Raw genomic sequence first — 142481 nt, forward strand, 5'->3', positions numbered from 1 at the left:
CATTATCATGGGTACAGTAGGTAGCCATAGCAACTGGAGTGAAATGATTTATAGACCCTTTTTTGAACGCTGCTTTTTGAATCCCTCAACCAAACCTAGACCTCAGCCTTTACCTAGACCAAACCTTTGATACTGGATTAACAGAAACCATCATCTCACGCACAACCGACACAACTGGAACCTGGTGCTACTAACGCCTCTAATAACTCATGACATGTTAAGAAATGTTACAGTCCTTGTGGAGCATTGTCGAGCATCTCACACACTATCTGCTGCGTCTCTGCCCCCTGCACTTGAGAGCCTTGCCGTATAACCGAAGGGGCTGAAAGAGCGCCATTAATAACCTAAATCTGCTGCTTCTTCTGCTGAAGTATCACAATGAGATGTGACCAAATTGTATTTGTTTTTGTTGGATTTTTCTGTTCCTGACTCGTCAGTGAAGTTATATACGTTTAAAAAAAAAAGAGAAAAAAAAAAGAAGCAGACTTTGAATTTGTCATAACCGAAATGTCTGTTATGCAGTCGTGTAGCACAATGCACCCATGGGTCCTGCCCTCTTTGATTCTCTTCTCAGCTTTCTCCATTAAGTAGCAATGCTTTCTGTCTACTGTTTTTCTTTTTTACAATACAGCAAAGATTATGTTGGCACTGGGCCCTAAATTGTTGGGCTCTTCCACCCATCACCGTCATCAAGCGTTCCTCTGATGTGAAAATCAGTATGGAAAACCAATCATTGTAGCCCCATGAAATGATACGTGATTGTAGCCAGCTCCTCACCAAGTCCGTCAACTTTTCTCTCTGAAGTTTCAAGCGTTTTTTGCATGAAGGGTTGAGAATCTCAAGCGAATAAAAGGAGCGGTTCTCCTCGGAGAACTTAGACAAACGGATGTGGAAGGGTAAACATGTGGTAATGACTGTGCCTTACTCTTGAGTTTTTGGGCAGTAGGAAAATAAAAAAAAAAAAAAGAATCCACATCTTTGCTTTGTATAACTGGAACTTCTTTTTGTATTATTATTTTGTATAATTTTTTTGATATTGTGGATTAACCTCTCTCTCGTGCCATTGGTTCACCTGAAATCCAACGACCAATAAAACTGGGATTTGGAACGCTACGCGTCTCTTTCATTGTTTCTTTTATTCCGTGCTTGATGACTGTCTGTTCCCCTTATTAAATACCACTTTTCATATATATATTTACAGATTTAGTTAAAACAGTTGCACACACACTTAATGGTCATTTTTTGTTGGCTGAAATGACAACAGTCACAAACAGATTTTATCAGGCATAGCTAATTAAGCTAACATTAGCTCGATGTCTCCAGCTGACATTTTTAATATTTAACGGTCCTGTTTTAAAACGAGAACTCTTTAAACGAAAACACTGAAAGATTGAAGCTAAAGCTACAGCTAGCATCCTCGCTAGTTGATTATCCGTGTGGAAGACATTTAAATAAAGACAGCATTGTTCTTGTATTGTGTAGAGTTAGTTTGTTTAGTATTATACGGTCAGTACGTTACAAGAGAAATGAATGTAGTATGGGTATGAAATGCTTCTTGGCCTTGGAAGTAACGCTTGGTTACCACTGTAGGTAGTAGGCCTAAGCTCGTTAGCCACACATGCTAATGTTTGCAGCGCAGCTTAGAGCAGAAAAACACAATGATTAACTCATTCCTCACACTTTTGTGCTTGTATTTTTTTGTTTTGGAGTGGGTAAAAAGGAAATCCTCCACTTGACAAACCTGCCGTGCCTAACTGTGTTTGCTAATCTTTGATTGCACATCGATCACTGTTCGGGGAGGCGTTTAGTGAACTGTCAACTGAAAAACTACAGATATTTTTTCTTGAATTCAACATGACAAGGAGACCAATGTAATCTTGAACTGAATTTCAAAGAAAGTGGAGTTTAAACAGGTCTTGACGGACACAGCAAAGGGTTTGTGAGTTGGAAGAGGTTAACCCTCATCCTACCAACATATTTAACATACAAGGACTACCGACTGAAGACCCCAAGAATAAACTACTGTAAGAAACAACCATCATAGCAAAATGTTAACGTATTTCTTCTAAAAACATTGTTAGTTGTAATAATGTCAATGTTAATGTCATCTGAAAAAATATATATATATTATTTTAGTAAAGTTAGTTTTTAACTTCCCCCTTATAGTGTGTGATACTTTAAATTAGGACCCAAGGCAAACATGATATCTATCTATTCTTTCATAAATATTTTAACTGCATAGGCTGCAATTGTGTGCTTTTGACTGGGGCCCCCTCGGACCCCAATACATTTGTCTATTTAACAATTACAAATTACAACAGAAACAGAAAACAATAATATGAAGTCATTAGGAACAAATTGATTGACAAAGTCGTGAAAAATTGGACTGATAGACTAAAGCACTTCTGATATATGACATAAAGTAGACCTGTGGGGTTTCCCCAGTCAGTAGGTTGAGTGTTAAGGATCTCAGGCTAAAGTCGTATTTGTTCTCACGTGATGATTTTACATCTACAAAATGCCATGATAGTCATAGTTCAACCTGCATAGCTCTGGAAATCACAGCCTTTTCTTCCCCTGCGTATTACTCATTTAATCACAGTGCTTCACACTTGGTCTCCTGCCAGTTTCTGACCACAGCGGCTCCATGTGCTGTCCCACTTACACACACACACACACACACACAGTCTATATGGAAACACACACGTTTTTTCCTGTCTCCTGAATAGAGCCTTTGTGCTGAAACATTTATTCTAGTGCAGAGAAAGGGCAACCCCCTCTAAAGATTCACACACATGAACACCATTCAGGGTGGTAATGTAATGATGGAGCCTCCAGAGCAGGTCTGTAATCCACCCCCCCACCACCACCACCCGTCAGGCATGCAGGTCCCAGAGGAACACCCAACATGGCAAAACAAACACACACCACCCCTCCATCTAATCTCCTCCCCTCTGCTGCCTCATGTCCCCTTCCTACCTAATCCACCCCCCCCCCCCCACCCTCTCTCTCTTTCTGCTTTAACCATCCTCCCTCATACTCTCTGCTTTCTCCTCCCTTTTCCCCTCCACCCTCTTCTGAACATTTTCTGCTGAAAAGATGAGTCACTCAAAAATATGACCCAGATCCCAGAAATGGCTGCAGTGGTTTGTGGGTAAAGTGTCAGGCTGCAGGCAGAGCAAATGAACGAGTGAAGAGAGGGAACTCGGGGGTGGGGGGGTTAAGGGAGGGAGGCTGTGTGCGAAATGGCCGCCGTCTCCTCTCCACCCACATGTGAGTCCCCCCCTACACCTCAACCGACCGCCTTGTTACTATGGAAACAGCAGCTGCTAGAAGCTGAATCAAAGAGGCGAGCGAGTGTGTGGCGTCGTCAGGGCCAGAAAATGTCAAAAACCTTCATTACATCCAAAATGCGGGCTGATTGAGGCCTAGTGGGGCTTGTGTGGTTTGAGTGGGTGGGGGGTGTACAGAGTTTAGGGGGGGTTAGGATGAGGAGCCCTGGGGAGCAGCGGGAGGAGGAGGGCTGGGGGGGTGTCTGCCTTTGATCAGAGAAGACCTCATCATTGAGGAAACAGCAGAAAGACAAACTCTGCTGAACTCCCAATCCTTCCTCCTCGTATTCCTCCCATCCACTCGACTGTAGAGGATGATTGTGTGTGTGTGTGTGTGTGTGTGTGTGTGTGTGTGTGTATCTTCTCCTCCATCTTTCATCTACCAGCTCTCCTTCGTTCTAATCAAATCTACGTCCACCCGTGTTTTTCCATCTCTGACATGGCCAGGCAATGAGTCAGTGGGTCACTGGGTCAGTCAGTAATCTCTTTAGGGGATGTGAAAGAGCAACATGGGTCCGTGCAGGATGAAAAGCAGGTTGACTTAATATAACAGATCAGCCATCAGACAAAGGGCACTTCTGGCATACTTTCACATCTACTGTGTATGTTGTGTCCGATCTAACCCAGTGTGGACATGTCTACACATTGAATTAATAGCAATGCATGCGAGCCCTGCAAGCAGCAGCGTTGTTAGGTTGTATATTTCAGCCCAGTTGCACAGCAGTTCGTGAAATAGTCACGAAATTGAACAAATTTCACATTTTTTGTGATGGTCAGTACGAAATAAAATCGTATATAATCCACGTAATTATGAACGAGGAAGTATAAAGAGTGGCGAACGCCTCATATGGAGGAGGTCATGGTGGATGGGTGGGTCAAAAAACACAGGACTTTCGCCCAGGAGACCGGTGTTCTTGTCCCGTGTGAAACCAGAAGTCAACGTTGATTTATTTGCTATGTAACTTCCGTACTTAAGTGACGCACTTCCGCTGTTATTTTAACCCAAACCACGATCTATTCCTAAACCTAACTAAGTAGATTTGTTGCCTAAGCCTAACCAAGTCAATTTATTCCTAACTAACTAAGTAGTTCTATTTTGAAAAGACTGGAGTGGAAAGTGACTGTTGAAAGTTGTGCTGAGCGTCAAGAAAACAAAAGGGAGAATTCGTGTCTATTTACACAAATTAAATAGATTGAATTTTGTGACTATTACACGAACTGCCGTGAGACTGTGTTGTATATTTAGAGACAGCAGTGCATTGAGCTAAACGTAAGCATGCGAACATGCTCACAATGACATTTGGGTGCCAGACCAGCATCATGCAAATGATTAGGATTCTCGCGGTGATCCAGATGTTAGATTTCCGCCATGAGATGTGATGATTGCTTTTCAGTCAGAACAGTGAAGCTAAGAGTGATAAAGACTTCATCAGAATCAGAAATAGTTTATTGATCCCCATGGGGAAATTGGGGATAAATGAATAAATAAAGAGATAGTTTGGGTTAGATAGTTTTGAAGCACCGGCACCGGATATATTTAGAATATTTTCCAACAGCAAACTGAACTGAAAGGAAACCGTAACTAAACTGTTTTTATCATCTGAGCCGTCTGGCTTTGGAGCCTTTCTTTTAGGTGCCTAAAATACGTTTTTCTGCCGTCCCCGTCCACAGCACTGTATTGCTTTGCACCGGTGTCGGTAACTCTGTTTCTCGATACTGGGAGCACGCCGACCGTCATCTACTGTAAGTAATACACCACTTCAAAACACCCAAACTATCCATTGAAGTTGAAAACCTTAGTGAAGGTTTACAGGGTCAGGAAATCCATTTAAATTAAAAGTGATTGGAATGATGCCTTCAGGTGCAACGTCATTGCTTTTTCTTTTATGTAATCTGGCAGTTCTAGTGATAATTAGTTGGAAGGTAGAGTGAAAATAGAAAGCATATTATTGTAAAGGCCAAAAAATGACTAACAATGTAAGAGTATATTAGAGTTTAACTGCAGTAATCGGCAGGTATGAAACCCCCTACAAAGACTGCATGAGCAGCTGAACTGAGATGCGCAGCTGTAAAAGCATGCACGCTCATTAGAAATATACACACTCATTAAAGATACACACAAACAATAACAGATGCAAACAGTGCCAGCGGAGGTGGAGCAGCAGAAACCGTCTGGGGAGCAAATGCTGCCAGACACCAGCGGTCCTTGTGGACGAGGCAGCAGAGGGCTTTAATATGCATGTGCACACACAAATGCATACACAATGTGTGACTCTCGGGGTGTGAAGGTTGTCTCGGATGATGCAAAAATAAGAGTGTCTGTTTTGACATATTGTGCTGTTACAGCCACACTAGCTCTCACAGAAACAGGAAGCTGCAGCAGAGGTGGTGTTTGTCCCTCTCAGGTGTCCCGGGAGATATGGAGGTGATGTCAGGTTCATATTTTTAGGACTACAGACAGAACTGTAGGTCATCAGGGCCACACCAGCTATTCACTGAAAGGTCTGAGCGTTTATTTTCAGTGGTTTCAATAGGGAACAGTGTTATTTTACTGACTGATTTACACTATTCATATCTCGATAAGGCAGTTTAAGTGCAAAGCAGATAAGGCACATTTCATACACAATAGGCCTCATTCAGGAAGCAATTTACGAACAAATTTCCTCTTATTTTTGCACGATTTGTTCTTATTTTGTTAGTACACATTGATTTCTGGGATTCATCAATATTTTCTTATTTTTGCTCTTCTCTTAGTCGAGAGCACACAAAACACATCTTGTTTTCACAGTCCACAAATTGTGTGTCCAAAGGAAGAAAAAATACGTTTTACATTTGAGGAACATTAAAAATATATATATATTTTATTATATGTTTCAGAGTAATTATGATGATTGCATTATTAAAGAAATACTATTGGTCCATTTATCCCAATTAAGACTATAAAAACCCCTGGATGATACGTTCAGTGTCTGAGTGGCTCACATACTGCTCTTTTAATGCTTTTTGATTTTCCTGTACCAGTACTGACACTCTGGAAAGTCACGTTTACTTTGTTTAAGTTGATTAAACATACCTGCTGAAGTTGTTCTTCTACTTACAGCCTTTTTCTGGTGGCATCTCTCCGATTTTAGGGCATGTGCCAGAGTATTTGCACACAGCACAACACCTGCCATTACATAGTATGTAGGGGGCATTAATGCTAATAAGAAACAATTAGCCACACGCCTCTAATTTAATCAAATTTTTATTTTAATGGACAGCTTGTTTGCTCATGTCAGATAAGATCATTTAAGATTGTAAAATGCAATGTAAAAGAATTTTTCAACTATTTGTTGGTCCTTATTGTGTGTATTTACCTTCCTCTACTGTGCTTCAGGTCTGAAACTCTAAATAATCTAGCTCCATCTAACTGCATATTCATTTTCATTTCAGAGCGAGTGTTGGACCTCCAAGTGAGTGAGAGAATGGCATTGACAGAAGTCTCCTTTGTTGAGCCTTATCACGTCACTTAAGCCTGTCCTCTGTTCTTTGAATTAAATGAGTCATTAGCAGATAATACTCTATAATACTATCCGTCTGTAATCCATGACCCACACGCTCGTCTGGAGGGCCCCAGGGATGAGTTCAAGGACTAGAAAAGAATAAAACACTTCTATGGTTTATTGAGAAAGGCGTGATTGTTTTCAGGGTTCCAGGCTCATCGTGGCGTTGTCCTCTACGTGTTGCAGGAGAGCGGCGGAGACAGTCAGGGTGAAGGGTCACAGGTAGAGGTCAGGGTTTATAGAGGGTGATTACAGTCAGCTGAGCAGCCACCAGGTTTATGGCGGTCACACAGACTCCTTCACACTCTAATGTGAACATATTTTACACATTAGGATGATTTTATTCTTCATGCGGAGTGTTACCCAGCCTGTATAAACAGCTGGCAGTAATGGTAACAGTAATCTGCGGTGGCTTTGGAAGAGCTTTGGCAAGTCTGACGTCATAGTGATGTCATATGAAGTGTAGCTGTTTGGGCTTGCATGGAAACTCTAATTCTGTTAGCAGAAAGTTTGTTTTAACTAGAAGCATACATATAGAAATATACTTATTTCTTATTTTTTTTTTATGATTTCTCTATTCTCTATGATTTCTATTCTAGATTGGGACCAAAATGTAACAAAATTTACCCCGTGGGGATCAATAAAGTATTTCTGATTCTGATATGCATTTATTTATTTCCTTGAAGGAGAGAGGGAAGTTCGGCCCAAAGCTTGCCACTGTATTTATACCCTACACCTTAAAGAAGGGTGCTTAATTCAGCTGTGAGTGTGACTACAAACAGAGTTCACTCTTTCACAGAGTGGGAGGGTGCAGGGACCGGATTGGAATTGGGCCTTCGTGTGATATGCAGGACAGATAATAATGCACTATACTCATTTTTAACAGTCTCTTCTGCACTATATTCACTTTTTTAATAGTCGTGTATCACAGCTGTTACCCTGCACTATATTCAGTTTTAACAGTTTTCTTCATCTCCTTGTGATTTTATATCTGGTATATTTTTTTTGTACTTTGTACTTTGCACTACTAACTTTTTGACTGTCTTTTACTAACATGTTTTGCACTATGGAACTGTGATGCTGGAAAATTGAATTTCCCTCGGGATCAATAGTTACTATCTATCTATCTATCTATCTAGTATGCACTTTATCACATACCTCTATATATCTATCTATCTATCTAATATGCACTTTATCACATACCTCTATATATCTATCTATCTATCTATCTATATATCTATGTAATCGAGCGATTCTCGCGTGATCTTGTGACATCGCGAGATTCCAGCTGCCATGCAAGGTGAGAGCACTACTAGTCAGCAGTCAATAAATTAGGCTAATAAGTATTCTGTAACACAGCAGAAGTAGCCTACTTTTGGCATAAAGGTCAGAGAGGAGATGACTCAAGTAGATCAGATCAAAGTGTTACTCTGATTGAAACTTAAAGTGAAAACTGTGTTCTTTCATCTCAGAAATATTTCAAAGCTACAGCCATTTGTTGTACTTTGTGTTTAGTGCTAATTAGCAAACTTTAGCATGCTAACACACTAAACTAAGATGGTGATGATGGTAAAAAGGTTAGCATACTAACACACTAAACTAAGATGGTGACCATGGTAAAAAGGTTAGCATACTAACACACTAAACTAAGATGGGGACCATGGTAAAAAGGTTAGCATACTAACACACTAAACTAAGATGGGGACCATGGTAAAAAGGTTATTATGCTAACACACTAAACTAAGATGGTGATGATGGTAAAAAGGTTAGCATACTAACACACTAAACTAAGATGGTGACCATGGTAAAAAGGTTAGCATACTAACACACTAAACTAAGATGGTGACCATGGTAAAAAGGTTAGCATACTAACACACTAAACTAAGATGGTGACGATGGTAAAAAGGTTAGCATACTAACACACTAAACTAAGATGGTAACCATGGTAAAAAGGTTAGCATACTAACACACTAAACTAAGATGGTGACCATGGTAAAAAGGTTAGCATGCTAACACACTAAACTAAGATGGTGATGATGGTAAAAAGGTTAGCATGCTAACACACTAAACTAAGATGGTGACCATGGTAAAAAGGTTAGCATACTAACACACTAAACTAAGATGGTGATGATGGTAAAAAGGTTAGCATGCTAACACACTAAACTAAGATGGTGACCATGGTAAAAAGGTTAGCATACTAACACACTAAACTAAGATGGTGATGATGGTAAAAAGGTTAGCATGCTAACACACTAAACTAAGATGGTGACCATGGTAAAAAGGTTATTATGCTAACACACTAAACTAAGATGGTGACCATGGTAAAAAGGTTAGCATGCTAACACACTAAACTAAGATGGTGATGATGGTAAAAAGGTTATTATGCTAACACACTAAACTAAGATGGTGATGATGGTAAAAAGGTTAGCATGCTAACACACTAGCACACTAAACTAAGATGGTGACCATGGTAAAAACGTTGGCATGCTAACACACTAAACTAAGATGGTGACCATGGTAAAAACGTTGGCATGCTAGCACACTAAACTAAGATGGTGACCATGGTAAAAACGTTGGCATGCTAGCACACTAAACTAAGATGGTGACCATGGTAAAAACGTTAGTATGCTAACACACTAAACTAAGATGGTGACCATGGTAAAAACGTTAGCATGCTAACACACTAAACTAAGATGGTGACCATGGTAAAAAGGTTAGCATGCTAACACACTAAACTAAGATGGTGACCATGGTAAAAAGGTTAGCATGCTAACACACTAAACTAAGATGGTGACCATGGTAAAAACGTTAGCATACTAACACACTAAACTAAGATGGTGACCATAGTAAAAAGGTTATTATGCTAACACACTAAACTAAGATGGTGACCATGGTGAAAAGGTTATTATGCTAACACACTAAACTAAGATGGTGATGATGGTAAAAAGGTTGGCATGCTAACACACTAAACTAAGATGGTGACCATGGTAAAAAGGTTATTATGCTAACACACTAAACTAAGATGGTGATGATGGTAAAAAGGTTATTATGCTAACACACTAAACTAAGATGGTGATGATGGTAAAAAGGTTAGCATGCTAACACACTAACACACTAAACTAAGATGGTGACCATGGTAAAAACGTTAGCATGCTAACACACTAAACTAAGATGGTGACCATGGTAAAAACGTTGGCATGCTAACACACTAAACTAAGATGGTGACCATGATAAAAACGTTGGCATGCTAGCACACTAAACTAAGATGGTGACCATGGTAAAAAGGTTATTATGCTAACACACTAAACTAAGATGGTGATGATGGTAAAAAGGTTAGCATGCTAACACACTAACACACTAAACTAAGATGGTGACCATGGTAAAAACGTTAGCATGCTAACACACTAAACTAAGATGGTGACCATGGTAAAAACGTTGGCATGCTAACACACTAAACTAAGATGGTGACCATGATAAAAACATTGGCATGCTAGCACACTAAACTAAGATGGTGACCATGGTAAAAAGGTTATTATGCTAACACACTAAACTAAGATGGTGACCATGGTAAAAACGTTGGCATGCTAGCACACTAAACTAAGATGGTGACCATGGTAAAAAGGTTATTATGCTAACACACTAAACTAAGATGGTGATGATGGTAAAAAGGTTATTATGCTAGCACACTAAACTAAGATGGTGACCATGGTAAAAACGTTAGCATGCTAACACACTAAACTAAGATGGTGACGATGGTAAAAAGGTTAGTATGCTGACACACTAAACTAAGATGGTGACCATGGTAAAAAGGTTAGTATGCTGACACACTAAACTAAGATGGTGACCATGGTAAAAACGTTAGCATGCTAACACACTAAACTAAGATGGTGACCATGGTAAACATTATATCTGCTAAACATCAGCATGTTAGCATGTTGGTGTTAGCTTAAGTACAGCCTCACAGAGCTGCTAGCTAGCATAGCATGCAGACTCTTATTAAAGGTCCCATATTGTGCTAATTTTCAGGTTCATACTTGTATTTTGTGTTTCTAATAGAACATGTTTACATGCTGTAATGTTCAAAAAACACATTATTTTCCTCGTACTGTCTGCCTGAATTTATCTGTATTCACCCTCTGTCTGAAACTCCATTTTAGTGCATTTCAATGGAATTGCAACGGAATTGGGTTGCTAGGCAACAGTTTGGGTCCATGTTTACTTCCTGTCAGCTGATGTCATTTACATACACTGCAACAGGAAATAAACTGGAGACACATTTAGAATGTTCACGTTTAAAATCTTCTAATGGTCTAAATAATGTATATTTGTGACATCACAAATGGACAGAAACCCTAACGGCTTGTTTCAAACGTGCAATTTCTGAACACGGGCTGTGTGTTTTCCTCCGTATATTGAGCGTTTTGATAGTTTAACAGTATTTATATAGAACTTAAACCTGCTTTATAATATAAAAGACATGAAAATCTCACTTTTTACAATATGGGACCTTTAAATAAAAGCATGGAACATCCTTGTCTCTGTATTGCTGTTTTCTCCTTATTGGGAAGCAGTTTGTGCTACATGCGTCATTAATTTGTATGAGCAGTGCTATTTTTAATTAAAATTATTATTATTATATTAACACTTGAGCCATATAGAAGATGTTACATGAATTTCACTGGGTAGATTGATGCCAAAGCAAAGAAAAATCACTCAAGATCTTATTGAAATGTGCAGTAAAACAATGCTGAAAGTGTAAAATGGCAGTGTGTGTGTGTGCTGGTGTCTCTTGCAATCACTGAGGAATGTGTGTGTTTGCCCGTGAGTGTGTGTGTGCGCACAGCTGCAGCCCTACCAAGGGCCTCCGCTCCACCAACAAAGAGCTGGAAGCTGGAGCCACTGGGGAACACCACACACACACTCCCCTCCTCTCCTTCGCCTCCATTCTCCACACAGCGGCCAGGTCAAAGGTCAGCATGTGTGTGTGTGTGTGTCTGCTTTGGGGGTGCCTCCAGCTCCTCCACCCCCTCATTGTCATGGTGACAGCAAAGCAGTCGAGCCAAGATCAGCAGAGCAACCGCATAGCTTCTCCCTCTGTTTAACACATTATGAAGTGTGTGTGATTCTGAGTGTGTAGCTCTGAGTGTGTGTGCGTGTGTGTGTGTGTGTGTGTGTGTGTGTGTGTGTGTGTGTGTGATGCCTGTAGCCGACAGAAAGATATAGGTCAGTCAAGAGAAACAGAGCAGTGAGGCATGGGCGGGAAACTGCAGGGTGTGTGTTAGTGTCATGCGTGTTTGTGTGTGTGTGTGATAGCATGATGGTCAGCTCTGTGTGCCTGTCACATCGTCTCATTTTCAACTCCCCCATCCCCCCACGGCAGACACACTGATTTCTGTGGGAGATGAAACGAGACGCAGATTTTCCTTTCAAGGTCATTCAAATGCATCACACTGCTTTGTGTGTGTGTATGTGTGCTTGAATTGATTGCGGGGGCTGATTGGCGCCTCCAGCACTGACTGCAGGGAAACTTGATCAGGATGCCACTAAAAATACCTCTTCCTGCCTCTCAGCGAGGGCCTGTGACATCACATCCTGTCCTCATGAATGAACACAGTAACCGTGGTCAGTAGCCTGAATATCCCTCTTTCCTTTTTCTTAACACCTTCTTTGATCTCTGAGGCACTAAACGGCTGCAGAGTGTTATTTAAACTTCTCTCCATCTTAAAAAAGAAATAGACTCATGTGACAATCCGTAGGAAATGGGCTCACTTTTTGATTTGGTTGACGTTTTTCCAGATAAATATATCTTAAAGCTGTATTAACTGACATTTTGGCTACTTGGGGACAGCAGAGCAATCTGTAAACACAACAATGACATATTATCTCCTCATAAAGTTGTCTAAGAGTGGTATCATTACATATCGAGCAGGCCCGGAGCAACATTAGCTTTCAATAGGAGGCATGTGTTGATGAATATAAGTGCAATATTCACTCTCTTTTAGCTCCGTTCCAACTCCTGAGGAGAATATTTGGGTCTTTAGCTGCTAAATGCTCCTTTATATATGTTCACCAGCCAGCTGCAAACTTTGTCTGCCTGCCTTTTGGTGCTGAGAAGGTAGTGTACAGTGGGTTTATCAGAGCTTTGTGCTGAAAACAGCTGCTGATGAGAAAAGCAATGAAATTGTGTGCTGGAAAACCAAAATAATGAGCTGAAAGATGCTAAAACGCTGTGTAGAGTTGAGGGGAACTGCAGAATCAGGTGACAATTCTCTGTGGGTTCGTCAGAGTGAACACTTTTGCATACACATAGTCGTTTGATCCATTGTAAATATAAAAATATTGATTAGAGCAGCTTTAAACATCACTATGTTGCAAACTGCATAGTGATGTGTACCAGAAGACCACATACTGTCTGTAGGTGACCCTTTTTTAATCATAATATGTGAACATTTTGATATTTTCAGACTTTAAAAGTGTCTGTAACAACTTATAAAACCTGTTCAGTGTCATTCAGTTATAATAGATGTATGCAATACTATAATAGATGAACAACAGTACCTGTAGACCACCAAGTACACCTGCACCTTGTCCTCCATATATTACTAGTATTATTGTAACTGCGGGAGTAGCAGTATAAGTACTAGTAACATATCTAACACATTTTATTTTACATTGAAATATATTATTTATTTCACTATAGTGCTGCAGGAATGAGTCCTAAAACTCAGAAATGAGTTAGTATTTTAGAACTTCAGGTTCCCTCGTCTCAAACTCAGTGGGTTTATAGTTAGATGTCAGAAATAAGGTCTGTGGTTAAAACAAGCTGAAGAGTTATTTGTTCTATGATATCAAATATGTCAGTAACTATCCCACTAGTGAATTTTTAAGCTTTTACATGTCTCAAAAAGGCGGTTGCTAACAAGTGGCTAAATGAGACTACTAAACGTCATCACGCCAAACACTAGTCCGCCTTTATCTTAGCAGTGGTGACGTGAAGTCTTGTGACTGTGGTGTAGTTCAATTATAGCCGTTATAACATTAGCTTTTTACTTCTGGCGATTGCATTCACACTTCAAAAATCATAAAAAGTGGTGTTCATTTGGGGAGATTATCTTGCTGAACAAAACCTACCGTAACTTATCATAAAAATGTGTTAGTTTAGTAATAGTATTGTACTGTTTTTGTATAGTGTATGTATATCACATATACTGCACATACACTACACATAACACTAAGTATATATTGTATTTATTAATCATTACTATTACTACTTACACCTATCTGTGATTATATACAGTTCACGTATCATATCATGTATTTATTTGAATAGTTGTTAATGTGTTTTCTTAGCCTACCTCTGTATCTACATCCCCCCTGGAGATCAATACAGTCTTAACTAACACAGTGTATGTTGAATTACTTCCAGGTCTGCTGCCTGTGTGTGTGTGTGTGTGCAGTCCTGCTGTGTCTCATCACTCCTGGAGTCTAAAGGAGCTCTGTTGCTCCACCCACTGGCGACAGCTGCAAACTACACCGGTCAGTCACATCATCCACCCTCTTATGAAACATTTTCATTGTCACACACCCACACACATTAACACCGGGAGCAGCACATGTGTACCCACAACGGATGGACACACGCACACACACACACACACACACACACACACACACATAGAGGGTACATTTAGTTGAGCTGGCAGGTGTTGCTGGTCATTGCCACCACTTTCCTGTTGTATCCCCTGGGTCCCCTTCTTCCTCTCCCCCTCTCTACCTCTCCCATTTTTTCTCTCTCTCTCTCTCACCCTTTCATCTTCTCCTCTGTGTCTCGCTTGCTCCCTTCCTCTCTCCTCAGCTTTTCATCTCGCTTTATCTCGCTTCATGGGCAATAAGGAGTTTTAGATGCTAATGATATGCCCTCTTGCAACAAAGGGTTGGAGGCCCCCTTACAGAGCCTCTCTGGACATGCACGCACACACACACACACACACACACACACACACACACACGTCCAGCAGTAACACCAGCTGTTCTCTGTTGGCCTCTTATTACATAGACCCCTTGAAAGATTTAGCTGCTCTGCTGCTTTTTCATTTTACACACACATGCATACAGTACACACACACACACACACACACACACACACACACACACACACACACATATATAAAAACACACACTTTTGTTTAACAAGCATGGACAGACGCAGTTGAAAATATTTTTGTAATTTTGAAGATTTTAGGGTGAAATGTCATCGATATGACTGATTTTACAGTAAATTTGTTTTGTGTTTTTTTTTTATTTTCATTGGTTTTAATCTCCTGCTGTGAATAATTGATGATTGAGAACGGATAATGGAAGACAGCATGTGTGTGACAGACACACACCATCTGCTGACACACACACACACAAACACACACAGTGGGATCATTAACATCTGGTGCAGATGGCCATCTTAAACACACTGACCAGTCACCCCTCTGAGCCAAAGCAGGGGGTACACTGGTTTGAGCCCAGTATACAGACAGATAAAGTAGATCTACCTTATGATAGAGTGTTTGCCTACAGCTTTAATGTGCTCATTGAAACCCATTTCTGTCTTTTTTTAAGGGGTTACAAGGGGTATTTAGGGGGACATAGCAGGTCAACAGTAGATGTCACATAGAAGTGGTGTACATCATCTGAAAGCTGAGAACCTGAAGATCAATTTGAGATGCAGCTCAGAACTGTGTGTCAAGTTGTTGTGTATAAAGGCTTAGAACATTATGATTGAAGTATATAATGGCAGTTCACATGCTCTATTATGTCTCATAAGTTGTTGCAGCAATTTTTGTGTTGATACCATTTGTTACATAGATTTGGTGCTAAATTGAACTATTTTTTACAACCCGAGAAGTGATAAAAATGATCAATAATCCCTCCAAAATACCACATTAAGACACAAAGTCCTCGAGGAACACCATATAAAAAGCCATGCTGTGATTTGGTTTCAAAAACTTTTGACATTTGGAGATTTCTCTAAGAACTGCATTATTCAGCGATTGGATGGCAAGCACTTCTGTTCTGGAAACTGCTCAGAAACCCCCTTATTGTCAATCTAGCTAGGAAAGCCAGCCATCCTCTGAATGCTTTAGGTCTGTAGGTTTTGGCTTTAAAGTTTCATGAAGCTGTGATTATCCTAGAGGTCACCACAGGTCATTTTATACAGTGAAGTCAAGTTTAAAAAAATGGTCTCACTACAATGAAATGGCTACTATGGGGACTATCATCATCACACATGAATACAATTGGGCTCATTGGATCCACGAAAGTCTCAGCTTTACAGTGATACTCAATTTATGCTATTCTAAGACTGTTTAGGGACCCCAGTGTGCAGGAATTTTCAAACACATCATTTTAGAATAGGCAAAAATAACACTTTTATACTGCATTCAAAAAACTTTTTTGCTTCAAACTGCATGTGATTATCATAAAGTGGGCATTTCTGTAAAGGGGAGACTCGTGGGTACCCGTAGAACCCATTTTCATTCACATATCTTGAGGTGAGTTTTTAAAGCAGACTGTCTCTCAGCTCTTCCCCTTCCTGCTGGATGACAGAACTGCAGGTGTTGGAGAGGTTTGAGGCTGAATTAACCCCAGAGATGTGATATATTTACAATATCAGAAGTACAGACCTGGATTAAAACTAGCTTATCAATATACATTTTTCTAACTCAAATGGGTGCTAGTTTGTGCTAGTGCTAGTATAAAATGCTGTAACAGTTTCAAATTCATCCACATGTTAGTGATCCATACTGCTGCCCCATATTTCTACAGGAATATATATATTGCTTTTCCAATGGAAAAATCCCATTGGCTTTTTGTCGAGGTAACCAGGGCGATGCTAACTTCCTGGTTGGCCTACAAAAATACATCATCCCTGGAGAACTCTATACAGTCTACACCATATGTGTTTAAACTGTTCTGGGATGTTTTAAATGATTTCTTTACATTGAGAGCTAGAACATCTTTGAAAGTTTTCCCTATTTTCTCATGAACGTTTGTACTTGTAATGTATTAAGTGTGCAGACCTAGATCGACAAGCTGATTAAACCATTAAAACAACAATTTGATAGTGTTGTGCTGCCTTGTCGGAAGTACCAGCACACTTTCTTCGCTGAGTGAAAGAGGACTCATCAGGTTTCCCTTCAAAGAAATAGAAACGTTCCACTGTCGTATGAGTCATCAGACTAAGTGCAGTGCAGACTAAATATTTTAATGTTTATACTGTGCGTATATTGAGCTCAACAGAACAGTGTATCGGGATGTTTCACTGCACTTATGGCCTTAATTGTTAACAACAGTTGCACAAGTAGAAGATGCAGAAATGAAACTCTAGGGGTGGTAGTGCTCAGGGGATTTTCCCATGTAAAAGTTTTGCTTTCAATAATTAATGCAAACCGCATCATTCCCCATTAAACTACTTCCTGTTTTACTTCTAAAATGATACAGTGAGTTTTTCCCTGCATGACTGAGCGGGACATTTAGAGGTTTCTAGTGTATATAAGCTAGAACAAACAATTCACTATGAGGTGATATATTGTGAAATCAGGTCAGTGTATGAAAGAAGAGTTAAAGTCTTGACCCACACTCATTCAACATGTTCCATTTCCTCTCAACAACAACGTGGTCTCTTCACAGACGAACCACAGACACAGGCAAATTCCTTTTACATTAAAAAGTGTGACTAACACAGTTATCTGTGCGTTACCAAAGAAACGGGAGGAAAACAAGACAGAAACTGGACTGTGTCACACGCTTTCTGCTCACACACACACACACACACACACACAGAGAGAGTCTCTCAGGTTGTCTCCTCTCCCTTATGTAACAGCTTGCTAGTACGGTCCAGGTTATCAGCTTACAATCAGATGAGCCAAGAAAGGAGTAGCTCCCCCCCTCTCTCTCAACCCCCATCTCTCCTTCTTCCTCCTTCCTCTATTGTCCTATAAGCTTTCTGCAACAAAGAGGAGGATGGAAAAGGGAGGGTGAACCAGCAAGACTTTGCAGAGGTAGAGAGGGAGAAAACAAGACAGGGGGAAAGGTAGAATATAAAGAAAGGGAGCGGGGGAAGCGAGGGATTTACAGCCGGTCTGTGACCAGAGTGTCCTTATAAGGCAATCCAGTGCAGGTGATTACCTGCAGCCCTCAGCCAATCACTGTGCAGCGAGTTATCTACCTGCAAACGCCTAATCTCCCTGTTCTACTACCCAGAACAGACCCACACCTAGACACACACTGAACATTTTCATATATCTATGTGTAGAGCTATGACACTAGAGCAGGGGTGTCAAACTCATTTTAGTTCATGGGCCACATACAGCCCAGTTTGACCTTCTAACAATTCATTTATGTGATCTGTTGTCAGTTGACCTTGCAAGTTCTTGTATTTTTTGCCATGATGAGTCTGATTGTGGTGCCGAATATTATACTCTTTGAGCGCTGAAAGGTGCTGTGAACACACTAAGCACACTGGTTACCCATTTACCTCTGTGAAGAATAGGAACTGGTCCGTTTCTCTTGAAAAAACCCGACATTCCTCTCCTGCATGAACAGCAGCCTACACTTGACAGTGTTGTGTCACATAGCCTGTACGTAAGCACGTGGAATATACAATAGGAATAGCAGTGCATTTTATTGAAAAATTCAGAGGAATGACTTCTCTGCAATTTTCAGACTTTGCAAAGTCATCCATTTGGCCGGATTGGACCCTTTGGCGCCCGGTTCTGGCCCTCGGGCCGTATGTTTGACCCCCCTGCACTAGAGGGAATAGCTGATGGTTTCGTAAAAGATCTTTTACAGTTGCTTACACTGGATGTCTTCCCAGCACATCAGCACACTCCCTGGTTGTCTCTAGCTACACATCTGTACATACAGTATATATGTGTGTGTGTGTGTGTGTGTGTGTGTACGTGTGTGTGTGTGTGTGTATGGTTATGTAACAGCGCAAGGAAAGCGCGGTGCCTCTTGACCTACATTTTTGGGGTTTGACTCGATCCCACTGCTTAGGGAATCCCGCATCATTAGCTGTAACACACTCACACACACACACATCTTCTCCTCATGCTTATGGCTTCATCCTTAGTTTATTTATTTCCTCGTATCCTCTTCCAGTGAAAAAATACCTTGAGCCAGTCCTTTAAAACAAGCGTTTCCTCTTTAACCCCTCGACAGAGAGTGAACGTGTGCACACGGTGAAGGAGTGGAGGGAGCGCAACTAGGCCACGGCTTTGTGCAAATCTTGTGGTCAGTGTAACAATGCAGAGGGAGCGGAAAAGCCTGGAGAGAGGGAGGGAGTGGCGGAGGGAGGGAGGGAGAGATGGAGGTAGGGAGGGGTGTTTTATTTGGGTACACTGCTGCCAAACAGGCTTGTTAACCAACACACACACACACACACACAGACACACAGATGGTGGAGTTGGTTGCCATGCCAGAGAAACATACCAAAGTCTAGGAGACGACAAGGAAAGAGTAAAGGAGAGAGGCAAAAGAGGAGAATAGCCGAGTCTGTAGGACCCGTCGGCCATTACATCACCTCCTGTTTCCTCTGGAGATGTGTGTGTGTGTGTGTGTGTGTGTGTCGGGCTGGTGGAGACGGGGAGGGGTGAGGCCGGGGAAGAGGAAGAGGAGGAGGATCATGAATGAATCCACCTGATATCCATGTCTGTCCCCTTCTTTGTCACTCTCAGCTCCACGTCATTTTTCTGCATTTATTCTTCTCCTGCCTTCTCTCTCTCTGCGTCTCTTCTTATCTTTCTCTCCCTGACCATAAAAGCCTGGGGCGTGGAGGTGAGGTTAGGTGGTGGGAGTGTAGTCAGCGAAGGTCACGCTCAGATAAACAAACTGCCAGGAATGACCGATGCCTGAATTAGAATCTGTTTATTAATTTCCTGTGGTGTTAGATAGCACATTCCTCAGATAATACAGGGACAAGCAGTTCAGAGAAGTGATACTGGTTTCATTCCATGGCTCACGTCTCTTTTTGTACGTTTTGTGAAAGTTTTAGCCATGCTAGCGGCGTGGCTCTATGGATGGCAATGTTGGTCTGTTGTTCTTTTGTCCATATCTCAACACCTAGATGGATTACCATTAAATTTGGTACAGATATCCATGGTGCTAAGAGGATTAATCTCTCTGACTTTTCATTTAGCGCCACCAGCAGGTCAAAGTTCATCCAGTGAGATATCTTGACATCTACTGGATGGACTGGAGCAACTTTTGGTTCATGTTCCCTTCAGGATGAACTGTAATAACTTTGGTCCCATCAACCTCAACTGTATTTTGTGTTTAACGAGCAAATGTTAGAATGCTAACATGCTAAACTAAGATAGTGAACATGGAGGACAATACATGCTAAACATATTGTGCCTCACAGAGTCAGGCGTGGCTGCAGAGTCTTGTTAAAATACAAACCTTGTAGTATTAAAGGTCCAGTTTGTAACAATTTGGGAGATCTATTGGCAGAAATGGAATATGATACTAATAACTATGTTTTCTTTCGTGTATAATCACCTGAAAATAAAAATGGTGTTTTTGTTACCTTAGAGTGAGCCGTTTATATCTACATAGGGAGCGAGTCCTCTCGTCGCAGAGTCTGCCACGTTTCTACAGTAGCCCAGAACAGACAGACCAAAATCTGTTAACTTTTCCGGCTTGGGCCTGAGTCGATAACGTTACTTGCTCCCATCACCGCCACTCCCTCTCTCTCTCTTGCTTCACCACTCACTTCCCACGTACATACAAACTCTACGCACTGCCTCTAATCCAGATGACCTACGCTACTTTTACAACGACTGTCTCTAGAGGAGCCATTCGCGTTTTCGCGTCGGCCACCGTAGCTCTCCAACGCGCTTGGCACACAGGAGAGGCTTCAGTTGGTTGCAATCTCCTCACCTCACCGCTAGATACCGCCAGATCCTACACACTTGACCTTTAAGCCTTGAAACCTTGAGATTAAATGCGGCTATCAACAACACATTAGTTGAGAAGACGGCGGGTGACAAAATTTTTTGTGAGGGAATATATTTTTGAGGGTTAACGTGGCAAAAACAGGTTAATGACCGCGAGCAGGGCACGACATTTATGCAGCTCTAATTCTCAGGGAAAATTTTAATGAAACTAAAACGGGGAACTCTCTTATGCTGTTGGTCCACTTTGGAAAAAACAGAACTGGTATGCTGATGACAGCTAAACAGCCTCACCAGACTGTTGTCCTCATGACTGACATGCACTCTGATAAAAGGAAACATGGTACAAACAGCGTTAGTCTGCCCAGATATGGTTTCCTGTGCTCTATCAGTGCCACTGTCTGAGCTTGTACAGCAGTTGTGTGTGTGTCTATACCTACAGACTGTTATACCTTATATGGTACCCTATAGTGAATTTAATAGGAAGTCCCTCTCTGTGTGACAAACAGCGACAACCTTGTGGTTTCAGCTGTAGGAGGCAGCACCGAGCAGCATCAGCTGCAGCCCACACAGCCTCAGCTTTAGGAAGTGGTATGTGAGTGCTGACTTTCATTTCTACTAATTTCATTACACATACACAAAAAAATATGGTATTATTTCATGCTTCATCCTACACAGGGCTATGAGATAGTTGAACAGGAAGTGGTGGCTTTTATTTTGCTGATTCATTCAAAGACATCTCTGATTTGATGATTTTGATGTAAAATTGAGAAGTTTAAACTCACAACCTTTGTACACTTGTGACTAACACTCACTGGCATAAAGTACACAATCACACACACACACACACACACACACACTTCTTCTTCTTCTGTCTGAGAAGGAAACTGGAACGTCCTCCTCTGCAGTTTCCAGTTACTGAAACATAAATGAAAGAGAAGTGAAATCTCTTGAGCTGTGAATTCCCCTGTAATAGCACACACACACACACAATCATAGGAAGGCACATGCACAGTCAAAAAGACACACTGTTCATCGCTGACACATATATGTACATGGAAGTAATGTAGGGGCTTGCAAATAGGAACCTAAGGGGACACACACACATCATTTCACAGTCCTTAGGGGATGAAGCTGATCTCCATGAGACAGCATCCCATGTGACCGGTCTTGCATTCCTCAGATTGTTGTCATGTGACAAACTTAAAGATTTCCTTTTATGGATGTCAGTGTTTAACAGGAGGGCGTGGCCTCACTAATGCACACCCTGGTCAACAAATACACACACACACACACACAAACAAAGAATGCCTATAACTGCACAACACAACACATCACACACTCCTGCCAACTCAAACACAAACAGACCCACAGAGACAGACAAAAGGGGTGAAGGAGTTGTGAAATCAGGCTGGCAGCACTGTCATCCTCCTCCAAGTCACACAGTCACTTCACAGGTACACTCAGACTCAGATCGCTGCATTACATGACGCTTTGATCACAATACTGTGTCTGCTATGACTGAAAAACAATTTTAGATTGATGTCAATGTTAAAATGTAGAGCAGGGTAGATATGATGTTGCAGTCCCTGTGGTGATGAAAGAATTATTAGGGTTACTAACAATAAGACAGAAAGCAGGTAAAAGCAACGTACTAGACTGACCAGTGCTTATTGCATGTGACAACACCAAGAGACATTACTCTCAGGTCTGGGCCTATGCTAAGTAGCTAATTTAGCACAGTTTATGGGTGTGTTGTCATAATCAGTTTTCACTGAGCTCGCCCTGTGTCAAAATGTCCTAAAGCTGTGCATTTATTTGCCGGCCATCTCAGAACCCTTCGGCTATTGGTCTGATGACGGATAAGCCTCTTGGGGCAAAGAGACTGTATTTCTGAGGTTCAGGTGTAGCCAAAGGACATCCGGGCCAAGACTTCCTTTTCCGTACACTGCTCATTGTTTACAGTCCGATTAGCAACTTCAGACGCGGGACTGGAGTTGGAGTTGAGAGAAGACGTGTACAACTGGATTGTTTCACAAGTTGCCAGTTCACAAGTTAATTTTAAACCAATAAAAAGCCAAATAGTCATCAGACGATAGCCGGTTGGTTCCGAGATTGCATTTCGGCCGATGCGTCCCGCCTCTTTTGCTCTCCAGACGGACTGTTTACTTGCATTCAACAAAAGCATGCTCGAACCTGATTGGTCAATACCACTCGGACTACAAATGGAAACCAGAACGCTTCCGGTGCCAAAATCTTCTTGTCTCGTTGCCTACAGATTCACATACAGATGTGATTCACATACAGATGTGAATGCAGAATCTGTTTATAGAGATTAATTATCACCCTGAGATATTACTCTCAGGTCTTGGCCAATGCTAAGTAGATAAGTTAACACAGTTTATTAGTCAGTGTGTCATCATAGTCAGGTTTCACTGTGCTCGCCGGTGTCAAAATGTCCTAAAGCTACTGTATGTATTTGTTTGCTGGTAACAAGGCTGTAGATGGGATGTTAAAAAATTAAATATGGAGGTTTAGTCTTCCAATGCATTTTCTCTCTGACCATATCCTCCAGCTCCTCCGGAGGGTTCCCGAGGCGTTTCCAGGCCAAATGGGATATGTGACCTCTCCGGTGTGTTCTGTTTAGGACGCCTCCCTGAACCACCTCAGCTCTTCAACGTGAAGGAGTATTGGTTCCTCTCCACCTTCTCCGTATTGCCATGCATACAATTTCAGGTGAGGCTTTATGAGATTTACTTATTTGCCTACAATTGGTCAAATTTGCATATATTGAGTCTGAACATAATGGAGTCAACTCATAAAATGTCCAGCACGTGTACATTTCTGATCATAAACCCTCAGCTCAGCTCTCCCTCCATGTCTCACCCATTACATCACACTGTACTCATATAACAATCTGCTGCACACAACACCATGTACTGCTGCTGCTGCATAGCTCCGAATGGACTTTGTCCGACCCGCGGCTGTAAAGTAAAGCCAGTGTGCCGCGCTAAGCTGAAAGATCGCTGCCATGAGTGATTAAGAGGCTTCTAGTCACACAGTCTGAGCACACTTATAAGCACAGCAGGTATACTACCAACGAGTGACTGGCTCGAATGTGGTAATCGGGAAAGGATGCAAAATCAGGAGGGAGAGGAGTGGAGGAAAACAGGGGAGGAGAGCAGAATAAAAGAGAGGAGGATGAAGGAGGATTGTGCAGAGAGAGAAAGGAGGAAGAGAGGAGAAAATGATGTCAAAAATGAAGACATGACATGTTATAAACTGAAAAAGAAAAGATGGAGGAAAGGTGTGGCTGTTTCTTATGAATTCTCTATAGGCTGCACATTTTGCTGCCGGTCTCCGAGAGAGAGCCGGCTCTCCATTTCCTCTTTACCCCACTTCCTGCCTCTGCTGCTGGCCTATGCCCTTATATGGCAGCTGCCGGCAGCCAATCGGCGCAGAGCAGGCAGCTCATTCAAACGGCGAGTGTGAGAGAGAGGAGCAGGGTGGGAACTGCAAACAGAAATGAACAGCATCGCCCTATACAAAACAATATAGCCCACCAACACACACACACACACAAACAAACCTGCCTGCTGACTTAAAACAAAAAAGAGGTGCTACAATACAACAAAGCAAAGCAAAGCAACGCATGCAGCCTTTACACAGAGATTCAGGGGCACCGGGTGCACGCTGCAGCACCGCATTGGAGTTGTTTTTTGGGTGGCAAACGGAGAGGGTGGGCTCTCGGTTATTATGCAGAGGAAAGGAGGCGATAGGAGAAGAGAGGAGAGGAGAGGAGACAATAGGAGAAGAGAAGAGAGAATAGAGGAAAGGAGGCGATAGGAGAAGAGAGGAGAGGATAGGAGGAGAGGAGGCGATAGGAGAAGAGAGGAGAGGATAGGAGGAGAGGAGGCAATAGGAGAAGAGAGGAGAGGATAGGAGGAGAGGAGGCAATAGGAGAAGAGAGGAGAGGATAGGAGGAGAGGAGGCAATAGGAGAAGAGAGGAGAGGATAGGAGGAGAGGAGGCAATAGGAGAAGAGAGGAGAGGAGAGGAGGAGAGGAGGCAATAGGAGAAGAGAGGAGAGGATAGGAGGAGAGGAGGCAATAGGAGAAGTGAGGAGAGGATCGGAGGAGAGGAGGCAATAGGAGAAGAGAGGAGAGGAGAGGAGGAGAAAGATTTCGAGAGCTGAGAGGAGGATGTGGACAGAGGTATGACTTGGCACACTGCTAAAATTCCTCTGACACGTGATGGGATGTTTGTTAGAATAAGATAAAGACATTGAGAGGAAGAGAATGATACAGAGGTATGAATAAGAGAGAGCAGGGAGGCACGACAGGCTACAATGTTATGTAAGGAGCGTCCAAACAGAGCCGAGTGCCATAAGGACTATGGACCAAAGTGCATGGGCGTGTGTAGGTGGCTGACCTCTCTTTACTGCGTTGGAGCTACAGCTGAGGGGGCAGCGATGGGATGAGGAAGATCAGGAAGTAAGAGCAGGGCCGGGGCCAGTCAGAAGGCTGGAAATTCCCCAAAACGAGCCAATCAGAAGGCTGGCAGCTCGTGAAACGAGCCAATCTGAGAGGTGAGCCCTCCCACCAGACAGAGACAGATGGTAGAGGATAGATAAGCCTCCCTAGGTTCACCACCATGCAGGGGGTGAATAAAGAGTGTGTTAATGTGTGTGTGTGCGTCAGTGGGAGATAGAATTAGATACAGAGATAGATAAGTCTGTCACTCGTCTTAGCTTGAGCAGTAGAGATGATTTCTTTTATATTTTTTCCACATACTTTACACAAAAAAGCATGTTCCCTTTTCCTTGTGTAAGACTGTGTGATCATGTGTATATTTCTGTCTTTGCATGCAATAAACACAATCAGGATGTCTGTTCAGTTCTGACATTTCTCCATTAAAGGTTAAGGCGATGGAAGCTGTCATCAGTCTCCAGTGTGCACGACACCTGAAAAAACCCTCACAACCTTAAAAGGCACCTCAGCCGCTACTTTGGGCCAATAGGAGGACAGAACACCAGGAGGAAGTGCGGTTGGTGCAGAGGAAGGGAATGAGAAGAAGAACAAGAAGAAGAACAAGTAGAAGAAGAAGAAGAAGAGGGCCTGGTTTGTGTGGAACAGAAAAAAACCCACAACATTTCAGAGAAGCCGCACAGCTTCAAGCGCTGCATGTGGTTATTAGATTCGACTATTACAGAGAAGCTCCCTTTGTTTGAAAACTAGGTTATACACTTCAAGCTCTTGATCAGATTTATCCAGCCAGCGCTAGCACATCATCTTTGCTTTAGAGCTACATGCCAGCAGCTGGAGAAGTTAACCTGCCTGTAAGTTAACTAAAACAACAATACATGCTTTGTTACTTGAACTACTTGTTGCACTGCTGTGGATGTACTCGTCGTTCGGGGGTGAAACACAATAAAAGCGTTGTGAATGAGAATTTCAATGAGTTTTAAGTTGTGTAAAGTTTAATGAATGACATAAGATGCTGGTCAGGAAGCCATGATTGGGCGTGGCCAATAAAATGTGTGTGTGTGAGAAGTGGGGGTTGGAGCTAAGGATCCATTTGGGCCGTAAATGGGAAGCTAATCCAATCGGAGCACGAACAGGCCAGCTGGCAGGCACAACACACACACACACACAGCTGGTAACTGGCCCGTGCCTTGGAGTCAGACCGTCACCACGGTGACCCACGGATCAATGACGCTGCAGACCACCGATCTACTGGCTGTATCATGGGAGAGTGGGGGGTGTGGGGAGGAAGGGGGGGGGGTGAGGCAGGAAGGGGGTGAGGGCAGAGTGGTGAATAGGGCTTCCCTCTCTCAAACTATGACCAGTCACAGATGGCAAACAATCGGTCAGCCAGTCACTTTTCAACAGGCTGCAAAGACGAGAGAGAAAGAGAGGGCGTGAGGAAAGAGGAGAGGATGGAAATGCCTGCTTAGCAAGATGGGGGGGATGGATGAAGAAAGAAAGAAAGAAAGAAAGAAGGGGTTGGGTTAGAGAGGAAGACTGCTGCTGGTAGGCAAAAACTTTGAGTCACTGCATCAAAAGCTAAAGCAAAGGTTTGACAAGTACGCTTATTTGCTTTCTTGCCGAGAGTTAATAGGAAGATTGACACAACTCTCAGTCCACTAAATATGAAGCTATAGCCTGCAGCTGTTAGCTTAGCTTAGCATAAAGACCGGAAACAGGAGAAACAGCTAATATGGCTCTGTCCATAGGTAACAAAATCAATCAACACGTTCTACCGGTGTTCTGACAAATAGAGCTACCACTCAGAATGACCTACCGACACGATGTGCGCATGTGCAGTGCATTTCAGAGACAAAAATAAATATTGGAATAATAAAATCGAGGACACGCCCATATTTATACCTACATTTATAGAGATAGTTGGCCATTCTGATAGATATTTACTATCTTTTTTTTTTAAACTCTTTTTTTATTTGAGGACAAAGAACAAAGGGTGTTACAATGTCAGATCACAGTACATTTTTGTAAATACATCTTAATATACAATGTCACACTTCAATCAACGGTGTAAATACACAATCCGTGTTTCCCAGTACTCAATACTTTTTTCCAATTTAAGCCTTAAAATAAATGTGAGTCTTTCCATACAATGTATTTCATTTACAATACCCTGCCATTGGTCTAATGTTGGAGGATCAGTCTGCATCCACTAGATATGTCCTATCTGACAGAATGAGCTACTCTACTTGACTACATCTATAGAGGTCCATCAGACTAGTCTGACAGGATGAGCTACTGGTCGGTCATTCTGAGTGGGTAGCTCTATTTGTCAGAACACCGGCGCATACCCTCGACGAATTGTTATTTTTACACTAAAGAAGATATAACATGTTAAAGGACCAGTGTGTAGGATTTAGTGGCCTCTAGCGGTGTGGTTGCAGATTGCAACCAACTGAATACCCCTTTGCTCACCCCTCCCTTTCCAAGCATGTAGGAGAACCTATGGTGGCCTTCAGGTAACGTAGAAATGAAAAAAGGCCCGATCTAGAGCCAGTGTTTGGTTTGTCCGTTCTGGGCTACTGTAGAAACATAGCGGACAACGCGAAGAGGACCCGCTCCTGTAAACGTGAAGGGCTCATTCTAAGCTAACGAAAACACAATGATTCTTAGTTTCAGGTGATTATACACTAATGAAAACGTAGTTATGAATATTATATTCCATTTCTGCCAATAAATCCCCCTAAATCCTACTCACTGGACCTTCCATTGGTGAGCTTTAGAGGTGCTAGAGGGCAGATTTTGTGACCTTCGTACGGAGCCAAGCTAGCTATTTCTGATCTTTGTGCGAAGCTAAGCTAACTGGCTTTAGCCTTACTTTTAGTGGACGGATATGAGAGTGGTATCAATCTTTTCATCTGACTCTCTGCAAGGAAGTGAATGTGTGTTTTTCCCAAAATGTTGAACTAATCCTTTAAACTTCTTAACTGTTAGTCTAAAGGAGAAAATCCCAACATTGCTACATTCAGCTTGACCTCATGACATTTATACATATTATGTCCAAAGAAGCAAGAATGAAACTCCTGCAGGCGACAAAAGGCATTTCCAACATGACATTATATATTTCTCATCATCTTCCTCTTCTCTCTCTATCCACGTCTTTCACTCCACTCAGATCCCATTTGATGGTTTGATCTCCTGCTCTCATCTCACCCTCATTCCCTCTTCTGACGTCCACATTTCCAGGACTTGGCTTTCAACCTCACTCAAGGCTAATTGCAGCTAATGTTTTTTGTATTGAGCTGCAGCCTCGCAGTCTAGTAGCAGTAAGAGTCAAGGCAGCCGATGTTTAACTCTTTCTGTCTGTGTGTGTGTGTGTGTGAGAGTGGATAATAGATATAGTATTCATGTCCACCCCCTATGGCCGGCTTTACCCATTAGCAACAGGCCTTTCATGGTTCCTCTCCCCTCCCCCGCAAACACACACCAAAATGCCCTTGTTTTTAGCCTCAGCTCCCCCCGTGCCATGAGCGGAATCAAATATCAAATTCTCTTTATGATTAAAGCGACAGAAAGAGGAAGAAGAGGAGACACCATACATGTAGATAGAGAGGAGAAAAGATGATGACGGTGGGAGTGAATTAGTCAATGATGGCCTTCTTAGGTTGAGAGCAGAGAGAAACTTGCGGCATCTTTACTCATTAGAGGAACAGGAAGTCATGGTGGGAGGGATTTAGTATAACACAGGGAGTGGCAGCGCTGCAGAACAGACTGTTTCTTCTGTGGGGCTGGCTGGCTGGCCGGCTGGTTACCATATATGTGAAGAGAAAAACCTGAGCTAATGACGTCACACCCGGGTGTCACCACAGCTTCAATTCCCTGGTAAACATTGAGACAACACAGGCACATATGCAATGCTCAAAGACACACACATAACTTAATAAGTTTGTGTGTGTGTGTTTATGTCATTAAAATGAGAGTTTGTTTCCTATAGTTGAGAGGTCAGGGTGGGGAGAAGTCAGCAAAGACTGTTGTTTGACCCTCAGAAAACACACACACTTCTGAATTACTCATACAGATACTCGCACTGTCATCAAAGATAGCATTTGGTTATGATTAGCTGTTGCCATTTAAAGTTCGTCGACCTTCGAACCACACACACACACACACACACGCACACACACACACACACACACACACACACACACACACACACGCATATAAACACATGTGCTACAGTGGTCACTGGGTAACTGATTGACTTATCACATGGCAATGGAGATGCCTGACTTCTGCAGGCAAATGGCAAATAGTTAATGCGATATTAATATTATATTCCATTTCTGCCAGTAGATCCCTCTAAATAATACACACTGGTCCTTTAAGGCGCTGGAGACAGAACATATTTCCTGGGAAAAAAACATGTGGCCCACAAACAGAGCTACTTTACCAACAAAAGCTTTTTTGTGCGGTGTGGCCTTCAAATGCTAAGATCGCTCAGGCAGTCACACAGACAAGGATGTGAAGCCTAAAGACACATTCAGGAGGTTTTCAGGATTGTTCAATCCATGTCAGTACTACCAGACACTGTGGTGTGAGAGTTATGATATTGCAGGTTGACCCCTCGGCCTCCTGCGTGCCGTACAGAAAAGCTAACAACAAGCATTGAAAGGTAGACAGCTAAAACAATTCACCTGGCTGAAAAACCTTTGTACCCGCCGACTCACTGGCCTCACGTTGTGGCTTCCACTATAGTGGCCGATCGCTCACAAGCTGCCGAACATTATTTCTGTAGGAACATACAGACAAGGTGTTTTTGCCAAATGGCACAGGACTTTTCCAACTAAATTACAGTGATTTTCAGTAGCTCCCTAACCCTCCCTGACTCTTAATGAATGGTTTAGACCTGGAGCTTCCACTTGTTGCTCTCGTTAAAGTGTCACTTAGTTTGATGAGTGGTCTATTTAGGCAACCAGTGCTCATAGTAATAGTCATTATACACAACACCTTGAGTGGCTGTGTATAAACTTCTGTCTAGATGAAAGATCCACAGAGAAATTCATTAGGTGGCTCTATTGCCTTAAGGGCCTTGGCAGCAAGGTACAGGTTCACGGAGCCTGCATTTCGCTGGCAGCCGGGGTGTAAACACACACACACACACACACACACACACTCACACTGTTATGACACATGAGAGGAGTCTTCCCAGGACAGTATTCCAGGCACTTGGATAGTAGAAATTCCCACTGAAGAGTGTTGACAAGACCACCACTTAACCAGAGACCTCTCACTTACTACTGGTAAGCTGTACACACACATACATAAGTAAATGCATGTCCAAAGTCCTGCTGAGCTAAGATGACTGACAGCTGATTTAACACTGTGATACAGAAACAAATCTCTAGTTTCAGTCTGTATTCAGGAGAAAATTAAGAAGAATACGTCACGCCATTAGATGTTTTTCGCCTGTATCACACAATGACTCACTCATTCACGTATGTGCAAACATATAGACAGACACACAATGCCAGTCTGAAAACCCAGAGGCACTCCCTTTAGGCCAGATTAAACATTTCCAAGACAATCCCCGTTTATGCTTTTACAGCGTCAACATGGAGAAACCTCCCTCAATCACAGGAATGCACTTTTATATCACCGATGGAACAAATATAAATGAACAGACATGTTTCAGGCTGACGTGGGTCAGACAGGGTTAAACTAGGTTTGAGATTTGACCCTTAACAATGAGATTTAAGGCCTGTAAATCAATAAGTGGGCCCAGTAGACCTTTGATCACCTTGAACGCGCTTCCTTTCATCTGTAAACCCTTGAACATCGTCTGAATGAGACTCACCAGAGAGTCTTTCAAAGTCAAAACTGATTCAACGTCGAAGAATTGACAGATCTAGCTCTGATCGTTTACCCTTTTATTAAATGTTTTATCACCACCAAATAATTGTTTATGTCTGGTAGCAGTGCTAGACTTTAACTTTTTTTGTAAAAGAAAAAAACGGCCTAAAATGTGCTGATCAACCTTTCACAATCTGCAGGGTTATAGAGGGAAGTTAAACAAGCCGTCGTCATCGTTCTATATCGGAAGAGTTGTTTCACAAAATGAGATGTGGCTGATTTAAAGAGGTCACATGAACCATGTGAGGGCGTCAATAATGTCCATTTAAAGCCACCTTAACAACATGAATGAGGACCAGGAAGAGAGGAGTTGCTGCAACTGCGAGAGAGGAAGGGGAAGTGGTAAAGGAGGAAGAGAAGTTAAAGCTTTAAATGGCACTGAGGCCGCCCAGCCATTCTACTAACGTATACACTCGTGGTTCAGGAGCACAAAATGAATCAAAGTGTGTGCCAGATGTTGTATATTAAGGAATAAGATAGATGAGAGAAGGACGGAGGACATAGGAGAGAGAAAAGATGGGGAGAGGGGGAGAAAGAAAAGTAGGCGGCAAAATTTATGATAAGACTAATGGTCTGATGGTGTATGGAGACTTAATAATAATATGGCAGTGAATCAGGAATGGAAATTTTACTAGCCTGCAGGCCCCATGGCTGGTCTTAAAATCTAAGATTTTGTCACATGGGCCTCATTAGTCATCATGATGGGAATGAGGCATAGGGTGAAAGCCCCCAATATTTTAAAAGCCCTTACGGTAATGCAGTCGAACAGGAAGGGAAATAGGAGCGATGTGTGTGTGTGTGTGTTTTATTTGATAGAGGTGAATAAGAGCAAAGGGGTTTGATTGATTAAGCTGGAGGACAGTGGGTGCTGATCTGGTATAGAGGGTCGAGTCTTCCTGCTTCATAGTGGTTCAAAATGACATATTAGGTGTTTCCTGCATGGTTGAAAGAGGGCTGAACCAGCAACTGAAAACCTCAAGGCTAGTACTTTCACTCACCGTGTGTCTTTTCTTGTAATTGTCACATGATATATAATGTCTGAAGGATATTATTAAACACCTACATAGCCGCATTAAAATCTGAGAATGCTAACAAAAGACACACCTTTGTCAAACTATTGAATCTCTGAGATTAGCAGCATCCGACAGGATATTCAAGACCATGTAGCCACAAAGCACTTGATCAATAAATGAACATTATCAGCAGCGTTGGTTGGCAGCATGTGGAAGGGGGTGGCCTATACATGAGTGGTCATTCCCCAGCTGGTTGCAGATCAGCTCCACCACCACCACCACCATGTGTGTGCGTGTGTGTGTGTGTGTGTGTGTGTGTGTGTGTGTGTTATTTGATAGAGGTGAATAAGAGCAGGTAGCAAAGGGGTTTGATTGATTAAGCTGGGGGACAGTGGGTGCTGATCTGGTATAGAGGGTCGAGTCTTCCTGCTTCATAGTGGTTCAAAATGACATAATAGGTGTTTCCTGCATGGTTGAAAGAGGGCTGAAACAGCAACTGAAAACCTCAACGCTTGTACTTTCACTCACCGTGTGTCTTTTTTTGTAATTGTCACAAGATATATAATGTCTGAAGGATATTATTTAACACCTACATAGCCACATTAAAATCTGAGAATGCTAACAAACGACACACCTTTGTCAAACTATGAGATTAGCAGCCTCCGACAGGATATCCAAGACCATGTAGCCACAAAGCACTTGATCAATAAATGCACATTATCAGCAGCGTTGGCTGGCAGCATGTGGAAGGGGTGAGTGGTCATTCCCCAGCTCGTTGCAGAACAGCTCCAACACCTTCATGTGTGTGTGTGTGTGTGTGTGTTATTTGTGTCATGTGTTTGACCCGGTGTGATGCGGTCGCTGTGACTCCCACTGAGCTTACAGCTGACTTTCAAAGTGGACAACAACATCACCCCCCTCACCCCTCTCTGTTATTGTCTGGAATAATCATGAATATAAAGAAAATAAGTGGGAATGAGGGCAAAGTGTTGGGCCTTTGCAGCCTTTCACAGGGAGGAGTCGTTGCTGCTGAGCCTCTTTCTATTATCATATCACTTGACTATGTGCCACAACAGCTAAGAAACAGGTGCAGGGAAGACCGTTACTCTTCTAAAAGTTTATACACATCATTTAACGTGTATATAAAACAGTATATGAAGAGATTAGGCTTACTAGGCCTCACAGCATCAATCCCTTCCCTTTTATTTTCTCCAATCCTTCTGCTATTATCGCCTCCCTCTCCCTCTCTCTCTCTGTCTCTCTCTCTCTCTCTCAAATCGCGAGCGCCCAGTGCACCACAGTGTGCACGCGACGTGCCCCAGTAGCATGACGCTGGACCAATCAGAGGGCTCCATTCCGAAAGTTTACCTTTTATGGCGAGAGCCGGGCAACTGACGCGGTATAAAAGAGATGCGCCCACAGCTAACGGATTCACTCTGAGCGCCGTTACACACGCAGCTTGTGCGGGATATCATTTTGCCTGAAACCGGTTCCCTTAAAGCGAAAAGCCCCCCCACCCAAAAGGTAAGGAAGACAGAAACCATTACTTATTTAAATGTATTGTTCTATATTTCTAGTAAACAGTGAGTTTGTGTGTTATTTTTGAATGCATTTTGAATTTTAAAAGATGGCAGACACCACGAGGTTCTTTGTCCTGTCACACATCAACTGCTACTTTTACTTCCTTTACTTTAAAGTACTCATTAAAAACACCCAATATCTGTGTTTTACTTGTCTTAAAGTGCGCAGTGGTAATTGCCAGAGACTGTTAAACTTGTGCTAATGCGACTCACAGGTGCTTTAAGGATGTAGCCGGTTAATGGTTCTCGTTTTAAGTTAATTAAGTTAGTTTTTCATGGTGTATTTGAGCAACATTTGCAGTATTTCCTGTGGCTGGTTTTCATCTATCTCTCCCCCCAGCAGAGTACTTTGAAAAGAGGCTTTAGAGTTGAGGTCGTCTGGATCCCGGCTGCTCCCTTTGTGCGCCCGATGCGGCGGGGTGTGACCTACTTTAGCATAGTAGCTTAGCACTCATCATGCTAACACACCGCCCTTCAGACTGTGCAGGAAATTTTAATCAAGATTATTATTTAAATCCCACTTCCTGTTCGTGTTAGATTCCACTTTATGGTCATAGTAATGTATTTTTACAAGGCTTCCTCTTAAATGGGGTGAAGAATAAAGAGGCCTATACAAAAAGCATAAATTGCATTTATTGCTCTATAAATAAAACCAGTCTTTCAATAAATATGTGCCAACTTGCACATTAGAGAAAAAAAATAGGAAATTACGAATGACAAAACCATCCATCCTTTCTTTAGAAAAGGCGTGGCTTTGCTGGAAATGGGAGCATCAGTCAAGGACTTGTGACCCATTCATGAGTCAACCTATGACTTCATTATGCAACTTTAATTCTTTTCTTTTTTTAATAATTGCTTTAATTAAATGTTGATGCCAGAGAGATTTAATTGATAGTAATGATGATTTGCAGTCGTGTGTGTCAGATGGGGCAGCAAATGAATGAAGCAGTGTGACGCAGTGATATTAGACTGCATGGTGTTAAAACTACTATATTGTTAGTAAAGCAACAATGGAAGGAGGCAGCAGACTAGTAGTGTAGTGGAGGGAGTGGTCGCGCGGGTTCGATCCTCAGAATGTCGAATGTTCCCTTTTCTTTGCTGTGCTGTCGCTCTGGCCGCGCGCCATGGCGCCGGTAGCCGCAAAGCTGCTCAAAACCGAACCATGTCCTTATATGGTAACAGAATGCAGCGCCACTTCCTTTTGTCTGGCTGGGGTTGGAATGTGAGGCGCGAGCTCCACCCAGCGGCTAGTCTCGTGAACTGCACGCTAGTTAAGTGAAACAGGAAGTGGAGAGTTTAAAGTGTCGGACAGGCGGATGTTGGGAGGAGGAGGATGTAAAAGACTTGAGTATTAAACAGTGTTTTTTTTTTCTCCCTTAACAGTTCAGCCATGGAAGATGAAATCGCCGCACTGGTTGTTGACAACGGATCCGGTATGTGCAAAGCCGGATTTGCCGGAGACGACGCCCCTCGTGCTGTCTTCCCCTCCATCGTCGGTCGCCCCAGACATCAGGTGACTGCTTGATCTCCAACAGAATGAAGAAAAACTCATGATTTCAATCAATAGCTAATGTATAACATTTATGAATTTTAATGCACTTTTTTTTTTATATTTTATTTTTTGTTTTATAACAAAAACCAACAATACAGACAACATAAGACAGACAGGGTCATCCTGAGTCAGGCGAAATGCTTAACATCATATGACATTATATACATTTGTAAGAAAATAAGCTATGTTACATAGCAGTATGCAAGTCTGCAGAATGTCCTTTAAAGTCTTAGAGGTCCCTCTAGTCCAACATCGTTCATGGGAGAAGGAAGCAAAGTTTTCCCACAACAAAATACATGTACTATAAATTCACTTTTCATCTCCATTCACTTCAGGTTCGCGTAAGATTTCCAGTATTTTCACCTTTTTTGGTGGCATGTCTCAGTAATGCACACTTAAGTGTCCCAATTGAATTATTTCGAAGCAGTTTAAATTATTTGACTTATTTAATGCTGCTGGTAATGGCTTCAGTTTTGCGTAAATGCATTTAATGAGATTTTACATCACCTAGACAACTGGCGAGGCTAAATATTAATGATGTATGGTTCTGAACTGGCTTGCAGGGAGGCTTAAATATTTATCAACTGCATTGAAGATACACACAGCCAATATGAAAACAATGGGAAAGTCTTATTACATTTTTACACATATATTTTCTAGATCAAAGTACATGTAGTCAAGATGTTTAACTATGGAAGGCCCTACATATCCATGTTTTAGTGCAGAATTGTGTGTTAATTTATCTGATCTCTTGTTCAGGGAGTGATGGTGGGTATGGGCCAGAAGGACAGCTACGTTGGTGATGAAGCCCAGAGCAAGAGAGGTATCCTGACCCTGAAGTACCCCATCGAGCACGGTATTGTTACCAACTGGGATGACATGGAGAAGATCTGGCATCACACCTTCTACAACGAGCTGAGAGTTGCCCCTGAGGAGCACCCTGTCCTGCTCACAGAGGCCCCCCTGAACCCCAAAGCCAACAGGGAGAAGATGACCCAGGTACACACCCTTACTTGTGCACATTAGCATAGACGGTACATTACAGTATTGACTATTCAAAACTAGTTGCCTCATTTCTTCCTCGGTTTCCCTCTCCATTCCATTCTCACCTGCTCCTTCCTCCCCCTCTCCTCCAGGACCTCTCTCCTATAAGATGATCTATCATCAACAGGTCTCTTGACTGTGTGCCTTATCTGCACTTGTGTCCATGTTTAGCTGAGCCAGTAGATCAGCACCTAATAGACATCTGACATGCACAAGTGTGAAGGAATGTTGACTTCTGCACCTTATTTCCTCTACTAACTTCAATCTTAGCCTTACATTTAATGCATGTAGTGAGTGCAGTGGCCACAGATGATAATTTCGCTGTTAGTGAAAATGCTAAAATGTTCTCTTCTCTTTTTACAGATCATGTTCGAGACCTTCAACACCCCCGCCATGTACGTTGCCATCCAGGCTGTGCTGTCCCTGTATGCCTCTGGTCGTACCACTGGTATCGTCATGGACTCTGGTGATGGTGTGACCCACACAGTGCCCATCTATGAAGGCTATGCTCTGCCCCACGCCATCCTGCGTCTTGACTTGGCCGGCCGCGACCTCACAGACTACCTCATGAAGATCCTGACAGAGCGTGGCTACTCCTTCACTACCACAGCTGAGAGGGAAATCGTGCGTGACATCAAGGAGAAGCTGTGCTACGTCGCCCTGGACTTCGAGCAGGAGATGGGCACCGCCGCCTCCTCCTCATCCCTGGAGAAGAGCTATGAGCTGCCTGACGGACAGGTCATCACCATCGGCAATGAGAGGTTCCGTTGCCCAGAGGCCCTCTTCCAGCCATCCTTCCTCGGTAGGTTTCCCAACTTTAAAGCCTCACCTGCACTACATGCTAAAAACATGCTAACCTTTATGGTTACACTGCACTTCAACTTGGCTAACAAAGTGTTTTGCATCTGCCCACAGGTATGGAGTCCTGCGGAATCCACGAGACCACCTACAACAGCATCATGAAGTGTGATGTCGACATCCGTAAGGATCTGTACGCCAACACCGTGCTGTCTGGAGGTACCACCATGTACCCCGGCATCGCTGACAGGATGCAGAAGGAGATCACAGCCCTGGCCCCATCCACCATGAAGATCAAGGTGAGCTGACTTTCTGTGCAGCCAGCAAGAGTGACATTTTGTTGCTGCTCTCATGATGTTTGCTTAAAAATGCTATAGTGTCCTAATGTGTTTTTTCATCTTCTCTCCTTGCAGATCATTGCCCCACCAGAGCGTAAATACTCTGTCTGGATCGGAGGCTCCATCCTGGCCTCTCTGTCCACCTTCCAGCAGATGTGGATCAGCAAGCAGGAGTACGATGAGTCCGGCCCCTCCATCGTCCACCGCAAATGCTTCTAAACAGACTGTTCCTTCTCCCCCCTCCCCGACCAAACGCCCAACAACTTCAGCTCTGTGCAAAACAACCACACACCACACATTTCTCATACACACTCAGGCGCAGAGCCTCGATGACCAACTCATTGGCATGGCTTCAGTTATTTTTGGCGCTTGACTCAGGATTTTAAACTGGAACGATGAAGGAGACCGTAATGTTTTTGGCTAGGTTAAAAAAAAAAAAGCACCCCAGGGTTCTGCAGTTGCATCTGGGGACTTAAAAATGTACATTTTGTTTTTCTTTTGAGTCATTCCAAATGTTTGTTAACTGCATTGTTCAGACACATGATTCCAAATGTTAACTGCATTGTTCAGACACGTATTCGCCTCTGTGAAGGCTGCCCAGTGGTTGGCGCATACTTAAACATGGTTGTAGTATCGCTTGTATGTAAATTATGTCTGGGTTTTTTGTACTTTCAGCCTTAAAAATATCTTGGTCCTGTTAATTTTTTTGTTTTTGTTATGCAAAACCCGATCGTGACCTCTTCTTCCCCCTGTTGGAGGTTCATCCCCGGGGTGGTGGGGCAAGGGGTCTCGAAGTGATGGGGTAACATGGGGTGCCAGACCGGTGGGGCCAACCTGTACACTGACTAAACAATCCCAATAAAGTGCACATGTGTTCCGACATGACGTCTGACTCTTGTCTTCCATAAAATTATTTATTTGTGTTTGAATGTGACTTCAACTGTTGAGCTATTGATGAAGGGAGTATTTGTGTGTATATAACAGGACAGGTTCATCTAGGAAAATAAGTTTTCTTCAGATAACCTATGCTTCAAGTGTTAGTGTATAGTGTGTAGATCCACACTTGAATTCGTAGTGCAGCAAAACATCTAGCTGCTTTTGACTTGATCAGTAACTTACAAAAGATTTGAACTAGTGTCTAAAGAAGTATTTCACTGCTGGATAGATCGTCTTCCATAAAACTGGTCTGTCTATGCAGTAAGGCACAATTATTTTTGAAACTGGTGCTGCATGACCAGAGGAAAGGGCTGTGGTATTTCCTTTTGCTCAAAAGATAAAGAACCTACAACACCCAGAATGCACTGGGCTTGTTGCAAACACTGAAGATTTTGTTTTTCTTTAAAGCAACTCTAATAGAATACAATCTCATTTACACACTAGTTCGTATAATTAGAAACACTGGATGTTTTTCAGTCTATACATGTAGGCCTTTAACCTCCAGAATCTAATGCTTGAATAAATCTGAATCTTGATACCAAAACATGGATTTTGGATGATTTTGAATACTAAAGAATAACCTGAGTAAATACTGTAACTTATCAAGAAAAAGTCCTTTATAAAAAAATAAAGTTTGTGAAATTGGATGTAAACTCTCTTTGTGATCTGAGCTCCTAACAGGCCAGTCGGTAGTGGTCAAATATGAATTTCACAGCCCATTATGGGCTGCTTATTGCAGTGTGAATCACAGTATCCGAGAAATTTGTCACAATTCGAGTTATATAATCATATGTAGGCACTTTTCCAGGCAGTAATTTAGCTTGATTCTACAAACATAACATGCAGTAGACAAGACAGCTGATCCTGTTGACCCCTACAGCGCTTATTGTCTCACCTGTTCAGGTCTTCTCATGTTTCTGCGGTGAAGGGATGTTACCAGAAACAGACATAATGACAGATCAAAAGTTGACAGTTTGCCTGAGGTAGTTCAGTTTAAAAGGCAAGTCATTACTCGAAGGTGTGAATGCAAAACCTGAGCCAACGCCAAACATCATGTATTTAGTAACAGTTATTCACCTGTCAGCTACCGCCTGTCTCTGAGTTACACTGAACTCTGATGCAACTGTATTTTCAAATAGCAGCAGCATAAATCCTGGATGATGTGAGATAAAAATGCTCTAGTCAGAAAATGTACAAATGACCAAGATCCATTTTTTATTCCTTGATGTGATGATGCCACTTTCAAGGCTATTAAAACACTATGGTTAGTGTCTGACAATGTAATTTCTTACAAGTAATACATAGTGTGTGTGGATCAATCCCATCAGAACAGCCTGGTCATCAATAAACTCATCACCCAGTAATGCTACAGAGACTGAACACAGCTTTTCTCATTTACTTCTATAACAAATATAAAAATAGTGCATTTTATGAACATTTCATTCAGTCATTTAATTAAATATAATGTGAATATAACTCAAATACAGGCAGCAGAGATAAATATTTTAAAGGAATGTGGCTCATGCTGCTTGTGCACAGATTTCGGCTGCATTTATCTGTCTTATCTATTTCCATTCATCAGTATCTGCTGTATTCATGCTTCAGGGGTTATGCTGACCTACTTGCCGCAGCGTTACCTGGCTCAGCTGACCGACGGGCGTGAAATTAGGAATTAAAAGGTCAGAGCAGGCTCTAAGGAAGGACGCCACTCAGGTCACATGATAAGGAAAGAGAGAGATCAGTCACTTATTGTCACACAGAAACCTTTCTTCTCCATCCTCGGGCATCTCCACATTACATCATTCGCTGATCATGCTCCCCTCGTGGGATCATGAGATTGTTTATGAGCTAAAAATGCTATGAGGATGAGTAATGAGGATGTTGATCTCCACTTTCCATTATTTTATTTGGTTTAGGCTCTCCATAACCACATCACACTACTGTTTTTTTTAACGCAATTATACGCACAAGAAACAGCTTTTTTAAACCATGCTTCAAATTATGGAATACCCTACCAAAAGGTGTAGAGATGCAGCTGATTTAATTTAGCTTATAATTAATACCATTCTAATTATGATTGTTTCTTTGACTAATTCTCAAATTTGTATTATTCGTAATGGTGTTCGTTTTTAATTTCACTAATATATTTTATTATACATTTTTAATATTATTGTATTGCCCTAATGCCCTTGTTTGAATGGGTTTGAATTTTTCTTTTCTTTTGTAAAGCACTTTGAGGCAAATATCTTTTACGAGAAGTGCTCTATAAATGAAGTCTCGTTCTTCCTCTCCCTCTTCTTCTTCTTCTTCTTTTTCTTCTTCTTCTTCTTCTTCTTCTTCTTCTTCTTCTTCTTCTTCTTCTTCTTCTTCTTCTTCTTCTTATATATATATATATACATATTCTGGGACCAATGTACTCATTCAGAAAGAGGGTAAAATGTGTGCTGCTGAACTTCCTGTTTGGTCAGGCCAAACTGGCCACATGGCTGCCCAGGAGGAACCAGGTGAAGGCGATTGGGCCTGTTGACCCAGTGATGTAGTTCAGGGGGCTGGTCTCTGCGCCTTAGAACACAATATTCAACAATATTGTGGGGTTTCAGTGTGTACTGTTGGGGAGGGAGGCTTGACTATATGTATGTGAACTGTTACGAGCTGCTGGGTTTACACGGTAGGAAACTGGTTGCTATGGTTTTGTGTATCGGATTGTGTAATGTTTTATGGTTGTTAGGTGGACTGGTTTGCTGTGTAATGATGAACAGAATGGTTCTGTGTGTTGCTGGAAATCTCGTGGGTTGGGATAGTGGGAGGTTCTGGGTGTGTGGATGTGTGAGTGTGTGAGTGAAGGTGTGTGTGTGGACGAGTGTATGAGGGGGGCTGATTTTAGGTGTGTAGTTTTCAATTTCTTTTTCCCTAGGTTTTCTTGTACTAGTGGGTTTTTAAGTGTGATGTTTAATTAAAGAACATCAAAAGTCTTCTTCTTCTTCTTCATCTCATTATTCTTATTCTTATTATTATTAGAGGACATTGTCAATATATTACCAAATAATATTCTTGCATTTTGTTTCTCACTCTCCCCTTTAGTCGTAACCTGATTGTGCTGCAGTTACACAGTTTAGGCAGCAGATGGCAGCGAAGGTCCATTTTTTATTTATATCCAAAAGTGAGGCGTGTCTGTGCTGTATGTTGCCATCCTTTTTCTCTGCATCCCAACACTTTAACTCATATTAAAGCTTATACATAGAGCTAGATCTGAACCCATGCTTTTTCATGCTGACTGATGTATTGGTTAATAAAGTTAAATTTGATTCGAGGTATTATTGGATTGGTGTAATGGACAGAATGACAATGAATGTGGGAATGGTGGGAGTGCAGGAGACAGGATTGCGTGTTCAATACAGCTGGATGGATCAAAAGATGGAGCCATTAAAGTAACCAAGCTTGTTTTAAACCAGCTTTCCTAGAATGGCGGGGAAAGATCCGCTGCTGACACGGGCACATTTCCTGTCCACATCTAAAAACGGATCTCAGCGTTTGCACATTACAGAGAGCAAAAAGATGGATGGTGGATGGTGGATGGTGCGGCCCCACCCTCATGTTCCATGCATCATACATCCTGTTTCTGTGTGTGTGACACCACAGATCCAGCACTATATAGCCAAAGTCATGCTGCATCCATTAGTCAGGCTGTCCCAGTTTCATACAGTATTCTGGGCTGCACGGAAGCACCTGGTGATAGATGATGAGCCTGGAGGGCTGCTGTGGTTTGAGGGAACACGGAGGCCTGTGCGCACATGCATATGGAAGTTGATATGAATTCATATATGCATGCATTAAGTCACGGTGCATACAGGCTGCATGCTCATACACATTGAAGATCAAGTGTGTTTGCTATTGGAAATTTATTCCATCTCACTGCAGCCCCCCCGCCTGTGATTCTGCTGAGACTGCTTCCCTCTGATATCCTTTTATTGCCACGCCAGCAAAACACTCACTGGCAGGGAACCAGGGCTTGGCTTATGAGTGTGTGTGTGTGTGTGTGTGTGTGTGTGTGTGTGTGTGTGTGTGTGTGTGTGTGTGTGTGTGTGTGTGTGTGTGTGTGTGTGTGTGAGAGTGCAACCATACTTCATTCTCCTGTGCTTGTCGAGGTGATGTGTGCTTGTGTGTTGCCCGAGCAGGTGTGCGAGCGCTGCAGGTGTTTGTGAATGAGGCGCTCCAGAGAGGCGACACAGAGGGGGACCAATTTGTCAGAAAATGAGGCTTGCTGTGCTCCTCCATTTACTACAGCTGTGCAGCTTTACAGCAGCTACTTGCCATTGGTTGGGTCACTGATCCACACCCAGCATGCAGTTCTCATCTCTCTCCAACAGATGGGGCCGCTGCGCTTACAGGAGCCTGTTTGGCCCATAAAAGTGGGTGAAAGGCAAATAGAAGGCTACTACTGCTGACAGAAGGAGGCCAGCAGAGAATAATTGATCATATTCAAATACAGTAGCTCCGGTTTTTTGTATGCCTCTCAGAGTGATTTGCATTCTGCCGAGGATGACATGTTCACTGGAGGCAATGCAGCCCTCTCAGCACAGCTATCCCACTGTTTTAGTTTAGTCTGATTGACTGACAGCAGATGCAAAGTGTTGTTTCCGTCAGCGAGCGCTGGTCAGTTGGCTCATCTATCATCTGTTGTTTTCTCTCTGTGTTTTTTACATAGGCTATCTCAGATATATTCTGTACCCAAGATACCGTTCTACAATCCTGAATTAAAGGATTTAGTGACAGCAGACTTGATTGCAGATATAAAAAGAAGAAAAAGAGAGTGAGAAAGGCTGTGTCAGGGATGAAAAGAGGTGTGGTGGCCCTACGCAGGCATTTTCTTTTTTTTCTTGAGGTTTCAGCGGCCCTGACACATCACCGCCGTACATTTATTTACTCAGCAGGAGATGTTGTCTGTTGTATCAACATTTCCTCACGGTTGTGGTGAGGCCGGGTGGTTTTTCTCGAGAAAAACGCCACGATTTCTCAGAGCTCCAACCGCACGACTCACAGGCACAGGAACAGGGCACCTAAAAATACACACCCTGTGCAATGCAGGCTTGTTCAAGCACCCTGCATGCACAGTTGACATCCTCCCCTCTCCCTCCCCACCAACCCACCCTCCATCCCCCAGCTTGGTTTGAGGCGGTGGCAGATGGGAATCACTTTGCTTTTAAATTTCATGTGTGTCCCTGTTTTTGTACAATTTTTCCAGAAATAAGGGTGTTTATTTTGATTCGACTTAAATAGAATTCAAACTGCAGCCTTTTGGCTGTGTTTTAACGACAGCGCACATCAATTTACGAAGATATAGTAGATGTTGTGAATTCTAACTACAGGTCTTGAACTTGGTTAGATTAGATGTAGTTATACATTTTATGTGTTCCAATTGTAGTGCTGCATGTGTGGTGGCATATAGCCGATTAGACTGTTGTCAGGCTATTAAATAGGTGTCGCTATAAGCACCATAGATGTGGGTCAATAGGGGCCTACTACACCCAATAGTAGGTTTTATCATCTATTCACATGGTTGATCACCGAAAGAAGGAATAAAAGAAGACAACAGCGACCTCTAGCAACCGTAGCTATTATGACAGGAGCAGAAGTATTCACCCAGGAGGCCGGGGTTAGCATCCCGTGTTACACTAACAATGTGTACTTGTCTTTGTGTTCACAAGCGTTAAGTTTCACTTTTGAAATGTAGCTACTTTAAGTAAAAACATGATGTTTTTCCCTAAATTAAACTGCGTTTTTTATGCCTAAACCTAAAGTTGTAGTTTTGTTGCCTAAACCCAAAGAAGCCTTTTTCTTTGTGTTTTCATTGGTTTCATTCAGTTTTATGTGTTAGAACGTGTTGCTTTTAAATTTCGCTTTCACTTTTACAACGTAAAAGACCCATGAGATGCACGGTCTCGGCAGATGGCCTCCCACCCAGAGCCTGGTTCTGCTCCAGGTTTCTTCCCACTAAACGGGGAGTTTTTCCTGGCCACAGCGCGCTTGGTGTATCTTGTTGGGTCTCTAAACTATGGTGTACGGTCAAAGACCTGCTCTATATATAAAGCGTCTTGAGATACCTTCTGTTGTGATTTGACGCTATATAAAAATTAATTGAATTGAATTGAATTGAATTGAATCTCACTATTTGTGCGCACTGCAACATCCAATCCTCCATAATACAGCTGATTTTATTGAAGTTACCAATGAAACTAAAAATCCAATTACAAAATCGTGAAAACTGATAATATTTGTGGTAACAGATTATCATGTGTGGACCAACAGAAAGTGTGTAGATTTTCTTTGTGCATTCATGCCATCTGACTTCTACACATTCAGTTGTGTGACTGTTATTAGGCTGGTGTGCATGTGGCCGGCTGTTTGTCCTCCAGCAGAGAACTCCTCCCCCTCCCTCCTGCTGTAGTCCACCATAAAACCCTGCAAGGCCCACTGTCGATGATTGACAGGTACCCCATGAGAGGTGCATGTGTATGTGTGTGTGCTTCAAGTGGGGGGTTGGTGTGTGTGTGTGTGTGGTGGTGATGTCAGTCATCTCAGACTCAGCGACATGTTGTTTATTGCATATATATACGTGTGTGTTTGCCCCTGTATGTTGGTTTCATTTCCATCAGAAAACATGACACTGCAATTAGCCATGTTCACTATCATGTTTTGTATTGCTGCAGTGCAGCAGCAGCAGTCGCTTCAATAACAACACAGTACTTGTGTAGAGCACGAGACAAGGTATGATGAATGATTTAGCAGCTTGGGCATGCAGGCGCTCTGTGTGTGTGTGTGTGTGTGTGTGTGCACTGGTGTGTGAGCAGAGTGGATTGGGAGGGGTCACATAAAATATCTGGACTGTTATTTATTCCTGCTTCTCATTCAGGGATATTGTATAAAATATGTTCAGCTTAGAATTGATCATAAATCCAGGCTTTATTAGCAACCCCCCCCCCCTCCGTAAGCCCCAAGAAAGATGTGCTAACTGAAGTGCTGTGTTGAAGGGTGGGTGCTTGTGCAGGGGGACATCTTTCTGTGTTTATTTATTTATTTATTTATGTATTTCTTTTCCAGAGAGGACTGAACCCCCAGCTGAATTAATCAATGCTGTCTCTGTGCTCCGTCCCCTGTGGGTTAACGCAGCCACACGCCTGGGGAAAATCAGATAGTCTGGCCGCCAAATAAAATCATTTACCTGATCCTTCAACTGATAGGACAGAATTAACCCAAACCCCCAACAATGATATTTGGACAGCCACACAGCTGGAGGTTGATGTGAGATATGATGGTGTTCAGACAGAGATAAGAGGCAAACAAACAAAGGGTAGAAAGAAAAACACAAAAAGCCTAAAACAAGAGTCAGGGATAACAAATGTTCTCATTCTGTAATCATTGGTCGGCAGAATAAAAAAACAATGTTAGTTGGATGAATAATTGGCCGTGGTATTGTATTGACTCAGCAGCGTTTCAGGCTATAAATCATGGTTTTCAGTACTTTTCCACTGCAGCCACGCATAGAGGACAAGCTTGGAGCTTTAAATTGGACCATCTTCAAAGAACCCAGTTGGTGTATAGGCTATAAAAAGACATAATCTACCAAATGGTCCCATCTGCTCCTGCAATAAAGCATCGCTGGGATAAGCCTAACCTAGAAATAAAAAGATCTGTGTTATTACCATCAAATCAGGAAGGTGGGATGCTGCACATAAACCACACATTGTTCTACTTATTGGCTACTTTCTGTTTGAGAGTGCAATAAAGAATTGTTGAATAAATGTTTATTGGATTATTTTGGTTAAACTGCTGATATTAATTTCAGCACCATGTCAGGCTATTATAACCTTAGGACGGTCACATTGTCATGAAAGATATCAGCCTGTTAATTAAATTAAGATATGACCTTTAAATTTAAGTTAATTTTGAATTAACCCCGTGCGTAAAACATGAATTAAACCTGTGCGTAAAACATGCGTAAAAATGCTCAATTTATGGAACGGAAATATATTAAGCCCCTTATTATCCGATGGAATCATGACTATAGCTGTTTCATAAAATTGTATGAATACCAGCAACCTGTACAGCAACCAAACCCACCTCAAAGTGGAGATAACGCCGCGGCATTTGACAAGAAAAACAACAAGGAGAAGATGAAACCTGCCTCCTGCTCGCAGGGGTGAAAAGACAGCAACAATAGGGCCCTAATCTAAAGGCATTGTCTGAATTCCCAGTCGGAGAGATTTGGAGAACAAAGGCTGACTTGGTCCCCTCGGACTCGGCATCACTCTGATCTCCGCCTGGTAACTCCCTCCGCGGGTCCCGTCAGTGGCTGACGGCCTCTGCGAAGCACACAGGTCACTGAGCGGCCTCTTCTTTTAGCTCAGTGCGGTTGGTGAGGTTGTTTTGCGACTGATGGGCAAAAAAAAACAACCAGTGTGACCACCGAGGGCGTCACGACCTCACTGGAACACCGGACAACCACACAGCGGGCTCTTTTCTTCGCAGCTGCCGTCCGGAGCTTTGGCTCAGACGCGCCTCCACTGTACTCTCTCCTCTCCTTCAACCGATGATTGCTGTCTGCTGTGGCGCTTCCTTCCTCTCTCCTACAGGAGGGGCCGCCTTGAAACCGACCCGAAGTGTGGAGGAGGAGGGGCTGGAGGAGAGGAGGGTGGGGGGGTGACATGGGCAGCTTGAAACCGTCTCAGATTTTTTTAATCAACATTTTTGCAACTATGTAACCTCAAAGGAAAATGTATTGATGCAAAAAAAAAAACTTGAGTGAGACAGTATAGTGTGCACGAGGAGGGATGGAGAGGTCATGTTTTTAGAGCCTTAAAGGTCGAGCCTAAAGCTCTTTCTGAATTTTAGCATAACAGCACTAAAATGAGAGCGCCACTTTTTTCTCCTCTTCTAATGCAAATGTGTCCCCGCTTAAAACAGATTAGAGACAAGGAGACATTCAGCGTTGCTTCTACTACAGCCTGTTATGCGCATTTGCATACGAAAACTGGGCATTAAATCCCTGGTAAGAAATGGTGTGTGGAATCACAAATACAGAGGTCATCAAGGCGTCGACAACAAGTTTTAGCATGCGTTCCTGGCTGACATGATAAAGATCCAGGATGCCCTGCAGACCCACCATGAGTGATGGCTCAGAGAGAACCCGTTTAACACTAATTAATAGGCTAAAAGAGCATTTGATGGGATAAAGACATCTCCTCTGACTGTAGGCCACATTCTCCATTCGTAGGCTATACGTCTTATACCTTAATTTTTTTATTTCAATGGTTGTTTCAATAAAATGAGCTGTATTTTGGATGATTGGATGTTGCAGGGCACAAAAATGGTCATATACTGTTATGACATATAAGGTCATATACAGTATGTACTTCCCATTCATTGCTGTGCATCCGATTTGACTGTTATATCGGGCTATTAAATGTGCGTTATCGGTCGCTATAAGCACCATAGATGTGGGTCAGTAGGGGCCTGCTACGTTGTAAAAGTGAAAGCAAAACTTAAAAGCAACACATTCTAACACATTGTAAAACTGAATGAAATGTTACATTTTGAGCACAAACAAAAACACATCTTTAGGTTTAGGCAACAAAACCACTTGGTTAGGTTTAGGGAAAAACATCATATTTTGGCTTAAAGTGCCATCTAACTTTGTGGTGCAGTGCAAAAAAAAATATTTTCTGCACTTATTCCCAGCCTTCATGACTGTGTTAGACGTGCAAGAACAAGCCTAATGTTTGTGCTAATCTATGTTATTGGCTTGTAACATGTTCACTTTTCCTTTATGCCCGTAACCGTATTTCCATAATGACAGGCCTATTATGGATTGGTTTGCCAATGGGAAAACAACGCCCAAACTGCGGTCGCCCGAATGAAACCGAATAATCCAATTAGAATTAATTGAAGGGCGTTTAGAAATTGTGAGATTGTTATCTTTTGACATTTGCATTCAGGCGCATTTCTTTCATTTTGGGGGAGAGCAGAGGTGTAAGGGAAAAGTAATTTACTGACTAAGTTAATTATCCCTAGTGAGAAGAAGTAAACTGCGACTCACATTACTGAAGGCGTGCTCACAGTACGGCAAAGACTATGACATCAAATTGAATGCCAAAAAGAGAAATGTCATGATAGTCTCAGGCAAATATGTTGCTTCGTAAGTTCAGTATGTGTTCTGTAAATGATAAATGATCATTATTAAGAGCTTTCTGCACGCCTTTGTATACAGCTCATCTTTGGTGTATAGCTACAAGAAAAGTAGTATGTGGAGACTCATAGTGGCTTACAACAATGCAATGAGGTTGTTGCTTCAGGTTCCCAGATGGCGTACTGCCAATCGACTGTTTGTGTGTCCTCTGGTATGAGGCACTTTTAAGACATTTGATGTATAATTTCATGTGTTGCTTGACTGAGTCAGAGAACAGCATCATAGAGGCTTTAACCAGCCTGAGCAAGAGCCGCACTCATCAAGGCTCAGAAAACACTGAGCCTACAAACAAATGTTCTTTTTAATTGAATGATGAATTGCTATGGTTTTATCTTATGTATGTTTTGTTTTCTTCTTCTTTATTTTATTTTATTGATATGGACCCTCCTGTGTTTCTGAAATAAAGTTTGAATTACAAACATTAAAAAAGAGTGCAGTATTTAAAATAATAAATACAAATCTTTTAGTTTATTTCTGAATTTTGTTAATACAACTCTGACAATCCACTGCACAAACATGTTTGGACTGATAGATATCCCACCCATGACAATACCCAGAGGGCACTAAAAAAAAAGTGTACAAAAATAAATATAAATAAATAAATAAGTACACACAAATATACAAATAAAATAATCATAGTAGAAAAATAAAATAAAATAGATAAATAGATAAATAGATAAATAAATAAATAAATAAATAAATAAATAAATAAAAATATAAAAATATAAATAAATAAAAAAAAATATAAATAAATAAATAAATATCGAGTGCAATATTTTAAGGGTACCCCCATAGTTTCCAAATCTTTGAGCGTCTATTATAATTAGCGTGGAAATGGGGGGGGGGGTCGCCTTGAAACAGGCCCCCACCACCACTAAAAAAAAAAAAAAAGAAACCCACTGCTTGTTTTGATCACTCAGTCTTGAAGGGAGAGGGGACCTTGAAACGGCTCAACCTCCTTGCTCCATAATTGGTTTTATAGTGCTGGCGAGCGGCCAGGGTTTGCTTTTTGTTTTTTTTTGCTTTTGATTGACACTTGATACAGCCAATCAGAGAACAGCTGTGTGGAACGTCCAGGGCTGCTCTGTGATTGGCCGGCAGCGAGGGGTGATGGGCGGGGCTTGTAAAAACAATGCTGTGCTTCATTGCTGAGGAGTTTACGGCCGCGCCGCGTCAGAGCAGAGGGGCTTCTCTCTCTCCAGTTATCCCCCAGTTTACCTCCGGACCAGCCTGTAATGGACTACTACACTGCTCCCAGCAACCTGGACGGGTTTTAGGAAACACTTTTAGCTCCTTCTTCTTCCCCCTCCAGGTTTTTATCACATTCAAGTAAGCGGAAGGTTTTTTTTTCTTCAGTTTTCTTCTTCAAGCGACATTAAAGTGTTTAAAAACAATAATTAAAGCTAATGTGAGTGAAAAGGGCGCGGAGGACGACATTTTGGATTTTTTTAAAGCTCTTTCTGTTGTCGGTGAGAAAAATCCCACTTTCGATAACGTTTCCGCCAGAGAAAGTTTTGCGTGTCGGTTTAATGGAACCGTGAAAAAAGTTTGAAACGTGGCTGAAGCGCTGCTCCTCCGCGCTGCTCCGCCGCCGCACCGCATGGACCAACAACCGGACACCGACACCGACAGGACCAGCTAGAACCGACCTGCCGTGTGTGTGCTTTAGGGGGATAAAAGAGGCAACATTTGTGTCCATCTGGTGTATTTCTCTCTCCAGGAAAAATAGGTTTATTATTGTGATTAGTGAAGCATTCAGTCAGATCCCGCCCGCCTGGATATATCACGAGTCCTCGCTGTTAATATGTCTACTTTGCATCAATCCTGTGAAGGTTAACTTTGTTTTTAACTTATATAACTCACAGTGTTTCACTATATTTTTTTGGTTAATATAAAAAATAAAATAAAAAAAACAACACAAAAATGTCATCCCAATCGCTTAAAGTCGCTTGTTGTTGTTCTCCTTAAAGTAGCTTTTATTGTATTTTAGTGTTTTTTAATATCACACCTACATATGTGTGCAAAGATTATGTTTTATCAGCTGTTTTGCAAAAATGATTAACATTTTCAACAGATTCAAGACGCATTGCTCGAGTCCATGTGGATAAACTGAATAATAATATTATTATATATTAATACTAGCTCAAACTAATAAGATAGAGCATGAATAAAGTGGATATATGAAATGAGGTTTTTAGTTTTTAAAACAGTGGATTTAAAGTGTTTTCGGGTCCTTTGGATGGGCAGCACCCATGTATCCGGGACTAAATACTCATCTGTGGGCAACAGAACACCGCTCACCTCGCTGATTAATGATGCAGGCTTCTTTTTGCAACCTTATTTATTTTTAACCCGTTTGAAATTTATATTTGATGCGCCTCCAGTATTTATGGTGTGTATTGGTTTACAGGACGACGACTCGGCCCAGAGCCCAATAACACATAGCTGGTTTAGGAAACAGCTGGGTAATCGGAAAAAAAGGTGAAATAGGTTGTTAAAATGTGACCGTGTGCGTGTTTCCATCGCATGATCGCTGAAGGTGTGTTTCCATGGCCGGTTGTCCAGCCCCGCTCTCCTGGTGGTTCTTACCCGGGAATAGGAGCTCCTAGAGCGGCCGCTGCCTGCTCAGTGAGTCGGTGTATGGGAGGAGGGGTGGAGCTGTGCTGCTAGAAAAAAATAATCTTAATATTGTAGATATATAAGTTAGAGCTGCAGTTACAGGATCCATCAGGAGCAACTCATGTAGTCTTTACTGTCGAGCAGGTTTAGTTTTTGGAGTGTTTTTCCAAACTGCGTCATTGCGCATATGGACCGCCTGTTCGCTGGAAAAGAGGAGAAATCCTAAAAACTACCAACAGTTTGTTCAGCGTCGTATTATATATATATATAAAGCGTGTTTCTTGTTGTGTTTCTAGGTCAGCAGGATGGCCGAGAAGGAGCCACAATCGCCTGGAAAACTAAAGACATTATTATTATAGCCTTTTTATTCGGAATAGGGGGCCTATATATACCCGAACAGGACTATTTCTTTTCACAACTTTCCCCCACTGTGGATAATGGATGGCAGAGATTTTGGACCTCCCCGATCCGTCCACGTACCACCTCCGTTGTTGGCGGGGCTCGCCATGGAGTCTCACCGACTCGGAGCAGCTGCTGCAGCCGGGAGGATCGCTCCCTCGCCCGGGCACTTGGGCTCGAGTCATCCGCCGAATCTCCACTCCGGAAAATTCATGCATTCATCGGCCATTAACCTACATCCACACCACAGTGAGTAACATGACGTTAGATTGCTTCAATGCTGTATGTAAACCCCACAAAAAGCATTGCATTTAAATGATTAACTTGAAATAAACGCTGCGCATTTTGTGCATCATGTGCGGTCATCGCTTGGATGTCGCCACGGTGGGAAATGTACCCAGATGTAGCTTCCATAAGGAGGTGTGGCTGCTATAAAGCTGTGACACACAAGTTTCAGATGTGAAAGTATGGGATCGTGTTAAGGATTGTCAGCCTTTTCTAACGGGCAATGCATTAGTGGAAAATTACTTGCAACACACAGCAGCAGTGGTGTGTTTTTAAGGCACAAACACAGTCAGAGGGCTGGCTGGCTGGCTGGCTGTGGAGGGTTGTGGTGGTGGTGTGGGTGTGTTGTTGCAGCAGTATGCAGGTCAGGGTGCAATGGTCTTGGATTGCATGTGTGGACCATTACACCGTCATTGCTGTGAGAGCAGATGCAGTTTATGTGTGTGTGTGTGTGTTTGGAGGAGTGGGGGGTGGTAAAGTTGAGACCTCAGAGGGATGACAGACCACCTCTACTCTGTAGTGGGGGAGTGTTTGTGAGAGGGGGGAAAATGGCTGTGGTTCAATCTGCTGTATTTGGAGTAAAAGCCACTCTCCTGGAACATTTGGCAAATAGCTGATGCTGCTTTTACCTGCATTTGTGTTGGACATCCCTGCTGCTGCTCTAAGTATATTTGGGAATCTGTGAGAGAGAGAGAGATCAAGTGTGTGTGTGTGTGTATGTGAAATGAGAACATGTTGGGTGCAAACTCGATGTTTTTGATTAATAAAGAGAAGGTGTGGCATGAAGGCAGATGCTCCTTAAAGCAAACCTCCACGTGTTTGTTTACATCACGTAGGTGTGTGTGTTGTCTTACCCCCCTTTGGTCCGTACATCATCTACAGTATACTGTATGTTATTCCCTGCTGAGCTGGTGATTTTCCTTCCTACTTTGCCCTCACACACACTGATGCCTGCTCCTGCTATTAGTAATGGAAGCCTTGAAATAACATCGTGCAAGATAACATTGCATGTTTTGCATACAGTTTTGTGGTCAGTCAAAGGGAAAGTCAGAGTGCTGTCATCTAGGTTCAAACCATATGTGTAGGAAAAGATAGGTCTGCTGTGTCTTTTTTGGGGAAATGGAAAGTCTGACAAATGCTCTCATCGAGTTACTTGCATCCCCCTGAAGTCATGTAGCTGCAGACAGATACAATTACAGCTTCTCTGGTTTCTTTTCAGAGGTAAACCACCGGAGATAATAATATTCCAGTTTAGTTGTGTGTTCCCCCCCCGTCCTTATCGCAGAGCGTGGGTTCAATGCAGCAGCACTTGTCACTTGGAACTGTGGTACTAGAGGTCTGGGAAAGTGAGGCGGTGCTCCCAGGGCAGGGCTCTGATGAAACGTTAATTTGACACACCGACAGAGCCCACACACTCCAACTCACACACGCACATGAAAAAGCTGTCAGAGATAAAATCAACTCGCAGCAGGGAGCGTTAGGATGATTGATGGGTGTACCGTGGCAAAGAGATGTGCCAGTTTATTGCAGCTAGTTGAACTGATTTTTTTTTTCTGTGGCTCTAGAATAATATTTTCAGGTGATCAGATGTATGAATTTGCTGTAAATCATGCAAATACCATTACTGGGTAAAATGTGTGTTTGCAGCAGCAGTGTTTCAGTTGGGATGATGTTCCTCCATGTCCCCTCCCGTGGCTCTGAAACGAGCTGAAAATTGCTTGCGGTGTGTGTGTGTGTGTGTGTGTGCCTGCAGACTTGCTTGGAACAACTTGATGTGCAGCCAGGAGGAGCAGGGGGGGGGGGGGACCAACCACTGTTCCAGCCCAGATTGGCAGTTTAAACACTCCTTTAAAACGGGATACATTTTATTCTGCCCACACACTGACCTTCTCACTCTCTGACTCTCTATCTGCCTCCACCCACTAAAACACGCCACTACTGTACGATGCAGGTCATTTAGCTTTATGGCACTCCTCAATATCAAATCCCCACACATTACATTAACCAAACCCAATTGAGATCTCAGTCCCATGCTTGTAATAACACCATACAGCCCTATTACGTGATAATTACCCGGTAATTGCAAAATGTTCATAATGTTCCCGTTTAATTGCAATATAACAGCGTGAATCTAGTCGCTCAAGGACCCGGCGTGTAATCAGAGGAGCCAAGGGCGCCCTGCTACTGTTTTTGTTTACATGCGTCTCGTGGAATTCAAGACATTTGTTTTGCACTGTTGTTCTTGGCTGACCTCTCGATAGAAGGGTTGACTGTTTATTGCTGCCAACACACCCTTATTTCCCAGGAGTCTCCCTTATTTTCTGTTTTAGTTCTGTTTTAATAGGGTTTCCACCTGACTTAACGGAGTAGAGTGTCTCCTTTATTTCCACAACTCAAGGTTGGCGTGTGTGTGAGGCAGCTCAACATTTGTTTTAAATGCATTGTGAAGCTGCAAAGAGTTTGTTGACATTTCTGCTGCGTGCACACTCTGTAAAGACACCGTTTTCCATCAGCAAACCCCGCAGCAGCACCTATTCCTATTCATTCAGGTTTTTATCTAAACACGGCGAGGTCTGAGTCACTGTTTATAAATGTAAAATGGCTGTAAATGGTCCTCTGTCTCGAGGAGGTCTGCCGGAGCCTCCATCACCAGATTGAGACCATCTGTCCTTTTCCCTCCCTCTGGCATCTGAGAGCAGCGGAGGTAGGACCTGCTGAAATGTGACTGCACCGAGGAGACGGTGCCGGAGAGAGACTACTATTACTGTTAAAGGTTGCAGATTATTTTATTTTGAAGGGCGAGTATCAAGAATCAAGACTGTAGGGGAAGAAGTTGAAGATTTCTTTCCATTTGAGCAACATTTTTGATGCTAAGCGTTCTATTGCACTGCATTTCCTAGAGATCACTTGACAATCAAACAGAATGTGAAATAAATTCCCTTGGCTTTTGACCAATTTGTCAACTATTAAATTAATCACCAACTACTTTGATAATTGGTTTGAGTAATTTTTAAAGAAAAAAAAAGTCAAAATTCTCTGATTCCAGCTAATTAAATGTACATTTTCTGTTTTCTTTACTCCTGTGTGACAGTAAACTGAATATTTTTTAAATGTGGACATAACAAGACGTCATCTTGGATTTTGGGAAACACTGATTGACATTTTCCACCGTTATCTGACATTTTATAGACCAAACAACCAATCGGTTAATCAAGAAAATAATCAACAGATTAATCGACAATGAAAATAATTGTTAGTTGCAGCCCTAAACCAATAACACAATGTTGCTGCAGCTGTGGGAAACGTAAAACACTCACTCCCTGTCCTCCAGCATTTGTTTTCCCGGGCATGGAGAGCGGTAGAAATTGTAGAAGCATGCATCTCAAGTTGAATCTCTGTTGTGTTTTATCAAGTGGCCATTGTTGTAGAGCATTGCTTCAATTGTATGGAATGACCTTTACACGTTCAGCAGTACAGTTTGGAACAAATGCATGTTTAATGAGGCAAACATGTCGTTCAGGGGCGGCGTCCCTCATCGGTGAGACTTAAGAGATAACACGTCTGAACCAGCAACTTTTCTGCTCTTTTGTCTCACAAACACACACACACACACACAAACACACACATTTTCAGTGTTCACTAGGGAGTAGCAGCAGATAGGAGTGAGACACAGAGGCAAATGTAGGTGTTGCAGCGAGTGCAGAGAAGGGAAGTCAATAGATGGAGATGAAAACAGCTCAAGACAAATGGAGAAGGAGAACTAAGTGGGCACAATCCCTAAGGTGGAAAGCAGCGTTTTGTTTTCAAGGGATAAGAGCTGAGGTTGTTGTGTGCGTGTGCGTGTGTGCGTGTGCGTGTGTGTGTATGGTTGTGAGAGAGAGAGGGGAACAGTGTAGATGAGAGGATTGAGGTCTTGATGGGAACGGGAGCATGTGATTGTGCTTAGTGCAGTTAGAGCCGGGGTTTCCCCCTGGGACTCTCTGCAGAGAGAAAGGAAGAGATTTATCCTGACCACAACACAGTCGTACACGGTTAGATAAATGTGGTAGCCCTTCAAATGTTCTCTCTTTCAGTCTCTCTCACACACACACACACACACACACACACCAGTGTAAGCATAATTCATGTAGCTTGCGGGGCAGGGCAGCGTTGTCTTGGCCAATACCAATTTGTCTTCCACGCCACTTGCTTAGTGTGTCTGTTTACTTTAAAATTAATGTGGTGAGTGTGTGTTTATATGTATTCAAGACACAGACCCCTACGTACGTAGGTGTGTGTGTGTGTGGGTGTGTGTGAGAAGACGTGGCTCGGACACGTCCCCTCTCAGATTAATTGAATCCTTCAGGAGAGAAAACAGGCCCCTTAAGAGAAAGCACAAGGCACTGCTGCCCTGCTACAATAAACCTGTCGGAGGCAGACAAACGACACACACACACACACACACACACGCACACAAACACACCTACGACGCACACACACAGCTGTCAAGCACAAGAGTGATAGGCCAGTGTGTGTGCGTATATGTGTGTGTGTGTGTGGGAAAACGAGCGTGCCGCGGCATGTCGAAATACCCAAAGCATTAGCTAAGTCGTTCACTCTGCCAGAAACCCTCCCTTTAACTCAAACAACACACAAAGGTCACACACTGCGTTATGTCTGTCTGTTGAGTCTCTACGTGTCCCATCACATTATATTATTCCTCCCAGCAGACATAGTTGAGATTTAAAATGTGTAGTGACATGTTAGAGACACACAGAGCCGGTTTGACATGTCTAATTGGACTGTTTAACTAATGTGGTATGTGCTTTAGCCTGTTGAGCCACAGCCAACCTACACATTTGACTGTTCAACACCTGACATTTATTTTTGAAAGTGTCCCTGAGATTTACCGATAACCTCTTCTAGTGAATGAATGGCACACTCGCTCCGTCATGTGGTTTTTACTCTGCACCAACATCACAGGAAGAGTCTCGATTAATCTTCTCTATCACCGAGAAATGTCCTGATAACATTCATCACATATTTAAAAAAAAGATCAGATGATTTCCTGTCAGTCAGCCCCTCGGTGGTTTTGTGTCATTGCCACTTTAGTTAATGATGAATGTTTAACCAAAAGTCGACTCGCCCTGTGCTACAAGTGTAGATGACATTTGTTTCTTGAATGTATGTGCATGTGTGTTTCATTGCAACTGTGCATGCCATTCTGACACCGCATGATCTTGTGTGTGTGTGTGTTGCGAGCATGTTTCCATTTGCTGCTATCGAGGTGTGTGTGTGTGTCAAAATAACACCTGCCGTCTTCACGGGAGATTTCTGAGTGCAACAGCAAGGCGCAGCGAGACTCAAACACACACATGAGGTGTGTTTCCATCCAACTGGCAGAGCAACTTCTGCATGAAAGAGTTGCAAGAAAAACAATAACACAAACTTTGTGTCGTTTCTATTGTTTGGTTGAGGTGAATACGTTGGTCTTTGTGTGGCAGACTGCTCTTTTTTTAGCTGGATTTTAATTGAAGTTGCTCCATTGTAGCTGCTTCAGTTTCAGGGTGCATGTATTGTGCACGGTGGCTCACTGTCGCACTGTAATGGCTTACTGGGGCATTTCAATAGAACAGAGCCATTGTTAATGTTAGTAGGGGTGTCACGATTCTCCAAATCCACGATTCTATTTGACTTTAGATTTAAACATGCCATTGTTTGACTATGAAGTCTTGATTCGTGAAGATCAACAGATCCTTGGTTTTATGCCCTGACAACTGTCGTTTACAATTTCAAATTCTTCTTTAAAAAGAGAACTGAACTTCCTTTATATTTAGAAAGTCTTTCAAAAAGTCTACAATATGAAATATTAATAAAAACTAAAAATATAATATAAAAAGCTTCATTTTTTCAATATCAGTATCTGTGTGACCTACCTCAGTATGTAATCATTACCAAAACAAAACTTAAATCCTTCTGCAGTGCATTTCAAGTGTGCTGTAATCTACAAAAATACGGTTTTGTTGTCATTTACTGAAATTCAACCGTGGGGTTTCTGTTAGGATGTGCAGTGACTTAATAATAAACCAAGTAAGAGTAGAAGAGCTATGAGAAGTAACTAACTAACTAACAATCTAAAGTCTGCTAGCCGCTGGGCTAATTCATGCAGTGTAAAATGCCACAGGCATATGCAGGAAGTGCTGCGACAGGGGCGGCCCACACTTCCCATCATGCCTGCCTAGTCCCGAGTGCTGGACTGAGTATTTTAAGTTTGGTACTTTATGTTCCAAAATGCAAATTATACTTTTGTTAGTGTTTGTAATGTAATGTGTCTTTTCAGAATATGATGGCTTGTGCTAGTAATTGGGATTTTTGTGCTGGTTTATAGTTTTGACCACAAGTGAGGTGGTGGCTGTTACATTGAGCTCGAGCTGTATTCTCCTTCACACGCATGTAGGCCGGGCGGAGAAAAACAAACAAATGGCGATCCCGCTTTTTTTTTTTCAATGATCGAGGTCGTAAGTTAATTTGGATTGTTTTCTGATTTAGAATCGAAATCAAGACACCCCTAATTATTAGTAAGTCCTTTGCTTCTCCTATTATGACTATCAAAATGTCTGCCATGAAAAAGGCTTATTATAATTTCAGTATTTGAATAGATTGATAGTGTATCAGCTGTTTTACCAAAGTTAGTTCGTGTAGGCACAAGTCCAGGAGTCAGGACAATGTTCCCACGGCAGATGATTTCTTATCCAGACTTGATGCTCTATTCCTAGTATTTACACAATATTACAACATAACAGACTATAACGGTCACAAAAGCTTGTTCCTAAACGTTTCACCCATTGCACCGGTCATAAATAACACAAATGCACCTGTATTCTAGCAAATGTAAACATAACCAGCTTTAATACTCAATCCAGCTTTAATACTCAATCAAAAACATACATTAACTGTTGCATGAACATACAATAACAACGTAAGCAATTTACCAAGTACAACTATGAGCTTAACTGGCTTTTAAATCGGGAAATCTTTTAAAAAAGTCTCCTGTAGCAACGGGTGAAACACATTAACTAAACCGTTCTGGATAATTTGTCTTTGGCTTGATTAGTCAAATTTTATATTTTTATTCCAAGAAACTAGGGCTGTCCTAGATGAAAGAAATTCTTAGTCGACTAACTTCAAACCCAGTTACAGGCTGCTACTGTTGCTACTCTTGTTAACAGTTACAAATCAAAGTTTTACTACGTAATGGGTCAAGAAATTTGGTCAACACACGTTTCCCCTCGTTTTAGTTGTTGTCTGTACATCTCCATTTTAGTGGCTCAAAAATGCCAAAGTATTGTTGACGCTAGGCATAAACAGATTTTCAAATTAAAATGTAATAGTGTGGATGTAGCCTAAGATCAAAACGACAGATTAGTCGACTAATCGACTAAGAGGGGGCAGCACTACAAGAAACTAATAAAGACACTGGTTTCTGCCCCACTTATATAATTACAGCAATGATGTGCAGCGTGTTTTGGGAGTGACGGCAAGATATATATTATTTATACTTAAATCTTTATTGCCAAGAGATTTGCAGCATTAGATCATAACCATAACAAAAAACTGTTTGGGAAATTCATTTTCTATTAATCACGAGGTCTCGTTGGTGGATCCTTGAGTCTTGTGTAATGTCCGTTGTAATGTTTCCAGTTTTGTTTCAGTTGTGCTTTCAAGTCCCAAGTTTTGCCTCATTAATCACACAGTACTGGTACATTACCTCGGATGTTTTGTCTCTTGTGTAGTTCAATTTTTATGTTTATTTTAGTGTTATATACCTCTTATTAATTATTCTTTTACTTTATCTATTTATCTTTATTGCCGTCCCTGCGCTGCTGCAACAACCTAATTTCCCCTCTGGGGATCAATAAAGGTTTATCTTATCTTAAGCTATATGTCAGAATATTCCTTCAACAATTTCTCGCCATTTGTCTTGTGTCGGGGGCTCTACCTCCCCCCCAATTCCTCTTCATATTGCCTTTTTACTTTTTATTAATAGTATTATTATTAACCAGATATCTGCTGTTTCCCAGTACACTTTCTATACAACACTTGATGTTAAGGCTGTCAATCGATTAAAATATGTAATCGCGATTAATCGCACATTTTTATCTGTTGAAAATGTACCTTAAAGGGAGATTTGTCAAGTAACATGGGAGTGGGCAAATATGCTGCTTTATGCAAATATATGTATATTTCTATTATTGGAAATCAATTAACATCACAAAACAATGACAAATATTGTCCAGAAACCCAATTAACACGTTATTATCGTGTTAACTTTGACAGCCTTACTTTCTATACAACAGTAGTTAGTAACATGCTTAGTACCAGATTTTATTTTATTTTTTATGCAAATGTATTGTGTAATTTCTTTTATCAACAAACAATAACACAAAGTATAACCACATCAGATATAAACACATTGCAGTGCGGTTTGTTTGTCAAACTAAAGGTTGACGTGTCGTAACGTGAACTTGTCACAGAGACATTTTTAAGTGAAGTTGAGAAACTGTTTGTGTTCAGCTTGAGCGCACAAACAAAATATTTTTCTCTAAACAACTCGGAAGGCAGGAAAACCACACATATACATTTTGAAATCATTAACAGACCGACGCACACTTTTGAAACCACATGCTCACAGCCTGAGTGAACACACGCCCATCACACATAAAGACAGATACGTGTTGCCAGACGTGTATGCAAATCCTGAGTGAGTGAGGACCTCTTTTTCTGCGTTCCTGTCAGGATTAATGGTTACCAGTGTCAGTGTGCCAGTTAGCGGTGGCAGAGGCAGACAGCACAGCAGAGTTTTACAGTCTGAATGTTTTTCTTGCAGGGAATAAAAACCAGAGATCAATAATAGAGATTCCCCCCCAGCTAACCCTGCTCTGAGTACCACTGATGGATAACAGATGGGTTCACAGAGTGTGTGTGTGTGTTCGTGTTTGTGGTGAGTGTGTGTGTTTTTGGCGAACATTTACACCAGAGATTTTAAGGCTTTTTGTACGTGATCCAGTATTGTCGTTTTTGGATTCTATTGTTTTTCAGTCCATCTAAGATCGATTTGCGATCTCTAGTTTGATTCCTCTGATTTCTCATTGTGTGTGTGTGTGTCAGATTTGCCGCTCTATCAGAATTGATCTCCAGCAGGCCTCCTCTCTCCTCTCTGATATGGAGATACGTTTCTTATGAGGATCTGAAAATGGAGGCTCAGAACGTGTTGGGGAGTCAGAGAGCGCGTTTCTTGGCAACTTGTTTATCCCAATATGGCAAACTAGCTGTCTTGTGAAGTGGGAGCCAAAGTGTGTGTGTGTGGGGGAAAGCGGGGATGGAGTTGTGAAGGGAGAGAGAGGAAGGAAAGGGCTGAAAGAAAGAGAGAGACAGACAGACAGAGAGAGAGAGAGAGAGAGAGAGAGAGAGAGAGACAGAGAGAGAGAGAGGGAGGTAATGAGAGAGTAATTCCAAAACATTTAAAGGAACATTTCCCTCTCAGCTACCATTTGGATGTTGTTTCTGGAACGAGGAGAGCAAATGTTTTCCCTCGTTCTACCCCTCCCTCCTTTTCCTCCCTTCGACTGTTCAGGAAGGGGAAAAGGGAATTTGGGATTGTAAATTTTTTTTCCTGATCACTGGCACAGAGCGGACTCTGTGTGTGTGTGTGTGTGTGTGTGTGTGTGTGTGTGTGTGTGTGTACTCGCTGCACACATGGATAAAGGGCCTGTAGGCGGCTGTGATGCTGAGATTGATCCATACTCTAGTGGGACATCAACTAGTGTGTGTTTGGTGTTTGGCCTGGAGGAATTTTAAACGCCTGGCATCCTAGCAGGACTTAAACATCTTTGACAGGTGCTGGTTGTGAATGTGTTCATTGTGTCTACATTTTGTTCCTCACACACACACACCAGGTAACAATTAGAAAGTGGATCATAGGTGAGAATAATTTGTTAGAACAACATTTCTGGCACGTATCCTGACACACGCTGGAGGGAATGATGGAAAACGGGTTTCTTAGCATTTTTAAAGGTTGATTTATATTAAAGCTCACATTATCAAATTACATAGAAAAGTCATGAGTCGCTGGAGTTAAACCATGCTTTATCTCACATGTTACACTAGTGACAAACGGCAAATCACATTTTATAGTCACACTGAAAACAATGGCGATACATAAAAAAACAGGAACATAATGTTCAGTTCAATAGTCAGTCAGTAAATGTCACGAGTTATTTGACTTTGGCATCTGACGTCCATAAAAGAACGATGTGTTTTTAACAGAACACAAAGTTTAATATCATTTATTACACGGTTTTGTAGAATACTCAATTCTGATTGGTCAAACACGGCGTCCTACGGTCTGTCATTTCTTTATAACAGACTGCTACTATGTACAACAGACCGCTGCTATGTATAACAGACTGCTACTATGTACAACAGACCGCTGCTATGTATAACAGATTGTTGCTATCTATAACAGACCGCTGTTGTGTATAACAGACCGCTACTATGTATAACAGACTGCTACTATGTATAACAGACCGCTGCTATGTATAACAGACTGCTGCTATGTATAACAGACCGCTGCTATGTATAACAGACTGCTACTATGTACAACAGACCGCTGCTATGTATAACAGACTGCTACTATGTACAACAGACCGCTGCTATGTATAACAGATTGTTGCTATCTATAACAGACCGCTGTTGTGTATAACAGACCGCTACTATGTATAACAGACTGCTACTATGTATAACAGACCGCTGCTATGTATAACAGACTGCTACTATGTACAACAGACCGCTACTATGTATAACAGACTGCTACTATGTATAACAGATTGTTGCTATGTATAACAGACCGCTGCTATGTATAACAGACCACTGCTATGTATAACAGACCGCTGCTATGTATAACAGACCGCTGCTATGTATAACAGATTCTTGCTTTGTACGCAGATCTGATGTTGGACTCTGGAGGTCCATTTTTATGTCTAATTATTGATTTCTTAAGTAAGTAGTCGTGTACTAAGCGGTATATTGTACAGCTAGCAGGGCTGGGAAAAAAAACGATTCACCTATTTTTCACAATAATTTTTTTTTAGGATTTTGAAATCAATTTTTTAATGCCAGAATCGATATATTTGCTAAATTTGTATTAATAAATTTTGTAGAAGGAAGTTATCGCTTTTATTGTTGAGTAACGTGACGTCATATCCGTTGCGTATCTGTCTAAACCACAACAAACCAGTGATCCGATACAAGATAATAGAAAATGGTGGAGGTTCCACGTGGATACGACCTGCAACCTTTTTAAATCCAAAGTGTTAAACACTACACATCCAGTAAAGTATGGAAACACTTTGGGTTTCACACATTGACAGGAAAAGCAGAGCTAGACATCATGGCTAAAGCTGCATGCTAAACGTTATTGTATTGCGGTACTGTGCAGTCAAGCCGGCCGTCACTCGCATCTCTGTGGTCAAATTGACCGACACTACAACAGTAGAGCACCCATATACTGACATTTATGTTTAATGCATTCAAACGGCCCCGATGGAGCTGACCATGGATGTATAATGAGAACGGAGCTAATGAGGAGAGCTAGTGACAGACTTAGCGAAGTTAGCAGAAGTATACATGTGTGACTATGTCCGGTTTTCAAAATAAGGTGTTAACAAAGGGAACTGTATATGCAAAATGCATATATGGAAATAAGATTGATTGGATTATATTCAATAGAAGTATAAAACGGTACATGTCCTTTATAAATTAAAAATAAAATACCACTACTTTGTGAAGGAAATGTCTTTATTCTTTGATTTTTGGGTTGCTGGAATTTTTTTTAATAAAAATAATGCCTTACAGATGCATTAGATAGATGAAGAAAAAACCTACCACCGTGTCATGAATGTTGTAGTGTGAATGTTCACAAGTTGCACTGAGAAATAAAGCTTTGCAAATAGTAAAAAAAGAAAAAAAAAAAAGGATGAAGAGTGGAAGACTACTTCGAGGTTGCATGCATGCATGTCTCCCGCAGTTGCGTCATTTTATCACGCACCATCTGCCTTGAGAAAGAAAGAAGAACTTCTCAGTGTTGTATCAGTAATTAACCTTGATCCGCGTCTCAAACTATGCCGTGTTGGGTCCCTGAATTTGAGGGAATTGGGCCTGAAAAGTCCTTGAATTTGATGTATAAGAAGGGTCGAGAGAACCCTGCTACTTGCATCGTGTGAGATGTGATTTCAAATTGCGGTTGTTCACGACACGATTGGAAAAAGACAAATTATTGACTGACTTCTTTCTTAAAACAGCGCAAGTGTTTGGCTGCGCTGAAAATAGATACACCGAGTAGCTGCTCAACGGGTGTTTGCTGTAGTATTAAACCACACTTACTTTTATCACCAGTTCCCACGGGTGTCGACAAAATATAATATTCTCACTGCATAACAGGCTCTTTATGCTTTTAGTTTTCTAAATCACCATATGTGGAGATGCATGGATTTCTTTGGACAGCGACGATGTACAGATGAACAGGACAGAGTAGCATAATCACTTCTGTGTGTGAATATGTCTCTGCGATGATGAATAATAGATTGTATTATTAGACTGCACACACAGATAGAAAGTTGTCTCTTTTTGGAGGTAAAACCTCATCGCCGTGCTGCTCTTCAGCGCTCCTCACAGGACGAGGGGGGGGTGTTTTCCTGCAGAGTTAACGGACTGAGACTGAATGTTAATCACAGGCTGTGTGTGTGAGTGTGTGTGAGAGAGTGTGTGTGCGTGCGTGTGGTCGGTTGTGCATGTTTCCATGTCTGACTGTGGATTTATATGTGCATGCCTATGTTTTTGCACATCTATCTTATACGTGTATTTGTTCGTGTGTGTGTGTGTTTGAAACTCCTGCAGTGTCTCTGACTCAAAGGGCAGTCACTGCAAACCCACACAAAACTGTTTGCACATGTCAGTGATCATACAGTGATGCAGTGCAGCTACACACATACAAACACGGAGAGACTTGAATAAATCTGTTTTATGAAGCTGGGTGTGGAAGGATCCACCGTCACTGTATTATCAGAGGCACACTGCATTACTCCTGTATGTGTGTGTGAGTGTGTACACGCCTCTGTTGTGATTAATTAGAAAGCTGCATTTGCTATTGATTTAAAATGCTGTGTGTGTGTGCAGGCTCTGACGGACTGCGGTTTTAATGTACTGATTTAGATGCAGGGGAAACTCAGTGAGCACAGCATGTCTCTCTCAGATTCCCACAGGACTAATACAGAAACACACACACACACACACACACACACACACACACACACACCCACACCCTTCCCCCTCGCCCATATACAGACAGCACCCTTTCCCCTACACACATGGTTAGTTTTATCAGGGTAATGGCTGTGCAGTGCGTTCAGTAATGGGCCGGGTGTGTGTGGGGGGGAAACCTCAGCTAAACATGAAACCTTTTCCAGCTCTTAGGAGTTTGTGATTGGAAGAGGCACTAATGGTTCAAAGGTTCAAAGTGTACTAATGGTCACACATGCAGAGGGTGGAGTCTAATAAAAACAATCAATAACTTTTTTATCATGCTGAGATATGAAATGTTTTACGAGGATTTACTGTGTCCATGTTGCAGTGATGGAGTTGGTTTTAATGGTGAAGTGTGTGACGTCAACATGCTTTGAACGGAGTGTATGTTTACAAGGAAGGAGTGGTGGTTGCTCTACTGGCGTTTCTACATTATCAGGGTCAGAATGATACTCTGGTAATGTCTTTTCATCATAACAGAAAAGTTAATGCCAACAAACCCTCACATGATGGAAGGAAGTTTGTTAAAGTCTGAATCTGAAATGAATCTAATATAGAAAAGTTGACATCAATGATATTAAAGTCTTCCTCACAGGCCATAGCAGCAGTCTGTGGAAATAATGGATTTAAACGTTGGTTTCGTGCCGTGCAAATATTTTATCATTCTGGGCAGAGATTAGATATCTGTGGATCACAAGAAAGTCCTTTGGAGATATCTGCTGCTGTATAACAGTAGATTTCTCCTTTAAGGTTGACGAAGGGAACACTATGTGACTAAATCATGAACATACCATGTAGAGCTGGAACTGCTCTATTCGTTCTATTAGTCAGTCGACAAAAAGTAATATGCAACTATATTGATAATCGATTAGTAGTTTCAGTCATTTTTCAAGCAAAAACAGTGAAAAATCCTACACATTCTCAGATTTGAGTTTCTCTAATGAGAGGATTTATTGCTTCTTTTTGTCATACATCACATCATTGGGTTTTAGACTTTTGGTCAGACAAAACAAGAAAATTGAGGTCGTCACCTTGAGCTCAGTGAAGTTATGATTGGCATTCTTTCACAGTCTTTGACATGTCATGGAGCAAATGATTAATTTAGAAAATCATCCACAGAGTGCTGATGTCATATATGGGGCTATACTCAGCTTAGTTCTGCATCTTCTGGAGAATTTAAAATCAAATAGATTTGTTTTATTGTAGGTAAAACCCACGAGATAATAGGGCTGGGCGAAATGGAGAGAAAAAAAAAAAATCAAATATCACAATATTTTTGACCAAATACCTCTAAACTGATGTTGCGAAGATATTGTAGGGTTGACTATTGGTGCTTTTACAAAATATTTACACAATTAGATTTTTGGTAAACAATCATCAGTAATGTCTAATGTGGATATAATGAATAAGTAGGTAAAGACAAATAATAGAACAGTCTGGTAAGTTCAGAAAATGACATCACTTTACTGTAATACAGCCTTTAAAACCAGGAAAAGACAACACTTGTGCGATATTACAATGTCCAAAATCTAAGACGATACCTAATCTCATGTCACAATATCGATATATTATTGATATATTGCCTAGTCCTACAAGATAACAATTAGAAAAGTGGTTTAAAGGTAAGACTAATTAGTTTGTCAATTAGATTAGGAGGTAACCACATTCAGTGTAGGGAGCTCCAAAGGTTAAATCACACAGCGACAGATCTGATGACAAGAGAGCGAACGTGTCTGATCCAACTAGATGTACGCAGCTCCCTTCATACCCTTTCATCACTCCTGCTGTGACGATTGTGGTTTTCAGTTGTTGGTTACATTAACTGTCCCTTTCTTCAGCGTGCAGTCTGTCTGTGGTCTGTGTTGTGGAAGCAGAGTGCATGTTGGCTCAGTAATAATGTGATTACAACAGACTGCTTCGGCACAGAACCATCGGCACGCATCGATTGTGCATCGCACACACCCCAAAACGCACGCACACAGCAAAGTGACAGCATGTACAGTGTAAATCGATTGGCATTTATTAGTTTGGGTTCTTGTGGTTGCGAGGGTGACTGACGGTCTTGCTTCTTGTTCCTAGGCGAAGCCTTCCCGGCAGGCTCCAGTCCCTTCCTGTCAGGTTATCCCGGCCCCTCCCCCTTGACCTCTGACCCTGCGTACAGATCGGCCAATCCCAGCGGTCTGCAGATGGCTCAGCTCTGGGCATCACATGCTCATGAAGGTAAAATCACCGTTCGCATCAACAAACATTTGCATTTCTCTCTCTCTCTCTCTCTCTCTCTCTCTCTCTCTCTCGCTCTCTCTCTCTCTCTCTCTCTCTCTCTCTCTCGCTCTCTCTCTCTCTCTCTCTCTCTCTCTCTCTCTCTCTCTCTCTCTCGCTCTCTTTTTTTTTTTCTGTCTCAGTACAGAAGTCTTAAAAGACGCATCATATTTTCATGACATGTCTCACAGTCTAAAGCCAAGGAGGCTCTTTCCTCTGCTTCTCATTGCTTACACCAGTGGGATCCTGTTCCATTTCTGTCTCTCTGCTGCTAGCGCTGCTCCCGGCTCTGTCCTATATGCGTCTTGTTTCCTCCGTCCTCCACCTGTCTCTTACTTTCACCTATCATGCATTACTGTAATCTATCTTCCTCTCTCTTGTTCTTTTTTTGAGCTTCCTGTCCATTATGCACTTTGTCTCTGACTGTCTCTCTCTCTAGCTGTCCTGCCCTACTTTTCTACAACTTCTCTCTCCTGACCTAGCTTATGAACACACTTTTAGACACACAAAGGTATACATATATATATATCTTTGTGTGTCTTTGTCCTCTCTGTGGACCGCTCTGTCTCTGTGCTCTTCTTAAGGCCTGCTCAGTAAGTGATTGAATCTTTGTCCCCCCCTTCATTCCCTCCTGTCCTTCTGTGTCTCCTTATCAAATCTCGCTGGAGTAGAAGGTCAGATAGGAGGGAGCGTATCCCGCAGTGCGTTTTGGCAAGGTAAAGGGAGAAGGACGAATGGATTCTATTTAGGGTTCATTTTAAAACTGATTGCATCGCCTGTGTGACACAGATCTTGTCCGGCGCTTCCCAAACACAGCAAATCAGATTGTGTGTGATTAGTTTTTTTTTTTAAAAGATTTTGTCTCAATCTTACTGTTTTCGGTTCAGGGACGGTTCAAGGGGGGCGGCGCTATGATTATAAACAGCAACTTCTTGGACTCTTTGCTGGTTCCCTGGCAACTGCTCAGAGCCAAGAATAGTACAGCACATAACCCACCATAAAATGGCTAATTTGTGTTTCTGTGCAGATTAAACAATCAAGATATAATGAGTAGGGCTGTCCTCGAACAAAGAAATTCTCAGTCGACTAACGCTCGTACGATTTTGTCGACTAATCAATTAGTTGATTTAATCGACAGTTATGTGATACTGAGTTTGTCCACAAAGAATTACACAAAAGCACCACTTTAAATCTTGTGGGGTTACTAGAAATGTGCTCATAAATTTCTTGGAAATAAGTCATTCAGCATGAAAAAAGCACAAAAAAATTACTAATCGACTAAAGAAATCTTAGTCGACTGAGACGAAACCGACTAAGAGGAGGCAGCCCTGATGATGTGTGAGTTAGTGAGCTTTAGATGTGCTGGTAGGTGCATTTTGCTAGCGGTTTCCCTCTGGTTCCAGTCTTTATGCCAAGATAAGCTAAACGGCAGCTGGCTTATATATAGATATATTTTTTTATGATGAGCTATAGACCTTTTCATTACCGTTCGGTTGCTAGGGCAACAGCTTTCGGCCCAAGTTTACTTCCTGTCAGCTACTGCATTAACAAACATTACACAGGAAAAACGAAGGGTTTGAAAAGGTCTCTTCCTTTAACGCTGGATTACATGCATACCATGTTTCCTGTGACTTCAAACTTAACCCAGTGCGGGAATGGAGGACTCCGCCACTAACAAGGAAAACTACTTTACTGAGAGGTAATTAAAGAATGTAAGTCTGTTGAATGGCCATGAATAGTATCAAAAACAGGGTTTGATCTTATGAAAATCTAAAAGATTATACTTTAAATTATACTTTAAATACACAAATCAGTTTGTGTATTTAAGTGAGAGTTTCAGCCCCCGCCAAGACGCACCCTGTTATACTTTATATTCAACCAAAGAAGGAGGGATAAAGGATGGATGGACTTTTGACGCTCGACTTAAAGTTTAGCCTGATTTGAGGCTAAACTATCGGAAGCTAAAGAAGAAGCTAAAAACCTCCTGCTGACTAAAGAAGCCTTACAATCGACTTGCTCTGATATGAATAGAATCGTTCACGGCCTGAGAGAGATCCTTAATACCTGGTGGCTGGCTTTAATAGCAGCTAAAGTTACTAAAAGCTGGAGACGTTTCCGGGCGGCAGCTAAGAGGCAGACTTTGGATATGCCTGGGATGCACCGTAGCTGCACGGGAACACCATATCAAAGCTGTTAGAGATCAAGGTTAGCTGTTAGCTAAAGGAAGCTTTGCAAGAAACTTATCCTGCATGCCTTTAGTCCCGTCACATCATTCCTCTTATATTTCTGTCTTCCTCTAACCACTGACACCCTCACCACCCGCCTCCTCTTGCTTCTCCATTTCTGCCTCTCGGAACGGAGACGAGACAGATTTATACTCCGGCTCTGCTGCTCGCCACTTCGTGCTGGAACGGCAGCGGCGTCTTTGATATTTCTTGAAGTGGCCGGAGTGTGGGAACAGGGGAATGTCTCACCCTCTCTGGGTGGCAGTTTTATTTTATTTTTTTTTTCCACGTGGTGACACCCAGCCAGCGTCAGAGTTGCAGCCAGCTCAGTCCTAACACAGAAATCCAGAGCATTACAGCAGGCGCGAGGCTTTGTCTATATTAAGAGCTGGTCTCTGAGAGCAGCAGCTGGCCAACGGGCAGACTCTCGCCCAACGTCAACCTCCAGCTGAACTCATGGCCAAAACAAATTGTTGCAGGTGACCTGGGGTCGACTGTAACCTTCTCATTCAAAACAGGAGTCCGGGCACAAAGTTTAATATGTTTTTAAAAGTGGTCAAATCTGGTTTACATGCTCAAATTTAGTCTGAATTAGAGCCGAGAGTCAAACTGCAGCCTCCAAAATTACATTTTAGACTTCATGAAGGCAGGGTTTATTGCAGGATTGGTGTCATTATCGATTAACCTGCTGATTCTTTTCTGAATGAATCATTTGGTCTATCAAATCTAAGAAAGTAGATGATTCAGTCGTTTTGGTCTAAGTCGACTAAGGTTTCTTTAGCTGATTAGTTGCTTTTTATGCTTTTTTTGCATCCTGAATGACTTATTTCGAAGAAACTTATGAGCACATCTCTGATAAACACAAGATTTAAGGTGGTGCTTTTGAGTGATTCTTTGTGGAGAAACTCAGTTTGACAGATCTTTTGATTAAATCAACTAATTGATTAAATCGTATGAGTGTTAGTCGACTAAGTGTTTCTTTGATTGAGGACAGCCCTATAAAGAAGATGGCGGGGGAAAAAAAGGCTGATCACAATTTGACGTCTTCAGATGTTTTGTTTTGTCTGACCAACAGTCTAAAACCCAAAGATATATAATTCACAGTGATATATATACACTAGAGAAAAGCAGAAGCAAATCCTCACATTTGAGAAGCTGAAATCAGAATATGTTTGACAAGGATGCATTATTATATAAACAACTGAGCCAGAGAATGAGTTATTGTGTAGTCTCAGTTTTTGTAATAACACATTCTGTGTTTGTGTGTCTTCAGGCTACCCTCCGATGCCCAGCAGCCTGTACTCCAGCCACTACCTGTCCCTCGGGCACCTGGATCCTCCCTCGCTCTCCCAGCACCCTCTCTACGACTCACATAAAGGTCAGTCGCTGTCATCAACAACGTTCACGGAGACAAATGGCTGAATTTAGTGTACAGATTCTCTCATATCCTGATGATTCAAGAGTGGAAATAGGTTTTTTCATTTAGTGAGAAGGCTGAAATGGGCAACATTCGGCTGCTTTGATTCTTATTTTATTTTCATGCTAAAATGTTTAGTACATCTTCTGTTCCTGGATATGACTGTTGATCTACTGTAGGTTTGTGTTACTGTTATATTTTCTTGGCAAGTTGACATTTAGATATTTATCATGCTCACCTCTGCCTGCGTGCTGCTGCTGAATCTTCATCTGTTTCAACAGTTTGTGTTCACATAGTAGGTGCGTGTTTCTGGTTTTAGACTCATGTTTCTTATGTTTTGTGTGTTTTCAGAGGGCTTTTACCTGCCAGCCTCCTTGAGCCAGTTGCCTCTCCACCCTCCATCTGCTCCTCCGACCGCCCCGTCCAGCTCCACACCCCCTCAGAGGACGTCACGGGACGGGGGTAGGGACCGGCCTTACCGGGGAGAGAGGGAGAGGGAGAGAGAGAGGGAGCGGTTGAGAGAGGAACAGAGGCCGCACAGCGTGGTGGACCTGACACAGGACGGGAGGAGCGAGGAGGACCGCAGGGCGAGGAGCGGCGACCGGGAACGAGAGAAAGAAAGGGACCGGGACACCGAGCGAGACAGAGATGGTTGGTCCTTCCATCCTCACCACCACGAGCAGAAGTCACACTCCCAGCCCTCCACAGTGCAGCCCAGATCCAGGCCGTCGCCTCCACAGCACTCCTTCCCTTCAGGCGGGGGTGGGAGGTTTCATGGACAAGAAACAGACAAAGGGGGTCGGGATGAAGAGGGGGGCTCTCGACCCCACCACAACCATAACTCTAACGCTAACTCAAATAACTCTCACTCAGACAGACAAAGGAGGAATGACTCTGTGGCCACGTCAGCTGGGACCGTCCACATCTACGGCCTTCCTCCTGCGCTTCAGCCCGCCGCCGCTGGCCTGCCTCACCCCTCCACACCCAGAGAGTCTATGAGAGAGCAGCGAGTCACCGCACCGACATATGTGCCTTCTGTGGAGGTTTATGACGAGCGGGTCGGGCCCATCCAGATCGCCTCGCAGGCCCGCGACAAACACGCCGAAAAACACAGAGAAAGAGAAAGGGAGCGAGACAGAGAGCGCGATAGAGACAGAGAGCGCGATCGGGAGAGAAACAGGGAGAGGGAGAGCTACAGGTTTCCTGAGAGGAGCCTGATGGAGCATCCTCGACTCTCCCAGTCAGGCGATTCAGGCAATCAAAGAGAGGAAGGTTCTGTCATTTGTTCCAATGGTTCCGTTGGTAAACGAGGCCAGGACGCATCCTACTCCTCCAGTCAATCAAGGTTCAGCCCGGAAACCAGGGACATCTCTAAACACTCAATCCGATTGGGCATAGAGCGGGCAGGGGCGGAGCCTAAGTGGAATACTATCAGCCCATTAACCAACTATGCCACGAGTCACATGGCTGCCCTGGCAGCCCAACACGGACACACACTCTCCTCCCCCCACAGCCAGCCGACACACACACAAATGCCCCATTCCCCTCACACAACGCACCGGCCCAGCAACAACCCACACTCCGCCCATAGCCATTCCCCCCAAACACACCCCTCCCAACACGGACACGGGCGTGCGGGCGAGGAGGGGAGTCAGAGACGCTACCTGGACCCATCTGCGCTCTACCGACCTGGGGGGTCACTGGCAGGAGAGCGAGGCGGGGGAGCAGGGTCGGATCCCGCAGAGGTTTCAGCCATGCAGAGTCTGATTAAATACAGTGGAAACTTTGCCGCTGAAGGCCCTGGGTCCTCCAGGCACGCTAATGATGGCCGAGGGCCCTTCGGGGGTCTGGCTAGCGTTGGGATGGAAGCCGAAAGAGAGAGGGAGAAGGAAAGAGAGAGGGAAAAAGATAGAGAGCGGGAAAGGGAAAGGGAGAGAGACAGGGGGGAAAGAGAGAGGGAGAGAGACAGGGAAAGGGTTTCAGTTGTATCAGGTGGTTCAGGGTCGTTGAGGGTGCCTCCCCAGCTGAAGAGAGAGCAGGAGCGGCCGGACAGCGCCCGCTCGTTTGGCCGGGAGGCGGAGGGAGAGGTGCGTCACCCTCCGGTTGGCATTGCTGTGGCTGTGGCCCGGCAGAGAGACAGTGGGAGCCACAGTAAACAGACCAGTGGACCCTCAGACACACAGAGAACCCTGCTGCAAACAGCCATCAAAGGTAATGATGTCTTTTATGTAAGAAACACCAGAAAACTCACTGCATCGCTGGTCTACTGCTTAACACAGTCTTAACACATGACCTATATTCCTGTGGTGTTAACCCTCTAGTAAAATATTGGCTTTCTTGCATGTGAATGATGGAGGTACACATGGAGCTGAATCATTTCTATTGTGACGCATTATCATTGGATATAAGTTTGAAATGCTTGCAGGAGTCGTGTGGCGACGTTCGCTCAATCACACAAGTCATTTTATATTTGATAGTTTCTGGCAAGTTAAATCAAGTATACTTACTATATTTGAAACATTTTCCTAATGCATTTCCTCCTGCTTTTGCTTTCAACTCTGTCCGCTGTAGCTCCCCTCAGAATGGCACTGCAGGGATCATAGATCCCCTTAGTTAAATGAACCAAGAGCAAATGATTCCTCATTTTGGTTTCCATGAATAATGGAGGATTCATTTTCTTTTTCAGATCAAAGTCATGTTTCCTCAGCCCCCTGTTTGACTTTGAGATGTTCATGCACGATTGGGATTGTAGAAACAACCCCCCCAGCCCCCCCCAGCCCAATATTACTAATTATGTCATGGGTTGTATTTTGTTGAAAGGCTCCTTTTGGCGAGTCTGTAGGCTCTCTGTGCTGCATAGCAATTCCTGCCATACAGCGCTCTATTCTTGTACGTCAAGGTCATTCAGCTACAGTGCTCCCTCTCCATCTCTCTGTCTTTCTCCTTGTTTCTGTTTCTGTCTCAGCTCCGTGCTCTTTCTGTCCTCCCACAGCTCAGCCCCTCTCCCTCTCTCTCAGTCTCTTGCTCTTTTCATTTCGTTGAATGCCTCCCTCCTTCCCCACCCTTCCTTCCTCTCTGAGAAGGTCTTTGTAGCGGCGCTCCCTCCTTGTCCCACCTCAGGCCCCCTGCTCTTTCTCCACTCTTTTCTTCAGCCCCTCCACCCCACCACCACCCGCTCTGCATTAAACATGTCATTACAGAGTGCTGCTAAAAGCTACAAACAAGCCTTGAATTACAATAAGACCATGGGTGCGTTGCTAAGCAATGGATCACTCTTGAGAATGACGGACTGTGTGTGTGTGTGTGTGTGCGTGCGTGAGTGTATATGAGGAACCGCGGGAGATGTTTGTGTATTTGCCTGCATGCGTGTGCATGCACGTGCATGCCTGTTGGGGGCGTTTATTCATTTCCTTGCTCGAGCAGAGTGATTGGTCTAATAGCGTCAGCCCCTCTCGCTGAGAAGAGCTCTAAATAAACAGCAGAGGATTTACGCAGAAAACACAAATAGATGGATGGATGGATGAGCGGATGGATGGAGGGAAGCAGGGAGGAGGAGAAGAAGGATAGGCTAATGATAAGACATGGACAGATGGACGTAGATCGATAGGTTGATAGACGGGAAGAGAGAGGTATGTCAGGAAGTAAAGAAGTGAAAAGAGAGTGTGAGATGGAGGAGTGGGGAGAAAGAGTGGGCGTGCAGCGCTAATCGTTGGCTTTCTGATGCAGGGAGGATAGCATGTGGGACAGGCTCCCTGTAACCTTGGTAACAGTCTTGAAACCTTTCCTGCGGAGCATGTCAGGGATTGTTAAAGTCCCTTGTCCCTTTACAGGCTACACACACACACACATGCACACACTTTTAGAGCAGAACTGAAGGGTTCAGCACACTCGTATAAAACCTTTCTGCTGCTCGGGGACCTTCAGTCAGCGTCGATGAGATGGAAGAGGGTTAACGGGAAAGAGTGCGAGGAGGAGAGCCTCATGTTTATTCTGGACTGCTTGGTTGAGTGCTCCTGCTTTTTACATTTTTTTTTACTTTCCATCTCTGTCTTTTGCCGTTGGCCCTCATAGTAAGCACCATGGGTTTCAGGCTGTGTGTGTATAGTGAGGCAGTAGTGGTATGTTCACACATCTCCTGTGGCACTAGACTAATAACTGATAAGAGCTGACACTCCGAGTGAGAGCTGTCACTCTTTGTGTGTGTGTGTGTGTGCGCGTTTGTACAGTATGTGTGCACACACTGGCCCAACATCGTATTTTTAGCTTCTCCCCTCGTTTTGACATGCTGTGTCGTGTCACCATTATGTAGCCAGTGTCACCTTGTCTTCTCCCCCGCTCTCCTCTGATGTCGCACAGTTTCCTCTTTTACTTTTCACCACATTATTGCTTCCTCTTTCCTCTCAATTAGGGCTTCAACTAATGATTATTTTCATTGTTGAATATTTTCTTGATTAATCAATAAGTTGTTTGGTCTATAAAATCTCAGAAAATGTTGAAAAATATTGATCGGTGTTTCCTGAAGCCCAATATGACGTCATCAAATGTCTTGTTTTGTCCACAACTCAAAAGATATTTCAGTTTACTCTCATAGAGGAGTAAAGAAACCAGAAAATATTCACATTTAAGAAGCTGGAATCAGAGAATTTTGATTTTTTTCTTTAAAAAAATTTACTCGAACCGATTAATCAATTATCAAAATAGTTGACGATTAATTGATTAATCATTGCAGCTCTGCTCTCAACTATCCTGTATATCTTCTTTCACTTTTCTTTAATGCATATCATATTTGGGATCAGGGTTTAGACACACAAGGAGCCTCAGTGATGCAGCTACTAAACATCTTTATCTGTGCCTGAAACCATAGATGAGGAGCGAGGGGAGGACCGTGGTCGTCACCACGACGACCGAATGCTGGCCGGCCGGCTGGAGCGCGAGCAGGAGAAGGTGCTCAGGTAAGTGGATGTGGCGGATGGAGTCATTTTACCCTTATTAACCCAAACATGAACCGTTGCCAATGGAAATAGTGAAAAAAATATTTGTGTTAGACGTCAACCGTGACAAAAAATATGTACTCTGTTTTCAATTACATATTTTGCGTTCATAAAATATATTTCTAAACTCACATTATTAAATAAAACTGTGTCTTGTTTCCTCCCAGAGAGTCTAAGGAGCTGGCCGAGTTTACGCAGATGCACCCCACCCCGCTGTCTAGCGGCCTGACACCCAGTATGATGACACCCAGCCTCATGACCCCCAACCTTATGGTGACGGGAGGGGCTGCTCTGGCAGGGGCGGGGCGATGGCCTCACGACCCCTCAACTCTGACCTCTCACCCCTGGATGCCCCGACCTGGAGCGCCCCCAGTCTGGCTCTCCAGCTCCCCATACAGTATGTGGACGTGACTGGAGACACTTACTAACTGCTTTAAGCATATGTTTAGATGTTCCCAAAATTGCACTTAACATTCCTTGTGGCACCTTTTGTATAACGGCTGAACTCCATTTATTTAGTGATTTCAAGAATTGTACAGCTTATATCAGGATTAGATGTACTTCAGAAAATGACTCGGCACTCATTTTGATTAAAAAAGTAATTTCCAAGCTAAATGACAAACATTACCAAGTTCTAACTCAGCTGTGAAGATTTTTCTTTTTTTGATAGTGATCTGAATATTTGTGGGGTTTGGACTATTTGTTAGATAAAACAAGCATCTACATGCACAACAAAAGTTCTCTTGTCAGACATGAATGACCTTCCATGTCTTCCTGTGTGCTGCCACTTCATATGTCCACTAGGGTGACAGATGTGGACAAGTACAGCAGCACGCCACACAGAGCATTAGTAGTACAGTAGTACCAGCAGCTCTTGCCCTTTTCAGTCAGCATCTATGTCTTCTTCTCTCTGTCAGCAGTTATCCACTGTGGTGCTAAACACTAAAGAGTCTAAATCAGTTCAACACCAGAACGTGGCGTGCTTGCAAAATTCTACATGCGCCTGTGTAGCGTTTAGTGATTGGTGTAGCAGAAAAAGGGAGGTGTTGTCTTTGTGTCCAGAGGCTCGTCCAGCAGCAGCCTCCAGGGGTCAAGTTCCACAGACATTCCTGATCTTTGCAGGACATTCCTGCTCCTCCAACGCTCGCTGTCCAGAAATAACAGCATCAAGACACACACACACACACACACACACACACACTCACACTCATACTTATGAGTTTAAACATAACTGTACACACAACATCTGAAAGTATGGAAACACACACAAACACGAGGAGCTCCCCAAAGGCCGGCTCTGTCTAGACACAGAGGGCAAAAAAACAAAATCACTCAAAAAGCAGCGTTCAGTGAGTGCTCACTGATGTAGCTCTATTATGGCTTCAGCAGGGGTATACATACTGGGTGAAGAATGATGCTGAGTTAATGTTAGTTTTAGCTTTGCTGAAAAAAAAAAATTTTTTTCGTCTCAATCTCTAACATTTTTCACACTTTTTCTTCCCCTCCCCTCCCATTCAGGCCTGGGTCCTTCCTCACTCCACCAGACCCTCCCCCCAGGCTACCAACCCTCTCTGCAAGGCTCCATGCCCCCTCCCTACCAGTTTGCCAGGGACCCACAGTCTGGACAGCTAATAGTCATCCCCACTGAACACCTGCAACACTACGGTATGAAAGCCAGTCTCTCTCTGTATGTGTGCGTATGAAATCTAAAGTATGGGCGCATGATGTTGGTTTGCTGATTTTATCGCTTATAAAATTGCAATTTATTGCATTTTAGCAAAAAGAAATGATAATCATGTTCATTTTGAAACAGATGTTAGTGTTGGTAATTACTGTAAACAAATGAGACCATATCCAACAAGATTGACAGCCTCCATATGTTATTGTGGACTGTGTGCCAGTAGTTTTGCTGCTTTTCAGCACAAACAAGAGAACGCTGTGATGCACTTTAAACAGGATTATCCTCTTCTGTAAAGTAAAAGGGAAAACAAACAATAAATTAAGCTTTGATTACAAATGTATATATACAGATATTGAGTCAGCTGTAACACCAATCCTGAAAACTAGTTAGCAGGCGAGAAGAAAAGTCTGAACAGTCAGCTAAGAGTAATGGGTAAACATTTGAAACCGTTATCTAAATATAATGTGTAAGTGGTTGAAATAGTTAGCTAAAAGTAACGGATAAACATTTGAAACATCTGGCTTCTGCCAATCCAAGTGGCACAGATGCAGAACTTAATTAGACCAACCTAAACGTAAGTTAATTTGTGTTCAAACGATATTGTAACATCTACTATTATGTCTACATTTGAATCATTAATAGTTAAATAACATCCAGTATAAATTCAATTCCAATGAACACATCTGGAGCACGACGGGTGGCGTCAATGAAGGGGTAGTTCATCTGACAGGGCAGTGGGGGTACGTCCCACTGCAGTAGAGGGTGGATGTTTTTCCTCCATTGGGTTGTGGGAAATGTAGTCTTCATTTTGAGAGATGAAGCAGCAACGATACTGTCAAACACTTCATCTTAAATATGAAAAATGTCATGGCAAAGAATGCTACTTAAACACCTTACTTCTCCTCCATCGCTCCGCAGGAGGTGATGTACTGGAGCGTGGAGCCTCGGTGTGGCCGGGGGTATACGGTACAGGCAGCTCGCTGCAGCATGCAGCCCAGCTCCAGCTCCTCTCCCAGCAGCAGATGCTCCGGCAACAGGAGCTGCTCATGATCCAGCAGCACACAGCGCAGGTCCTGGAGCTGCAGAGGAACGCACAGCTAGTCGTAAGTGGACTTACACACACACACGTATCAATAGCTACACATAATTCAAACCCCATATTCAAAGACCTTTACATACCTTTATGCTTGTATATGGTATATATCCACCTACATCTCCAAACACAAACATAAAACACAGCAGTCCTGCAGCTGCAGGAGACTTTTATGTGCAAATATTAATGTCCTTACAAATACACATCCACAATAAACACATACTGTAGATGCTCCTGGCTCTGTAGAGGAATGGAGAACTAGAAGTGAGACAAATAATATTGCATACACACATAAAACCCACATTCTACGACTGGGTGAAGAGTTACAGCAATACTTAAAGGATAAGGCGGATATTTGGTGTTCTACTTATTGTCAACAAATCCCACAAAAAGACCAAAACCAACAATGTGGCTGTATCTCAATACTCTCTGACTTCCCTATCCTGTCTGTGGCACTCAGCCCCAAACCCACTGCTCCCTGCTGAAGAGTTCAATCTTAAAAAATGGGTCACACATATATTTTCAATTGGAGAAAAAAGCCTCAGTAGTTTCCCAGAGATGATGTACACCCTTCACACATTTCATATCATAGTGAAGTTGTATAACACATTCAATAAACAGCCTCTCGCACAGCACATCCTGCAGCTGCAGGAGAATACAGTCCAGGAAGTCCAAACAATGCAGCCACACACTAATATTTATGCCCTGAAGCAAAGTGTGTCACATCATACGTACACGCATATAAAGCCACCTCCTCTCCTGTGTTTCAGGAGCGTTTAAAGGCCAGCGAGCACCGGCCAGAGATGGAAGAAAAGGCAGACAAGCGGAACGCCGACCCCAAACCCCGCCCCTCCTCGATATCTTCTCCGTCTCCCTCGCCCGTCCTGCACCCCCGCAAACCTCCCCCTCCCTCTCGCTCGCCAACCCCGTCTACCTCCTCCCTCACCCCGCTGCCTCCGCTCCCCTCACCGGTGACCACCCTCAAGTCAGAGGAAGGCGGGCAGAGAGTGTTGTCTCACCCACCGACGCCCCTGCCTTATGCGCCTTCCCCCCGCTCAGCCTCTCCGCCCCCGTCCTCGCCACGGCGGCCTAAACTGGAGGCGGCCGAGGAGGGGGAGGTGGGACGGAGGGAGCAGAGAGAAGGACAGAAGCCGGCCTCTGCACCCTTTCAAGGCATCTACTCTGGTGAGTCTGGAGGAATCTAACAACTCAACATTCATCAGCTGCTCAGCCAAATTACTGACCTGTGTACTGAAATGTCTTGTTAGCTTGTTGGGCTTAAGGCCACCTGTACTATGCCAGGTCATTATGAGATGTTGGGGCTCATCTACTATGTGTTTGATACTTTAAACTATTGAAGAAAGTTTGAGCAGTGGATACATCATGCATGATATTGGATTAATCTTCTCTGACCTCCTTTATTTCTTTTTTTTATTATGACAGATCTCCCTTCTGGTTACCCTTACCCACCATCTGGCTCACATTTCCCACCTTATCACATCCCAGCACCCACAGGGGCAAACACAGAGGTTGTCCCACCCCACCGCTCTCGTTCTACTGTCTCTGCTGCCCCTTTGCCCTCAGCAACCGTCCATTCAAGGCTGCTGGACGCAGACATCAAGCCACAGAAGCTAGAGCCGTCAAAGACGGGATCTTTTCTCAAGCAGGAACCTGGTGCGGAGCAGCGTCCGCTTGACATGACGCCAGAACGTTTGGGTCCTCTTCGCCGGATTCGCAGCCCTGCGCTAGCCAGCCGGGACAGAGAGGAAGACGTGGAAGCCCCGAAGCCCCAGCCTCAACCACTACCTCTGCGTGTCCCCAGCCCTCCACCGCTTCAAGGTGAACAACTAGAAGAAGTCAGGGAGGAAGAGAAGGAAGTAGGGCAAATCAAAATGGAGGCGTCATCTTACTCCTGTCAGGCAGTATACCCCCTGCCTCCTCCACTCACAGAGGCTGAGCCTAAACCAGAGGTCATCAAGGATCCAGAACAATATCCACTGTGCATCACTGCAAATTCAGACAGTCAGGAATCGGCTCAGATGTGTGCGTCGCTAGAACAAATCACCGGCTCGGTGTGTGAACAAGAACAGCCAGACACTCCAATCAACTCGTTCACTCCAAGTCAGAAAGAAAGTGTCAATGAAACTCCCGTTTATCCTCTTCCCACCTCCAACTCGCCGCTCCCGCTGGTCATCGGACCTGAGGATCCCATGGCGGGGATGTACGCTCTGCTGGCAGCCAGTGAAATGGTCCAGGCTCGCCCCAGCACCCCACCGGCCCCGACACTCTTACCGCAGATAGAGAACCCTTCCCTTGGTGTGGACTGCAGCAGCGCCGATGCTCTGGAGATGGTGGCGCTGGAGGGGATGGCCCTGCTTAGCCAAATGGCCCAGCGAGAGATGGAGCACATCAGCCTGGAGCAAGGTGAGTAGATATAAGGGGGTGAGAGTTGGAGAATAAGAGAGTAGAGAGGGCGGGAATGAGGGAAATAAAGAAGACGAGTTTATAAAAGAGGTTTTTTTTTTTTATTTCTCTAATGTTTTAAAATCCTCTGCATCCCATTCAGATCTGACATTAGAGGGTCTGGACTGTCTTCTTGAAGCAAGCAGACAGATTTTGTTGGAGGCCATCGAGAAACAGTCCCACATTGATCTTCCCAGAACGCTGGACCCCAACAAGAAGTACAGCTGGAGGCAGAGAAAGGAAGAGCCGGTAAGATGTAGAAAATGTCACGGGTCACCTAGAGATGAAAATGTGTTAGTCTGTGTAATGCCGTGACACTTCTTTTTCTCCCCTATCTGCAGCTGTACAGTAAAATGTCAATGGACGTGTTGGACGCAGTGGAAGTGGAATACCGTGTCCGCCTGGCCGAGCTGCAGAAGACGTACAAGGAGAAGCAGCGAGATCTGAGCAGGCTGCAGAGACGCAGAGACAAGCGGTGAGCTCACACACTTACTGCAAGAAAACACATACAAGAGGAGTTAATCTCACTGCTGCTATTATCATACACACATTTAAAAATGTTCCCACGTCGCCACCCCAGACAAACACACACCTATAACTCTTTTATGCATATGTCAGTGAGCGGCAGCAGCAGGAGGATGAGAGGCGGAGTCTGACCAGACGGGGCAGAGGGCGACCCAGGAAGAGGAAACACTTGGCTACACCTCCCAAACTGGACAGCAGGCCTGGAAAGTGAGTCAGCTCTCCACCTTAATTCAGACATGTTTTGCATGTTTTTTGGTTTGCCTGTTTCGTTTTTGTTCAGTACAAAAACAGTTCAAATATCCCGATGTCCCAGGGTGGGTAGGACAGTGCAATACTCCGAGGACTCTGAAGCTGGGGAGGGGCAAAGGAAGAGGTTCCGGGTGTCCAGAGAGGAAGAAGAGACGGAGGCGGGAAGTGGAGGAGTGAAGATGAAAAAGAAGAAAAAGAAGAAGAAGAGCTGGAATGACCAGGAGCCATCCACCAGTCATGCTCTGGAGGTAGGAGGCCACTTGGAAGTGCATGTTTAGATTTTGGCCGCAGTGTTACACCAGTTGTTCTGATTTAAATAACAACATATTTTTTGTGGTGTTGTCAGGTGTTGAAGGCGAAGCGTGACCACATGTGCGAGCAGGAGCAGCTGGCGTCGGACCTCGACAGAGCGCTTTCGCTCTCGCAGCTCGGCTCACTCGGCGCATCTCGCAAACTTACCTCCAGCTCCAAATTGGACAAGTCGAAGGGCAAGTCTGCGGAAAGTCGAATGAAGGAGCACGGCATCCACCCGTCCGCCAAAGCAGGGAAACACAAGATTGCCGTCAAGGCCTCTTCTTCGGAGACTGTCCGGAAGGTGAAAGGTCAGAAGAAGACTGCTTTGTTCTCTCCCATGAGATCAGAGCTCAGCAGCTGCTCCAACAGTGAGTACCTGAACATAACTGCTTTATGTGACTGATGCTGTCAGAGAAGAACTAAGAGAGTCCAAATAATGTTTCTTCATCAAAACACAGTTTTATATCTATCCAAAATATAGTATAACACCAGACTTATCCTTTTAAAATCGAACTCATAGATTAGTTCAGTGGTAACTGAAATGCGAAAATGCAGTTCAGGAATATGGAGCTTTACAATCTGTACAGGATACGACACCCTCTGTCCTTAACAGTGTGACCCTCTCATCGGATAAGGAAAAACTTAACCAGAAAAAGTCTGAAGAAGTCTCACAGTTACACAAGCACATTCACTGCCCTCTGCCCGGTTAAACCACTGCCACATATCTGTAATATGCTGTAGTTGTTTTTTTGTGCACATGAAGCATAGATGAAGTCTCGTGAAATGAATCCTTTTTGCGAACCAATTTGCTGGAGAGCTTCAATGCTTCATGAAGCTTCATCTCGCCATCACTAGCACATGGCTAATTATTATGCAGAATGACAGCGATCAGTTGGAACAAAGGATTGCATTGGTCAAACATATTTCCACAGGTGGAAATCCGCTGAAGTACCGCATTCATAAGAACCCACAAAATAAGTCTTTATACATTTCTGTGCTAATTTTTAGAAAAATCCAAAATCCATGCTTTGTGTGAAACGGCTTTTACACTTGCCACTTTTATCTCGTTGAATGGAGAATATTCCTCATCTAACCTGTTGAGTTGTAGACTTAAAGACTTCTTCCAATCAAACCATCTGCGTGTGCTTCTTCCTCTTGAGACCAGCATGCTGCGTACATGGTGGCATTATAAAACTACATCACGGTAGTAGTAGAACATTGGGTCATCTAGTTATGTTGACCTTAGCCAAGTCAGAGATTCAAAATAATATAATATAGATTCAGGTTTAGTTTGAAGAATGATGTTGAGGTCGAGCAGAAATCTTCTTGGTGTCCGACTCTTTATTTCATGAATCATTAATCGCACTTTCTCTGCACCAGACTCAGATTCAGAGGAGCACAATTCTGCTCGAAGGGGCTGGCCCCCTCTCTCAGGGACGCGTTCCCACGGCAACCTGACCAGGAAGAGGCGATCCGCATCGTCGCCGACGTCCCTGCTGTCCAGCCAGAAGTCTCATAAGAAGAAACACAAGCACTTATCCCTGCTGCTGGAGGAAGCGGGCCTCAGCTCCTCCGACGACTCCTTCGACCAAGGTTACTGACCAAATCTTACAGCTCCTCGCCCCTCGCTGTTAAGTCAGACAGAAACGTGTCTTTGAGCCTCGTCACAGCTTGTGTCTTTGTTTGCGTTTCGCTAATGCAGACTGTGCTTTAGCTCGACGATCTCTACCTCTCTTGCTGCTGGCTTCTCTATAAAGTTGCCTTTTGTTTTTTAAAGAGTTGACCTATTTCTATGGTGTTTTTTATTGCCTGGATTGCAAAAACCGATTTTGTAGCATTTGTACATTGAATAATTGTGTGAATTGTGAGATTCTTTCATAAAGTTGTATTGCAGTTTGGTACCTATAAGCTTTATTAAAGGTGTTGATTTGATTGGCACAGAAAGCGAAGCGCTGTGGTCCTTGTGTCTGCTTCATCTGTCTGTCCGTCTCCGTCAGTCTGTCCAGCTGCACCTCACACATCCTTTAGACCGCTCTGTTCGTCAAATATCCCTTTTAGAGCTCCTGAGAAAAAAGGTTGGAAAACACTGTTCAGCTTAAGGTTTATGTTTGTGAAACTTGAAACATATATTTAGGAGATTAGTTCAGAGCACACAGAGTTGAATCTGATGGGACGGATAACAAGACATTTATTTCCTGGTCAGTTTAAAATAAAGAGAAATGTAATGATAGTTTTTCTAATTTTGGGGATTTTTTTAGTTAAATTTACTAAATGTTTGTTGATGATGTGGTGTAGTTTTTTGCTGGTGTTGGGGAAATAAATGCATCGCTACTCATTCTAAACTTCTTGACGGCACCAATCATATTAGCTGCTGGGGATATTTGGACAATAGAGCCCTCCTCTGTGTCTACTAAACCTTCAAATAACCCTTCTCCCTTTTACGTTGCTCTGTCAGACACCTTGCTCTGTCCTCTCACCTTTCCCTCCTCACCTTTGCCCCATCCCTCCCCGTCCTACCCATGATGCTTTGAGTGTCTCTCAGCCTGTTCTGTGTGCTTGTGCTGCTGCTGCATTTACAGAAGCTTGGCAAAGGACTAGCGCAGCCTTGAGCCTACGCTACCTCGCTACGGCTAGTAGGCTAAAGCTTTGCTTAAGCTTGACTGTGCTAAGGCCAGGCTACGCTACAGCTAGGCCGCTCTCTCGCCACCTCGCTGCCCCACCCTGCCTGAGGCCACACCCCTGTCACCTGCTCTGTAAGTAGGAAGTGCCCCTCCCTCTATTCTTTATTGACCGCTAACATGGACCGTGATGAAATTGACCTACAGAACATTAACTTTTACCTTTTTTTATTTTTTATTTTTTATTGTTCTCACAAATTAAAGCTCTTTAATGAGAGCCACGGTTACCTCCACTCTCCCGACTTTATGTCTCCTGATGGCTTGTAAAAGTTAATAGGGAGACTTTTGGTGCTCTGCTGGGAAAGAGGATGTAACCATGGTTACTCGTACCAACATTATACCAATGGGCCTCACAGGGCTGTCCTCTCAGTGCCTGCTTGTTGTATCGTCTGCCTGCTTCAGTTAACACATAATGGATTCACAGTGCAACTCCAGATTTGGCTCCTAAAACAATTGCGGACAACCTTAAATTCGTTTTTTTTAAATATTTATTTTATTCTAGTCTATGTTGTTTAATTCAAACAAGCCTCATAAATCAAATCAAGCATTATTTTTTTGGCTAAAGAGTAACTTAACAACCCCTAAAAATCTTGTTTTTGCTAACCCCCGTTGGTTTAACTTCTCGCCTCGTTGCAGTGATGTCCAGGTGTACTTCGGTACGCCATGACATCACTGATCGTCATGGTTACAGCTGTAACGGACTTGAAACTTTTAACCAGAGAGGGCAGCAAAACAAAAACATTCAGCCTGGTGTTACTTTTTAATAAAACGTTTTGTTAGCACAAATCATAGCGAATTTTCTGACATGTCATTAAACGCTTTAATATCAGTGAGACAAAACAAATACAAAATGATGTTGTACTGTGAATCCACCCACAACGTTAACATGCTAACCCCTGCGGAGACGCTCCTCCTGCTCGTCTGTTGCCATGGACATAACTGCTAACTTACCTGCAACACACAGCTAACCAGCAGTATGCTACAGTATGTATATATATGTGTGTGTGTTTGTGTGCGCCTCTGCCTTTTTGTGTGCTCTTCTGGCCTGTCAGACTTAGTGGAAGAAGGAAGCAGTTTTTCACTTCTCTCTCTGTCACATTCTCTGTGGTTTTTTTTAAATAATAAATGATCTGAGTCAGAGTTTCAGAGTGCTCACATAGTCTCAGCAGTGTGTGTGTGTGTGTGTGTGTCAGCGTGGTTCACATGCATGTATGTGGTAAAGCCCAATTTTTCCTGCTGTATCTTGCTTACACAGCATTACAGTGTGAAGGCAGGCTGCAGTGGTTTGGACGGTCTATCTCTTCTCTCTCCACTGTTGTCTCTGATCAGCCTCCATGTTAAGATGTGGGAGAGTGTGTGTGTGTATGTGTGTGTAACAGTCGGTTATTATAAGGTCCAGGCTGCTCTAATCCTGCGCAGGGCTTAATTCAGTCTTTTTATTTAGTTTCTTGTCTTTTTCTTTCGTTAATTCATCTCCTCAGTGGTGCAGTCTTTGTGTCTGCAGTCATGTAGGAAGTGATTTGACCTTTGGCCTAGACCCCCCACGCTGCAGCCACAGTTTCTCTGAGCTTAAAATCTTTTCTCTGAAACAGAAACCTCCGAAGACGACTACGAGGACGAGTCCGATTCGGACGACGATGGCGGCTGCGAGGAGAGCGGGCTGGGTCTGCTGGCCAGGTTTGCGGCGAGCGCGATCCCCGTCAGCTCCACGCCGTTGAGCCTTCTCCATGACGGCAAACACCGCAGCAGGCAAAGCACTCTGGGTAAAAAAAAAAAACAGATACAAATGAGTTGCATGTGACAGAGCATGATGTCTGTGTAAATAATGAGAACGAATATGGAGAATGCCTTTTTGGTGGAAAGTAGCAAGAAGAAGAAAAGTAGAGAAAAACACAGTGATGTGTCTTTCCTTATATTTAACTAAAATACATAGAAGCCTGTTGTCTGCACAAACTCTCCTGCTTTTACTAATTTCACAGCAGGTTCTCCTGCCAGCTTTCCAGCATATAATTGTGATTTTTTTTTTTTTGTGGTTGAGCAGGTTTCATTGCCTGAGCGTTTGTTCAGGATTATATTATTGATTCATGGTTAAATATTCATTCGTTTCTAATTGTCACATCAGGCTGCGTGTAATGATTCACTCTTGAATTATGTATTAGTTTCAAATTGATCAATAGTCCTATTCACAGGGTTATTGATTTCAGAGAATCTAACACCTGAGTTTATTACTGGATGTATGTTTTTTTTTCTGTGCTTTGTGTGAGAGAGATGGGAAGAGTTTTTACACATGTGACCCTCTCCTCTCCTCCATCAGGGTCATCAGAGTGTGAGTGGTCGGACTCTGGCTCGGACTTGCGACTGAGGAAGTTCCCCTCTCTGCTTCACGGCAAACGCTCCGCCCCTGAGCTCCCCCTGTTGCCCCCGGCAACCCGTCGCATCGACCAGACCAGCCCCTGCAAACGAGATGAGCCAGCCAAACGCAAGCCTCTGCCCAAACCACGGCCCACGCCTCGGTCGCCACGACAATTCAGCTTCGACCTCCCCTCCGGCTCCGGGTTCGGAGGCTTCAGCGAAGACGAGGGCTGGACCCGGCGACGCAGCGAGAGGATCTTCCTCCACGATGCCACCACCTCGGCCAATCAGATGCCAGTGCCGGCCTCCGTTTCCACCAGTCAGAGCCTTTCCTCCTCCTCCAACTCGGCGCCACCTCTCACCCCAAAGCCAGCCTCCAGACCCAAACCCTCTCCGCCCAGCAGAGAGGGGAAAGATGTGGTGAAGGTACGTCAATAATTCATCGGGTTGTGATTCACCAACTGAGACGAGCCTTAAAAACAAAGCCTCTCTTTGCTCCTCTTTCTTTTCTCCTCTGTTACTGTTTCACTCCTCCTCTCCTCCTTCCCAAACTCTCTGGTTCCCTCACGTCCTTTTGTCTCCCTTGACACCTCTGTGTGTGAGAGCGTGTGTTTAAGTGTGTGTGTGTGTGTCAGAGTGCCAGCAGGGTTTCCCAGTACTTCAGTCACTGCAGCACTACCCTGCTGTCTGTGTCGTGTTGCTGACAAGAAAGGACAACTGCAGGAAGCCTGGCAGCATCCCACCCTCAGTGTGTGTGTGTGCGTGTGTAGAGATGTAAATCTATCCAGTACATCCTCAGTGCTGTTATTCATATGCATGTTTTTGACTCTGTGTTTTTTGAAAACCAGAAAAAGAAGCTGAAGGACTCTCCTCTGCCAGTGAGCCCGTCCACTCTGTGCAGTCCAATCACAGACGTCCCTGCGCCTCTGAGCCTCAGCCCGGCACGCAAGATCCAACCAAAAGCCAAGACCAAGGCCAGAGAGGTCAGTGGAATGATGGATCAGCTGCAAACTCATTATGGATGTGAACTTAATTATCCTGGCAAGGACAAAACCCAAAACGTTTAAGTTGTTAGACCTAAATCTGCACACTCCCACTTTACTTTTCTAGCTCGCCGTGTTGCACAAACACATGAACACGCAGCAACAAGAAGTCACAAGACGTTAACTGATAGCTTGTGTTGTAATTAACACTGTTTTGTTCTGTTAGTGAGAGAGAAAAAAAGTAAACCCCTTGCAATGTGTGATTTCTGCCAAAGTGTTGCATTGCTCTCCATCTGCCACCAGCCACAAACTGGAGTTTGTTTTGGAAACACTAAAGGCAGCTGAAGTGTGTGTGCAGAGCTCGTTGTGGTGGTGGAACAGCAGAAAAAAAAGATTGTGTATTCAACAGCATAAGTGTTATAATATGTTACTGTTTCCCTTTGAAAAGTTAATTTATGGCGTGTCAGCCTGGTAGTTTGGTGGGCTGCCACAAATTAATCTCAAGTAGCAGGAGCACCTTGTAAAAATTAAATCAGGTGCATTCCACAATCAGATTTTCACTTATTGGATAATTAGTGCTGGGAAATTAAAGCCCTTATGTGTGTTTTGCAGCCTTCCAGGGGAGCGGTGAGCCGGCTGATGGAGAGCATGGCGGCAGACGAAGACTTCGAGCCCAACCAGGACAGCAGCTTCAGCGAAGACGAACTCGTCCCACCGCGCAGCACCAGCGTATCGGAGAGGTCCTCCACACCTGGTCCAGTGTGTCCAGCTCCAGTGCAGTGTGTGTTGGATAAGGATTCTCTGGTGGACGGACTCCGAGTTTTGATCCCGATGGACGACCAACTACTGTACGCAGGACATGTGAACACTGTACACTCCCCTGACATGTGAGTACACATTTAAACAGAGTAAAAAAAAAAAAAAAAAAGACTGGAGCACGCTGATTGATTTGTAGCCTTTTAATAGTGGAAGCACACATCTGTTCGCGCTATTAAAAGCAGCAAATCAATCAGTGTGCTCCAATTTTTGTCCCCGCTAAAGTTTTCTGTCCTTGCAAATACCTGATTCAGCTGCACATTGTTGGAAGATGCTCGGAGAACCTCCAGACATTTAAAACATAGGAGGAAATATTGTTAGGCAGCGTCTGCAGGTGCAAACCACGGTGACCTGTTACAACGCTTTGTTGATTTTTCATATGCACAACACAGAGAGAAGGATTTTAACCGGTCACTTCATGTTTCATGCATGCAGGGACACTCTCTGTACTCAGAAATAGTTTCACATTTGACTAAATAAAGTTATTTGCTTAGAAAGCTAAAACCTGCTGCCGCTTAGTTTGGCATAGCATAAAGACTGGAAGGAGCTAGCCTAACTCAATTGTTGTTTTTACGCTTACGTTTTTGTACTGATTAAACAAATGACACACGGTGTGTTCATTTGTGAGCTTTAGAGGTGATGGTAGACAGATGTTTTTACCTTTGGACTAGGGCTGACCCGAATGCTTCGAAGCTTCGACCGTCGCCATGGTACTCGACCTCCAAATCACCATTCGAATGCTTTGTTTTTAATTTGAATATAAGTATGTAATAATAATAAATAAATCCCAAAATAGGAATAATACCACAACATCATTAATTATTAATAATTACTTTCAGACGGATGTCACAGTTTGTTGTGTGTAGAGATGCGTGTATGTACATCAGGGTGGCAGCTGCACTCTTCTGGGCACTGAAACAGGGGAGATGGAGACATACAGACAGAAGAACATATCAGCCTGCTGAAGCTTCGAATATTTCTCACCGAAGCTTCGAAGCCCAAAAAAATGGCATTCGGGACAGTCCTACTTCAGATAGAGCCAGGCTAGCTATTCCCCCGTTTCCCCGTCTTTATGCTAAGCTAAGCTAACGGGCTGTAGCTTCATATTTACCGTACACACATAGGCCTACGTATTAATCTTCTCATCTAACTCGTGGCATAAAAAGCAAACAGAAATGTCAAACTGTTCGTTCAAACACGCACAAACTTGCATACACACAAACATGAAAACGTTACATCAAGATCTAATTTTGGTCATTTAGCTGACGCTCAAATCCAGAGTGGCTTAATTAACAGAAAACAAACAAACTAAAGCCCTGTTCAGACGGGATTAATATTCCAGGGGGATGTAGGCATTAGCCGCACTCCGCTCTGTATTTTAGGCAGAGCCAAAGTACTATAGTGGTAGTTGGTAAAAGACAGCACATTTCCCGGTCGGCTGCACATCAAAGCGGTCAGAATCAAGATAAAGGCTGAGTGCTGTCTCTGGCAAAGAGACCATTTTAACACTTCTGATGTGACTCTTGAAACTGTCGAACGGTGGCGTTAAAAGCTCTGGCCCTTCCTCACTGACCCCAAACTTTTGACCCTCACCCTATTCCCACATGTCCGTCCTGCAGATACAGCGTGGTGGTGGAGGGGGAGAGAGGGAACCGACCACACATCTACTGCTTGGAGCAACTGCTGCAGGAGGCTGTGAGTAAACTCTACATTTGCGGATGACTCAAAGCTCCACGTCTCTCTGTTCCTGGTGACGTGAGATCCTGAGAACGCGTTATACGTGCATGTGCAAAGTCTGTCCTGTGAAATAATGTATGTACATTCTGTGTGTGCAGATCATCGATGTGAAACCTCCGTCCGTGCGCTACCTCCCAGAGGGCACTCGCATCGCTGCCTACTGGAGCCAGCAGTACCGCTGCCTCTACCCCGGCACTGTTGTCAACGGTACAGCACCGGCACGCCAACACACACACACACCCACCACTTACATGATAGGACTCATAATCCACTTACATGGACAATTTAATTATAGCCGGCAGCACAAAACAAATGTAAAAGATCTTTACAGAGTATAAAGCGGCAGAGTTTATTACTTTGAATGGTAATGGGAACATAACTGGTCTGGGTTCTGTTCTTAGTGAACATTTCAGTGAGCTTTACTGCAGTGAACAATAAGCAATAATGTTGCTCGAGTGTCACACGGTTATACAAATCAAAACACATTACGTTACAGCAGGTTTTTAATCTCTAAAATGTGTCAAAATCAAATGTTCTCTGCTTACTTTTTTCGCACTAAACAGGAAGTTCCGACATTGACGAGAAGGATGATCTCATCACGGTGGAGTTTGACGATGGCGACACAGGCCGCATCCCCCTCTCCCACATTAGACTGCTGCCGCCAGACTACAAGATCCACTGTGAGCACACACACACACACACACACACACACACACACACACACACACACACACACACAATCATATATTTAAATGGCATCTCTCCGTCACTGCTAGGTTAACAAGTAATATATTTGTGTGTGTGCGTGCAGGCCGAGGATCACGCCTGTCTGCTTTTTTGCATGGTTGCTATTCATGTGTGTGTTGATGGTTTCTGCATAACAGTTTTCCCAGTAGACTGCTGCTAACTTACAGCTATTCCCGTACATACCTACTCTTTGAACTGCTGTGTGTGGATGTGTGTGTGTGTTTGTATATATATAGTTGTTCCTAAGTGTATGTGTTGTCCAAGTATAAAGCCTGGTTCGGCCTTCATGGTTGTCCACTTCAAATACAGAGAGGAAAATAGGGCGTCCTAAAGGAGAGAAACAACATGAAGCACTTTGCTTACAAAAATAATGGTGGTGGCAAATTTCTTTTGGGGCTCTTTTGTTGATTTCTGCACATCAGAAGCTGGTGTAAAATATTTTCCTTTTTGCAAAGCAAGGTGCTTCCAACGTGTTGATGTTTTATGAGGGAGTGAACACACTCAAAAAGACACAATGTTGCTCAAAATATTCTATCTTGTTGCCACAATTGAGAGGTTGGCAGACAACAGCATGCCTCTATTCAGATGTTTTAGTTTTTCCTTGTTAAAGGGTAACTTCTGTATTTTTCAACCCTGTTTTCCCATGTTTTTGTGTCTAAATGACTAACGGGGACCACAGTTTTTGAAATTGGTCCAGTATTGAGGGAGAACGCTGTAACCAGCAGCTGCGAAACAAGCTGCCAGGGCAAGTGAGCAGCATCAATGTAACGTTGCGTTCACTAAAAGTGATTGTTTTTGCCTTTGACAGGCTCAGATTGTTATTATGAGAATCTGACAACATTATGGAAAGGACCCTACAGAGAAATACATTTTTCAGACCTTTCTCTTGATCCGGTCTGTTTGTTATTATGTCCAAGTCCCACTCAAGGAGAAATCTCGTTGTGAAATCTGACTATCCGTACACTCTGGCTCAAATAAATACGGGCAGCCATTGAATTCAAAGACCTCATCCACATTGTCGAAATCATCTAAGTATTTAGCCATTACATTGAAAACCTTTTAGATAATACTAAGCTACGCTTTCTGCACTCCAGCACAACAAACTCTGCCTGGCTGACACTCACGTTTCCACCGTGGATGTATTCCACTATTCGTCACCTCGCCAGATTTTAGAACGAGACTTCCTCTTGAGCGAGACTCTTTCCATAATGTCAGACACTTATAATAACAATCAGAGTCTGTCATGGCAAAATACTAACACTTTTAATGGATGTAAATGACGATGCCAGCTTGCCCCAATAGCACCATATTGCAGCCCGTTTAGCAGCTGCAGTCTACAGAACTCTCCCTCAATACTGGACCAATCTCAGAAATTGATGTCACTATTAGTCAGTTAGACACAAAAACATGAGAAAATAGGGTCCAGGTTGAAAAATACTGCAGTTACCCTTTAAGAAACCTGAATAGCTATAATGTCCTGCAATCATAATGAAAGCATGAAGAGCATATAGGTCAAATATTTCAGATGCACCATAAAGCTCACCGGCTCTCTGCTTCTGTCCAGGCGCTGAGCCGTCCCCTGCGCTGCTCGTGGCCAGCTGCTCCAGGAGGAGAGTGCGTAAATGCAGCAAAGAGGGCAAAGAAGCTGGAACGAAGCCGGAGGAGACGGCTCCTAAGATCAAAGGAAAACCTGGACGCAAACCCAAACCCAAACCAGGTGAGCTATTCTGACGGCTTCCTCAGGAACTGATGGATGGATTGATTGAATAATAAAAGTCTTTTGTCGGTTCATTGGGGCTTTAAGCTTGACTTTTAGTGTCATCATTATTCTGCTTACTAATTGTTATTACCATCCCACCGACCCGCTGCCTATCCTCCTATAATATCCTCTGAGTGTAATTCTACTTGACTCTAATGTATCAGTGAAATGATGGACCAAACGTGTCAAATCTGTTAGAATGATCAAAGAAAGAAAAAGATAATGGTGCTTCAGATCAAACTAGTGCGCTGTACATTAAGTACTGCCATCGCGTTTTGCTTTTATTTGAGATATGCTGCCTTTTTTCTTCTTATTGTAACTCCCTTATACCATTAAAGGACGTCTCCTCACACACTGGAGCCAAACGTGTCTGCATAACGTCATAAAATAAGAGATGGATTTCACATTATTTGCCTCAGTGCTCATCATCTCCCCTGAGTGCCTCTCTTATCCATTGAAGACGGTTTGACATGGACTTCATTTATGTTGATTATTGGGAATAATAATAGAAATGAGTTACATCCAATGCAGTTTGTTGCTGTCCTTATTTGAACATATTTATCATAGTGACCATTAGAGATTTCAAATCAAAAATGCTTTTGTCATCTTTGTTCTTTTGATTACTCTTTTTAAAACAACAGAACCAACAAAAATAGCTCAAGGCTCAGACAGATCTTTCATCAAACATCTCGTATTTGACCATGGCTGTCGTCTCTGATATCGGTTTCATGAATTTGCTCAAACGGCTTCGTTTTCGTTCTGTAAAGCTCCGAGTCTATTACTCTAGCTGTAATAAATGGCATGTTGCCTGTCTGATTTGCTGACGCTGGCCCTGTTTCTTCTGGGTAAGCAGTTCTTATATGCAATGTTTTCACTTCAGAGTTGTTTCCTTGCTCATTTGTCTTCTGTTCTCAGCACGTGAGGCAAAAACACAAAAACCACGAAGCCACACAATGAAAACGTCAGCGTATCCAATGTAAACCCATTTACAAAAAAAAAGTTCTTAAACCTTCTTGTTGTTTTTCCTTTCTTATTTTTCAGAGACCTCCATGAATCCAGATGGACGGGAGAAAGCTGATCCTCCGTCTTCCTCCACCCAGCCTGCAGAGAGACCCCAGGCTCCAGCCAAGCCCTCCCAGGACAGGCCTTCCCAGGACAGGACCTCCTCCATCCAGAAGGCAGCTCAGGAGAAGCCCCGTCCTGCCTCCCGGCCAACGATGGGAACCCAGGCAAAACCGGGCCGAAAGAGCTCCACCACGTCTCCCACAAGTAGCCCCACCCTTCCCAACCCGGTGCCCAGGAAGACCAGCTCAGCTCAGCCTTCTGCTCCTAAACCAGCCCGCGTTCTCCCTCCCTCCCTCTACCCCTCCACCTACGGAAAGGTCCTGACTGTGGATCTGTACAGCGAGCCCAACCTCAGCTCGTACAACAGCCAGAGGAGAGAAAGAGAGAACAGCAGCGGTGTCAGTCCCACCACCAACAGACCAATGTCCAGACCCAATATGGCAACATCGTCTTCTGCACCCAAGCCAAGCGCTTCGTCAACGCCCAGACCCACCTCTGCTTCCTTGCCCAAAACCAAACCCTCCTCGGACCATCACGGCAGCTCCAGACCCAGCCACAGCTCTGGACTCATAGCCGGCCCCGTCTCCAGGCTGTCAACAGGCAAATCCGGCTCATCACTAACTCCCAGACCATCATCATCATCATCATCTTCATTGTCGTCATCATCTGCCCCTAGACCCAAACTGAAGATGCCGTCCGACCAGCTTTCCTCCAGCTCCAGACCCAGCCCCATCTCCAGGCCCAAGTCCAGCTCGGGGCAAAGTGACGTGGGCCCTGTGGTGAGGCGCAAGGCCCTGTCTGCGGAGCCCCTCGTGAAGCTCGACCACGAAGGTGTCACCTCCCCCAAGACCAAGAAGACCAAGGCTCTGATGTTGCTAGAGGCTCGGGGCATCAGAGGAGATCACGCCCCCATCACCACAGCCATAACCAATCAGAAACTGCTAAAGCCTAAATCAAGAGCCCCGGATAGAGAGTCTGGCCTGCCAGAGAAAGACTCCACCTACAAAGCACCGCTGCTGGCTAAGGAGAAAGCAGAGAGTCGTGGAAGTGCTAATAGAGGACAGGAGATGGACTCAAGAGAGGAGAAGGGTAAAAAAGAGGAGAGGAAGGAGGTGGAGAAAAGAGAGGAGAGGAAGGAGGTGGAGAAAAGAGAGGAGAGGAAGGAGGAGAGGAAGGAGGTGGAGAAAAGAGAGGAGAGGAAGAAGAAAGAGGAATCACAGAGTAGCAGCAGCTCAGAGTCGGAGGAAGAAGGGGAGAAAGGGAAGATGAAGAAAAAGAAGAAATGCACCTCAAGTTGCTCGTCGTCCTCTTCATCCTGCTCTGGTTCCTCCTCATCTTCTTCATCATCGTCCTGTTCGTCGTCCTCTTCGTCCACTGATGACTCTTCCTCCAGCTCAGATGAGGAGAGGACCCCTACGCCTCCACCGGGCCCCGTCACCCCACCGCCAGTACAGGACAAACCGAAAGAAGAAACGAAAGCAGAAGAAGAAGAGGAGGAGGAGGAGGAGGAGGAAGAAGAGGTGAAGAAGGAGGTGGAGGTAAAAGTGGAGGAAGAAGAGCTGTCTCCTCCCTCACAATCTCCCTCCCCTTCAACCTCTCCGACTCCTTCTGCTCCTGCTCCCGCTAAACCTGCTAAACCAGCCACCGGGAAGGGCTCGGGGCAAAGGGGTCGTCCTCCCAAACCAAAGCCCAGCGGAGGAGAGGGGAAGGTGGGGAGACCAAAGCGGAGAGAGGGGGTCCACCTCCCCACAACCAAGGAGCTGGCTAAACGTCAAAGGCTTCCCAGTGTGGAGAACCGGCCCAAAATTTCTGCTTTCCTTCCAGCCAGACAGCTCTGGAAGTGGTTCGGAAAACCCACTCAGGTGAGAAGAAAAAAAAATCACTCACAGAAATTTTGACACCGACTGTATTCGTCCAGATATCCCCCCTCCTTTCACTCTGTGACCAGTCTGTCCTCTTCTCACCCCCCCAGAGACGCGGTATGAAGGGCAAGGCGAAGAAGCTCTTCTATAAGGCTATTGTGCGCGGCCGAGAGATGATCCGCATCGGCGACTGCGCTGTGTTCCTGTCCGCCGGCCGGCCCAACTTGCCCTTCATCGGCCGCATCCAGAGCATGTGGGAGTCGTGGGGGAGCAACATGGTGGTCCGGGTCAACTGGTTCTATCATCCAGAGGAGACAAACCCCGGCAAGAAACTCACCGACAAGAAGGTAGGAAGTTTTGTAATCCCAGAAATTACTGACTGATTAAACTGAACCCCCTAGAGCTCTCAAAACTCAATAAATCACTATCTGAGAATTATGATTTGTCATTCAGTAAAAGATAATTTAAATTATTTTGTCTGAATAACAGAAGGTCTTATTCGGGGGTGAGAGCATTTTGACACCTATTTAATTTCAGGAAATGTAATCCATGAAAGGGGAATTATTTAGTTCAATATCATAACTAATGGAACTTTAATCTCTTATTTCCTCACTGCAATATATCATGCTACTGTATCATTACCAAACCATGACATCATCAGGAGAAGGTTGATCATGACTTTTTTTTGTATTGTAGGCGTGATTCATTCATAGCTGTTCAGTAAAAGAAACGCACATCAGACTGAATACATTTTTTGTGTATGATGAGTTTGAAGCTTTTTTGCTAAAACGTCTGTCCTCTCCAGAACTGGGATCAGATGTGTGGTCAGTCTTTACCAGCAGCTATGCACTCTTCTATCCAGAGGAAGGACTTCATGGAGGTGAGGAAATTTTTTTATTATTTTCCCTGTGTTTTCAGGCCCAAAAAAACCCTATTGATTTTTATCATAACCATAAAGTAGACTAAAGAGATGCTTGGACGGTATGGAGGCCCAAAACTGACTAAATGTAGTAAAAATGTTTTCACATAAAATTTCAAAAAACATAGCTGAATACATCAATAAACAATGTTAAATAATCAAAATGTTAAAGAAAATAGAACGCTTTATACTTTTCCTGTAACTTACAATAAGTTGATAAAAAAAAAAAAAAAGATTGTTTTTACCCACAATTCATTAAACTCTTCTGTTTATCTTTTACTTGCTCAAAAATATTTTTCAACTTCTTGGTTTTCTTGTTGATCTTTTATCTATTTATCTTATCGCCGGTAGCTAAACACACTGAACACCAGCCTTTTCATCTAACGTTAGCTACCTAGAAGAAGCATTCTCCATAAAACTACACCATCCATTCACTGTACTGCATATTAGCATCACAAACTGTAGCTTAAGCATTTTAGCCAGCAAGCTGACGCTGACAAAGTTGGCTAACTAACACGTAGTACGTAGAAGTTTTGTGTTTAACATTATGAAAAGAGATAAAATGGTAAGAATGACACAATAAAGTCCAAGCACTTGAAGATAATAATGGTGTCTGTGAACTTCCAAATAGGGTTATCTAACTAACTTTGTCAGCATTAGTTTGCCATACGGTGACCAAACGTCCCAGTTTGTCTGTGTCCCGGTTTCAAGCTGGGTGTCTGAGTCCCAACAAATATCCGTAAAACACTCAAATGCCCTTGTTTTCAACCGTCACCACCAAACTGTCCCAGTTTTCACCACAAGTATAATAATAATATGCTTTTCTTCAGGGCTTACATACAGTAGATGTTTATCATGATCTGTCCACTCATTGTTACCTAACCCAATATAACAACATAAACAACACATCTGCATTCAACACTGATTTGTCTGTATGTGTGTCAATCTATCAATGTGTTGTTGTCGGGGCTGTTGCTATGACGCCTGTGGCTCTTTCTGACAGAACCTGTCAGTACGCCAACAGTCAGCTCTCATGCTGAAGAGAAAGTCTGTATTTTCTAAAAAGCTCCAGGAGGCGTACTCCTTCCTTCATAAAGTACCCGGCAAAGAAAATGCTACAGCAGTATGCAGTACAGTGTATGGGTGATGACATTACGTACACTGGCTGGTGTAATTTGATGTAAGTAAGCTTTCAGCTAGCTGAAAAGGATAATGCAGTGTGTCAAGATTAGGATCAACTTTATTGTCCTTGAAAAAAACATCAAGGTTTATATTTATTTTTACGTTCTTTGTTTGGGGGCTCCACAGACAACAAGTGAATGCAGTTCATTGTTTAGTAGAAAAGAAGCAGGTGTTTCATCCACAGTATATACAGTAGATTTAGAATAAACCCCTCTGTCTCTGTCGCAGCGCGCCCTCTACCAGTCGTCTCACAGCGACGAGAACGACGTGCAGACGGTCAGCCACAAGTGCCTGGTGGTGAGCGTGGAGGAGTACGAGCAGATGACCCACACGCGCCGCTACGCCGACAGCGAGGACCTCTACTACCTGGCCGGCACGTACGAACCCACCACCGGCATGATCTTCAACACCGACGGAGTCCCAGTCATCTGCTGAACCAACACAGAAACTCACTGCGAGTTGCTGAAACCAAATACTGACCCCAACTCACCATCTTTGGACCACCGACCCCCGACGGTCTTTTCCAAGTCTAATCACTGATCTTCACTCATGATGGATCTTTCAATGAAACCCAACCGCTCCGACACCATGATACACTTCAAAAACAGACTGTCATGAACAGCTTCTACTACAGAGACGGGAGACACTATAGACAGTATTACAAGGAACAAGTCTCCTGGAAACCTTTGCACACACAGACTCCATCAGCACGTATTGTTCGGCTCGTCGTGTTCATGGGAAAGCTTGAGAACACACACACACACGAGCACTTCAGTCTCCTTTTACATGTAAATAATCCTCTGCATAAAAGACACATTTACACTCGCACATGCACGGACACATGTAAATCCTCACCTCCATGTAATACACACACAGTTATATAGAGGACAAATATGAGTGTTTTATTTTCATGTAATAGATTTATGTCAGAGTACTTTTTTCTAAAGAGGTAAAAACAGTCGAGAAGCTTTAATGAACTGTGAATGATGAAAGAGGAGAGAGAGAGAGGCCCGCGTCTGTCCGGACGCGAGACGGCAGTGATGTGACGTTGTGATTATGATGTTGCCGTGGTGATGTTACAGTCATGTTACAGTCATATAAATGTATCTACAGGACAGCAGTAGCGCCAGACAGAGAAAAGAGACGCACAGAAAAGAGAGAGGTAGAGACTCCTTCCATTGCTGTCCAACAGAGAGCACTTAAACAGAAAAACACTTAAAGTCTATCCTCCTTTAATTTAACCCCTTCAATTCCCCCTTTGACAATCCTTAACTCGGGCAGGCAAACTGTCCGTGTGCTACTAAAACTTCTGACTCCCTCAGAGACTCAGGCTTAAAAAGAGAGAGGAAGGAATCTTGTACTATTAAAAGCACTTCCCATTTTCATCTTTGAGTTCCTTATCTGAAAGGAAAAATCCACCCTGAGAACACGTAAACACTATGAAACCAGCTGCTGTTGAAGTAGCTCGTATTTGCCCATTTTTGAGGTTGAACCACATTAAGTGGAGAAAGTAGATCCTAGAGGAGGTAGAGACGCCAGTTTCTCCGCCTGACAGAAGCCTCAATAGAGACCCAGCGTAGCTACAAAAGCATACTGGGAAACGTAGGACAAAAACGGGCAAACCGAGAAACACTTGATCACAAAGCGACTCTGTGAATGCACTGAACAAGACAAGCTGATGTATTGACAGTGTGGGAGTCCCAGAGGGTGGATTTGTCCTTTCCTTTAAGGTGTTTTCAGGGTTGTAAACATTGCAGTCAGTCCGAGATGCATCAAGGTCGTGGCACCGATAGTCCGTATGAAGCTGCCAGCACTGATTACATCACGAACATAATTCAGTTTTAACTGTTATCTTCACACAGTTTGGCTTCGTTCATCCGTTTTGGCTGCAGTGTTTTCAACCTCTAAATGTCCTGTGTTAGATTTTATTTTCCTTTTTTGCTTCTGCTGTTTTTTATGGACGTCTATCTGACACCCGTTTGATCACATTTCGCACCTCCAAGCAATCATCTTTGACATGAGTGCACTTTGAATGAGAGACTCTGTAGCTGGGAGTCTTTGTGTGTCTTCCTAGAGTATTTACCTAACCCCCCCACCCCCCGCCTCCTGTATGCCGGTGATGCCCCTTCGCCCTCAGAAACAGAGAAACGAACACACCCTTTTACACGCTCTTCTTTTCGGCGCTCTTGGCTGCTTATGAATTTGTTTCCACGTGCCTAGCTTAGCCGTTTTTTTAGGGTGAGACTGTTGAATGTCGTGCTCAGGGTTGTGAGCGTTCGGGCGGCCTTACTCTCCCAGGCCTTATGATGATGATTCGCCAAATCTCGCTTAAGTCCCGCCCCCCTACCATCATGAAAGTAATCAGATTGGTGTTTTGCCTTTCTTCTTTGTGATTTATAGATTAAACAACCCTCCGTTCCTGAGCTTTCAACCCACTTCGTTACACTATTGTGTATAGAGTTTGTATCAGATCTATATCGGTATATAGTATACTGTATACATAGTATATATCTGTGATTATCATGTTGATTTTCTTGTATGTTTCTTACCACGTTGCCCTCTCTCTGCTTTGCTGCAGAGACTGAAGATTGTCTTGTTGATATTCAATAGGTTTAATATTTTCTACTCTTTTGAGATCTTTTGGTTATGTCTGATTTTATTATAGGCTATATCATGTTTTTACTCACTCCGAGACGGCTGCGTGACGCCCCCGGAGGACAGCCCCGAGATGTTAATGTTGTTAATGTGACATATATATATATTCCCGATAAATGACAAAAAGAATCCTGTCGATCGTCTGCCGGTATAGTAGCAATTTCAGTGCAGGAGAGAGGTAAAGGAAAAGTTTGATAATGTGCTGCTAGTATTGAAAGTGGTTTTAACCAGGTACAGAGTGACTATATGTGCTGTTTTTCTGAGATTACTCTCAATCGATTGATGCCAGAAAATCTTATCCGCTAAAGCCCCACCTGCTCCTCAAGCCCGCCGCTCTTATGTCTGCTCTTTCAGGGCCGAGACTCACATTTCTGCAGACAAAAAAAAAGTTCAAAAGTTTTGAGTGACAGTCGGCCAAAACGGAACCCGCGGCTGGTATCTCAGCCGTGGGAGCGTAATGGGTACAGAGGTCGTACCGGTGTGTGCAGAGTCAACGAGTTAACGTGCCCGTTATGAATGTTTGTTTACCCCCGGAGCTGCTAAAGCACTTTTTTTTCTGTGTGTGTGTGTGTGTGTGTGTGAGGGAGAGTGATAAGACATCACACTCTTATCCTCTGGTATTACCGCACACATGCACATGCTTACACACCATTGTAACCCTTCAAGGTGTGTGTTATTGCCCCCCCCCCCTATCTCCATCCAAAGCCCAGCCTTAGGCCTTCAAACAGGGTCCAACACACACACACACACACACACACACACACACACACACACACACACACACACACACATATATGAACACTTATTGCCCAATTCGCCTTCATTTTCATTCGGTATCATCTTTAAAGAGCCTGTTTTTGTATACGTTCTGTTTCTCACCGTTTGGCTTGTCTTTAAAATGTTTGTTTTTGCTGTGATTTATTTTTTCAACTCTGTATTATTATTATTTTTTTGCATGTTTCCATCATTTGTTTTCCCCCTTGCTTCCCCTCTCTGAACAATCGTCCACGCCTCTCAAGCAATACTGCTGACAGGCACTGGGAGCTAGCTGCTAGAGAGAGAGAGAGAAAGAGAGAAAGAGAGAAAGAGAGAGATGGATGGGAGAGAGTAAAAGAGAGAATGGGAGAGAGAGAGAGAGAGGTGGACTGGAGGCTGGTTCTTCGTCTGCTGTTCCTTCAGTATCGTTGTCGTCCTGTTACAGAAAAAAAAAAAAAGATTATTTTGAAAATAAATAGAAAAATCATCTAAGTTTTGTAAATGATCCTTCACTGTCCAGTGGAGAAAAAGCTATCAGAATATACTTTGTACACATGTCTAATCTTGTAAAAATGCAAAAAGAATACATTTTAGAGATGCATCTGAAACCAGATATATTCTGTCACCCTATACTGGATGTGTAAGGTTTTTTTTTTCTTTTTTTTTTTACAGACAGCAACCACGTTTATCAGTGTTTCTTTTAAATTGTTTTAGTAACTCGATATTTTATAGTTAATCAATAAACAGATGGAACTGTACTCCTGGTGTTCTGTGAGTCTCTGACGTGAAAACAAAAGCTCTTTAATTACTTCAAGCTTTTCTCTTGTGTGATTTCTGTTTGATGACATTTGTGTTCCTTTTAAACTGCTTAAATGCAACACTTTTCCCTTTCATCCCTCCCTTTGACTGGTTTTGTTCACTTCAGTCAGAAGAGAGCAGGAACACAGTTCTGATTCATTTTGAGTTTTAGTTACATGTTCACAAAGATGTTTTTAAAGGAAAGGTTTCACATGATGAAACCACTCTGATGAAACAACCATGGACTGTATAGATGGACGATGCATCTTCACTTCCTCCCGCTGTACAAAAGTGAAGCCAGAATATCCCGTATACGGGAGCTACTCTCTTGAGATTGTGACGTTATTTGGAACCAGAGTCTGTGCAGTAGTGATCGGGGGGCTGGAGCCGCGGTATCAAGGTCCCGCCCACACACCCTCTCGTGCCAAACACGAGCTGAACACAACCTAGCTGCTACGTTAGCAGCTAGGTTGTGCTTAGTTAGCTACGAAACCATCCTTGTGAAAAACGGATTTGATGTGTACTTGTGACCAAACAAGCTAACATTGAGGGGGCAGGATTTATGACCTATACTGCAGCCAGCCACCAGGGGGCGATCGAGATGTTTTGGCGTCACTTTCGGGGAGCTGTCATGTCGTCCCTCTTTATAAAGAGTATCTTTAAAGCCAGCAGTTGGTTGGCTTAGCTTAAAGACTGGACTTAAGTACAAATTGAATAAACAAGAAATAATGTGTTAATTAGTGAGCTGAGAGGTGCTGGTTGGTGGATTGTGTTGCCTTTGGACAGCCCCGAAAGCTGTTTACCCCTGTTTCCAGTATTTGTGCTAAGATAAGCTAATTGACTTCTAGCTTCATATTTACTCTACAGACATGAGTGTTATCAATCTTCTCATCCAACTCAGTGGGTGACCTCCGGATCTGAAAAGTGAAGCCAGTGCTGAAGTGCCTTAAACTTGCATTCTTTCTAATAGCCAGCAGGAGGCGACTCCTCTGGTTGCAGAAGAATAGAAGTCTGTGAGAAAATGACCCGTACTTCTCACTTGATTTATTACCTCAGTAAACATTGTAAACATGAGATTATGGTCTCAATCTCTAGTTTCAAGTCTTCTTCAATACAGCATGATGTTCATTTAGTAAATTATGGTCCCATTTAGAGTCAAATAGACCATAAAGCAGGGGATGCTTTAGGGCGGGGCTACCTTGTGATTGACAGGTCGCTACCACGGCGTTGTCCGGTCTGGGAGTTGTCCGTGTTTTCGTGTTTGAATTTTAACCCTTTCACAGCGTGTTTTCAGTTCATGAAAGTTAAATATAACATTTTGTCGCCCAAACGTGTCTTATTCAGCGGTCGGTTGTACTTCGCACCAGCCTGTCGTGTCACTTCTGGTTGCAAAAAAACAGGAAGGTGACGGCCACAAACCAAGACGGCGACGGCCAAAATGCAGAACTCGAGGCTTTAAAAACAGCAGCTCACAAACCAATGGGTGACGGTGTCTACGTCCACTTCTTATATACAGTCTATGTTCCAACTCTCTGCGAGAAAGCGAGTGTTTCCCTAAAAATGTCAACCTATTTGTTTAACGTAATACTTCACAGTAAATACTCAGCTAATTCCACTTTGTTGATCTTCCTCCTCCATCATCGCGTCTCCTGCAGCTCTCACTGCCACTAGAAGAAGCAGCTCACTCACCTTAATTAGCTGCTCTCGTGTTTTGTTTTCTCTTTGCTTGTGTGCCTGGGATCAGTTTGTGAGGACTGCCCCTTTAATCAACAGTGGACTCCATCAGGCCTCCATTTTGGCAGCCCAGTAATGAAGCTGCTGGTTGTGATAAAATGGAGGAAAGTTCAGCTTCCTCTGCTGAGCTGCAGAGCTGACCGCGGGAGACACATTTTCCACTGCTGACCGTTCATGACTCTGCCCTCAAAGAGCTGGCAAGGGTGTGTGTGTGTGTGTGTGTGTGTGTGTGTGCCTGCCTTTTGAATTCCTGTGTGTCCACGTGTAATCAAATCTTTGCTGACATGAACTGAGTGTGTGTTCCTGTTTCACGGTGAGAGCAGCAGTCAGGGGTTCGGTCGCCTCTCTGCTTCCCTCAAAGGACCAACATCAGCATAACATCAGAACCTGCTGGGAGCTTCCTCTGACACACACACACACACACACACACACACACACACACACACACACACACACACACACACACACACACACAGATACAGTACACCAGCACAGAAAGGTATCCACACATCCACTGGCACACACATACTTTCCATCCTACCTCAGCAGCGCCCTACACACCCTCCTGTGGGTGTGTCAGCATGCAGGGTTCTGATTGGCTGACATCACATGAACAGAGGCTTTCTATTGGCTGAGGTTTCATTGCAGCTTAAACACAGGGAGCCAAGGGAGATGCTAGTGTGTGTGTGTGTGTGTGTGTGTGTGTGTGTGTGTGTGTGTGTGTGTGTGTGTGTGTTTGAACTCATTACTGCTGAAAGCCCCCACATCTCTTTCAATCTTTACTTCCAGGCAGCCGTGTGTGTGTGTGGGTCGTACGCACCGGTTTCCCAGGAGACAGGTATCTGAGTGAGGGGGCGTTCAAACACACACTGAGCACAAACAGTTTGAAAGGCTTGTTATTCAGACTGGAGTCTGTTCTCAGACTTTCACAACACTGTGTGTCCTTCAACTCGGTTTTGTCAAAAAGGATGAAAAAAAAAAAAAGTTTTCTGTTATTTGTTTCTATACTAACTCTACTTTCTCCTCCTTCCTTCTTTCTATGTGTCTTTCTTTCATTCTCTCACATCCGTCACTCTCAGATGACTTTACTTGTGTGTCTGTTTTCCTCCTGGTTTATGCCGGCTGAAATAAATAGAAATCTTTTAAGCTTGTGTTAACCACAGAGCGTATTTCAGGCATCTAACCAAGAGCTGGTTCCTGCAGCTCTCTCTGTGTTTCTTAGTGAACAGCAGCCGGGCTGAGCCAGGCTAGCTGGTTCCCCCTGCTTCTAGTGATTATGCTAAGCTAAGCTAATCACTTCCTGGCTCCAGCTCCTCTCTTGGCGCTGAGCGTGGTATCAATCTTCTCATCTCACGCTCAGCAAAAGAGCAGAGAAGCATATTTTGCAAAAAGTCAAACTATTTCTTTAAGCTCCTTATGTAACGGGGTCATTATGTACCTCTATATCTTGTTCTCTGCTTGTTTTCTGGTCCTCATTTATTATCTAAATCCATCCCATTATTTCTGGTTCTGTTTTGTTTATATATTTTTGTTTCCTACAGTGTTATAATGTCTATATCAACCTGTCAATATATTGATTTAAACAAACTGTCATTTAATACAGCAAACAAACACACAAACAACAAATGCACAGGAAAAAAAACAGCTAAAAAGACATTGGTGGTAACACCAAAAAGGAAAAGTTACACAGTTTATCACATCAGTTACAAGGTATTGACACTTGACACAGTTAACCTGTTAGGCCATTAATCATTCACTAAAATGTTTCAATCAGACTAACAACAGGTTGCCAAATTCTCTGAAAAAGTCCCTCTCTGTTTGACATAGTGAAACTAAAGTAAAATACTTCCTATTCCTCTATATGTCTTTTTTTAGCCTTTGTTGGACTATTAAGGTTTACTGACAGGAGGGACACCACGCCAGAAAGCGAGAATATCTAAATGACAGCCAGATAGTACAATTTAAACTGGAAGACCAAATGCACCTTCACTTCTACCTTTACTTAAATGCTTTCTAGAAATTCGACATACCTTTACCAGACCAAATGAAAGATGAAACAAGAGTCTAGCTTCTTGAAATAAGATTGAGGGACGCTCAGTGGAATTGACTGGAAAATGTATAAAAACCTAGGCAACGCTACCATTTTTATGGCATTGATGCGTCCCCCCATTGAGATAGGCTCGTGTCACGGTCTTTACTGCCTGACCAGACAATGTAAAACACATAATCATGAAACTTAAAATGTGAATTATCTGTTTTATAGGCTATATCAGTTTGTGATAAACAGTACTATCCTGTTTATCACCTTATGACCCCTCAGATCTATCTGGTGACCTCTGTGGAAGGTCTGATCTGACCCCAGGTTGGAAACCACTGTTATAGGACGTCTTCCCACGGTAGCCATTACAGAGTAACTAGTTTACTCTGTAATTCACCTGCTGCGTGTTTGTATAATATATACAGTATACTGTATGTACGAACTCTGTGTGTGTGTGTGTGTGTGTGTGTTCTTTGTTTTCCTCTGGCTTTTGATCTCTCTCTCTGTCTTTTGCCTCTTGTGATAAATTTGAATGTGAAATGACAACTGAGCCTTACAAATATTAGTTCAGAGTGCGATCTCACATGGAAGTGTGTGTATGTGTGTGTGTGTGTGATGTACTGCATATCAATTAGATATCTATTATTCATGCTGACAACGTAATGAATGAAACATCACAGTCTTTGTATTTCAGCCATGTTTACTTCTCTCTCTCTCTCTCTCTCTCTCTCTCTCACACACACACACACACACACACGCACACACACGCACACAGCTGCCGTTGCGGGTATTTAGAGAGTAGTGACAGTGTGAATGAAATCCAATTGTAGCTGTGAAGACGTGGCGATGCCCGTTGAATACCTGACAGCTGAAGACTGCCAGCTCCTCCTAATGAAGGAGCAAGGTTATCATTTACACGGAGGATGAGAGGGAACATGATTTAATCTCTAAAATCTCTCTTAACACTGTCCTCTGACGGTCCAGCTTCCAAGATCCAGACAAGAAAAGAGCTGATTAAAATGATGATACCTTCATCTGGTCTGCCTTCATTTGTTACCCTGCGTGCGCTCAAGGTAATCCGCTGCAGAGAGCAGTAGCGAGGACTTTTCCCCCTGGGTTTTGCCTCTCATGCACCACTGATATAGATAAATACAAAATAAATATTATTAAATAATAATAAATAAATAAATGTTCACATAGTTCTGTTTTTAGAGAGAGAAAAATAAGTTTGTATACAAGAAAAAGCTAATTTGAAACGAACAAAAGTTATCCAGAAACCCCCCTAGAACAACTTAAAGGCTGTATAGTCTATGATTTCACCATATCATTTTTTTATCCCATATATATATATAAATATAATTTAAAAAAACAGCATGTTAAGGGTGCAGTTATAACAAAATACAGCTGAAAACCAAACCGAACTACACCGCTAAAGCAAGAGAGCTATATCCAGTTAAAGATAGGCTAAATATACAGTACATACTTTTACCCCCTTAGCTGCTTCCTTTATTAAAGTAAATTTATATGCATTTTGATGAACTAACATCTCTGTGATTTAGAATTTAGATAATTAAAAACAGCTAAACTAGTCCTGCTTAACGCTATCCAGCCCAGCTTAGCAGAGTATAACAGTAAATGACATCTCAGCTTTTGACTGAATTTGTGGGTATTTCTTTTAAATCACATATTTAAAATGAATTAACCTAAATTGTGTATTAGTTTATTAGGCTACATTAATTTCAAGGTAATCGCAAATGTTAGATAGAAAGCTGAAAAAGCACATTTTCTATGTTGATAATGTGGTTTCTCCTAATATTCCCTTTAGTTTTTGTGAAGATTTTTTTTTGTCGTAAAATCACAAGTTAAAAATACTGAACTTTAAACTCCCTTTTCTTATCTTCAGTTTTTTGTATCCTTGTTACTGTTCCCTGCCTTTATAGGGGAGTATGTTGAGTATGTGTTTTTACAGTGTTACACATAGGCTTCATCATAAATAGCCTACATTGTAAAGCTTGAACAACCTGCTCTGGGACTGACATCAGTATTAGAAACATTTTAAACAGAGGAGTCTTATTCCAGCTCCAGGCTGCCACCTGTAGGCGAGGGCCGACGCTCACCACCCAGGAAGTTTTCTGTCATATTTCATTTTTATATCTTGTGTTACAGGGACAGACTGTTTTTTATCGTCCTCTATCCATCCTACTTATGAGACGTATCTGCACATGGAGTCACAGGATGCCTGCCTCTGTTCTTCTTCTGGCCAATCCCCTCTTCTCTGGTTTTCTCTCTTTCCTCCCATCCATCACCTCTCCCTCCTCTCTCCTGTCATCCCTCCACACCTTCATGTTTCAACATGCAGGTGTATATTGTTTATGTGTATTATTTATACAGGTTGTGTATTATTTGATGTTACACAGAGTATTTGTTAGGGGTTATTTTGTACACATAAACAATATACAATACCAATAGTGTTTTCTTTTGTATTTCACATATTGCGTTAACAAGAAGATGATTAACAATAAATCACTGCTGTTAAATCTAAAAGACAAAACAAAATGCACACCAGTTGTACAAAGCAAAGAGATGACCTGTGTATTTAAAATGACTAGTGTTCACTGCCCTCTAGTGGTCACTGTGAAGAACTGCAATATTACATTCATCATGTTAGCATCAATGCAGCCATGTTAACACCCAGCTGCTGCAGAGCATCTAAGGCAAATCACTCACAGGGGAAACCTGGACATTTGTGTAAAATGTTGTTAATAACTGTTAAATATAAATCATCCTGGATAATCTAATTAAAGCAAAAAACATGAATGACGCTCAGCATTTAGGATGATGTCGTTATATAGACTGACTTTCTCTCAGCACCCAACTCTGAGTGACTTCCAGCATCCCGGCTATACTATGACCTTTTATGACCTTTTATTTGTCATTCTATACTCAGATTTAAAATTTATTTTTTTTTTAAATACAATACCATGTTTTTTTATGACTTTTTTTTCGTTTTACTATATTATGACTTTTTGACATACTATACTTTGACTTTTTTATGACTTTTAAACATACTACACTATATATTTTTATGACGTTTTAATGACATACTATAATATGAATTTTTAATGACTTTAAGACATGCTATAATATGTGTTTTTGTTGCATTTTGACATACTATAGTATGTCTTTTTATGACATTTTTGACATATACTATGACTTTTTTTTCCCTTACTATACGATGACTTTTTTGACATACTATACTGACTTTTATTTACATACTGTACTGTGACTTTTTTGACATTTTGACTTACATACTATATGTAAGAGACAGTTTTTGTTTGATTAAAAAATAAGTAAATAGTTTAGAAAACAGGTTATGGAGGCCACCTAGTGGTCCCTTTTACTCTAACGGAAAGTGAAGAGAGAAACACGTGTCCTTTTTGAATCTGCCCAAACTAACCAAACCAGGTGTGTGGAAAGAGGAAGTTAGTTTCTCAGCCATAACCTAAACGTGAACATAACATAAGGAACCATAATATATTGATTTATTTGATTATTTTCCTTCTGTTTGATTTTAGAAGAATTGGTTTGTTTTGTTTATTTTGAGTTTGAGTTCCTTTCAATCAGGACTCATCAACATCAGTCACAAACAACCCAGACCCAAGAGCCTACAAGTCCATCCAACCATGTGAGTACAACAAATAACATGATGTTCCCAGTTGGAACTGTTTATCTGGTGTTTACTGTGGCTATTTGATTTTACTAGGAAGCTACTACATTATACTGACTGTTCTTACATACTATACTAAGGCTTTTACTGACTTATTGACATATTAGTTACTCTGTCTTTTTATGACGTTTTTGACACATTTAATAATTTTTTTTCACCATACTGTACTATGACTATTATATAACATTTTGATATACTATACGATGATTTTTTGACACACTATACTGAGCATTTATATAATTTTTTAGACTTACTATACCAAGACATTTTATGACTTTTATCGACATACTATACTATTACTCTTTTATAGCCTTTTTGACATACTATAATTACTTTTTTTTTTCATAGTATATGATGACTTATTGACATACTATACTATGACCTTTTAAATTTTTTTGACATACTATACTATGACTTTTTTTGACATACTATACTATTACTCTTTTATGGCTTTTTTGACATACTATACTATGGCTATTTTTTACATAGTATACTGTGACTTTTAATGTGTTTTTGACATACTATATTATGACTTTTTGATATACTAAAATAAGCTTTTTTCTGACTTTTTTTTAAAGACATACTATAACATTTTTAATAGCATACTATTACTCTGATATTATTTGTGGCATTTTTTATGACATAGTATGTTATTTTTTTATGGCATACTATATTATGACCTTTTCTGTCTTTTTAATGACAATGTATTATTTTTTTATGGCTGACTGTACTATGACCTTTTATACGGCATACTATACTATGGCTTTTTTATGACTTTTTTTACATACTATACGATGACTATTTTTACATAGTATACTGTGACTTTTAATGTTTTTTTGACATAATATATTATGACTTTTTGACATACTATACTAAGCTTTTTTATTACTTTTTTTTAGACATTCTATGACATTTTTAATAGCATACTATACTCTGATATTATTTGTGGTATTTATTATGACATATGTTATTTTTTTATGGCTTATTATACAATGACCTTTTTTCCGACATACTATACTATGACTTTTTTTATTTTATACTATGACTTTTTGTATTTTTTTGACATACTGTACTGTGACTTTTTTCCGACATACTATACTATGACTTTTTTTCAACATACTAAACTATGCCTTTTTATTTGTCTGGACATGCTATACTATGACTTTTTTAATCTTTTCGACATACTATACTATGACTTTTATTTCTTTAACATACTATACATCGTTTTTTGTTTTTTTTCCCCGACATACTGTGACTTTTTTTTGACATACTATACTGTGACTTTTTAATTGTTTCCAACATACTATACTATGAGGTTTTTTTGACATACTATACTGTGACTTTTTAATTGTTTCCAACATACTATACTATGAGTTTTTTTTGACATACTATACTATGACTTTTTTTTTCGATATACTATATGATGACTTTTTAAAATTATCGACATACTATACTATGACTTTTTTTATTTCTTCAACATACTATACTATGACTTTTTTTATTTTTTCTGACATACTATGACGTTTTTTTGACATACTATACTATGACTTTAATTTTTTCGACATACTATACTATGACTTTTTTTTTATTGTTTTGACATACTATATTATGACTTTTTTTATTTTTTCGACATACTATACTATGAATTTTTTTATTTTATACTATAACATTTTGTATTTTTTTGACATACTGTACTATGACTTTTTTCGACATACTATACTCTGACTTTTTTAAATTTTTCGACATACTATGACCTTTTTTTTTAATTTTTTCCGACATACTGTACTATGACTTTTTTTCAACATACTATACTGTGACTTTTTTATTTTGTGGGCATGCTATATTATGGCATTTTTTCAACATGTTATCTTATATATGTATATATATATATATATACACACAGTAAACAGAAAATAGCAAATTTCAATGAATGTTTTTATTCAAGCTGCAGATATGACCCCGACTGTCCCTCTGAGTACATTCAGACAGTAAAAGAAGACTTGGATGAAGTGAGCGAAGAATCTCTCTAGAAACTCGGCAGTCACCTGGGGAGAAAAGCAGAGAAGCACGCCGTAAATATTTGCATCACAAACATCTGTGCATACTGTGCACAGGAAAATTAAACGTATTAATCTATATCATGACTTTTTTAAGACTTTTAATGCATATAAAATGTTGAAAGTCATAGTATAGTATGTCGAAAAAATAAACGTCACAGTATAGTATGTCAGAAAAAAAGTCATAGTATAGTATGTGAAGAATTTTTAAAAAAGTCATATGGTATGTTAAAAAAATTAAAAAGTCATAATATGGTATGTCGATAAAATAAAAATTTGGTCTGTCGAAAAAATGTCATAGTATGTTAAAAAAGTAAAAAAAAAGTCAAAGTATAGTATGTCGAAGAAAAGTCTAGTAGTAGTATAATAGCTTGAATAAGATAAAAAAAAAACAGTCATAGTATAGCATGTCGAAAATAAGTCCTGGTATAGGATGTTGAAAAAAAATCATACTATATTATGTCCAAAAAAAGGCATAGTATGTCGAAACAATTTTAAAAAGTCATAGTATAATATCTCTAAAACAAGTCATAGTATAGTATGTCAAAACAAAAGTCACAGTATAGTATGTCAAAAAATAAGTCATATTTTGTACATATTATGTACAAAAAAAACGTATAGCATGTCGAAAAAATTGAATAAGTCATAATATAGTATGTTGAAACAGTTTTTCAAAAATCATAGTGTAGTATGTCGATAAAATGTTCATGTAGTCAAGTGGTTTCGATACACTGTAATTCCCCTGGTTCCATTCTACAATCAATAAAAAAAAAAAAAAATCTGAAACAATAATCAAAGTGTCAAGAGAATATTTTTCTTTACTGGTGTTTCCTTACTCTGAGGGGGTCCAGCATCGATCTCGTCTCAGCAGCGGCTGAGCTGCTTCTGATGAGCCTTTCTGTGGTTCTCCAGCTGCTTCTCCAGCATTTTCTGGAGGACGGAGAAGCAAAAAAACACATTACAGACACACAATCATTCAAATATAAAAAATCATGTTATTTGACTGTTGCAGTTTTCAGCTGTGTATACTGGTGGTACATGTGCTTCCTCTAGTGGTACGCGCAGGAATCTCTGAAATATTCTTTAAAAATGAAATATAATAATAGTCAAATACCAAAACTCTCTAGCGAACAAAGTTCTTGTTCGGCACAGATTCATTGATGATAAGCTCTTTCTATTTCAAGGTATTTACTATTGTGTTCTACTATTCAGATATATTCTGTGTGACAGCTTATTTGATTTGAGACGGAGAGGAAAAAGAAGAAAAAAACGCTCTGCCAGGCAGACTCTGTGTCAATGCCTGGCCAGAGCTCTCGCTGTGTAGCCCTCCAGTGGCAGGCCCTAGTGGGGCGTTGAGCGTCCCTCTGGTCTGTCTTTAGAGACAGAAATGACCTCTACTTGTAAACACGGTTTCGGATGCCAATGACGCCACACATCACATCACGGAACACAAGAATTATGAAGTAAAGTGAGAACTGCTCATAATACTGCTGCTGACATCTCAGCATTGATTAGTACTTGAGTAAATGTACTTAGTTACATTCCACGGCTGGTGACAGTTATGAAGCTGTGACACATAGAGTATTCAGATATACTCTGTGTGACAGCTCATTTGATTTGAGACAACGAGAGAAAAATTAAAAAAGGCTCTGCCAGGAAGACTCTGAAACAACAATGACTTTGGTGACCTGGAGCCTAGGTGATGCACGTAGGCTCCAGGTCACCGTCAATGCCTGGCTTAAAAACAGGTAATAAAATATAGCGCTTATGTCTATGAATTAAACCCCGCCAGTGGACGCGCCCTAGTGGGGCATTGAGCGTTTCAGACAGAGGGTGAATACAGGTATATGTCAGGCAGACAGCATGAGGAAAATAACGTTTTTTTTTAACATTACAGCATGTAAACATATGGGACCTTAGTTTAATCTGATTGTCAAGACTTTCTGGCAATTGTAGTGTCCCATGTGTTTACTACTACTCTGTCAATCTCTGTGAGAAATCATTGACTTCATTGAAGGAACTATGACTACTACTATGTTGATGTTAATTTGAAAAACCTAAATACGGTCAAATTTATCAAACTGTTCTAAGCCTTAAAGGTCCCATATTATAAAAAGTGAGATGTTCAGGTATCTTTTATTATTAAGCAGGTTTAAACAAGCAGTCAGGAGTACTATGCATGTGTGATGTCACAAATCTACGATATATGGAACATTTAAATGTAAATGTGTCCCAGTTTATTTCAAGTTGCAGTGTATGTGAATGACATCAGCTGACAGAAAGTAAACATGGACCTAAACTGTTGCCTAGCAACGCAATTATGTTGCAGTTCCATTGAAATGCACTAAAACGGAGCGTTTCAGACAGAAGGTGAATACAGGTATATGTCAGGCAGACAGCATGAGGAAAATACCGTTTTTTTTTTTAACATTACAGCATGTAAACATATGGGACCTTTAAAAAAATGAAGGGCACTGTCATTTTGATGCTTGGGCTACATGTTTATTGGCATAGCCTAGCGTCTGCGTTGGACAATTCTATGGCAAGCTGTTTTAACATTTAATAGCTAAGCTTGACTATCTGGAATTAACATTAGAGATATCCACAATTGCATTTTGATTAGTTGTAATGACATTAGAACGGAAAAGAATGCTGTCATATATAGCGGCACAGAATATCACAATTACTGATCAAATGCTTTGATATAGAGTAGAATACAATAGCATCATAAAGAGCGTGATAGAATGCTGACATATAGAGCTGAATAGACATTCCTATGACATCATCATTTATGATCTCACAGAGGCAACATTCTATGATGTCAATGATAATGTTGCAGTTTATGTAACATTATCATTAATGATGTCACAGAGGCAACATTCTATGATGTCGATGATAATGTTGCAGTTTATGTAACATTATCATTTATGATGTCACAGAGGCAACATTCTACGATGTCAATGATAATGTTGCAGTTTATGTAACATTATCATTTATGATGTCACAGAGGCAACATTCTATGATGTCAATGATAATGTTGCAGTTTATGTAACATTATCATTTATGATGTCACAGAGGCAACATTCTACGATGTCAATGATAATGTTGCAGTTTATGTAACATTATCATTTATGATGTCACAGAGGCAATATTCCATGATCTCAATGACGATGTCACAGGAATGTTAGTTTAATCTGAATGACAGAAATCATTGACTTCATCAGAGGAACTATGACTACTACTATGTTGATGTAAATTTAAAAAAAAAAAATACACAATAGGTGTACGATAGTACAATAGTAAGTTCAACATACTTTTGTGCGAATAAACAGTTGTATGTGTCTTTTCGGACACACTGAGAAGTAATTAACGTCATTACTTCCCCCTTGCCGGTTCGAGACGCATAACCATGGTAACCTGTGCCAACCTCATGTGTTAAAATCGACGGTTTGTGAGATATAGAGTCTGAATTAATTTCAAATATTTATTAAACCGAGCAAACTGAAATCTTATATTTACAGTTAAATTGAAGTGTTATTGATGTTACAGAACTGTCTGTCGACATGTATTATCAACGTTGTCTTCACTACCGCATTGCATTGTGGGATATTTCTGCCAACGTAATGTTCAGCGTTGCATACTGTAATATTTTACTGGAAATAGTATGCAATTTGCGTACTATAGGTTTTATACTTAGGTTTCGGACCTACTAAAATATCTCACATACTGTTTTAGTGTACTAAATAGCATGTTAGTATGGAATTTTGGACACAACCACAAACTGTGATGTCACTGATGATGTCACAGTTTATGTGACATGATCATTTATGATCTCACAGATGAAACCACTGATGATGTCACAGGAATGTTAGTTTAGTCTGAATGAAGGAGATCATTGACTTCATCAAGGGAACTGTGAATACGACTATGTTAATGTTGATTAAAAAAAATCGAAAAAAAGTAAAATATGCTACCTAAAAAAAACCACTAAGACAAATGAAAAACATTAATGCTTAATGCATTAATGCTTTCCCTTCGTGGTTAATGGCGTTGCTTTGCGTCTGCGTCGGGCAACCTTCCGTCTGCTGCGAGTCTTCGGCCTTCGGTCCCCGTCTGCGAGTGGCCTGTCGTCCTACGCGCGGCAGTATCAACAAAACACTTGTTTTTTGATCTGTGATTGATGGGCGTAACGGGGGTTCTATAAGTAAACTTTCGACGACGTTCCCTGATGTCACTTATGATGTCACAGTTTATGTGACATCATTTATGACATCACAATGGCAACATTCCATCATGTCACTGATGATGTCACAGGAGAGTTAGTTTAATCTGATTGTCAAGACTTTCTGGCAATTGTAGTGTCCCATGTGTCTACTACTACTCTGTCAATCTCTGTGAGAAATCATTGACTTCATTGAAGGAACTATGACTACTACTATGTTGATGTTAATTTGAAAAACCTAAATACGGTCAAATTTATCAAACTGTTCTAAGCCTTAAAGGTCCCATATTATAAAAAGTGAGATGTTCAGGTATCTTTTATTATTAAGCAGGTTTAAACAAGCAGTCAGGAGTACTATGCATGTGTGATGTCACAAATCTACGATATATGGAACATTTAAATGTAAATGTGTCCCAGTTTATTTCAAGTTGCAGTGTATGTGAATGACATCAGCTGACAGAAAGTAAACATGGACCTAAACTGTTGCCTAGCAACGCAATTATGTTGCAGTTCCATTGAAAAAAAAACGGAGCGTTTCAGACAGAGGGTGAATACAGGTATATGTCAGGCAGACAGCATGAGGAAAATAACGTTTTTTTTTAACATTACAGCATGTAAACATATGGGACCTTTAAAAAAATGAAGGGCACTGTCATTTTGATGCTTGGGCTACATGTTTATTGGCATAGCCTAGCGTCTGCGTTGGACAATTCTATGGCAAGCTGTTTTAATATTTAATAGCTAAGCTTGACTATCTGGAATTAACATTAGAGATATCTACAATTGCATTTTGATTAGTTGTAATGACATTAGAACGGAAAAGAATGCTGTCATATATAGCGGCACAGAATATCACAATTACTGATCAAATGCTTTGATATAGAGTAGAATACAATAGCATCATAAAGAGCGTGATAGAATGCTGACATATAGAGCTGAATAGACATTCCTATGACATCATCATTTATGATCTCACAGAGGCAACATTCTATGATGTCAATGATAATGTTGCAGTTTATGTAACATTATCATTTATGATGTCACGAGGCAACATTCTATGATGTCAATGATAATGTTGCAGTTTATGTAACATTATCATTTATGATGTCACGAGGCAACATTCTATGATGTCAATGATAATGTTGCAGTTTATGTAACATTATCATTAATGATGTCACAGAGGCAACATTCTATGATGTCAATGATAATGTTGCAGTTTATGTAACATCATCATTTATGATGTCACAGAGGCAACATTCTATGATGTCAATGATAATGTTGCAGTTTATGTAACATCATCATTTATGATGTCACAGAGGCAACATTCTATGATGTCAATGATAATGTTGCAGTTTATGTAACATCATCATTTATGATGTCACAGAGGCAACATTCTATGATGTCAATGATAATGTTGCAGTTTATGTAACATTATCATTTATGATGTCACGAGGCAACATTCTATGATGTCAATGATAATGTTGCAGTTTATGTAACATTATCATTAATGATGTCACGTAGGCAACATTCTATGATGTCAATGATAATGTTGCAGTTTATGTAACATTATCATTAATGATGTCACAGAGGCAACATTCTATGATGTCAATGATAATGTTGCAGTTTATGTAACATTATCATTTATGATGTCACAGAGGCAATATTCCATGATCTCAATGACGATGTCACGGGAATGTTAGTTTAATCTGAATGACAGAAATCATTGACTTCATCAGAGGAACTATGACTACTACTATGTTGATGTAAATTTAAAAAAAAAAAATACACAATAGGTGTACGATAGTACAATAGTAAGTTCAACATACTTTTGTGCGAATAAACAGTTGTATGTGTCTTTTCGGACACACTGAGAAGTAATTAACGTCATTACTTCCCCCTTGCCGGTTCGAGACGCATTACCATGGTAACCTGTGCCAACCTCATGTGTTAAAATCGACGGTTTGTGAGATATAGAGTCTGAATTAATTTCAAATATTTATTAAACCGAGCAAAGTGAAATCTTATATTTACAGTTAAATTGAAGTGTTATTGATGTTACAGAACTGTCTGTCGACATGTATTATCAACGTTGTCTTCACTACCGCATTGCATTGTGGGATATTTCTGCCAACGTAATGTTCAGCGTTGCATACTGTAATATTTTACTGGAAATAGTATGCAATTTGCGTACTATAGGTTTTATACTTAGGTTTCGGACCTACTAAAATATCTCACATACTGTTTTAGTGTACTAAATAGCATGTTAGTATGGAATTTTGGACACAACCACAAACTGTGATGTCACTGATGATGTCACAGTTTATGTGACATGATCATTTATGATCTCACAGATGAAACCACTGATGATGTCACAGGAATGTTAGTTTAGTCTGAATGAAGGAGATCATTGACTTCATTAAGGGAACTGTGAATACGACTATGTTAATGTTGATTAAAAAAAATCGAAAAAAAGTAAAATATGCGACCTAAAAAAAAAACACTAAGACAAATGAAAAGCATTAATGCTTAATGCATTAATGCTTTCCCTTCGTGGTTAATGGCGTTGCTTTGCGTCTGCGTCGGGCAACCTTCCGTCTGCTGCGAGTCTTCGGCCTTCGGTCCCCGTCTGCGAGTGGCCTGTCGTCCTACGCGCGGCAGTATCAACAAAACACTTGTTTTTTGATCTGTGATTGATGGGCGTAACGGGGGTTCTATAAGTAAACTTTCGACGACGTTCCCTGATGTCACTTATGATGTCACAGTTTATGTGACATCATTTATGACATCACAATGGCAACATTCCACATGTCACTGATGATGTCACAGGAGAGTTAGTTTAATCTGATTGTCAAGACTTTCTGGCAATTGTAGTGTCCCATGTGTCTACTACTACTCTGTCAATCTCTGTGAGAAATCATTGACTTCATTGAAGGAACTATGACTACTACTATGTTGATGTTAATTTGAAAAACCTAAATACGGTCAAATTTATCAAACTGTTCTAAGCCTTAAAGGTCCCATATTATAAAAAGTGAGATGTTCAGGTATCTTTTATTATTAAGCAGGTTTAAACAAGCAGTCAGGAGTACTATGCATGTGTGATGTCACAAATCTACGATATATGGAACATTTAAATGTAAATGTGTCCCAGTTTATTTCCAGTTGCAGTGTATGTGAATGACATCAGCTGACAGAAAGTAAAAATGGACCTAAACTGTTGCCTAGCAACGCAATTATGTTGCAGTTCCATTGAAATGCACTAAAACGGAGCGTTTCAGACAGAAGGTGAATACAGGTATATGTCAGGCAGACAGCATGAGGAAAATAACGTTTTTTTTTAACATTACAGCATGTAAACATATGGGACCTTTAAAAAAATGAAGGGCACTGTCATTTTGATGCTTGGGCTACATGTTTATTGGCATAGCCTAGCGTCTGCGTTGGACAATTCTATGGCAAGCTGTTTTAACATTTAATAGCTAAGCTTGACTATCTGGAATTAACATTAGAGATATCTACAATTGCATTTTGATTAGTTGTAATGACATTAGAACGGAAAAGAATGCTGTCATATATAGCGGCACAGAATATCACAATTACTGATCAAATGCTTTGATATAGAGTAGAATACAATAGCATCATAAAGAGCGTGATAGAATGCTGACATATAGAGCTGAATAGACATTCCTATGACATCATCATTTATGATCTCACAGAGGCAACATTCTATGATGTCAATGATAATGTTGCAGTTTATGTAACATTATCATTTATGATGTCACAGAGGCAATATTCCATGATCTCAATGACGATGTCACAGGAATGTTAGTTTAATCTGAATGACAGAAATCATTGACTTCATCAGAGGAACTATGACTACTACTATGTTGATGTAAATTAAAAAAAAAAAAATACACAATAGGTGTACGATAGTACAATAGTAAGTTCAACATACTTTTGTGCGAATAAACAGTTGTATGTGTCTTTTCGGACACACTGAGAAGTAATTAACGTCATTACTTCCCCCTTGCCGGTTCGAGACGCATTACCATGGTAACCTGTGCCAACCTCATGTGTTAAAATCGACGGTTTGTGAGATATAGAGTCTGAATTAATTTCAAATATTTATTAAACCGAGCAAAGTGAAATCTTATATTTACAGTTAAATTGAAGTGTTATTGATGTTACAGAACTGTCTGTTGACATGTATTATCAACGTTGTCTTCACTACCGCATTGCATTGTGGGATATTTCTGCCAACGTAATGTTCAGCGTTGCATACTGTAATATTTTACTGGAAATAGTATGCAATTTGCGTACTATAGGTTTTATACTTAGGTTTCGGACCTACTAAAATATCTCACATACTGTTTTAGTGTACTAAATAGCATGTTAGTATGGAATTTTGGACACAACCACAAACTGTGATGTCACTGATGATGTCACAGTTTATGTGACATGATCATTTATGATCTCACAGATGAAACCACTGATGATGTCACAGGAATGTTAGTTTAGTCTGAATGAAGGAGATCATTGACTTCATCAAGGGAACTGTGAATACGACTATGTTAATGTTGATTAAAAAAAATCGAAAAAAAGTAAGATATGCGACCTAAAAAAAAAACACTAAGACAAATGAAAAGCATTAATGCTTAATGCATTAATGCTTTCCCTTCGTGGTTAATGGCGTTGCTTTGCGTCTGCGTCGGGCAACCTTCCGTCTGCTGCGAGTCTTCGGCCTTCGGTCCCCGTCTGCGAGTGGCCTGTCGTCCTACGCGTGGCAGTATCAACAAAACACTTGTTTTTTGATCTGTGATTGATGGGCGTAACGGGGGTTCTATAAGTAAACTTTCGACGACGTTCCCTGATGTCACTTATGATGTCACAGTTTATGTGACATCATTTATGACATCACAATGGCAACATTCCACATGTCACTGATGATGTCACAGGAGAGTTAGTTTAATCTGATTGTCAAGACTTTCTGGCAATTGTAGTGTCCCATGTGTCTACTACTACTCTGTCAATCTCTGTGAGAAATCATTGACTTCATTGAAGGAACTATGACTACTACTATGTTGATGTTAATTTGAAAAACCTAAATACGGTCAAATTTATCAAACTGTTCTAAGCCTTAAAGGTCCCATATTATAAAAAGTGAGATGTTCAGGTATCTTTTATTATTAAGCAGGTTTAAACAAGCAGTCAGGAGTACTATGCATGTGTGATGTCACAAATCTACGATATATGGAACATTTAAATGTAAATGTGTCCCAGTTTATTTCAAGTTGCAGTGTATGTGAATGACATCAGCTGACAGAAAGTAAACATGGACCTAAACTGTTGCCTAGCAACGCAATTATGTTGCAGTTCCATTGAAATGCACTAAAACGGAGCGTTTCAGACAGAGGGTGAATACAGGTATATGTCAGGCAGACAGCATGAGGAAAATAAAGTTTTTTTTTAACATTACAGCATGTAAACATATGGGTCCTTTAAAAAAATGAAGGGCACTGTCATTTTGATGCTTGGGCTACATGTTTATTGGCATAGCCTAGCGTCTGCGTTGGACAATTCTATGGCAAGCTGTTTTAACATTTAATAGCTAAGCTTGACTATCTGGAATTAACATTAGAGATATCCACAATTGCATTTTGATTAGTTGTAATGACATTAGAACGGAAAAGAATGCTGTCATATATAGCGGCACAGAATATCACAATTACTGATCAAATGCTTTGATATAGAGTAGAATACAATAGCATCATAAAGAGCGTGATAGAATGCTGACATATAGAGCTGAATAGACATTCCTATGACATCATCATTTATGATCTCACAGAGGCAACATTCTATGATGTCAATGATAATGTTGCAGTTTATGTAACATCATCATTTATGATGTCACAGAGGCAACATTCTATGATGTCAATGATAATGTTGCAGTTTATGTAACATTATCATTAATGATGTCACAGAGGCAACATTCTACGATGTCAATGATAATGTTGCAGTTTATGTAACATTATCATTTATGATGTCACAGAGGCAATATTCCATGATCTCAATGACGATGTCACGGGAATGTTAGTTTAATCTGAATGACAGAAATAATTGACTTCATCAGAGGAACTATGACTACTACTATGTTGATGTAAATTTAAAAAAAAAAAATACACAATAGGTGTACGATAGTACAATAGTAAGTTCAACATACTTTTGTGCGAATAAACAGTTGTATGTGTCTTTTCGGACACACTGAGAAGTAATTAACGTCATTACTTCCCCCTTGCCGGTTCGAGACGCATTACCATGGTAACCTGTGCCAACCTCATGTGTTAAAATCGACGGTTTGTGAGATATAGAGTCTGAATTAATTTCAAATATTTATTAAACCGAGCAAAGTGAAATCTTATATTTACAGTTAAATTGAAGTGTTATTGATGTTACAGAACTGTCTGTCGACATGTATTATCAACGTTGTCTTCACTACCGCATTGCATTGTGGGATATTTCTGCCAACGTAATGTTCAGCGTTGCATACTGTAATATTTTACTGGAAATAGTATGCAATTTGCGTACTATAGGTTTTATACTTAGGTTTCGGACCTACTAAAATATCTCACATACTGTTTTAGTGTACTAAATAGCATGTTAGTATGGAATTTTGGACACAACCACAAACTGTGATGTCACTGATGATGTCACAGTTTATGTGACATGATCATTTATGATCTCACAGATGAAACCACTGATGATGTCACAGGAATGTTAGTTTAGTCTGAATGAAGGAGATCATTGACTTCATCAAGGGAACTGTGAATACGACTATGTTAATGTTGATTAAAAAAAATCGAAAAAAAGTAAGATATGCGACCTAAAAAAAAAACACTAAGACAAATGAAAAGCATTAATGCTTAATGCATTAATGCTTTCCCTTCGTGGTTAATGGCGTTGCTTTGCGTCTGCGTCGGGCAACCTTCCGTCTGCTGCGAGTCTTCGGCCTTCGGTCCCCGTCTGCGAGTGGCCTGTCGTCCTACGCGTGGCAGTATCAACAAAACACTTGTTTTTTGATCTGTGATTGATGGGCGTAACGGGGGTTCTATAAGTAAACTTTCGACGACGTTCCCTGATGTCACTTATGATGTCACAGTTTATGTGACATCATTTATGACATCACAATGGCAACATTCCACATGTCACTGATGATGTCACAGGAGAGTTAGTTTAATCTGATTGTCAAGACTTTCTGGCAATTGTAGTGTCCCATGTGTCTACTACTACTCTGTCAATCTCTGTGAGAAATCATTGACTTCATTGAAGGAACTATGACTACTACTATGTTGATGTTAATTTGAAAAACCTAAATACGGTCAAATTTATCAAACTGTTCTAAGCCTTAAAGGTCCCATATTATAAAAAGTGAGATGTTCAGGTATCTTTTATTATTAAGCAGGTTTAAACAAGCAGTCAGGAGTACTATGCATGTGTGATGTCACAAATCTACGATATATGGAACATTTAAATGTAAATGTGTCCCAGTTTATTTCAAGTTGCAGTGTATGTGAATGACATCAGCTGACAGAAAGTAAACATGGACCTAAACTGTTGCCTAGCAACGCAATTATGTTGCAGTTCCATTGAAATGCACTAAAACGGAGCGTTTCAGACAGAGGGTGAATACAGGTATATGTCAGGCAGACAGCATGAGGAAAATAAAGTTTTTTTTTAACATTACAGCATGTAAACATATGGGTCCTTTAAAAAAATGAAGGGCACTGTCATTTTGATGCTTGGGCTACATGTTTATTGGCATAGCCTAGCGTCTGCGTTGGACAATTCTATGGCAAGCTGTTTTAACATTTAATAGCTAAGCTTGACTATCTGGAATTAACATTAGAGATATCCACAATTGCATTTTGATTAGTTGTAATGACATTAGAACGGAAAAGAATGCTGTCATATATAGCGGCACAGAATATCACAATTACTGATCAAATGCTTTGATATAGAGTAGAATACAATAGCATCATAAAGAGCGTGATAGAATGCTGACATATAGAGCTGAATAGACATTCCTATGACATCATCATTTATGATCTCACAGAGGCAACATTCTATGATGTCAATGATAATGTTGCAGTTTATGTAACATCATCATTTATGATGTCACAGAGGCAACATTCTATGATGTCAATGATAATGTTGCAGTTTATGTAACATTATCATTAATGATGTCACAGAGGCAACATTCTACGATGTCAATGATAATGTTGCAGTTTATGTAACATTATCATTTATGATGTCACAGAGGCAATATTCCATGATCTCAATGACGATGTCACGGGAATGTTAGTTTAATCTGAATGACAGAAATAATTGACTTCATCAGAGGAACTATGACTACTACTATGTTGATGTAAATTTAAAAAAAAAAAATACACAATAGGTGTACGATAGTACAATAGTAAGTTCAACATACTTTTGTGCGAATAAACAGTTGTATGTGTCTTTTCGGACACACTGAGAAGTAATTAACGTCATTACTTCCCCCTTGCCGGTTCGAGACGCATTACCATGGTAACCTGTGCCAACCTCATGTGTTAAAATCGACGGTTTGTGAGATATAGAGTCTGAATTAATTTCAAATATTTATTAAACCGAGCAAAGTGAAATCTTATATTTACAGTTAAATTGAAGTGTTATTGATGTTACAGAACTGTCTGTCGACATGTATTATCAACGTTGTCTTCACTACCGCATTGCATTGTGGGATATTTCTGCCAACGTAATGTTCAGCGTTGCATACTGTAATATTTTACTGGAAATAGTATGCAATTTGCGTACTATAGGTTTTATACTTAGGTTTCGGACCTACTAAAATATCTCACATACTGTTTTAGTGTACTAAATAGCATGTTAGTATGGAATTTTGGACACAACCACAAACTGTGATGTCACTGATGATGTCACAGTTTATGTGACATGATCATTTATGATCTCACAGATGAAACCACTGATGATGTCACAGGAATGTTAGTTTAGTCTGAATGAAGGAGATCATTGACTTCATCAAGGGAACTGTGAATACAACTATGTTAATGTTGATTAAAAAAAATCGAAAAAAAGTAAAATATGCGACCTAAAAAAAAAACACTAAGACAAATGAAAAGCATTAATGCTTAATGCATTAATGCTTTACCTTCGTGGTTAATGGCGTTGCTTTGCGTCTGCGTCGGGCAACCTTCCGTCTGCTGCGAGTCTTCGGCCTTCGGTCCCCGTCTGCGAGTGGCCTGTCGTCCTACGCGCGGCAGTATCAACAAAACACTTGTTTTTTGATCTGTGATTGATGGGCGTAACGGGGGTTCTATAAGTAAACTTTCGACGACGTTCCCTGATGTCACTTATGATGTCACAGTTTATGTGACATCATTTATGACATCACAATGGCAACATTCCATCATGTCACTGATGATGTCACAGGAGAGTTAGTTTAATCTGATTGTCAAGACTTTCTGGCAATTGTAGTGTCCCATGTGTCTACTACTACTCTGTCAATCTCTGTGAGAAATCATTGACTTCATTGAAGGAACTATGACTACTACTATGTTGATGTTAATTTGAAAAACCTAAATACGGTCAAATTTATCAAACTGTTCTAAGCCTTAAAGGTCCCATATTATAAAAAGTGAGATGTTCAGGTATCTTTTATTATTAAGCAGGTTTAAACAAGCAGTCAGGAGTACTATGCATGTGTGATGTCACAAATCTACGATATATGGAACATTTAAATGTAAATGTGTCCCAGTTTATTTCAAGTTGCAGTGTATGTGAATGACATCAGCTGACAGAAAGTAAACATGGACCTAAACTGTTGCCTAGCAACGCAATTATGTTGCAGTTCCATTGAAATGCACTAAAACGGAGCGTTTCAGACAGAGGGTGAATACAGGTATATGTCAGGCAGACAGCATGAGGAAAATAAAGTTTTTTTTTAACATTACAGCATGTAAACATATGGGTCCTTTAAAAAAATGAAGGGCACTGTCATTTTGATGCTTGGGCTACATGTTTATTGGCATAGCCTAGCGTCTGCGTTGGACAATTCTATGGCAAGCTGTTTTAACATTTAATAGCTAAGCTTGACTATCTGGAATTAACATTAGAGATATCCACAATTGCATTTTGATTAGTTGTAATGACATTAGAACGGAAAAGAATGCTGTCATATATAGCGGCACAGAATATCACAATTACTGATCAAATGCTTTGATATAGAGTAGAATACAATAGCATCATAAAGAGCGTGATAGAATGCTGACATATAGAGCTGAATAGACATTCCTATGACATCATCATTTATGATCTCACAGAGGCAACATTCTATGATGTCAATGATAATGTTGCAGTTTATGTAACATCATCATTTATGATGTCACAGAGGCAACATTCTATGATGTCAATGATAATGTTGCAGTTTATGTAACATTATCATTAATGATGTCACAGAGGCAACATTCTACGATGTCAATGATAATGTTGCAGTTTATGTAACATTATCATTTATGATGTCACAGAGGCAATATTCCATGATCTCAATGACGATGTCACGGGAATGTTAGTTTAATCTGAATGACAGAAATAATTGACTTCATCAGAGGAACTATGACTACTACTATGTTGATGTAAATTTAAAAAAAAAAAATACACAATAGGTGTACGATAGTACAATAGTAAGTTCAACATACTTTTGTGCGAATAAACAGTTGTATGTGTCTTTTCGGACACACTGAGAAGTAATTAACGTCATTACTTCCCCCTTGCCGGTTCGAGACGCATTACCATGGTAACCTGTGCCAACCTCATGTGTTAAAATCGACGGTTTGTGAGATATAGAGTCTGAATTAATTTCAAATATTTATTAAACCGAGCAAAGTGAAATCTTATATTTACAGTTAAATTGAAGTGTTATTGATGTTACAGAACTGTCTGTCGACATGTATTATCAACGTTGTCTTCACTACCGCATTGCATTGTGGGATATTTCTGCCAACGTAATGTTCAGCGTTGCATACTGTAATATTTTACTGGAAATAGTATGCAATTTGCGTACTATAGGTTTTATACTTAGGTTTCGGACCTACTAAAATATCTCACATACTGTTTTAGTGTACTAAATAGCATGTTAGTATGGAATTTTGGACACAACCACAAACTGTGATGTCACTGATGATGTCACAGTTTATGTGACATGATCATTTATGATCTCACAGATGAAACCACTGATGATGTCACAGGAATGTTAGTTTAGTCTGAATGAAGGAGATCATTGACTTCATCAAGGGAACTGTGAATACAACTATGTTAATGTTGATTAAAAAAAATCGAAAAAAAGTAAAATATGCGACCTAAAAAAAAAACACTAAGACAAATGAAAAGCATTAATGCTTAATGCATTAATGCTTTACCTTCGTGGTTAATGGCGTTGCTTTGCGTCTGCGTCGGGCAACCTTCCGTCTGCTGCGAGTCTTCGGCCTTCGGTCCCCGTCTGCGAGTGGCCTGTCGTCCTACGCGCGGCAGTATCAACAAAACACTTGTTTTTTGATCTGTGATTGATGGGCGTAACGGGGGTTCTATAAGTAAACTTTCGACGACGTTCCCTGATGTCACTTATGATGTCACAGTTTATGTGACATCATTTATGACATCACAATGGCAACATTCCATCATGTCACTGATGATGTCACAGGAGAGTTAGTTTAATCTGATTGTCAAGACTTTCTGGCAATTGTAGTGTCCCATGTGTCTACTACTACTCTGTCAATCTCTGTGAGAAATCATTGACTTCATTGAAGGAACTATGACTACTACTATGTTGATGTTAATTTGAAAAACCTAAATACGGTCAAATTTATCAAACTGTTCTAAGCCTTAAAGGTCCCATATTATAAAAAGTGAGATGTTCAGGTATCTTTTATTATTAAGCAGGTTTAAACAAGCAGTCAGGAGTACTATGCATGTGTGATGTCACAAATCTACGATATATGGAACATTTAAATGTAAATGTGTCCCAGTTTATTTCAAGTTGCAGTGTATGTGAATGACATCAGCTGACAGAAAGTAAACATGGACCTAAACTGTTGCCTAGCAACGCAATTATGTTGCAGTTCCATTGAAATGCACTAAAACGGAGCGTTTCAGACAGAGGGTGAATACAGGTATATGTCAGGCAGACAGCATGAGGAAAATAAAGTTTTTTTTTAACATTACAGCATGTAAACATATGGGTCCTTTAAAAAAATGAAGGGCACTGTCATTTTGATGCTTGGGCTACATGTTTATTGGCATAGCCTAGCGTCTGCGTTGGACAATTCTATGGCAAGCTGTTTTAACATTTAATAGCTAAGCTTGACTATCTGGAATTAACATTAGAGATATCCACAATTGCATTTTGATTAGTTGTAATGACATTAGAACGGAAAAGAATGCTGTCATATATAGCGGCACAGAATATCACAATTACTGATCAAATGCTTTGATATAGAGTAGAATACAATAGCATCATAAAGAGCGTGATAGAATGCTGACATATAGAGCTGAATAGACATTCCTATGACATCATCATTTATGATCTCACAGAGGCAACATTCTATGATGTCAATGATAATGTTGCAGTTTATGTAACATCATCATTTATGATGTCACAGAGGCAACATTCTATGATGTCAATGATAATGTTGCAGTTTATGTAACATTATCATTAATGATGTCACAGAGGCAACATTCTACGATGTCAATGATAATGTTGCAGTTTATGTAACATTATCATTTATGATGTCACAGAGGCAATATTCCATGATCTCAATGACGATGTCACGGGAATGTTAGTTTAATCTGAATGACAGAAATAATTGACTTCATCAGAGGAACTATGACTACTACTATGTTGATGTAAATTTAAAAAAAAAAAATACACAATAGGTGTACGATAGTACAATAGTAAGTTCAACATACTTTTGTGCGAATAAACAGTTGTATGTGTCTTTTCGGACACACTGAGAAGTAATTAACGTCATTACTTCCCCCTTGCCGGTTCGAGACGCATTACCATGGTAACCTGTGCCAACCTCATGTGTTAAAATCGACGGTTTGTGAGATATAGAGTCTGAATTAATTTCAAATATTTATTAAACCGAGCAAAGTGAAATCTTATATTTACAGTTAAATTGAAGTGTTATTGATGTTACAGAACTGTCTGTCGACATGTATTATCAACGTTGTCTTCACTACCGCATTGCATTGTGGGATATTTCTGCCAACGTAATGTTCAGCGTTGCATACTGTAATATTTTACTGGAAATAGTATGCAATTTGCGTCTATAGGTTTTATACTTAGGTTTCGGACCTACTAAAATATCTCACATACTGTTTTAGTGTACTAAATAGCATGTTAGTATGGAATTTTGGACACAACCACAAACTGTGATGTCACTGATGATGTCACAGTTTATGTGACATGATCATTTATGATCTCACAGATGAAACCACTGATGATGTCACAGGAATGTTAGTTTAGTCTGAATGAAGGAGATCATTGACTTCATCAAGGGAACTGTGAATACAACTATGTTAATGTTGATTAAAAAAAATCGAAAAAAAGTAAAATATGCGACCTAAAAAAAAAACACTAAGACAAATGAAAAGCATTAATGCTTAATGCATTAATGCTTTACCTTCGTGGTTAATGGCGTTGCTTTGCGTCTGCGTCGGGCAACCTTCCGTCTGCTGCGAGTCTTCGGCCTTCGGTCCCCGTCTGCGAGTGGCCTGTCGTCCTACGCGCGGCAGTATCAACAAAACACTTGTTTTTTGATCTGTGATTGATGGGCGTAACGGGGGTTCTATAAGTAAACTTTCGACGACGTTCCCTGATGTCACTTATGATGTCACAGTTTATGTGACATCATTTATGACATCACAATGGCAACATTCCATCATGTCACTGATGATGTCACAGGAGAGTTAGTTTAATCTGATTGTCAAGACTTTCTGGCAATTGTAGTGTCCCATGTGTCTACTACTACTCTGTCAATCTCTGTGAGAAATCATTGACTTCATTGAAGGAACTATGACTACTACTATGTTGATGTTAATTTGAAAAACCTAAATACGGTCAAATTTATCAAACTGTTCTAAGCCTTAAAGGTCCCATATTATAAAAAGTGAGATGTTCAGGTATCTTTTATTATTAAGCAGGTTTAAACAAGCAGTCAGGAGTACTATGCATGTGTGATGTCACAAATCTACGATATATGGAACATTTAAATGTAAATGTGTCCCAGTTTATTTCCAGTTGCAGTGTATGTGAATGACATCAGCTGACAGAAAGTAAACATGGACCTAAACTGTTGCCTAGCAACGCAATTATGTTGCAGTTCCATTGAAATGCACTAAAACGGAGCGTTTCAGACAGAAGGTGAATACAGGTATATGTCAGGCAGACAGCATGAGGAAAATAAAGTTTTTTTTTTAACATTACAGCATGTAAACATATGGGACCTTTAAAAAAATGAAGGGCACTGTCATTTTGATGCTTGGGCTACATGTTTATTGGCATAGCCTAGCGTCTGCGTTGGACAATTCTATGGCAAGCTGTTTTAACATTTAATAGCTAAGCTTGACTATCTGGAATTAACATTAGAGATATCTACAATTGCATTTTGATTAGTTGTAATGACATTAGAACGGAAAAGAATGCTGTCATATATAGCGGCACAGAATATCACAATTACTGATCAAATGCTTTGATATAGAGTAGAATACAATAGCATCATAAAGAGCGTGATAGAATGCTGACATATAGAGCTGAATAGACATTCCTATGACATCATCATTTATGATCTCACAGAGGCAACATTCTATGATGTCAATGATAATGTTGCAGTTTATGTAACATTATCATTTATGATGTCACAGAGGCAATATTCCATGATCTCAATGACGATGTCACGGGAATGTTAGTTTAATCTGAATGACAGAAATCATTGACTTCATCAGAGGAACTATGACTACTACTATGTTGATGTAAATTAAAAAAAAAAAAATACACAATAGGTGTACGATAGTACAATAGTAAGTTCAACATACTTTTGTGCGAATAAACAGTTGTATGTGTCTTTTCGGACACACTGAGAAGTAATTAACGTCATTACTTCCCCCTTGCCGGTTCGAGACGCATTACCATGGTAACCTGTGCCAACCTCATGTGTTAAAATCGACGGTTTGTGAGATATAGAGTCTGAATTAATTTCAAATATTTATTAAACCGAGCAAAGTGAAATCTTATATTTACAGTTAAATTGAAGTGTTATTGATGTTACAGAACTGTCTGTCGACATGTATTATCAACGTTGTCTTCACTACCGCATTGCATTGTGGGATATTTCTGCCAACGTAATGTTCAGCGTTGCATACTGTAATATTTTACTGGAAATAGTATGCAATTTGCGTACTATAGGTTTTATACTTAGGTTTCGGACCTACTAAAATATCTCACATACTGTTTTAGTGTACTAAATAGCATGTTAGTATGGAATTTTGGACACAACCACAAACTGTGATGTCACTGATGATGTCACAGTTTATGTGACATGATCATTTATGATCTCACAGATGAAACCACTGATGATGTCACAGGAATGTTAGTTTAGTCTGAATGAAGGAGATCATTGACTTCATCAAGGGAACTGTGAATACGACTATGTTAATGTTGATTAAAATAAAATCGAAAAAAAGTAAGATATGCGACCTAAAAAAAAAACACTAAGACAAATGAAAAGCATTAATGCTTAATGCATTAATGCTTTCCCTTCGTGGTTAATGGCGTTGCTTTGCGTCTGCGTCGGGCAACCTTCCGTCTGCTGCGAGTCTTCGGCCTTCGGTCCCCGTCTGCGAGTGGCCTGTCGTCCTACGCGTGGCAGTATCAACAAAACACTTGTTTTTTGATCTGTGATTGATGGGCGTAACGGGGGTTCTATAAGTAAACTTTCGACGACGTTCCCTGATGTCACTTATGATGTCACAGTTTATGTGACATCATTTATGACATCACAATGGCAACATTCCACATGTCACTGATGATGTCACAGGAGAGTTAGTTTAATCTGATTGTCAAGACTTTCTGGCAATTGTAGTGTCCCATGTGTCTACTACTACTCTGTCAATCTCTGTGAGAAATCATTGACTTCATTGAAGGAACTATGACTACTACTATGTTGATGTTAATTTGAAAAACCTAAATACGGTCAAATTTATCAAACTGTTCTAAGCCTTAAAGGTCCCATATTATAAAAAGTGAGATGTTCAGGTATCTTTTATTATTAAGCAGGTTTAAACAAGCAGTCAGGAGTACTATGCATGTGTGATGTCACAAATCTACGATATATGGAACATTTAAATGTAAATGTGTCCCAGTTTATTTCAAGTTGCAGTGTATGTGAATGACATCAGCTGACAGAAAGTAAACATGGACCTAAACTGTTGCCTAGCAACGCAATTATGTTGCAGTTCCATTGAAATGCACTAAAACGGAGCGTTTCAGACAGAGGGTGAATACAGGTATATGTCAGGCAGACAGCATGAGGAAAATAAAGTTTTTTTTTAACATTACAGCATGTAAACATATGGGTCCTTTAAAAAAATGAAGGGCACTGTCATTTTGATGCTTGGGCTACATGTTTATTGGCATAGCCTAGCGTCTGCGTTGGACAATTCTATGGCAAGCTGTTTTAACATTTAATAGCTAAGCTTGACTATCTGGAATTAACATTAGAGATATCCACAATTGCATTTTGATTAGTTGTAATGACATTAGAACGGAAAAGAATGCTGTCATATATAGCGGCACAGAATATCACAATTACTGATCAAATGCTTTGATATAGAGTAGAATACAATAGCATCATAAAGAGCGTGATAGAATGCTGACATATAGAGCTGAATAGACATTCCTATGACATCATCATTTATGATCTCACAGAGGCAACATTCTATGATGTCAATGATAATGTTGCAGTTTATGTAACATCATCATTTATGATGTCACAGAGGCAACATTCTATGATGTCAATGATAATGTTGCAGTTTATGTAACATTATCATTAATGATGTCACAGAGGCAACATTCTACGATGTCAATGATAATGTTGCAGTTTATGTAACATTATCATTTATGATGTCACAGAGGCAATATTCCATGATCTCAATGACGATGTCACGGGAATGTTAGTTTAATCTGAATGACAGAAATAATTGACTTCATCAGAGGAACTATGACTACTACTATGTTGATGTAAATTTAAAAAAAAAAAATACACAATAGGTGTACGATAGTACAATAGTAAGTTCAACATACTTTTGTGCGAATAAACAGTTGTATGTGTCTTTTCGGACACACTGAGAAGTAATTAACGTCATTACTTCCCCCTTGCCGGTTCGAGACGCATTACCATGGTAACCTGTGCCAACCTCATGTGTTAAAATCGACGGTTTGTGAGATATAGAGTCTGAATTAATTTCAAATATTTATTAAACCGAGCAAAGTGAAATCTTATATTTACAGTTAAATTGAAGTGTTATTGATGTTACAGAACTGTCTGTCGACATGTATTATCAACGTTGTCTTCACTACCGCATTGCATTGTGGGATATTTCTGCCAACGTAATGTTCAGCGTTGCATACTGTAATATTTTACTGGAAATAGTATGCAATTTGCGTACTATAGGTTTTATACTTAGGTTTCGGACCTACTAAAATATCTCACATACTGTTTTAGTGTACTAAATAGCATGTTAGTATGGAATTTTGGACACAACCACAAACTGTGATGTCACTGATGATGTCACAGTTTATGTGACATGATCATTTATGATCTCACAGATGAAACCACTGATGATGTCACAGGAATGTTAGTTTAGTCTGAATGAAGGAGATCATTGACTTCATCAAGGGAACTGTGAATACAACTATGTTAATGTTGATTAAAAAAAATCGAAAAAAAGTAAAATATGCGACCTAAAAAAAAAACACTAAGACAAATGAAAAGCATTAATGCTTAATGCATTAATGCTTTACCTTCGTGGTTAATGGCGTTGCTTTGCGTCTGCGTCGGGCAACCTTCCGTCTGCTGCGAGTCTTCGGCCTTCGGTCCCCGTCTGCGAGTGGCCTGTCGTCCTACGCGCGGCAGTATCAACAAAACACTTGTTTTTTGATCTGTGATTGATGGGCGTAACGGGGGTTCTATAAGTAAACTTTCGACGACGTTCCCTGATGTCACTTATGATGTCACAGTTTATGTGACATCATTTATGACATCACAATGGCAACATTCCATCATGTCACTGATGATGTCACAGGAGAGTTAGTTTAATCTGATTGTCAAGACTTTCTGGCAATTGTAGTGTCCCATGTGTCTACTACTACTCTGTCAATCTCTGTGAGAAATCATTGACTTCATTGAAGGAACTATGACTACTACTATGTTGATGTTAATTTGAAAAACCTAAATACGGTCAAATTTATCAAACTGTTCTAAGCCTTAAAGGTCCCATATTATAAAAAGTGAGATGTTCAGGTATCTTTTATTATTAAGCAGGTTTAAACAAGCAGTCAGGAGTACTATGCATGTGTGATGTCACAAATCTACGATATATGGAACATTTAAATGTAAATGTGTCCCAGTTTATTTCCAGTTGCAGTGTATGTGAATGACATCAGCTGACAGAAAGTAAACATGGACCTAAACTGTTGCCTAGCAACGCAATTATGTTGCAGTTCCATTGAAATGCACTAAAACGGAGCGTTTCAGACAGAAGGTGAATACAGGTATATGTCAGGCAGACAGCATGAGGAAAATAACGTTTTTTTTTTAACATTACAGCATGTAAACATATGGGACCTTTAAAAAAATGAAGGGCACTGTCATTTTGATGCTTGGGCTACATGTTTATTGGCATAGCCTAGCGTCTGCGTTGGACAATTCTATGGCAAGCTGTTTTAACATTTAATAGCTAAGCTTGACTATCTGGAATTAACATTAGAGATATCTACAATTGCATTTTGATTAGTTGTAATGACATTAGAACGGAAAAGAATGCTGTCATATATAGCGGCACAGAATATCACAATTACTGATCAAATGCTTTGGTATAGAGTAGAATACAATAGCATCATAAAGAGCGTGATAGAATGCTGACATATAGAGCTGAATAGACATTCCTATGACATCATCATTTATGATCTCACAGAGGCAACATTCTATGATGTCAATGATAATGTTGCAGTTTATGTAACATTATCATTTATGATGTCACAGAGGCAATATTCCATGATCTCAATGACGATGTCACGGGAATGTTAGTTTAATCTGAATGACAGAAATCATTGACTTCATCAGAGGAACTATGACTACTACTATGTTGATGTAAATTAAAAAAAAAAAAATACACAATAGGTGTACGATAGTACAATAGTAAGTTCAACATACTTTTGTTCGAATAAACAGTTGTATGTGTCTTTTCGGACACACTGAGAAGTAATTAACGTCATTACTTCCCCCTTGCCGGTTCGAGACGCATTACCATGGTAACCTGTGCCAACCTCATGTGTTAAAATCGACGGTTTGTGAGATATAGAGTCTGAATTAATTTCAAATATTTATTAAACCGAGCAAAGTGAAATCTTATATTTACAGTTAAATTGAAGTGTTATTGATGTTACAGAACTGTCTGTCGACATGTATTATCAACGTTGTCTTCACTACCGCATTGCATTGTGGGATATTTCTGCCAACGTAATGTTCAGCGTTGCATACTGTAATATTTTACTGGAAATAGTATGCAATTTGCGTACTATAGGTTTTATACTTAGGTTTCGGACCTACTAAAATATCTCACATACTGTTTTAGTGTACTAAATAGCATGTTAGTATGGAATTTTGGACACAACCACAAACTGTGATGTCACTGATGATGTCACAGTTTATGTGACATGTTCATTTATGATCTCACAGATGAAACCACTGATGATGTCACAGGAATGTTAGTTTAGTCTGAATGAAGGAGATCATTGACTTCATCAAGGGAACTGTGAATACGACTATGTTAATGTTGATTAAAAAAAATCTAAAAAAAGTAAAATATGCTACCTAAAAAAAAAACACTAAGACAAATGAAAAGCATTAATGCTTAATGCATTAATGCTTTCCCTTCGTGGTTAATGGCGTTGCTTTGCGTCTGCGTCGGGCAACCTTCCGTCTGCTGCGAGTCTTCGGCCTTCGGTCCCCGTCTGCGAGTGGCCTGTCGTCCTACGCGTGGCAGTATCAACAAAACACTTGTTTTTTGATCTGTGATTGATGGGCGTAACGGGGGTTCTATAAGTAAACTTTCGACGACGTTCCCTGATGTCACTTATGATGTCACAGTTTATGTGACATCATTTATGACATCACAATGGCAACATTCCATCATGTCACTGATGATGTCACAGGAGAGTTAGTTTAATCTGATTGTCAAGACTTTCTGGCAATTGTAGTGTCCCATGTGTCTACTACTACTCTGTCAATCTCTGTGAGAAATCTTTGACTTCATTGAAGGAACTATGACTACTACTATGTTGATGTTAATTTGAAAAAACTAAATACGGTCAAATTTATCAAACTGTTCTAAGCCTTAAAGGTCCCATATTATAAAAAGTGAGATGTTCAGGTATCTTTTATTATTAAGCAGGTTTAAACAAGCAGTCAGGAGTACTATGCATGTGTGATGTCACAAATCTACGATATATGGAACATTTAAATGTAAATGTGTCCCAGTTTATTTCAAGTTGCAGTGTATGTGAATGACATCAGCTGACAGAAAGTAAACATGGACCTAAACTGTTGCCTAGCAACGCAATTATGTTGCAGTTCCATTGAAATGCACTAAAACGGAGCGTTTCAGACAGAGGGTGAATACAGGTATATGTCAGGCAGACAGCATGAGGAAAATAACGTTTTTTTTAACATTACAGCATGTAAACATATGGGTCCTTTAAAAAAATGAAGGGCACTGTCATTTTGATGCTTGGGCTACATGTTTATTGGCATAGCCTAGCGTCTGCGTTGGACAATTCTATGGCAAGCTGTTTTAACATTTAATAGCTAAGCTTGACTATCTGGAATTAACATTAGAGATATCTACAATTGCATTTTGATTAGTTGTAATGACATTAGAACGGAAAAGAATGCTGTCATATATAGCGGCACAGAATATCACAATTACTGATCAAATGCTTTGATATAGAGTAGAATACAATAGCATCATAAAGAGCGTGATAGAATGCTGACATATAGAGCTGAATAGACATTCCTATGACATCATCATTTATGATCTCACAGAGGCAACATTCTATGATGTCAATGATAATGTTGCAGTTTATGTAACATTATCATTTATGATGTCACAGAGGCAACATTCTATGATGTCAATGATAATGTTGCAGTTTATGTAACATTATCATTTATGATGTCACAGAGGCAACATTCTACGATGTCAATGATAATGTTGCAGTTTATGTAACATTATCATTTATGATGTCACAGAGGCAATATTCCATGATCTCAATGACGATGTCATGGGAATGTTAGTTTAATCTGAATGACAGAAATCATTGACTTCATCAGAGGAACTATGACTACTACTATGTTGATGTAAATTAAAAAAAAAAAAATACACAATAGGTGTACGATAGTACAATAGTAAGTTCAACATACTTTTGTGCGAATAAACAGTTGTATGTGTCTTTTCGGACACACTGAGAAGTAATTAACGTCATTACTTCCCCCTTGCCGGTTCGAGACGCATTACCATGGTAACCTGTGCCAACCTCATGTGTTAAAATCGACGGTTTGTGAGATATAGAGTCTGAATTAATTTCAAATATTTATTAAACCGAGCAAAGTGAAATCTTATATTTACAGTTAAATTGAAGTGTTATTGATGTTACAGAACTGTCTGTCGACATGTATTATCAACGTTGTCTTCACTACCGCATTGCATTGTGGGATATTTCTGCCAACGTAATGTTCAGCGTTGCATACTGTAATATTTTACTGGAAATAGTATGCAATTTGCGTACTATAGGTTTTATACTTAGGTTTCGGACCTACTAAAATATCTCACATACTGTTTTAGTGTACTAAATAGCATGTTAGTATGGAATTTTGGACACAACCACAAACTGTGATGTCACTGATGATGTCACAGTTTATGTGACATGATCATTTATGATCTCACAGATGAAACCACTGATGATGTCACAGGAATGTTAGTTTAGTCTGAATGAAGGAGATCATTGACTTCATCAAGGGAACTGTGAATACGACTATGGTAATGTTGATTAAAAAAAATCTAAATAAAGTAAAATATGCTACCTAAAAAAAAACACTAAGACAAATGAAAAGCATTAATGCTTAATGCATTAATGCTTTCCCTTCGTGGTTAATGGCGTTGCCTTGCGTCTGCGTCGGGCAACCTTCCGTCTGCTGACAGTGGAGGACCTGCGAGTCTTCGGCCTTCGGTCCCCGTCTGCGAGTGGCCTGTCGTCCTACGCGTGGCAGTATCAACAAAACACTTGTTTTTTGATCTGTGATTGATGGGCGTAACGGGGGTTCTATAAGTAAACTTTCGACGACGTTCCCTGATGTCACTTATGATGTCACAGTTTATGTGACATCATTTATGACATCACAATGGCAACATTCCATCATGTCACTGATGATGTCACAGGAGAGTTAGTTTAATCTGATTGTCAAGACTTTCTGGCAATTGTAGTGTCCCATGTGTCTACTACTACTCTGTCAATCTCTGTGAGAAATCATTGACTTCATTGAAGGAACTATGACTACTACTATGTTGATGTTAATTTGAAAAACCTAAATACGGTCAAATTTATCAAACTGTTCTAAGCCTTAAAGGTCCCATATTATAAAAAGTGAGATGTTCAGGTATCTTTTATTATTAAGCAGGTTTAAACAAGCAGTCAGGAGTACTATGCATGTGTGATGTCACAAATCTACGATATATGGAACATTTAAATGTAAATGTGTCCCAGTTTATTTCAAGTTGCAGTGTATGTGAATGACATCAGCTGACAGAAACTAAACTGTTGCCTAGCAGCGCAATTATGTTGCAGTTCCATTGAAATGCACTAAAACGGAGCGTTTCAGACAGAGGGTGAATACAGGTATATGTCAGGCAGACAGCATGAGGAAAATAACGTTTTTTTTTAACATTACAGCATGTAAACATATGGGACCTTTAAAAAAATGAAGGGCACTGTCATTTTGATGCTTGGGCTACATGTTTATTGGCATAGCCTAGCGTCTGCGTTGGACAATTCTATGGCAAGCTGTTTTAACATTTAATAGCTAAGCTTGACTATCTGGAATTAACATTAGAGATATCCACAATTGCATTTTGATTAGTTGTAATGACATTAGAACGGAAAAGAATGCTGTCATATATAGCGGCACAGAATATCACAATTACTGATCAAATGCTTTGATATAGAGTAGAATACAATAGCATCATAAAGAGCGTGATAGAATGCTGACATATAGAGCTGAATAGACATTCCTATGACATCATCATTTATGATGTCACAGAGGCAACATTCTATGATGTCAATGATAATGTTGCAGTTTATGTAACATTATCATTTATGATGTCACAGAGGCAACATTCTATGATGTCAATGATAATGTTGCAGTTTATGTAACATTATCATTAATGATGTCACAGAGGCAACATTCTATGATGTCAATGATAATGTTGCAGTTTATGTAACATTATCATTTATGATGTCACAGAGGCAATATTCCATGATCTCAATGACGATGTCACAGGAATGTTAGTTTAATCTGAATGACAGAAATCATTGACTTCATCAGAGGAACTATGACTACTACTATGTTGATGTCAATTTAAAAAAAAAAAATACACAATAGGTGTACGATAGTACAATAGTAAGTTCAACATACTTTTGTCCGAATAAACAGTTGTATGTGTCTTTTCGGACACACTGAGAAGTAATTAACGTCATTACTTCCCCCTTGCCGGTTCGAGACGCATTACCATGGTAACCTGTGCCAACCTCATGTGTTAAAATCGACGGTTTGTGAGATATAGAGTCTGAATTAATTTCAAATATTTATTAAACCGAGCAAAGTGAAATCTTATATTTACAGTTAAATTGAAGTGTTATTGATGTTACAGAACTGTCTGTCGACATGTATTATCAACGTTGTCTTCACTACCGCATTGCATTGTGGGATATTTCTGCCAACGTAATGTTCAGCGTTGCATACTGTAATATTTTACTGGAAATGGTATGCAATTTGCGTACTATAGGTTTTATACTTAGGTTTCGGACCTACTAAAATATCTCACATACTGTTTTAGCGTACTAAATAGCATGTTAGTATGGAATTTTGGACACAACCACAAACTGTGATGTCACTGATGATGTCACAGTTTATGTGACATGATCATTTATGATCTCACAGATGAAACCACTGATGATGTCACAGGAATGTTAGTTTAGTCTGAATGAAGGAGATCATTGACTTCATCAAGGGAACTGTGAATACGACTATAGCACTTATGTCTATGAATTAAACCCCGCCAGTGGATGCGCCCTAGTGGGGCATTGAGCGTCCCTTACTGACCCAGAGGAGACGGAAACGACTTCTACTTGTAAACTCTGTTTCGGATGCCAATGACATCACACATGACATCACGGAGCATAAGCTCCGCCCAAGAATTGTGATGTCACCTCACAGATAGTCAGCACTAAATTAAAGTCAAATCAAATGGAGTAATCAAATAATCTGATCATGCTCAGTTTGATCAGCAGCCTCATGATCAGGTGGAGTTAAGGGAAGCTTCAACAGCCTGATGCCGATCACAGCAGCTCCTCTCATCAGCAACCCACAGTTTAATGAGCCAAGACTCCTATTGTCTTACACTGTAAAAAAACAAACATTTTTTTACAGTTTTTTTCAAGAAATTTTACATGTTTTGTCTGTATTTCAAAATGACAATTTTTTTTTGAAATTACATGTTTCATTTGTGATTTATATGTAAATGGTCTAAGATTTACAGTATTTTTTGTAATCACAATCGTAATTATCTGTATTTAAGCTTTTTCTTGATCATTTTTAAAGATAATTATTCTGTTTTTTAGAGATTTATGACTCTATTTTAACAATTAATTTATGTTAGAAGAAAAGGTGTCATGGAATTCTAAAAATATTTCTTGTAAAAATACAGATTTTTTTTGCAAAACTTCTGAGAGTTAATGTAAATTTGGGCTTTTGCAACTTAAAATAAAATTTTTCATTTGAGATTCATATGTAAATGGTCTTAGATTTACGGTGTATGACTATTCTAACAACAAATATATGTTAAAAGTAAAATGTTTCTTGTAAAATTACAGTAATAAAGGCTAATTATATAAAGATAATTAGTTTTTTTTTTTTTTTACAGTTTATTTATTTTAATTAACGGACAGTATTTTTCCGTTTTTTAACAGACATTGTCTGGCGCCCCTGCTGCCGGAAAATTTCCGTTATTTTACACTTTTTTTTAATTTACGGTGTACTATGTTATTATTGCCCCTTGTCTTCCACACTGGTCACAAAAGGCAGAACTTCAGTCGGGGAGAGAAAACTTCTCCTTATCGTGACACCTGTAGCTCTGCAGGGTAAAGCATGGAGTATTCCGTTGTTTAGCTTCATTAAA

At 41.2% G+C, this 142481-nt stretch overlaps 3 protein-coding genes and 1 long non-coding RNA gene across 5 annotated transcripts in view; 3 read left to right on the forward strand and 1 right to left on the reverse strand.

The window, feature by feature from the left end:
• Positions 1 to 480, forward strand: part of fscn1a (fascin actin-bundling protein 1a) — a 22652-nt gene extending 22172 nt beyond the window's left edge. Inside the window, exon 5 of the mRNA XM_074657388.1 lies at positions 1 to 480. This exon is cut by the window's left edge and continues 1262 nt beyond it. The gene's annotated coding sequence lies outside the window, so the exon portion shown is untranslated.
• A 33110-nt stretch (positions 481 to 33590) lies between these two features.
• On the forward strand, positions 33591 to 38423 carry actb2 (actin, beta 2). Its single transcript, XM_074657389.1, has 6 exons — positions 33591 to 33750; positions 35190 to 35319; positions 36118 to 36357; positions 36766 to 37204; positions 37318 to 37499; positions 37614 to 38423. Exons 2-6 carry the CDS (start codon positions 35197 to 35199, stop codon positions 37755 to 37757), a joined length of 1128 nt encoding a protein of 375 aa, XP_074513490.1. The 5' UTR covers positions 33591 to 33750; positions 35190 to 35196; the 3' UTR covers positions 37758 to 38423.
• An 11428-nt stretch (positions 38424 to 49851) lies between these two features.
• Positions 49852 to 102384, forward strand: tnrc18 (trinucleotide repeat containing 18). 2 transcript variants are annotated; one of them, XM_074657392.1, is made up of 30 exons: positions 49852 to 50046; positions 51633 to 51984; positions 67438 to 67578; positions 71116 to 71220; positions 71611 to 73470; positions 76124 to 76211; positions 76418 to 76647; positions 77769 to 77915; positions 78850 to 79034; positions 79795 to 80209; positions 80468 to 81448; positions 81591 to 81736; positions 81829 to 81962; positions 82106 to 82219; positions 82326 to 82509; positions 82608 to 82923; positions 83936 to 84148; positions 86826 to 86996; positions 87548 to 88011; positions 88434 to 88568; positions 89181 to 89455; positions 91004 to 91079; positions 91220 to 91328; positions 91685 to 91801; positions 93433 to 93585; positions 94669 to 95831; positions 95871 to 96554; positions 96665 to 96901; positions 97360 to 97434; positions 98884 to 102384. In XM_074657392.1, the coding sequence occupies exons 2-30, from the start codon at positions 51774 to 51776 to the stop codon at positions 99088 to 99090; spliced, it is 9336 nt and encodes a 3111-aa protein (XP_074513493.1). In that variant the 5' UTR covers positions 49852 to 50046; positions 51633 to 51773; the 3' UTR covers positions 99091 to 102384. The 2 variants fall into 2 exon arrangements, with proteins under 2 accessions (XP_074513493.1, XP_074513492.1); XM_074657391.1 differs by having other exon boundaries at positions 94669 to 96554.
• A 9898-nt stretch (positions 102385 to 112282) lies between these two features.
• On the reverse strand, positions 112283 to 114048 carry LOC141781577 (uncharacterized). Its single transcript, XR_012596889.1, has 2 exons — positions 113257 to 114048; positions 112283 to 112408 (listed from the first exon to the last, which is right to left on the reverse strand). It is a non-coding gene; the product is annotated as an uncharacterized LOC141781577 (long non-coding RNA).
• Positions 114049 to 142481: the final 28433 nt, after the last annotated feature.

Source organism: Sebastes fasciatus, chromosome 13 (assembly GCF_043250625.1).
Source record: "Sebastes fasciatus isolate fSebFas1 chromosome 13, fSebFas1.pri, whole genome shotgun sequence".
In the NCBI taxonomy this organism is placed as follows: domain Eukaryota; kingdom Metazoa; phylum Chordata; class Actinopteri; order Perciformes; family Sebastidae; genus Sebastes; species Sebastes fasciatus.

Coding starts and splice junctions, on each gene's coding strand:
- actb2 (XM_074657389.1), top strand. CDS start 35,197: ATGGAAGATGAAATCGCCGCACTGGTTGTTGACAACGGATCCGGTATG. Junction 35,320..36,117: donor TCGGTCGCCCCAGACATCAG/GTGACTGCTTGA, acceptor TCTCTTGTTCAG/GGAGTGATGGTGGGTATGGG. Junction 36,358..36,765: donor ACAGGGAGAAGATGACCCAG/GTACACACCCTT, acceptor CTCTTTTTACAG/ATCATGTTCGAGACCTTCAA.
- tnrc18 (XM_074657391.1), top strand. CDS start 51,774: ATGGATGGCAGAGATTTTGGACCTCCCCGATCCGTCCACGTACCACCT. Junction 67,579..71,115: donor GGCATCACATGCTCATGAAG/GTAAAATCACCG, acceptor GTGTGTCTTCAG/GCTACCCTCCGATGCCCAGC. Junction 79,035..79,794: donor AGAGGAACGCACAGCTAGTC/GTAAGTGGACTT, acceptor CCTGTGTTTCAG/GAGCGTTTAAAGGCCAGCGA.